The sequence below is a fragment of the Delphinus delphis genome, chromosome 1, assembly GCF_949987515.2.
Source record: "Delphinus delphis chromosome 1, mDelDel1.2, whole genome shotgun sequence".
Classification (NCBI taxonomy): domain Eukaryota; kingdom Metazoa; phylum Chordata; class Mammalia; order Artiodactyla; family Delphinidae; genus Delphinus; species Delphinus delphis.
This window is the reverse complement of record NC_082683.1, coordinates 81325609-81435320: the sequence shown is the minus strand read 5'-3', so window position 1 is coordinate 81435320 and position 109712 is coordinate 81325609. Positions and strand designations below refer to the sequence as shown.

At 37.4% G+C, this 109712-nt stretch overlaps 1 protein-coding gene across 4 annotated transcripts; it reads right to left on the bottom strand.

Moving 5' to 3' along the window:
- Nucleotides 1-13760: 13760 nt before the first annotated feature.
- Nucleotides 13761-100698, bottom strand: MTF2 (metal response element binding transcription factor 2). 4 transcript variants are annotated; one of them, XM_060025686.1, is made up of 17 exons: nt 100472-100698; nt 42060-42076; nt 41878-41979; nt 41675-41756; nt 37811-37906; nt 37470-37570; nt 36929-37077; nt 34852-34947; nt 33938-34006; nt 32974-33097; nt 25528-25595; nt 23766-23936; nt 21282-21341; nt 19754-19859; nt 19588-19640; nt 19371-19475; nt 13761-17643 (listed from the first exon to the last, which is right to left on the bottom strand). In XM_060025686.1, exons 5-17 carry the CDS (start codon nt 37884-37886, stop codon nt 17286-17288), a joined length of 1536 nt encoding a protein of 511 aa, XP_059881669.1. In that variant the 5' UTR covers nt 37887-37906; nt 41675-41756; nt 41878-41979; nt 42060-42076; nt 100472-100698; the 3' UTR covers nt 13761-17285. The 4 variants fall into 4 exon arrangements, with proteins under 4 accessions (XP_059881669.1, XP_059881650.1, XP_059881659.1 ...); XM_060025667.1 differs by having other exon boundaries at nt 41878-42076; XM_060025676.1 differs by lacking the exon at nt 21282-21341 and having other exon boundaries at nt 41878-42076.
- Between the last annotated feature and the right edge of the window lie 9014 nt (nt 100699-109712).

Here is a 109712-nt window from a genome sequence, read left to right as displayed (position 1 = left end):
ACCATATGCTAACTGGGTGAACTTGGGAAATCAAAACTCCTTTGAACCTATTTCTTCATTTGTATAGGTATTTTAAGTAACATCTTAAAACTCAGTTAAAAGAGCATTAAGAGAGTCTAGTGCTTGGTGAAGTTGGTATATTATTGGTGATTTCCTTCATACTATTTAGACAAGCCACTCTTCCCCCACAAGCTGGTAGAATTCCTTAGACACCTTTCTGGTTCTGCACGCCCATCACTTTCAGGTGTCTGGGCTTCTGGAAGGCTTGTGTCATTAGACAATGGATATACAGTTAATGTGTATCTAGGAGAATGATACAATAAAGAATCCACACTAAGATGACATCATCTGAGAACGAGCATATCATGGATGCCAGATCCCTGCATCTAGAAGAAAAGGTGAGGAAATGCAGGGCAGGGAAAAAAATCAGAGGTCTTCAATGACCATGAGTCAACAGCAAAATGAACAATGAGAATCAGTTATCCAACAGTGAAATGAACTCCCTTATATATAAAGAAAGCAACTACTCCCCAGTCTTGGAAGTTTTCAAGTGGCAATAATGATCAGACATAAAAGGGATTACTTCTACATCTGGTGTAAAATGGAAGGATGGACTAACAAAACTACACTTTATACTCCTATTTCAATTTTAAAAGCAGTAAGTAATACTGTCTAATCCTTAAAGGATTAGGAGAAAGCTGAAAGAAAAGGCCAGGGTTTCAAAAGACACATTGTAGAGTTCTATTTTGCTGGATTCTTGCTTGGTGTTAAAAAACAAATTGCAAACAAAATTTAAAACAATACCGTTTATAATTACTCCAAAGAAAATGACATACTTAGGTATAAATCTAACAGAACATGTACAGGATCAGTATGATAAAAATTATCAAATGGCTGGTAGAAGAAAGACCTAAATAAATGGAGAAACATACCATGTTCAAAGGTTGGAAGGCTCAACATAGTAAAAAGATCAATTCTTCCCTAAATTGTTCTATAAATTTAACATTAATTCTTATCAAAATCCAGCAAGGTTTTTTTGTAGACAAGGACAAGCTTATTCTAAAATTTATATGGAATGGAAAGGCAAAAGAATAAGGTAATTTTGAAAAAGAATAAAGTCTACCTATATTAAGGCTTACCTTATAGCTATAGTAATCAACATGGTGTGGTACTGGTGGAGGGACAGACACATAGATCAACAGAACAGACATTCTAGAATACACCAAGTCCAACTGATTTTTCACAATGGTGCAAAAGCAATTCAATAGGGAAAAGACAGCCTTTTAAACAAATGGTGCTGGAGCAACTGAGACAAACACAGGTAAAAACATGAACTTACCCAATAAAGATGTTAAAAAAAAAAAAACCCAATAAAGATGTTAAAAAAAAAAAAAACATGAACTTAAATGTTAAAATGATAAAGCTTTTTGAAAAAAATATGAGAAAATCTTCAGCACTTAGGGCTAGACAAAGAAGTTCCACACTTGACACCAAATACATGACCCATAAAAGGAAAAACTGATAAATTGGACCTCCTCAAAAGTAAAATCTTTGCTCCATGAAAAACCCTATTAAGTGATGAAAAATTAAACTACTGATGGGGAGAAAACAGATGCAAATCACATATCCAAAAAAGGACTAGAATATCTAAAGAATTCTCAAAGCCCAACAGTTAAAAAAAAAAAAAATTCAATTAGAAAATGACATGAACAGACATTTCATTGAAGAAAATTTGTGGATGGCAAATAAGCACATGAAAATAAGTTTAACATCATTAGCCATTAGGATAATTCAAGTTAAAACCATAAGATATCAGTACACACCTACCAGAAAGGCTAAAATAAGAAAAAGTAGTTACAACACCAAATGCTGGCAAGGATACAAGAGAACTTGGATCACACTCTTACATTGCTAGTGGGATATAAAATGGTAGAGTCACTCTGGAAAATATTTTGGCAGTTTCTTATAAAACTACACATGCACTTACCATGCAACCCAGCATTTATATTCTTGGACACATCCCTGAGAAATAAAAACATGCTCAAATAAAAACCTGTACACATTATTATACAAAGCAGCTTCATTTGCAATAGTCCAAACCTGGAAATAACCCAAATGTGCTTTAAAGAGTGAATGGTTAAACTTGGTACATCCATACTATGGAATACTGAGCAGCAATAAAAAGAATAAACAATTGATACATGCAACAATTTGGATAGACCTCAAAGGAATTATGGTTAGTGGGGGGGAAAAAATCGTAAAAGGTCACACACTATACCATTTCTTTTATGTAATATTCTTGAAATAACAAAATTATAGAGATGGAAAATGGATTAGTGGTTGCCAGGTGTTAGGAATGGAGGAAAGAAAGGGAATGTGGCTAAAAAAGGCAGCCTCGGGATGGAACAATTCACTCTCATGATGGTTACACAAACCTATGTGTTACAAAATTCACAGAACTACATACACATACAAATGAGTGTTTGTAAAATTGGTGAAATCTGAAAAAACTCTGTGGTTTGTACTGACATCAATTTTCTGGATTTAATATTGTACTATACGCAAGATGTCGCCACTGGGGGAAACTGAAGAGTACACAGGAACTTCCTAAACATTTTTTTTTTTGCAATTTCTTGTGAATCTATAATTATTTCAAAATAAAAAGTTAAAACAAAAATGGGGCAGGTGAATTTTATACCTGGAACAGACATTACTGTGTTGTAAAATACATATTTCTAAATGAGCCCAGGAATAAGTAAAATAATTTAACTTCATGTTAAATAAAAACAAAATATTCTCATTGAAAAAAGAACTGTCATTTTAGGTATTGGTTCAATTCTTAAGAATTTAATTATCAGTAGAAATGTAAAACACTGTATTCTTCAAGGCTCTTAACGAATTGAGCCTGATCGTTTTGACATGAAATACGAAAGAGGAGTCAGAAGTCAACCTTTTTCCCTTTTAGAGCGATTCCATTTTCCAAAATATCCAGAGGTTATACTACAATGAAGTGGTTATTAGAATACTGCCATGTGAAGACTACACCTACTTCTCAACTAGTGCAAAATCATCATATGAATCTCAACAGAGAAGCTATCCTTGACTTTTTCAAATGCTAACTTTTCACTGGACAATCATGACATGTAGGTATAAGGAAAATCTTAAACAGGGGATGATTGATTCCTTCACCTATAAAGGTAACAACGTCTTTTTGCTGTAAAGGATCTTAGAATTAAGGCATATATAGGACATGCAGCTGAGAAGCAACTTATTCAGTATAATATAAGCCACTGTAAACTCTTAAATGCCAAAGGGACATAAATTTAAAAACAAATGTGCTAGCAATTACTACTTCACTATCCCTTGGACCAATAGCAAAGGATTAAAGAATGAAAAAGGTCATTTTATTTAGAATGAGGAAGAGGGAAACACTAGAAAACATTATGCATTTGGCTCATTCTCTCCTTCGATAATATATTTCCTTTCTGGCACCCAAGGGAAGATCAGGATGCAATACTTTTATATCCCCATAGCCTCTAATACAAGTTACATTCATCACAATAGACCCAAGGCAAGGTTTAATACTTTAGAATATGAAAAATTTGAGCATTACTATATCCAGTACTTTGGAGAATAGAAAAGCAAAGAATATGCCTTTAAAGAGTTGATGGTTTACCTGGGGAGGAAGACTAGTTAGTATTCAGGAATTATCAGCTACTCATTTTTCCAAGTCAGCTGTCATTCATTGCTTCAAGTTTTGCCAGATTCCTCAAATTTATGTTGCATCCCTCTTATGTGCACCCTCTACACTTCCCTTTCAAATCACTCTTCACACCACATCAGAATTAACGTATAAAAACCCTATACAAGACTCTAATCTCTAAAGGCAGAGAACATGTCTATTCTATCCACTGCACCCAGCACAATGCCTAGAACACAGTAATTGCTGATGCAAAGATGAGGCACACTGTTTATTAAGTAAAAAGTGAAGTTTCAAAACAACATGAACAATCCTCGTTAAGTAAAAACAGAAAAAGATAAAATGTCTTGAAGGCTAAGGCTTATATACCATTATCTCTGGATTGTAGAATTTGGAGGAGTTTCAGAACTGTACGTTTTGTGTTATCTGAATTTTCACTGAAATATTTTTGTATCATAGTTGAAAACAGTAAACCTTTTTCACTTGGGGAAAAAAATAACAGAGTTGATAAAGACTTCCTCCTCTGTTTTTCTCATCTACTACCTCCATGCCTCCCAATCACTGCCCCTTTCTTCTAAACCACATCTTCATTTTCTTAGAACCACTTCACTAACTTTTTGTTGCCAGCTAATACACAACGTGAAAGTAAGCAGAAAAGCAAAACATGATAAACAAATTAGCACTATTTCCTCCAAGTCAGATTTAGATGGAGAAAAGGAGTACTTTAAACACCAGATGTAATTTCTATTACAAGAAAATCCATAATTGGAGAATACTGCAGCTTCCTTATGAAGGGAATGAACTGCCTGTTGATTGTTATATTTAACTAGTTTTCAATTATTACTACTACTAGACTATAGCAAATGCTTGTCATTTTCTACACCTAAATTTATATTTCTCAATACCAAAACACAAGTATAATTTCTTAAAGAGGTCACTTTCAGTAACTACCTCAAATATTTTAAGGCTGCTTTGCAGAGTTAGCCAAGAAAACCATCTGACATTTTTACTCACTACTCTGAATACCTTATAAATATTTTAAGTATCAATATTACTGACTCTGTTTCCTTGGCAGAACAGAGACTTTACCTCATTCTTTTTAAAACTCAAACTACATTCACATTAGTTTTTTTTCAGTATTTCTTTGATTTTTATTACAACCTGTTTTTTGTTCAACACCATTCAGAAGTATGGACTTTTGAATCCCCAGTATAGAATATCCATCTGGAAAGCCCCAGAAAGCATTCTCTTGAAAACATTTCCAAGTGCTTTTGCTTCAGAATAAGCTTTTAAATAAAACAACACAATGGTTTCCCACTATGTAGGTATTGTTTCAAAATACCAAATACTTCCTTTGTTCAACTAATACCTTAAATCTGCTCTAATTATTATTTTTATTCTATGATAGCAGGTAAGACACATTTTTATTGAAAATTTTCAGCATACCTGCCACAGTACCATCATGAAGAAATATGAATGTTCTAGGTCTTTGCTTGAAGAATGGTGATGAGCAAATGTTTAATAATAAAGATTATTATTAATAATAATTCTGGGAAATGCCTGGCAGAAGCAAAAACTGTTAAAAAATAGTCTTGTTCCATAATCCCATCCTACTCCACTTCTTTACTTATTCCACTACTTCCAAGCATCAACCTTTTCTCCCAATCAAGCCTATCTTCCTTACTGCTCTCTGAACAGGGCTGCTCTATTTAATGACATAACTAGCCTCCCAGGTCCTCAAAACTTAAAGACCCATGACCCGCTCAGTCAAGTACTGTCAACTAATCTCTCTAACCTCTCTCTTAAGTATTCCCAACATCCCCACTGCTTCTACTACCTCAGATTTAAGTAGATTTAGGGACTTCCTTGGTGGCACTGTCTGTGCTCCCAATGTAGGGGGCCCAGGTTGACCCCTGGTCAGGGAACTAGACCCCACATGCATGCTGCAGCTAAGAGTTTGCATGCCACAACTAAGAAGTCAGCCTGCCCCAACTAAGGAACACGCAAGCCACAACTAAGGAGCCCGCCTGCCGCAACTAAGACCCGGCGCAACCAAATAAATACAATGTTTTTTTTTTTTTTTAAGACACAGTTAAAAAAACAACAACAAAAAAGATTTACCTATATTTAGATTAGCCCTAGCTGGCTTTGTACCTCATATTTCCCTCTAATTCATCCTACATCCCAGTGCCAAATTAATTGTAAAACACAACTTAGCATAGAGGTCCCATCAGAATCCAGGTCATTTCCAGCCTCAACTACGTCACACACTACCCAAATTCTACTGTCCTTTTCTGTGTGTGGTCTTAATGCCTTTGCTTACCATTCCTGTACTGTGGAATGCCCTAGTGTGTTCCCTTCTCTATAAATCCTGATCATTCATGGTCCAGTTTAAACTCCTTTATGAAGTCTTACCTAATAATTCCTTTCCCCAAAAGTCCTCCACAGCCAGGCCCCAGGCAAAAGTACTCTCTCCCTTCCCTTAAATGCTCTTGCCACTCTTGCCACTTTAAATAGGTAAACATATACATTCTAAGCTTCCCAGCAAAGAGAAAGAGATAATTATATCTACTTCACATTTTCCTCCTGGTAGTGTCTTAGAAAACAGTAGGCCCTCAAATATTGAGTGAAATGTTCATTCTCAACTCCAGGCCTGTTCTTACCCTGTTCCCTCATTTTGAACTTAGCTTTTCTTTCCCTTAGCCTCTATTTAACCCATCCTTCAAGGTACAACCTAAGAAATATTATACCAAATTAATCTCATTTCTCCAGCAATATAGCACATATTTGTAGATACCTATAGTCATATGCTGTTTCCAAATGTTGCTTAATTCTCATGTTTATATCCTAAACTCCCCAAGACTATACCATTCTCTAAAGTATGCTCATTGAACTCCCACCCCACCACCACCAAAATTCCATCTCCTTGAATTTATTTATGCTGTTTCTTATCCTACCCTATTTTCCGCCCATCAAAATCCTATCATCCTTGGAGGAGGGATGGATTGGGAGTCTGGGATTAGGAGATGCAAGCTACTATATATAGATAGAATGGATAAACAACAAGGTCCTACTGCACAGCACAGGGAACTATATTCAGTATCCTGTAATAAACCCTAATGGAAAAGAATATGAAAAAGAATATATATGTATAACTGAATCACTTTACAGCAGAAATTAACACAACATTGTAAACCAACTATACTTGAACAAAATAAATTTTTAAAAAATCCCATCATCCTTCAGAGCCAAGTCCAAATGAGATTCCCTTCAGTAAGTCCTTCCCTAATGCCTCTCTTAGATTTACTCTTCCTATGGAACTCTGTACCAATATTCCATAGTACCTAATCTATTTCAACTCAAATTTAGTTCTATTTATGTTTGCATCCTCCATAATTTAAGAATTCAGAGCAGGACTCCTAATATTTCATTTTTCTCTTACAAGCAACTCACAGGTATTCAAAATATAATTGCTGCATTTAAATAAACAATAATGCAAAACGGTTTGAAAAACCATTTTCAGGAACTGAGGCATACAAAAATATCCTGCAATAATACTGAAGTAGGTTGAATTGAGTCCCCCAGAAGATAGAAGTCTGAACTTCAAGTACTTATGAATGTGAACTTATTTGGAAACAGGGCTTTGTAGGTGTATTTAAGTTAAGGATCTTGAGATAAGATCATCTTGGATTTGGTGTGGGGCCTTAATCCAATTACTGGTGTCTTTATAAGAGAAAGGACAGGGAGATTTGATACAGACTAAGGTTGTATAAATTGAAGGCATTAACTGGAATGCTATGTGTACAGCCAAGGAATGTCAAGGACTGCTGCCTACCAGAAGCTAAGAGAGAGGCATAGAATAGATTCTCCATCAGAGGTTCCAGAAAGAACCAACCTTGTCACCACCTTGAGTTCAGACTTCTAACCTCTAGAACCATGAGCGATAAATGGCTTTTGTTTTATGCCAAGTTTGTGGTAATTTTTTTTTTTTTTTTTTGGCGTTACGCGGGCCTCTCCCCGTTGTGGCCTCTCCCGTTGTGGAGCACAGGTTCCGGACGCACAGGCTCAGCGGCCATGGCTCACGGGCCCAGCCGCTCCGCGGCATGTGGGATCTTCCCGGACCGGGGCACGAACCCGCGTCCCCTGTACCGGCAGGCGGACTCCCAACCACTGCGCCACCAGGGAAGCCCAAGTTTGTGGTAATTTTTTATGGCAGCTCTAGGAAACCAATATATATAGTTTTTTAAACACCCAGAAAAATAAATTTTTTATCTTCAAAAATAAGCGCAATAATGAAGTTCTTAAGAAATAAACAGGTTTTGAATTTTATTTAACTAAAACTGTATTTTACCTAAACTTATGACATGGTTGATAAGCAGTGGCTTACCTTAAACTGAGTTTAGGGCAACCTCTCAATATGAAATGTCTTATGTTAAAAGTACACAATTTTAAAAGATGTAAAACCAAAGTTATACCTACGTATACTATAATTTAAAAAATTCATCCCAATTCTCAATATAATAATCATGATGAATAGATGAAGTTTTATGAGGTTATTTTCATTACAATATAAATCTTAATGTTCTTAATGGTGAAGGTTCAAAATTTCAATGTAACAATATTAGGTATGGGTCAATATTTTAACACTTATATCATGTTTCTAAGTTATCTAACTTTTGCTTTTCTAAGTCAGAGTGTGCTTAAGTAACACAAAACTGATTTCAATAATCCTAAAACAATAACAAAGCCATCAAATTCAAAATATAAGTAATTGCATACTTTGTTAATCTGCTTATCTATGACACTGGCATTTTCAATTAGCAGATAAAATTTTATTATAACAAGGCTAACAACACACATAGTTTTTCTAGAAAGGGCCCCCAAATAAACGTAAATTATATTTTAAAACACTGAGTCTTACATTAAGTACTACTTTTTAAGTACAAACTTTTTTTTTAATATTTTCAAATTTTTAAAAATTATTTCAAAAAAATCAAGAGTTTGACCCTACTGAGACATTTTAAATTATACCTTCCACATAAAGGCAATAAACAGCATAGGTAACTTAATTTTACACATTTTCCTGACTTATTTAACCAAGAAAATAAAACAAACTAAATTTAGCTGACATACAATTACATAAATTTAGTAAAACAACTATTTTCTTAGAAATTGTGATCCTCTGAAGCTTGACATTTTAAAGTTTAATTGCGATCACACAATTTCAGCCTTTAAAGTAGTAAAAAGTTAAATTACTACTATTCAATTCTTGTATTCATTTAACCTATAAAGTCATGAGGATTAGTATGGAATTATTGCTCTGACTGAAATACTATCTCCTCTCTATTCCTTTAGACTACTTTTGTGACTATTAAATATGTTCATGTAATAACACCACCGTCAATTTGCTATTCTCTAAAATAATACTGTTCTTATATGACAAGTCCAAACTAGACAAAAAACGTATTTTCTCTTTCCCATAGTGCACAGATGGCATGAGCCAACTCTTAACACCTTGTTGGAAAGGAAAAGCCTATTGGCTCATCTAATTTTGTGGAGGAACAGTTTAGATTCCTGCAGCCCTTTATCACCAAATCTCCTCCAGAACCCAAGAGCATATCTATAACAAGTTCACTGATTTTTTTTGGGGGGGAGGGGTGTATGCAGTTTTTACTATCTTAAGACAAACTGAGATCAATCTTAAGACAAACTGAGATCAATCAGAGAGCCACAAAATAATCAACCTACTCTAGCCTATATTACAGTCTTACCTCACTTATCCAGGAGTCGAGATTTCAAACAATCTCCTAAAATAGGAAGCATGAAAAACAAAAACTTGTTCATTACTCAAAACAAGGATGTTGATTGAAAAAAAAAGTGCACAACCTAAAAGTTGAGAATTATCTTTTATTCGGTGGACCTACTGAGGACTGAAGTCCAGGATACAGCCTCTCAGCTATCTCCAAGGAACTATTGTGAAGAGTCAGATGACCAAAACAAGGATATGGAATAGGACTAAGGTGCCAGGTGAAGCCTTCATCTCAAGAACAATGACACTTCCTTAGTCTTAAAAAGACGTGATAAAATGTCTCTCTTCTCATCATAGATCAAAGTTATTTTCATCATTGCCTTGGCATTTCCTCATTCTGAAACTGCTTTTGCATCTTCAGAAGACATGTGCAAAATGCCATACTGTAATGTATACAGATAAATTACATTTTTGCACCAGAGAAATGGATCCAATCTTACAACCAATGGCCAAACTTACTCCAATAAATGCAATTTCCACAATGAAAAGCTAGAAAATAGTGGAAAATTTGAAATTTCATCATTATAGTGGTTGCTGGCTCTGCCTCAGCTACATAGGAATATATGGCTTCTATTGCAACCTTATTTTTGCCATGGATTCTACAACCAATTAGAGTCTTCTCAATTAGGCCTTTAAATTCCTAGATGAACAGACAAAGCCTTGTATGTCACACAAGATGGAATACAGAATGAAGAATTTTTCCAACTCTAAGTACCTGCAAATGAAAGATTTTTATTTTCTATGTTCAATTATTCAATGACAGTTGAAAAACTATCTTCATTGTGTTTGATAATAGAAAACCTGATGCAACTTATGATCATAAACGTTTCAATCAATAAAATGTTAAATAGTAAAAAAACAAAAAAAACCTCGTTTTGAGTAATGAACAAATATAAGAAAGACATTTACTTTTTCTCAAAGGAAATCACTTTTTTAATTAATTATTTTTTTTTATTGGGGTATAGTTGTTTTACAATGTTGTGTTAGTTTCTACTGTACAGTAAAGTGAAATAGAGCTCCCTGTGCTATACAGCAGGTTCTCATTAGAAAATCACTCTTGAGCCATTACTCAAGAATCTGAAGATCAGAACTGTGGGTAAGAAAAGGTTTAAATTTTTACTTAAGTGGTTATCTATTTGTTCCAGAAAACTTCGCTTAAATTCTTCCCAGTCTACTGTAAATTAAAAACGTTTAGAAGCTAGATGGGAGAGAACGGAAAGGGAGAAAGCTGCTCAACACACTGTGAATACACATGGATTATTAACATGGGGACTGACACAAAAGATATGTGAAAAGTAGACAAATATAAAAGCACCACCTAGGCTACGTCATTAAGAGTAAGGGCTAGGGCTTTCCTGGTGGCACAGTGGTAAAGAATCCGCCTTCCAATGTAGGGGACACAGGTTTGAGCCCTGGTCCGAGAAGATCTCACATGCCGCAGAGCAAGTAAGCCCGTGCACTACAACTACTGAGCCCGAGCTCTAGAGCCCACGAGCCACAACTACTGAGCCCATGTGCTACAACTACTGAAGCCCGCGCACCTAGAGCCTATGCTCCGCAACAAGAGAAGCCACCGCAATGAGAAGCCCGCGCACCGCAACGAAGAGTAGCCCCTGCTCGCCTCAACTAGAGAAAGCCCGCACGCAGCAACAAAGACCCAAACACAGCCATAAATAAATAAATAAATAAATAAATAAATAAATAAATTTTAAAAGAAAAAAAAGAGTAAGGACTAGATTCCCTTAACCACATCTGGATCCCTGAGAATAGCACCATATTACAACAACATACAATAAATGAACGTTCACAATCTCTCAGTAATTAGGAAAAGGTTAGCATGCTAAGAATAGTGTTTTTAAAAACGTGAAGTACTTCATAACTAGAAAAATCTTCAATAAAGTTGCATTTTAAATGTTTCTGGTCTGTAATGGTTTAAAAGTTGCTTATAAAGAGGTTTAAAAAGGTTTAAAAGTGGTTTATAAAGAGGTATCAAGAATGGGTTTCTAACTAACAATAGAACCACCATACAACCCAGAAATCCCACTACTGGGCATATACCCTGAGAAAACCAGAATTCAAAAAGAGTCATGTACCACAATGTTCATTGCAGCTCTATTTACAATAGCCAGGACATGGAAGCAACCTAAGTGTCCATCAACAGATGAATGGATAAAGAAGATGTGGCACATATATACAATGGAATATTACTCAGCCATAAAAAGAAATGAAACTGAGTTATTTGTAGTGAGGTGGATGGACCTAGAGACTGTCATACAGAGTGAAGTAAGTCAGAAAGAGAAAAACGAATACTGTATGCTAACATATGTATATGGAATCTAAAAAAAAAAAAAAATGGTTCTGAAGAATCTAGGGGCAGGACATGAATAAAGACACAGACGTAGAGAATGGACTTGAGGACACGGGGAGGGGGAAGGGGAAGCTGGGATGAAGTGAGAGAGTGGCAGGGACATATATACACTACCAAATGTAAAACAGATAGCTAGTGCGAAGCAGCTGCATAGCACAGGGAGATCAGCTTGGTGCTTTGTGTCCACCTAGAAGGGTGGGATAGGGAGGGTGGAAGGGAGATGCAAGAGAGAGGAGATATGGGGATATATGTATACATACAGCTGATTCACTCTGTTATAAAGCACAAACTAAAACACCATTGTAAAGCAATTATACTCCAATAAAGATGTTAAAAAAAAAAAGAATGGGTTTCTAATGGCATAATTCTTCATTGGAAAATTTATATCCAGAGGTAAGAAAAGCATAGAAAGTCTAAGATACATGGTTATGCAAAATTGTAACACCAAAGGGAAAAAAAAGCAATGGAACCGTTACAGATATGCTCTTGGGTTCTAGAAGAGATTTGGCAATATAGGAATAACAGGAACCAAAACTGTGCCTCCATCTTAAATGAACCAATAGGCTTTCCCTCCCAAAAGTCTCTCCAAAAAGCTTCATTTCCTTAAACTTCCATGTCTACTCAAGGAAGTTTAACTTCAGGGATATCTAAGCAAGTTTTACATATTTTCAAAGGGGACCCAAATTCTCACAAAATCTTGTTTTTGTCTCAAATTCTGTACAGGAAAAATTTCCTTACATTCCACTAATTCTGTATAGGAAATTCTAATCCTTCACTAAGTATGTACAATATTATTAATACTGGATGCTGCTATTATAACTTCATTTTGAGTAACTTTCAATGTAATTTATTTACTTATATAAATTGATTCTAAAATTATATGTGCAATTTTTATAAACACATAACAGCATGTAAATATTTAAAAATTCAAACGTGGTATTTCTCCAACAAAAGTAAAACATTTGAAAAACTTAATTTCTTAAAACAATTTTTTTGGTGAGCTAACTTTGAACCTCTGCTTAATAGAAAAAAATTACTTTTAACTAGCTGCTAGATATTCATTCAGATATTGTCAACATTTTTTTCTTTTCAGTACCTAACACAGTTAGTGATGGGTTAAATAACCTTGAAAACTAAATAACAAAATATAAACTAGCTTTATTTAATTCTCCAAGCTCAGGTCACACACAAAAGCACTTAGGATCAAACATAAATGACATCACAAGGGAGTTAGTAGAAGCCAATACACATGTGCAGACCCACCTCTGACAATGTGAGTTCAAGACTGAACAATCAAAGTCCTCCAGAACATAGCTATACATGTGCCACGGTTTCACAGCACTGATCTTAAAATTATTTTGTGTATGTTCCTTTAACTCAATGTCAGTGCTGCTCTTGTGATATTCAAGAAAAGTCAACGAAAGTAACTCAATACTAAGGAATAAGATTTTTGTCAGGTAGAGTTGAGTGAGCTCTGGAGGGCCACAAACCATTATCTCAGACTTTTTTGGCCCCCCCTCCCTATGCCATAAACCAATTTGTGCCCATATTCCCCCCCACTGGGAAAGCATGTTATAGGATAGGGGGAAGAAAAAGAATCAAAACCTTTCGGTAAATAAAAGGAACAGAAATTAAATTTATGATTTTAAACAGGATATAGTTTTACTTTATGCAGTAAGTACATCTTGTCATCTATGAAGGTTTTATTCATTTGTTTGCTTGCTTAAATCCAGTGGAAAACTTTCTTGAACGAGAAATCACATTCCTTGAAGATAATGCAAAAGTGAGCAGTTATTACTAAGCATCTATGCATCATCTCCAACAAAGAGAAAATGCAAGGGTTAAGAGCAAAAACCACCACTCCCTCGTGGTCCACTGGTTAATACTCCACCTCTGCTCCCAATTGGGGAACTAAGATCCCACATGCCACATAGCAAGACCAAATAATAAAAGCAAAGAGGGATTTTGTTGGGTAGAAGTGAGGTAAGGGGAGAAAATAAGTGAGCTGGTTAATTTGCAGCCTTATTCTAATTTTAAATATAAAGAGAGCATAATATTTTGATCTAGTTATTGCTCCAAGATATTTTGATATTACGACTTAAAAGTTACTTGCTCCCATCTACTTGTTATTTAGTGAGCCAGTTTGCTTTCACAACGTCTCCCACCTCCAAATTTATATCAGACAGATATCTAGTTTCTTAACTGCTACTAATTATAAAAGAATCCCATGATAAAGTTCTCACTTCACATTTAACTGTCAAGTTTTTATTTCCCTGAGGAAAGAACATGACTGATCAACTGCCACAAAAGAAACTGAAGGAGACTTTTGGGAGTATATTCATAGAGGTACTCAAATATAATTAAAAAGGAAAACTTGCCCACGCAAAGAAGGCATTTTTACTATTTCCCAACGTTGTACAGACATCTTCCTTTGCCATTACATTCTCATTCAAACAACTCTAGAACCAGATTATAAAAGTCTGCTATAACTATACAAGTCAGATCAGGTTCCAACCAAAACTTAATAGTACCTAATAAAAACTCAATCAAGTAGCCCAAAACACAGAATTAGTTCTACACCAACACTAACAGAAATCTTAATACATACACAATAGAAACCAAACATACCTTGCAAAATAAAACATGGAAAAATACCCTCAACTCACATATCAGTGAACATTCACTTCTGTTAAACATTTAGTAACAAAATATATCCAGCAAGATCTGTCTTCATCACTCCCACATTAGAATCTATAGAATAACTCTGATAGCTCATATTCTGATCTAGTTTGATCACCTAAAGGCCTAAGAATCCATATTTACCCATGACTATGAGTGTATTTATAAAATATATTTGTTTTGAATAAAAATGGAATTAAAATGAATAAGGTATATTATTTTCACATCTTTTCTTTCTGTAGCCTGGGGCAAAGCTTTTCAGGGAAAAAAAAAAAAAGGAAATCCTTTTACATGAACCCTGACACCTTGTATATCCTTAAGAAGAAAAGAAAACACAGTTGAAAAGTCTGAATTTTTTTGAAGTTTGGGGACAGGGTAGATACAGGAAGATATATTGTCTTTCAAGTATAAAGTGTACAAGCTGCTAAACATAGTTTACTTCTTTACAGGATCATTTAAGATGAACATTCAATAATTATTAATATTTATTTGGGGGACAAGTGGAAAATGAAAGCAAAGTTTTATAAAGATTAATTCAAATGAACATATTTACAATGGAACTAGAACTCCTTGTCTCCCTGGCTAAATAAAAGCCGTCATCTACTGCACCAGTGTGTATTTTCAGGCAAATACAGAAGCAAAACTCATTAGCTCTTTAAAAAATACACACATTTAATGTTGGTCTGTTTTAATCTAAGTAAAGCAATTCCAAAAATACAAACTGAACATCAGAGCCATGTGAACCACCATGATAAAATAAAACAAACATTCACAATAATTACGTCTAAAGACAGTTCAGCTTAATAAATCATCTTCCAAGTATGCTAAAGAAAGAATTACTAAAAATACTGCTGGTGTTCAGTTAGAATTAAAGGACTTTGGGAAAAATGAAATAATATGATACACGTGGAGTGAATAAGGTTACACGGGATTTACATTTTCCATTACCCCTAGATATAAACAAACATTCAAAATCAACACAAACTCTGTGTGTTATTCAAAATATTGCAGCTGCAGGAAAGGCAACTTTAAATTAATAGCTAGGGGAAAATCAAGTTTTGGTGGAGGTAAACAGAAGTGACAGTTCTTAATTTGCACTTTTGTAAAGCTCATTTATACCTGGCCAACCAGGAACCAAATGCAGGACTACGAAGTTCTCTGCTTCTTTTGGCTATAATGTGACAAGAAAAGGTCATCTTTTGAAGATGCTTAAAGAAATAAAGCAACTTTCTTATAAACAGTCAAATAATCAATCAATGGAATAAATAAGTACTAACCCACATTTTTAACCGCTCTGTAATCACTACACTTTACATATTTTTCATTTTGGTGGCAAATTCTCCAAATTTTAGGCTAAAATCCACCAATCACTTTTAAGAGTAAAATGAATAGCCACCAAAATAAGAATATTCTTCTGTTTACTCTTTGGCTAAAAAAGAAAACAAACAAACAAAACAAAACAAAAAGGAACAGAAGACAGCTCTAACACTGGTGCTAAAAGAAACTTGTTTTTCTTTTTTTTTTTTAACACATGTAAAATAAAGTTATCAATTTAAATCTTGGTATGCTGTATAAAAACAAGAGGTAATGTTGTAATAAAACAGCAGTTGTCTCTGCAGGCAACATACTGTTTGTTAACCCTGTGCAATAAAATACTTTGTTCATACTACACTTATTCAACATGACTAACAGTTACTACAGACATTTCAGGAATCTTCACGGGACTCCTATAGACTTACTGTTAAAACTGAGAGACATTTACAATCATAATGTGCCATGAAAACTTGAAAACGTTACTTCTAGTAGGAGATAATATTCATACTATTTGAATTTGTTTTAGGTACTGAACAGCTGAGTTACAAGGACTGAAAGTGAAAAGCATTCGAAAAAGCCCATGAACACTGTTGTTCACACCCTTCTTCAGAACACACTAAACTTGTCTGACACATTTCTCTTCATACATAGCAAGCAACAGCACCCAATAAAAGCCTGAGAAGAAATGCTGCTGTGTAAATACTGCAACTATTCCTGAAAAAAGAATTATGGGATATATACTCCAAAGCTGCCCATTCCCATAATTTGTATTGCATAGGTCACATAATCAATCACACACATATATATACACACGTGTGTATATATATGCACATGCAAAGAATATATTAAGACGACAATGAAGTCTAGTCACAGAGCAATTTACAGGCTCAATATATTTTTTACACTTTGAAAGAAAATTTCAATATTTTACAGTCTTTTAGTAGGCATTATATACACTGCACTTTATGAATTCTAAAAGGTATTGAAATAAATTTTTTCCAACATTTTGGTAACAAAACAGACAATGTTTCTCCAAATACTTGTGCTATCTATCTACATGATAAGTTTGCTCTGATAACCACTAACCACAAAAACTGACTCAATGGAATAATTAGAAAAATTATCTAACACCATGCATCGGTTTGAATCATTTTTAATATCCTATCCTAGAAACATTCTACAAATCTTAAGATTTAAAAAATTAAGTCTCTGTTCTGATTTTTAAAAGATATCTTTTTATGACAATATCCATAACATTGACAAGTACATGTTAAGGCTAGTATTATCTCCTTAAGTGACTTTTTTTTTACCTTTTTTTTTTTTTAAGAAAGATAGTAAAAGCCAGACTCCTTTAGGGCTTTGAACTGTACCTACAGAAAATGAGAGTGCAGTGAACATAATGTTCAGTCCTACAGTCAGGATGCAGTTGCTCCTTCCCATTCCACAAGATACTGCACCTTTCCATCAAGTGTCACCCGACGAGCCAATACTCGGTATTTTTCACCACATGCTATTCTACCTGCAGCACCAAAATAACTGGTAATGGAGTTTTTTAGATGATTGAGTTGTAACTCCTGATCTGCTAAGTTATTCAAAATCTCTGTGTTGAGTTCATCAAATTGGTAATCTTCTTTGCCTTCATCATCCTTTACAATTTCTGAGTTCTGAGTCTGGAGTGCTCTTCTTGGAAGACGACCCCTTCTCCTCCGTAAATGTGGTATTGCAGCAGGCCAAGATCTTCCTGTACGAGTTCTTTTTCTGGAGTCAGATAATCTATAGAACAAACAAGGCCACAATTGTCTACACTTGCTGACATAAAAATCAGCCAAATCAAAACAACAAATGCTATATAAAATGGATTATCACTCGCCTTCATTAAATTCAATCACCTTCTTGAGGCTGACCTTTGAAGAGCTTTTCTTCCTTAACTATGTACTATTAAGCTTAAAAGAATCAGAGGAAATTTTTGATTTATGAGGCCAACGAGGCAAATTCTTACCAAGAGGATTTGTAAGTCAGGTCTTGTCAACGTTTTTATCATTAAAAAGAAGACAGTTCATTCATTCATTCATTTATTCATTCAATTCAAGAAACATTTAATAAGCACCTACTACATACAAGACACCTTTCCATGTGCTTAAACAGATGGCAGAACTAGTATAAAGATTCTCTTCGTTACTAATTCTAGGCCTACTGTTAAGTAAGAAATAAGCCTAAACTAGATGTCAGGGTACCTTGGGTCTAGCTCAATATGATATCGGCCAAATTTAAATCTCTTATCCTCTGTGTTCTCTTAAGTGAAGAGATTAAGTGAAGGGGTTGAACTAGACAATCTTTGAGTTCAGAAATATAATGATTTTATAAAATAAAGTCAAAATATAGCATAACAGGGGCTTCCCTGGTGGCACAGTGGTTGAGGGTCCGCCTGCTGATGCAGGGGATGCGGGTTCGTGCCCGGTCCGGGGGGATCCCGCATGCCACGGAGTGGCTGGGCCCGTGAGCCATGGCCGCTGGGCCTGAGCATCTGGAGCCTGTGCTCTGTGGCGGGAGAGGCCACAGCGGTGAGAGGTCCTCGTATCGCCAAAAAAAAATTTTAAAAATAAAATAAAATAAAATAAAATATAGCATAACAGCTAAATTCAAAGATTTTATAATCATACTGCCAAAGTTAAAATCCCAGCTCTGTATACTTGCTAATAAACATGCCATCTTGGGCTTGTTACAAAAACCTCCTAAGTCTCAGTTTTCTTATCTATAAAATGGGAACAACTCAAAAGATTGTTTTAAGAATTAAATAAGACGATGTACCAAAAAAAAAACGTATGTAAGCTTAACACAATGCTTGGCAAGAGGCAAAAAAAAAAAAAAAAAAAAAGCTCACATTATTATTATTCACAATTCATCCTTTAAATACTTAGAATTTTATATGATTTACAAGAGCAGTTTTTGAATTGTGAACAAAAATTAAACAAGAGGAAGTATAAAACCTAGAAGCTCATAGCTCTGGCCCCAAGTAAACTAAACTTTTTTTACCTGATACATCAAACTTCAGGAAAATGTTGCCCTTCTGAAGAGTTAGGTTAAATAAAATATTAGAGGGGAAGTCTACTATTGATAAAAATCCTGAGTTTAAAATCCTTTTATTAATAAAAGGATCTGTGTTCCTGATTCCAACTTATTAAAAAAAATATCCACACTTGTATATTAGAAGCATAAAAAGGTCTCACAGAAAACAGCACACCTATAAACACCAGGATACCTCTTCTCTGTGTACATAGCAAAATTCCTGACAAATGTGAAAATTTTAATGTCTGTGCTCTGAAAAGCAAAAATATTCAGATGAATATCAACAACCTAAGGAATCAACATATAGATTGCTTCTCAAAAGCTGAAAGACAAACTTATGTCACTTTCAATTGCTAAAAATTTATTTAATAACCACTTTACAAAGAAAAAGTCTACAGGAAAATTAGTCAAGGATAAGAACATAAAATATCTACCCATAATGCCTGGAAATACTAGACGAGGTAGTTTCTTTTGCACTGGAAGCACCCGTGAAATCCATATCTGAGGTATTGGATGAATGTGCAGTTCCCTCAGTTCTCCTGAGACAAAAGAATTTAAATGGTATAACGACTATATTACATAACAGTAGAAATATTAATTTCCCCCCCAAAAGAAAATTCCTAAGGTAGGAGAAAATAACTTTCTATTTACCCTATAGAACAAGGTAAATCCAAAGTAGGATTCTCTGAAATTGATTCCTTATCCTGGAAAATAAAAAAACACACCTAAAGCATGGTTTCTAAAGTAAAGATATTAGTTTCTCAGTAATTTCAAGTAGACTTCCTCTCTGAGAACATATGCCAATATATCCTCTTACCAAAGGTGGCTCAGCAGTCTTCTGAATCATTTTTCTTGTATATGGGCCAGGTGGACGACCTACAGACTTTTTCTTTCCTTTTTTTTCTATGCCATTGCTTACTTCCCTGAAACATAAAACCATTTATGTATTTAACCTCTGCACAAAGAAAACAAAAAGACAATGGACAATATACACTATCATAGCTCTACTTATGTGATAATTAGATTATACTTATATTTTGACATTAATGGTAATATAAAAACAACAAAGTTAAATCTACAAGTTTAGTCAAGTTCATAGATAATACATTCTAATTTAAATACTTCTTAAGAGATATTTATATACAAAAGGTTTAAGAAAAAAGTTCTCTAATACAATTCTGAAAAATACATACCACCTAAAATTTTTTTTAAAAAACACAAAATGAAACAAAAAAATACTACTATATTAGATGGAAGATTCAAAAACTCCTTAAAGTTCAATTATTTCATTTAGGTTGTTACTATGTAGGTACTTGGGGGATGTTTCAAGAATTTACTATACTAAAAGTGATTACAAATTTAGTAGTTAACCTCATGGAGCCAGGAAGTATCTATGTTAAAACAGAGTAGGTATAAACAGGGACATCCTGTGGGTTCCTATATGATGCTAATCAGAAAGAGAATGAAGCCCGGGGTGGGAGAATGTAAAGGAAGAAGGAATTCTTCATACTGGGCAGGGGAGTCATTCAAGGACAAAATTAGAAAGATCAAGAAAACCATTTTTGAGACACAAAGGCAAATATCAAGCAATAGGAAGGGGAAAAAAGCAATAGGTCAAGAACATCTCTAATTAATAGAAGGGAAGAATGGCAAATATCAATACACAGAACATCCATTTCATTTATGCAACAAACATCTCCATATAAAGGGGATACTAACAATAGGAATACAAAGACATTCCCTGTGCTAAGGGTTCACAATATAGTTTGAAGGTGACAAATGTGTATACAAGCAGGATAATAAAATGGTTTAAGTGCTATAAGAACATTATCCAGGAACATTCAACTTAAAAACAAGGTAAAGGAACAATATTATATAATAGGCTAGAAAGAGGTGACTGGAGAAAACTAGGAAAGACTATCCCTCCACACACCAAACTAAGGTTGGGGAAAATAAAAGTGGAAATACAAGGAAGGAGAAAGTAGAGAAGCATAACTAGAACTATAATCAAAAGTTTCAAGGATAAGATGGATGGGGTATACATTTTTTTGTTTTTGTTTTTTGGAAAGATGATCACCATTAACATTTATAAAGGACCCCTGGACTAAAGAAAGTACACTTTAGTCCAATTCATACATAGGTCCCAGAAGAAACTGAGAATACCTTTAGAGAAAGTTAAACCATTACCTGGCGGCATCAAAAGAAAACCTTATAGCTACCACAGACAAAGTGTCCTATCAAAATCATGATAGGAATGAGAAAGATTGTGGAAATCTTTTTTCTAATTCATAATATAAGCAATTGTTAGCAAAAGATTAATGATAAAATTTGAAAGTGATACATGCCGCGGAGCGGCTGGGCCCGTGAGCCATGGCCGCTGGGTCTGCGCGTCCGGAGCCTGTGCTCTGCAACGGGAGAGGCCACGACAGTGAGAGGCCCGCGTACCGCAAAAAAAAAAAAAAAAAAAAAATTGAAAGTGATAGGAATAAGTATTCTTTCCTTAAGAAAAAACAAACCCTTAAAGTAGTATCTACTTAATTACCAACTCAAACGGATATAAAGCACTGTCAACCCTCTGTAATTACATTTTCTTATTCTCCAAGATAATTATCTCATAGCTTGTATTTGCTCCTTAAATTTCCCTCTCAGCTATCTTTCCCTCATCATTTCACTGAGAAAACAGAAGTTACCAAGCAATAACTTTAGTCATCTTCCAAATGCTAAATCTAAAACAGAACCAGCATTTGTACCCATCTTTGCCTTTTACACCCCATTTCAACAGAAGGGTGTAAGTCCTCCTATCAAAGGCTACTCCCACATTTAGGCTCTAAATCCTGTCCCTTTTGGCTTCTCAAAGACTTTACAATATCTTCAGTTTCCTCCCCCTCTCCTATACCACTCTCTTCTCCACTGACACACAAAAACAAGTTACAATTATCTTCTATCTATTAAAAAAAAAACATCAATTGATTCGGCTTCTGTTCCCTTTACAGTACAGTAAAACTACTTCTGAGAGCTGATGATACATACCCTTTTCCACTTTCTTCCTTCTCTTTCAGAATTTTTAAAGATTATTTCCTTTTTTTTCCCCTTTTCCTTTATTATCATCATCATCATCATTTTGAATCCGCCCATGTCCCTCATTGTAGGAAAAGCCCAGTTTTGACACGTAAATTGGGCAGTGCTGGATTCGATCACACTGACCCACTCCCATCTGACTTCTACCTTTACCACTCAAGCAGACTTGTTTTTGTCAAGGTCACTAATAACAGAATGTTATCTAATCCAATGAACATTTTTCTCTCATCTTAACCTGCCTCTCTGCAACAACATTCAGTAGTTTAATACACCCACATCTTTCTTGAAATACTCTCCTTCACTTGGTTTTCATGACATCAAACTTTCCTGGTTTCCTCCTATTTCACTGATTGCTTTCTGCTAGTCTCCTTCATTTACTTCACTTCTTTCAAAACTCTAAAAGATAGCAGGACATTATTCTGGGCCACATTCTCTTCTCTTCCCCTCTCTCTCTATTCTCATGGCTTTATAAATCAGCTTCAAAATTTATTATCATGTGTCCTGACCTCTCCTGAGCTCCTGATTTACACACCCAACGGCCTATATCTAACATCATCACCACTTAGATATTCCTCATAAGAATCTCAAACTCAATGAGTATGAAACAGAAGAATGCTTTATTCACCTTGCCAAAATCTGTTCTTCCAGATCTTGGTAAGTTACACCATCCACTAGTTGCTCAAGCCAGATATCTGGGCATTGTGTAACTTAATTTCTCCCTTCCTTTCAGAAATTTAATTCATTAGCAAAGCCAGCAAATTCTGCCTCCAGTGGAGATCTTGAATCTATTTTCTGTTTGACTGCTACCACCTACACCTACATAAGCAACCATTATTTATCTCTCACCTAGAAAAGTGAACGAGTCAATTTTTTCTTGCTTCTATTCTTACCTCTACTGATATCTGTTTTCCAAACAGCACCCAAAGAAGTATTTTTAAAGGATAATTCAATCTGCATACATCTTTAAATAGCTTCCCATTATTCTCAGAAAACAACGCAAACTCCTTATGAGACCTACAAAACTCTGTATGACCAAGCCCTACCCAACGTTTCTAGCACCTGATGCTATTCTCTAGCCCTCAATCACACCTCAGTAGCCTTCTGTGAGTTCCTAGAACATGCCTCACAGCTTCACACTTACTTTTGCTACCTGAAATATTCTTCCCTTTGTTCTTCACATTGTTAGGTCATGCTCATTCTTTAAGTTTCAGCTTAAATACCATCTTAAATAGGCCTTCTTTAAGCCTCCTTCTTAAAGTAGACCCCTACATCTCTATCCATCCCAGTACAGTCTAAATCTGTTTGCTATTTCCTAAATGGTACTAGCATGATCTGTAATTATTTTACTTGATTATCACCTTTCTTCCCCACTATAATGTAAACCCTATCAGGGCAGAAAGAAAGTCTCATTTGTTATTATATCTCCAGCACTTAGACAGTAAGGTGCTTGATAAATGGAATGAATGAACAAACGAATGAGAAATGAACAAACAAATGAACAGGCCAGTACTTAAGCTGTTTGCTAACAAAATCAATAGGGCCTATTCATGGAAAGCCTTAGATCTAAACGTAAATAAATAAACATCTAGCATTAACTCTTTGTACCTTGTCCAAGCAAGAAATTATAAACAGGAAAACAAATCAGGGTCACTACCACTTGTACTTTCAAATATACTAATGAGACTAAATAACACACATTTTTAGTTACAAATAAGCTAACGAGAAAAACTAAGCCACAGATCAACTTTTACCTTGAATCAGATATAGGTTTGGATGCCTTTCTGCCTTTAATTTTAAATTCATGGGAAGTTCCTTCAGGTTCTTTCTCTGCTTTGAAAGCCACATTTGGTGGCACAGGAGGAACACGAATTCGCAACCCAAACAAATGCTTCTTCTTCTTTATTTCTTTCCCAGACATAAACCTAAATTTTTAAAAAAAAGTAACTAAAAGTTTAAAAACTGAACACATATACATGGCAGACCCTAAGTTATAACTTTCAGATATAAAGGCTTTACACATGAAATCCACCCAATACTAGAAAAACTGACTTTTTGCCCCTTGCTTTCTTTGATTCTTATCTGCTCCAGAGCCAGTCCATAGTAGGATATGATGGGGGAGTAGGGAGAGAGGAATAGTATCAGAAGGGAGAAGAACACATGTCCATTTTTCTTTTTAAAATATGGCATCTAACTTTTTAAAGTTAGAACGAAGAATAGAGAGTGGTGTCTTTTTAGTTCCAATATGTTTCTCCATATTTTTAGTGTCATCTGTCAAAAACATCTCAAACAAGGTTTAGGAAAAGAATAATTCTATTTCGGAGTGGATCTGTGAGGAGAGAAACCCTGGCCAGAAAGTAATCGGTGAAAGCACTGATAAAGAAAATAGGAGACCAATCCTAGAGGCCCAGAAAATAAAAGGAGTGTCTGGTATGTCAGATCTGGAATTGGAAATAACCTGGAGCAGAGAAGTGACATTTCAGTGTGGGCCTGAGTTTCTGAAAAATATGCTCCTTAATTCTTTCCCAAAGTCCTTAGGGTCCTTATTCTAAAACACCCTCTTAGCTCTACTAGAGCATGCCTGGCCATAAAAACCACTACCAAGTGCTTACATTGTTCTTCCACTTTTATATAGGTTTGAGAAAGGGGAGCTCCCATTTCTACCATAACAGGAACAAATGTATTTCAAGCACACTAAGTTGGATTACAGAATTCATTGTCCCATAAAGTATTTTTACAGCACTGTAACTGCTCGTGGCTTTTTGAGCTGGCCTAAAGATCTAGCCACTTGTAATCGTAACATTTTTTAATGAGGAAATGTTGCTAAGTTCAAAAAAAGCAACTTGCTGCAAACAAAAATGTTATAATTCAATAGTTGGTTGGAACCAGCATATACATTTAAAAAATTATTTCTCTTGCATTTTGAAAATATTTTTAAGAGACATAGATATGCTGGTGTAAAAAAAAAAGAAGGGAAACATCTATACAAGAATGTATCAAACAATGTAACTTCATTATCAAAAACTTAAATCAAAACCTAATACTACTATTTATCAAAATACTACTAATTATCAAAAACTAATACTACTATTCTCTAAATGATGGCAATAACTAAACTTAAAACCACAGAAGACCTCAATCATTTAAAAACCCACATTCTCTATACTATATTCCCCTATCTTTTGCATATTCCTACCAGCTAGCAAGATTTTATTTTACTTTCAGTAGATTAAATTATAAAAACAAGTCATTATTGAGTATGCTTTTTCAACTGAACTGACCAAATTCCCCTGAGACACTGATAATGCCTCCCATCCACCATTCCCAGAGGACTGATCTTCCCTTCTCCAGCCTTTGAGAATCACTGCTTTACTCTGACTGAAAGAGAAGAGGACATTAAAAGGTTTAAAATGGTATGTACTAACTCTATAATCAATCCCACAATTCTTAATGCCATTATTCCTTATTCTTACTAAATATCTCCCTCATAGGGATACATAAAATAAATCAACTTACATGGTCTTGTAATCATTTAATGCCTCCAGAACATGCTCATATCTTTCAGATTTTGGTGTGTCTGCCAGCTGTGAAGTATCAAGAAACAATTTAATGCACTATAATTTCATCAATTAGTATTACACAGGTGCCAGATAGAGGCAATGTGATACAGAAGAAAAGTGTACTGACTAGTAGTCAGATCTAAATTCTAATTCCAGGTCCTCACTGACAAGCTATGTGACCTAAGGCCATTTAACCTTTCAAAGCTTGTTTTCTCACCTATAAAAAAGGGAGTATAAATCCTTCACTAGTTTCTTTACTAATACTTGTATAGCTCAAATGATATGCCTGCAAGAACTATAAACTGTAAAATACAATAAAAATGGGATTTTATTATTAGTTATCATTAAATTTATTTTAATTCTATAACCTGGGAAAGTAATAATACATTAGAATTACTTTAATATCAACCATAAAAGCTTCTAATAAATATTAACAGGAAAGAATATAAAAAGTAAGGAGAAATATGCCATTTTATTTCCCAATACTTCTAATATTAACGCAAACCAATAATTTCTATAATTTAAAAAAATAATGTAAATTTGGGGATTTTATTTTCATAACAATTATAGACTTTGGTTAGCCCTAAACCCCAAAATGGCTCAGTAATTTTTTTGTCATCACATACCACTTTAAAATCTAAACATTCAATTCTAGAAAATATTCTATTTTGTTCCACAAAGTTTCTTTCAGAGTCATTTCTGCCTTTTCTTCAAAGTTTATTTAAAGACTAGGGCCCAACAGAAAAACAATTAAGTTATAAAAGACCATCCTCAAAGCTACAAAAACTAAAACAAAAAAAAACTTCCAAAATATCACCACTGACTTTCAAAATTACTAGTAATTTTCTTTACCAGTTGAAACTCCCGAAGCTCAGAACTTCTTCAAGTAAAAAGAACAAACAAATCTGTCAAATAGAATATTAGAAATAGAAGAGACTCATAAAATCATCTACTTTTATTTTACAGATTAGTCAACAGATGTAAAGGTTAAATTGCTTAAATTCACACTGCTGGTTAGCTAGAGAGCTAGAACATGAACCCAAGTGACAATTAAGTACCTTCATTGAACATTCACTGAGAGCCCATTCTCAGTGTATTGGGTACTTAAAAAAAAAAAAAAAGAGGAAAAGGCAAAGGAAAGGAAAGGAAGGAAGGAAGCTGGTTTGGTGGTCATTCCTCTTAACCCTACCACACCTTCCTATTGTAATTTCTGAAGTGTCCAGTGATAGAAAATTTCTATTAAAGGAGAAATAATGGACTCAGGTTTTACAGTTGGAAAGAGACCCAAGATGTCCATCTAATTCAAGTTTTCATTAATACTTCAATCCCTTTTATAGTACTGAGTCATGCAACCTTGGTTTAAATAGTACCACTAATGAAACCTAATGAAGGAGTTCATTCCATGGGTGAACAAAACCTTCCTTCCTGGATTCCCTTTTTTATAAGACAGTTCTTCAAATATTTGACAATAGCTATCATGGCTAAGTATAAGATTAGATTAAAAATTTTAAGCAGCCTCATCACATGATTATTTCATATTAAGCTTGGCTAAGTAATTCCATCCTCTTCCTGGTCCCCCACTGCCACCTCAACTCTAAAATCTTATTAGATGAACTGCTATCAAGCCAAGTATTCCCCATCATACGCTGCTTCTTCCATACTGTTGTTTGCATATTTAAGCCTAAAAGCAAAATTTAACAACTGTTGTTAATTTGATTTTGTTTTCAGCTCAGTGTTTGAGATGGTCTTTTCTCTTGATTCTGTCATCCTTCTTGAATTGAAGATAGAGAAAAAAACAGAACCCTGTGGCTCTCCGTTAGAATCTCCCTCAAGAATATTTCCAAGCCATTGACTGCTTTTGTTACTATTACTCAATTAGTTACAAATCCTTTTAATTTTTATTTTAACCAGTTCACATTTCGATATCTTATGTGAAACTGAGTTATACTATGTCTACACCATGCGCATTAGCATTTGACGTAACAGTGTTGCTAACCATATCAAAAAAGAAACCAGGGTATTTAACGTGGTTTATTCTAATAAATTAATGGCATTTTTTTCTTATTGCCTGTTTGTTTTTTTTTTTTTTGTTTTTTTTTTTTTTTTTTGCGGTACGCGGGCCTCTCACTGTTGTGGCCTCTCCCGTTGCGGAGCACAGGCTCCGGACGCGCAGGCCCAGCGGCCATGGCTCACAGGCCTGGCCGCTCCGCAGCATGTGGGATCTTCCCGGACCAGGGCACGAACCCGTGTCCCCTGCATCGGCAGGCGGACTCTCAACCACTGTGCCACCAGGGAAGCCCCCTTATTGCTTTTTAAATCTTCACAAGCCATATGTATGAAAAATCTGCTCTACAATTTTGCTGACATTCAACAACAGTTTCTAATTTCTCAAATCCACTCCTTTTTACTTTTTGAAAATCACAATGAACTCTCTTTTTTCTTTTGGTACTTATTCTCTGTGGGTTCCCAGAAATTTTAACTGTAAGTTGCTTCTGCACTCCAGGACTGTTCTGCATAGGACTGTTTATTTCAACTCGCATAATGCGGTCATGGGTTCCCTTTCTGTATTTTGAAAACGAAGAGTGCAAATATTATAATGTAAATCAAATAAGCTGTATTAGAAGAGCATCATCGGGCTTCCCTGGTGGCGCAGTGGTTGAGAGTCCGCCTGCCAATGCAGGGGACACGGGTTCGTGCCCCGATGCGGGAAGATCCCACATGCTGCCGAGCGGCTTGGCCCGTGAGCCATGGCTGCTGAGCCTGCGCGTCCAGAGCCTGTGCTCCGCAGCGAGAGAAGCCACAACAGTGAAAGGCCCGCGTACCGCAAAAAAAAAAAAAAAAAAAGAAGAGCATCATGTTCTAGATCTTCCATCTGACCATGAGGTTTATAATATATATCTTCAACAGAATAATCATTTTTGTTCCTCCCTCTACAGACACTAATCTCACACTATGTTTTCACTTTCAGGGTTGTATATTTCTGTACAGATATACATGCTATTATGTATAGTTAAAATTCTTCCCTTCAGTAAAATACATGCCTCAATTACCAATATTTAATTCCACACCACCGAGGCTTAAGTATGCCAAAAGCTTCAGTAATTTGTTTACCAACGTATACACTGCATGCTAATATACAACGCAAGGCCCCAAGTACTGCTTTTACCTAGATTTCTTATAATTTTCACTTAAAAGTATTACACCACCTCTACTATACTACATTTTCTCTAGCCAAAACATTGTTTCTGCCATAGTATTTCACTTGAATTTTACCTATGCTTTTCTCCCTACATCCTTCAAGTGAGGCAGCACTCAACACACTGCTCTCCTATCAACCTTTACATGTTTAAAATTTAAGACCACAGTTAACAGAAAAGTGGGTTGTCCTTACAGAACTGAAATTTCAAATCACATTAGGAAGCAAAGACAAACGATAATAGGCAGATTCTAAAAAGTATTAATATCTCATTGTAACTCCCAAAAGCAATCTGATACAACCTCATTCTAAACATCTTATTGTATATAAAAACCTTAAGCAAATTTTATTTGGGATGTCAAATGTTATATTACATAGTTTTACTATCTCAAAGAAAATAATTCAAAACAGCAGTTTCTCAAATAGCTAAACTCGGTCTGTGTGATAATCATTAAGGCACCAAGTCTCAAAGATGTTTAACAAGATCACATAAGGAAATGATATAAAATAATCATTGTGTTCTAATATGTTCTAACAATCCTAATAATAATCAAGAAAGAACAAAATATATGATACATAAATGTTAAATTTGCCTTTCAGTATGTAAGGATATAAAGTTGACCCCTGAACAACTGGGGTTTGAACTGCATTGTCCACTTACGTACGGATTTTTTTTCACTAAATACATACTACAGTACCATACCGCGGTTGGTCGGATCTGCAGGTGCAGAACTGCAGACAGGGCAGGGTGCAGAGGGTCAGTGCCTCTAACCCCACGTTCTTCAAGAGTCAACTGTACTCTCTAAAATGTACTCTCTAAAATAAACTCTCTAAAATTCTAGAGCAAACGTCTTTGTCATATAATCTATAGTATGTATAGTAAGAACTGATGTTCAAAATGACTTGAGTGTTCCAACGTACTCAACTAACCAATACAATCATACATCCTTTCATTTACCTCACTTTACTGTGCATCACAGATACTGTGTCTTTTTACAAATTGAAGGTTTGTGGCAACCCTGCCTCAAGCAAGTCTATCAGCTCCATTTTTGCAACAGTATTATTTTTAAATTAAGGTATGCACATTGCTTTTTAAAGACAAAATGCTATTGTGCACAACAGACTACAGTGTAGTGTAAGTATAGCTTTTGTATGCACTGGGAAACCAAAAAATTCGTGATTCTCTGTATTGTGATATTCGTTTTATTGCAGCAGCCTGGAACTGAAACCGCAATATCTCTGAGGTATGCCTGTAATATACTTAGCATACAGCAATTCTCATGTTTTGAGAGTACAGTTGGCCCTCAGTATCCCTGGGTTCCAACTGCAGAAAATCAATCAGATACTAAGGGCCAACTGTACTACAACATTTTATATAAGGGACTTGAGCATCCTCAGATTTTGGTATCTGAAGGGGGTCCTGGAACCAATTCCCTATGGATATCAAGGGATAACTGTAATTAATGTTATTTTATAAAAAGATTTTGAATATAAATATAAACAAAAAGAAAATTTTATTAACCTAATTTTGAATTTGTGACAAAATTTAATTTGCAATTCAATTTCAGGTAACCAAAGATTTACTACTTTAATAATTTGGAATAATACATTATTTGTATTATCTTTGTTTCTATTACCACAAACATTTAGAAGTAAACTAAATGAAAACACTGAAAAAATATTACTGACAAATTTTATGGTCTCTTTATCATTAAAATCTCACTCTAAAAACCATTTACAATATTAAGATGAAAATATTAATACAGAGGATTAAAACCTCAACTTCCATCTGTAAATAACTAGTCTGAGGATGAGATGACTAACCTAAGACGTCTGAAATATTTTCTTTTTTTTTAAATGCAGAGAAAGAGCAATGAGAAGTGACTAGAAAGTCACTTGTTCTGATAATAAATTTTATGGCTCCCAAAAATGAAACACTCCTCAGAAAAGTAAAACTTTTCTGTTGTAAAGTTATATTAGATTGTAATCATGTTTTTACTTTTTATATAAAAGAGACATATTTTTCCATTTTGGCAAAGAATAAGAAATTGAAATTTCTTATGTGTTAAGACATTATCTCATAGGTTACAAAAAATAAAACATGTACCTATTGCTGAAATAAACTTTTTCTGACATGTGTCAGAAGTTTAGTTGGAACTGAGATACCTGAAATTCATAAACTGAACTCATTTCTTTAAAAACATCTAATTATGGTTTTTATTATTTTCAGCCTCTTCAATAGAATCTAAATTACATTTTTATTTTAATAAAAAATGATAGCATTTGAAATAAATAAAACAACTTGAGTTTGTTTGTTTGGGGTTTTTTTTTGATGTGGACCACTTTTTTAAAGTCTTTATTAAATTTGTTAGAATATTGCTTCTGTTTTTTATGTTTTGGTTTTTTGGCCACAAGGCATGTGGGATCTTAGCTCCCCCACCAGGGATCGAACGCACACTCCCTGCATTGGAAGGCAAAGTCTTAACCACTGGACCACCAGGAAAGTCCCAAAACTTGAGTTTTTATATGCATGCCCGCTATCTATGTGAGGTAACCAATGCAGAATTTAATCATGTAAAACATAAAGTGTACTAAAAGGAATATAGATGTATCTGCATATGAAGTGCTGAAAGAACCATAGCTAGAAAGAAAGCATTTCAAATTAATGTATTAGAACATTAAATATTAAGATGACTATAAAGAACACTATACTTAACAATGCCTTTCACTTTTTTCTCCCATTACTAATCAGTTTATTAAAATTTATCAAATTTACAAGTCACTCACTTTCTCTCAAAAGTCATCTGAAAAAAGCTTTTAACAGAAAACTTAATGAGTATTATATTCCAATTTCTAACACTCAAAACACCTTAGCTCAATTGATTTTAATATCTTTGATTTTAAAATCTAAGTATTCCACAGGTATTTATTTTATGCAACTGATCTACCACTAACTTTTAAATAAATGTGTATTATGCAGTCTTTGATGCCCCATAAAACCCCCAGACCAACAACAAAAAAAACTTGATATCTTACTTGATGTGAACCTTATAAACTGCCTCACGTCTAAAAGCTACAGATGCAGAAACTCTTCCTAAATTTCAAATCAGTTTAGTTTTTACCTCAAAAAGTAATGCATGACTAATTCCACATATTATAAAACAAAAAATTTAATGTCCATATTTTAATATTTAATATCTGTATTTTAATAATTCTAAATAAATGCTAAAAACAAAGTAAATATTAAAGTTACTCTAGTTATTTTCTTCTTTGTGCTATTCTGTAGTTTCAAAATCTTCAATGAATATGCATTAATTTTTACATTGTTTTTTCAAAAAAAGACTCTTTGTAAACCAGCATGAGTGGTTACACTTTGCAAACAAAAAGCAAATGAGATGTCAGAATGAGGGGGATAATCTCTAACTCAGGTAGCTTCACTCTCTAACTTAGCTAACACTACTATTGGGTCTCACTATTCCTGGAAGTTAAATATATATAAGGGAGTACCAACAAGAGAGGAAAGAAGAGTGTTGGTTATATCCCTAAGTTTTATTTATTTATTTATTTTTTGGCTGCATTGGGTCTTGGTTGCTGTGCATGAGCTTTTCTCTAGTTGTGGCTAGCTGGGGCTACTCTTCGTTGCAGTGCGTGGGATTCTCATTGTGGTGGCTTCTCTTGTTGCAGAGCACGAGCTCTAGGTGCATGGGCTTCAGCAGTCGCGGCACGCGGGCTCAGTAGTTGTGGCTCATGGGCTCTAGAGCACAGGCTCACTAGTTGCTCCATGTGGGATCTTCCCAGACCAGGGATTGAACCCATGTCCCCTGCATTGGTAGGTGGATTCTTAACCACTGCGCCACCAGGGAAGTCCCCATCTCTAAGTTTAGAGTAAACTTAGAAGAAAAGGGGGAGGAATCATAAGTAAGATACCCAATAATAAGGATTTCTCCCTCCCTTCTATCTTTATCTACAGTGATTTTCACTTCAGAAAATGGAAGAATCAAGTAATTTACTTCCTCCTACATTTTTCCTCAAGTCAAGAGGCAACAAACAGGAGAATGAGGGCTATAGCCTCACCAAAGATTATTTCTCCCTAACTAAACATAAAATGCTACTTTAGACGTATGGCTTATACATGTGCGATAGTTGCTTTTAACAAAACAAAAAAGACATTAAGTAGCTAATGAAGTTAGCTCTAAGACCACCTACCTCTCCAGGGTGCAATCTATCCCAGTTTTCATTAATGTATGTCATAAGCTCAAGTTCAGAATCAAAGTATTTCTTCTTGTGAATAACACTTAGGTTGTAAAGGCATAGGTGTGCTATATCTACCCTGGAATCCAAAAATAATCAAACTTTATGAAAACAATGTTTTTGGTTATTGTTTAAAAATCACACAATATTTTTATAAAACCAGCAATTAAAAAATCCAAAGTATTTAGGTGAACAGAGGGTTAATATCACAAGTCATATTCACAATAAGTCATTACATATGAAAATAAATGAAAAACATTAACTAAACATTTAATTTATCCTGAATAGTAAAAATTAAAAGATATTTGATTTCTTGAAATACATTCAAAGAGGACCTGACTCTAAGAAAAAATAACTTATGATCTAAAATTTCATGTTTTCACTACTACATAAGCTACAAAATGGATCACACTTTAACAGACTTTTATCTGATTCATGAATTAAATCTTATCTTTTCCTAAAATATGTAAAATATTTGACAAAAATTTCTAAGCACTTACTATATAAACATTTTCAGTAAATCTGCAAAATTCATCGTACTTCCCATGCCCAAGGATTACTTAACTGAGGCAGAAATTGGTATATTTGTTATAAGACGTTTCTCTGTTCTACTGATGCTATTCTGAAGGCCCAAAAGAACTAGAAACATGAATAAGAATTTTGAAGATCTAAAAGATATTTGAAAGTTACTTTTTATGCCATTAGAAACTGAATGGGCTTACTACTTCAGCAATAAAACTAGATAATCTTTGGGGAAGATGACATCAGGCTTGAGGATAAATACAGGAAAAGAAATAAAGCCAGGCATAAAGAAGAGCAAATTTTTATTTAAGGTAAGTAAATCTATATAGAAAGTTTCATCCTGTAGATTTAAAAATATGGCTCTTTTTTGTTCCTTAACAGAAATGTCCATACTTACCATTGTAATGGTAGACGTTTGAGGTATTCTGGTCCAGAACTGCAGACAGAGCAAATAAATGTATAAAACCTAAGGAAAAAAGAAAAGTTATATACTGAGTAATCAAGAATACATATAAATTATTTAACAATTAAAATTAATATTCAGCAAGTGCAAATCCTACGATTGACATAAGGACTGATACACAAAGCAAAATATAATTTGAAACATGACACTGTGCTTTAAAGAGTTTCTTTTCCAGTAATGACAAATAATAAAATAGTTTGTATATGGGGGAAAGGGGCAATTTTTTTTTAACCATTAGAGACCTTCAGAGTTCACATACAGATTGATATACAGGCATAGTTTACTAATGGCTTGTGTGTAACGGGAATTGTGATGGCTACTCCTATACACATTGTCACTTTTCAATGCTCAAAACAACATGGTAGAAAAAGCCCAGGAGACAAGCTGACCTTCCTAAGGTCAGAAAGACAATAAATCACATAAGCTAAAATCTAAACCCAGAGTTTTTGATGTTACATTTAGTGATCTAATTTTTCTTCTAGAGCTCTCTCTGCTATTTCATGCTCTCTTAATCCAAAAAGACATTAGGTCTATCTTTGAGGTTCTTTGGATCCCCTTGAGGTTCTTTAAAAGAAGGTACCAATGAGAATAGTTTAGAGTACTGTGGGGCAATAGGTGCAAATATGTTCACCGGTCAAATACTTAAAAGCTTTCTGCAATATCCAAAAGTACAAAAATTATGTGCTTTTTTAAATTATATATACTTTAAGTATATTAAACAATATATTCCCAAGGTGAACCTTTTACAAATCATTATTAAAACTACTTTTAGAAATGTGAAAATGAAAAAACATAAATACAATTTTAAAAAGCTAAAAAAAGAAATCAGTCAAATGCCCTTCTCTCACCTGTCTCCAAATAGCATTGGCTTTTGAAGGCATTGCACACAAGCTTCATGAAACCACTGTTTACATTTGCAGCACTGTAGCATCTTTAAATACCAGCTATAAGAAAAAATTTAAAATTACTACCTTTCATGATGTAAAGTTTAAAAAAAAAAAAACAACGACAAAAGTGACATACAGAATATAGTTCTGATTACAGTATCACATTTCTGGTATATTTAGTGCTAAACGTTTTCTTCCCAAAAAGGTTATTAATACTGACCATTTCATTCCTCTTCTCTTTTATCCATGAGAATTTATAAGCTCTTGAAAGCTACATCTACTATTTCTAATCAGTAAGTGCCTGGGTCCTAATTAGTAAAGGATCTTTGTGAAGCCTGGGATTTTTTCACATCAACAGTCTCAGAGGTCACTGATATGTAGAGCTATTTGTCTCATATACCAAATAGCCATAGGCAACTTTATGCCTTCACTGTGTTTCTATTATTCTTGTTCCTTATAATGAAAAGAAAAGGAGTACAGCAATTTAATAAATTTGGTTAACATAACCACAAATCTAATCTAAGACTCCACCAGGTATGAAGGCTTTGTGACAAATTTTGTTCTCTTTCAGATGGCTGAAGATGCTAAAACTGAATCTTCAGCTAAAGATATCCTCTCTTTTTAGTTAGTACATGGTTTTAATATCCTTACTTGCCACCCAAATAACGCCTTTTCTTCAAATAATTCTTTTGCTCAGTAAGTTAGCCCCACGTTAATTTTAAGCCATACACAGGCAAAGGCAAGATGCTACTAGTAAGGTCATTCATTCATCAAAAGACTAATGAATACTATGTTCTAAGTACTCTGTTAGGTGTTAAAGTGTTAGCAATATCAAACATAGTTCATAAAGTCATAGTACTTAAAGAACAATGAACAATCTGCTTCATAAAACTTAAAGAACAATGAACAATCTGCTTCATAAAATAATGTTTATAAACTAAGATGCTAGGTATAAATGAGTAAAGGAGAAAGATCAATCTCTAGGTTCACTTTAGCTCTTATAAATGATTTAAAGAAACCAGAGAGAATGCTTCTTAAACCTGCAGGCAACCAAAAACTGAGAAATGTTATAAAAATGTTAAACCACAAATAAAAATTCCATAAGACTAGAGACAAGGTAGAATGAAGAACTAAAATTTCATTCATTTACATATTCATTTATTCATGTTTTCATCACTGAACATCTTATATGTCCCAGCATTCTTCTAGAGAGCAGCCCTGTCTTAAGAGAAACATGGAGTCTGATAAGATTTAAGAAACCAATAATTATAATTTAATAGAGTTAAATGTAAAGTTATCCACTAACATTTTTTAAAATGTAGTACAAATACATGATGCACAATTTGGTTTAATATCAGCTTGTATGAAAAAAAGAACTAAAAGCTTTAGTTTTAGTTGACCATCTACAAACCCATAATGAGCCAAAAGAATATGATGGGACGACCAAAGAGGGGTAATACAATCTTTCCTTGCAACAGAAGCATAATACCTAGAACTCTAATAGCTTCGTTATATTCTGTCAGATTATTCCTGGAAACACTGCATTTTGTAATCATGGCACCATTATTTCAAGAGTAAACTTTCAAAAACTGAAGAGCAACAAAGACAGAGTTTGGAAAACACATCATAAAGAATGTTTGATAGGAATGGAGATTTTAAGCCTAGAAAAGAGAACACTTGGTATGTGAGTCATGGGAGTGGGAAATACGATTACTGGATTTAAGTATTTTAAGAGCTACCTCCTAAGAAAGATAAGATGCATGTGTTTAGTTACAAAGAGCAGAACTAGAACCAGTGATCAGAAGTTAAAGGTAAATTTCTAAACATTCTTAATTAGAACTCTGACTCACTTATTTAGCAAACATTTAATGATAAAGATGAATAAAACTACAGCTTCTAATCCCTCCCAATTTTCTTTATTGATACTTTCATGCATTTACAATTCACTATCACTCCCATACCACAATCAATAACAAAAATAAAGTGGACAATATAAGCAATTAAAAATTAAGGGCATTAAATAACCATATTTACTTACTCTCCAGGGCCTCCACAATAGCAGTAACATTGCTGGACATTGGTTTTATGACCTGCATCCCATTCAAGGTCTGCCACACTATAGGGTAATGTTTGCTTCATGACTTGCAATGCTTTGGCATTTGGTCCTTTCTTAAGCGCACCACCCCTCTATATTAGAGGGAAAAAGTTATTTAAAAGAGTGAAGGATAAAATTTTAAATACAATTCTATAATTTTAAAATGCTTCTGAAACTTATGAAGAAATTTCCATTCTAAATTTCTTACCATATCACAAACTGTTTGACCAATAATAATCTTTATTTATTTTGTTGTCTTTTCTTTCAAATTATTGCCCCAATTCCAAGACCACTATCAGAAAATAAGTGCAAGAATAGTTGCAAGTCACTTAAGCATCATTAGTCAAACAATAAGCAGTACCTCTTTCTACCCAAGATTGATTGCTCATTTCATTCAAATAAACTTTCAACGTACACAATCATTACGTTGATAGTGTCTTACAAATTCCATTTAGGGCGTTAGCCCAAAACACTTAAAAGATACCTTTGTTGTTGTTGCAAAAACACACTGTCGACAGAGCCATTTTTCATCTGAATCAATCACACTGGAATCAATATGAGGTGTGTGACACAACTGATGATATCCTTAATATCAAAAAAAGCATAAAGCAAATTCTCTTTTATTAATAAATACTGCAACACAATTTAAAGAAGGCATTTTAGTATTCTCTTTTCCTACGTTAATATATTTACAACTGATGACTAAACTTATGGTAACAGCTTCAAATTACCAATGTAAAGAATTTTTAATCATTAATCTTCAACAGGGGCATTAAGTATGTAATAAAACTTTTCCACAAGATTAAAAAAAAAATCAATGTTTACCTTGGCCACACTTATCACATATAACCATTTCATTGGGAGCTTCTGAATACTCTTCTTGACATATTGTACAGACCATTTCCCCACTTCCAGTGGCTCCTGAAATATTTAAAATATACATAAAGAATTGTTCCATATAACAAAACCACTTTTTTTACTCAGTGAGTAGCCCATATTGGCAATGTCTGTTTCCTAGATCATAATGGTATTTTCTCAAGGCAAAGTACTATACACAAAATGCTCTCTCTCTGCTCCTTATCTGTGTTCTTCCTACCTTTAACTTAAGATGCCTCACTGTCTACATTCATAATTTAATCTGCTTTTTGGCAGAGGGCATAATTTAAACTGCTCTCAGGCAGGATCCCTTACCATTTACTTCCAATATTCCCACCCTCTTGGGAGGCGAGAGAAGGGGATGTTTTGTGAACACTAGAACTACTCTCCAGAACACACACCTACCCATGAACATTACTCATTCACCCTACACTGCGTAACATCATGAGACTAAAGAAAAGGGGCAAGGAAGATCCGCCAATGACTCCCTACTCTCAAGATTCTGAACACTTCTTTTTACTTACTAATTTATAAAAAAGGCTGAACACTAATTATTTGATCTCCAGCTTCTGAAATCTGGAACTATGGTGTCAAACAACATACCTAAACAATAACCCACTGAAACAAAAATGAGGGGTTCCAGTTATTAATTACATTTTACCTGAATAGGTAAGTTATTTCTTCCTTAAACATTTTTATTCTAAAAACAATTTTATTCTGCAAAATTTAGAATATAATTTTATCACTTTAGCACAATTATTTCCAATAATCTCTTCTCATGAATTTCAATATACATAGTTAAAATACTAATACATACACTTTATTCACATACCAACAATAATAAAAAGGTACAATTTTGTGCTATGAGCCAGCATTGTGTTAGGCTCTTGATACATATTATTTTAATTCCACAATTTATTAGATACATATCCTATTTATAGAGAAGAATTGAAGCTCAGAAAGATAAAGTATATAATCCAAGTACCCTCAGTCACGGAGTATCAAGGCTAGGATTCAAACCCAGATACACCAGAGTCCATATTCTCTCCACTGTGAGATGCTTCTTTTCATTAATACTATGTAATGTTTTTTCCATCAAAAGCATTTCTCACACTGTAGTTTTCAAATGTATAACTTCTAAAAGCTGTATAATATTCTGTCCAGTGGAAAGAACCAAGTTTACTTTATTATGACTCTATTCTTAGATATGCAGGTTACCAAATTTTTTGCTTGTTCGTTTTTTGCATTTTTCCTTTTTTGTTTTGGCTCTTGTCCTCTCTCCTCTCCTCTCCCAGGCTTTGTTTGCTTGGCTGGATGTGGCTTCCCATAGTTTCTCAGTTTATGGCTCCAGTCACGAGAGCGACCAGACTGAGCCTAGAACCTCTCAGTCCAAATCTGCAACTTCCTGGAAAAGGACCAATAGCCCAGATTGTGGTAGGTGCCTGATCTGACTCCCACTATAACCATGTGGACTGGTGTAGGAGAAGGCAGTTCCTCGTAAAAGAGGATGCTGATCCGTCAAACAATATGCGTTCACCCTCAGGAAACAATCCTGAGGAAGCAGAGAATTGCCTTTACTTGTGAAATCCAACATGTCTTTTTTATCATCAAGTTTACAAAAACTTTCTGTGTAGCTTAGTGGCCTTCTATAGTCTCCCTCACTCTAAACCCAAATGACTATAAAGCCATTTCATCTTAGATATGCCAAATTTTTTGTTGTTGTTAAAAGAAAGCTGCAGCAAATATTTTTCATCTAGATTTTTTACTTATGAATTATTTCTTTTGAATAAACTGCTACAAATGAGTCTGCTGTATAGATGAAAGCATATAAAACATCTTTATGTATTTACTGCAACTATTAAATATCCAAAATAGAAATTTACATTGCCACCAGCAGTGTATCATTTTCACAGAAACCATAACAGTATTAGGTATTAAGATTAAAAATCCTTTTAAAATTATTTAATGGTTTTAATATACTATCTCCCTGCTGTAACGTACATTTCTTTGACTACCAATATGACTATACATTGTTCCTACTTATGAAAAAATTTTAAAAGAATCTTATGAGTGAAATTACTATAATTTTTAAGTTATTTTGATATATAACTACTATAAGCAGGATCCTTACAGGAAGAAAACTACTAAAGCTACACTCCACACTGACATCTGCCATATTGCAATTTTCAGGTTCACTTACCCATTCTATATCAACTGCAAGTTACATACATGTGTGCTACTTTCTGGGTGTTACAAAGAGTTAAATGGTCAAGTAGCTATCCTATCTCATTATGAGGATAGTAAAAGGAGCCAGCGAGGAAAAAACAACCACAGACCACTGAACTGATATACTGGATATGCCACATGTAGGACAAGACCCCCTCACTTTCACAACAACTTTCTATCTATGTACAACTGGTTTTCTTCTTCCCTTCTGGAAGGGAGGAAGGATGGGAGGGAGGGAAGAAAACACAAAGACAGACCTATATTTAACCCACAGGCACCTCAAAATGGTAGAAAAGTTGAAAGGGACACATAGTTAATACAACGGGAACAGAAGCAGTATAACATGTTTCAGTTCCACCATAGAGAACCATATTTACAAACTAAGCAAAAGGGATAATTCTGTATGCAGGGTAATAAGATCTGTTCAATATTACTACTGCTGGAGACCTCCTATCTGCCTCCTATTCCTTTCCTCACTGACCCCTCAATTTGAGATTCAATACGTAACTTTAGACCTTTAAACTGATAAGTCCTAAAAACTGTAAAAAGTTTCTTTCACTAGAAAGACATTTTACTAGAGTAACAGCTATTGAGTTCTCCACCTAATCCCTGAGTACCATGTATAAAAATGGCAACTACAACATTCCAATTCCTTTACCAGAACTTTTTTTATTCTTTAAAAAAAAACTAAGAGTGAAATCAAGAAATTGAACACAGCAGTAACCTACCATAAAGTCGCATTTGGGATTCAAATTAAAAACCCAATTGATAAAATACTTTACAGAATGTCTCCTTTCTACAGGGGGAGATATAAAAACACCTTAGTGCAGGCCCATTAACCCATTAAAAGGATACCAAAAGTAGGGCTTTAGTGTGCAGCTGAAGTACTCAGATTTTTACTATTCATAATTTTTTATAAAGCACTTTCCATGAAATAGATACCTGAAAAAAATACCTTTATTTAGCAGATTCAAAAAACATACAGTAATTATAGCTTGCAAAAATAAAAAGCATAACAAGAAACATACCTATAACCAAACCAAAGCATACCTGTATTCATTTTTACTTGTACCCAAATACAGCCTCATTTTCCCATCTAAACATAAAAAACCATAACTAAGCAGTAATTTTAAACTATTCTTATCAATGAATATTTCTAGCATTCTAAAGGTATTTAATAGTCCTAATTCCCCAAAACATCTGGCAAACAGTATGTTCTCAATAAATATTAGCTCTCTATATTACTTTGTACTAATACAGCCAAGTAACAGCAAAGGTGAAGTTGTGTTACTCATATTAGTAACTAAAATTTTTCTTCAAAGTTCTTAGAAGGGTCCTAACAATAATTTATACATGTGCGCATCAGTGATGCATCTGTCGTCTAATCTATCTCTACCCTAACAGAGCAATTCTTGTTCTTCTTATGGTCTATAAAATAGATTATAACTCCTTGAAGACTCTGAAGAATACATGGATTTTTTTAGTTATCTTAATACACTGTACTAAACAGAAAACACTAGAAAATGACAAGCTGAAGAAAATAAAATTTTAGTGTAAATCGTGTCCAAGGGAAATAGTAGCACCTGCCTGTTTGAATGTCCTTCCAGAGAACCCAGGATTTAGAACTGTCTTCAAATATGATGAAGCAGCTCTGTTTCAATATGTTTATCTGAAATACAGAGGAAAACTTATGGTGATTTCTTTTAAAATCAAAACCACGAAGTTAAATTTCAATCCAATATTATTAAAAGTTTACTACAGAAACTGCAAAAGATATTAAGGTAACTTGCCTTTTTGATAGTTCCAAGATAAAACAAGCCATCTGACCATCTAGCTAGGACATCCTGACCCTCTTCAAATTTACATGCTGGCTTTTTGACTTTATGTCCATCCTGTAAAGACAGCTTGGTCAAGGATGTTGGGGTCTTTTGGTTTCGACGTAAAGGAGACCGCTTGTGGACCAGTGAATTACCTGCCCCTGTAGAGTCTCTGTTTAGGAAATAAATAACCATATATAAGACTGACTGAAAGGGAGGGGATATCTGTATGTGTATGGCTGATTCACTCTGTTGTGCTGTGGAGGCTAACACAACATTGTAAAGCAACCATACTCCAATAAAAATTAATAAAACGAAACAGAACAGGACTGATTGACTTATAGAGCTTATTTTATAACAATCATATATTTCATGTATTAATCAAATTTTTTTACTTACTGAAAACCTTACATTTAGGGAAAATATTAACAAGTACCTCAAATCATAAAAACTCCAGAAACAAAGAAGCTTAAAATAAAATGATAGCAGTTGTCAATATTCATTCAATGAGGCCAGGATTCAGCAACCACTCCAAGGTAACATATTCAGGGCAGCTCTCATCAAAATGACAGCTGTAAGTTGAAGTGGGTAGGCCATGGTCATAAGCAAAGGATGCCATGAATCTCATATCTAGGTTTAGATAAACTAAAAGAAGCTGCATGGTACAATTTCATAAGCACTTGATAAAGAATAAAAATGATCAGGCCAACAGATACACACTACTATAGGTAAAACAGATAAACAACAAGGACCTACTGTATAGCACAGGAAACAATATTCAATATCTTGTAATAAGCTATAATGGGAAAGAATCGGAAAAAGAATACATATATAGGGACTTCTCTGGCAGTACAGGGTTAAGACTCCACGCTCCCAATGCAGGGGTCACTGGTCAATCCCTGGTCAGGGAACTAAGACCCCGCACGCCATGTGAACAAAAAAAAGAATACATACATATACACATATATACGTATATGTATAACTGAATCGCTTTGCTGTACACATGAAACACTGCAAATCAACTGTACTTCAGCTTAAGAAAAGATTATGCCACATGTAGTTAAAACACACTAACCAGTGACTCTGGGTAGTTGGGTATATTCAACCCACTGGAAGGGTAGTCATGACCTACCTCCAGGGAATCACTACTGAATTAAGCCTTGTTTATTGACGGGAATGTGTCACAGTCCCTCAAATATGCAGAATGGAAGTTTAAAAAAAAAAAACTAAGAGCCACCAATTTCACAAATCATACTCAACTGAGAAGCCAATTATAAGATCAGTTACATTTTTTAAGCATAAGACCCCAAAATTACATTGTAACTTATATATCAGTTATTGTATAAACAGCATAGCATACCACCAACAGCTTTCTTAAAGAAAACAAAGCCGTATTTGTTTGGTTTCACTTTCCCAATTTAGATTTTTTTTACTAACTAAACATACAACAGTACGTAAAACTAGATAGACGATAATTCAAAAACAGTATAAAAGTTAAGTAAAAACAAAACAAATAGGGAAGAAAAAAAATGTTTCCAATTGGGAATACTTATTTTCATTACCTATAAGGATAAACAAATTCTGGGAAATTCTGTCATAAACTACAACATGAACAAACCTTAAAGACATTACGCTAAAGCAAAATCAGCCAGACAAAATGGACAAATACTGTATAATTCCACTTACATAAGGTTATAAGAGCAGTCAAATTGATAGAGACAGAGAGTAGAATGGGGATTACCAGTGGCTTGGAGGAGGGAAGAGAAACTCTACACACTTCTAAAGTGTACAGAGTTTCAGTTTGAAAGATACACTACATTTTAAAAATATACAAAGGAATATGGGCTTCCCTGGTGGCACAGAAATTGAGAATCCACCTTCCAATGCCCAGGACATAGGTTAGAGCCCTGGTCCGGGAAGATCCCAAATGCCACGAAGCAACTAAGCTCGTGCACCACAGCTGCTGAGCCTGTGCTCTGGAGCCCGTGAACCACAACTACTAAAGCCCGTGTGCCTAGAGCCCATGCTCCGCAACAAGAGAAGCCACCACAATGAGAAGCCCGCACACTGCAACGAAGAGTGGCCCCCACTCGCCAAAACTAGAGAGAGCCCAGGCACAGCGGCAAAGACCCAATGCAGCCAAAAATAAATAAATAAATAAATAAATAAAATTTATTAAAAAACTTAAAATTAAAAAAAATAAAAATATCCAAAAGAATAATGACTGATAGCATCCCATATCTGCTAAAAAAACATTAATCTATATAACCAAGAAGTTAAACAAACTCCAAGTAGGATAAATACAAAGAGATACACATCCAGACAAACCACAGTAAAAATGCTGAAAGACAGAGAAAATCTTGAAAGCAAGAAGAAAAATAATTCATCACATGCAAAGAAACCCCAGTAAGGTTAACTACTCATCAGAAACAATGAAGGCCAGAAGGCAGTGAAATGACATATTCAAAGCACTGAAAGAAAAAAACCTGTCAATCAAGAATCTTATATCCAGCAAAACTGTCTTTCAAAAATGAAGGTGAAATAAAGATACTCCCAGATAAACAAAACCTGAGAGAATTTGTTGCTAGCAGAGCTACCTTATAAGAAATAAAGGAGGTTCTTAAGGTTGAAATTAAGTAAACCAAGGTAGAAATTCAAATACACACACACACACACACACACACACACACACACACACAAAACAAAGAACACTAGGAAAAGTAATAAGGTAATTATAAAAGACAGTATAAATGCATATTTCCTCTAAAGGAAACATATGGAAAAATATGTACATAACTATATTGTTAGGCCTATAACATACAAGAATGAAATATATTTGACAATGAGAGCACAGAGGTGTTGGTGGGAACAAAATTGTATTTAAGTAATGACACCAGATGGCAGCTCCAACCCATAGGAACAGATCTAGAAAACTAAAAATGGTAAGTAAATATAAGTGAAATGAGTGTGTCAAGAAAGTACCCACCATATACCAAAGCAAGTCACTGTTTCAAGTAAAAAATGGTGTTCCATGGAAAAGCTACTAGCTCAGCCAGCAACTCAAACAATGGCATTAATACTTTATATATATATATATTTCCTATTCTGTCACACATAACATTAAAAGCCTGAACTCAAGATTAAGATTTAGTGAAAATAATTTCTACTGTTTCATCAAGAATGTTCTTGAATGAAATAGGGTTTTCTGCATGTGTGTGCACATGTGTGTTTTGTTTGTTTTACTGTGAGTGCTCAAAAATAAAGAATGCTAGCACAGTTTGATGTCTTGTTTCACGCTAAGGTACACAGCAGTCTGACCAAACACAGTGTTTACGCCATTGTACAAATGTCAACACAGTGGGAAAGCAAACAACATCTTAGTATTATCATGAAAATAGTTTAGACCTTGCAGACCACCTGAAAGGACCCATGGATCACATTTTAAGAGCCATGCTCTAAATAAAGGAATATATATTGTCATACATTATTGTCAGAGTCAGCTGTAAGGAAAAGGCACTTCAATACTATACTTACAAGGGTAAAAAGACTTAAAAGCCTGATAAGATGAGTCCTAGATAAGTAAAAATGGAGAATGAGTCACTACAATAAATTTTATCAGCACAAATGCTCAATGCCAGGCTGAGAACTTTCTCCAGACAGTGAAACAATACCTTCAAATCACAGTATGAAAATGACCCTGTGAGCAAGTAACTTTCTAGAAAGCTACAAATCCAGTGGTCACAGCAGCACTTTGCTTCCCTTAAGTTAAAAAAACTAACTGAAAGCCTGAGCAACCTAATTAATTATGGGTGAGAAATGACCTCAACAGAATGCCAGGGTGACTACAATGACCTACAGCCCTCCAATTCTAGAGTGGAAGATGTACAAAAATCAAAACTGCAAACATTCCCAAATAGTTTCATATGCTCTGCTATTGCTTCAACAAATTCCCTCCCTTTTTCACCTTTGATGGCAAGGTCTGTCCCCATCTTACTCTCCATTATATTACTCCCACTACACGAGGACATGTATGTCCTTAGACCTTAAGAAATGAACCATTAAAAATTTTTTTTCCATCTCCTAGTGTTTCCACCTAGTGTTTCTGGTGTATCGTGTATCAACGGTACCTAATCTAATAACACTTGCCCTTGATTCCTTATGACCCCCTCCCACTACCACCTCCTTATTGTTTCCCTTCCATTTACAGCCAAACCTCTGGGGAAAAGTTACTTGAGTGATTACTATGTGCTCAACCACACATTAAGCTTTCTGCATATTTATTCTTTCACAGATCATTTGTTAAGCCCCCATTATGAGCCATTTACTGTGCCAGCAGAACAGAGATAATACTCAGAACAATGTTATGGAGACATTTTTCCAGATAACAATTTCACAGATCCCTTTTTACATATGAAAAAACTGTAACTCTAAGAAGACAGATTAAATAACTTGACCAAGGTTATAGAATTACAGACCAGAGCCAGCATTCAATAACTCTTTCTACTGGCACCTTCCCCGTAGCATTCAACTGTTCTTAAAAACTTGCAAGGATCGAGGTGGGAAAAGAGGAGAACTAAAATTCCCTTGATTCCTTCCGCCCCTCCCACCACTTCCTATTATTTCTTCCCTCTCATTCACAGCCAAACCTTTGGGAGAAAGTTATACACATTTAACTGTCTCTGCTCTTACAGTCATTCCCATTTAGTCTGAAACCCACTGCAACAGACACCACCACTCTCCCACCCAAACATTCCACCAAAACCAGGGAATGTGTGTGTTACTCTTATTCACAGTTGTATCCTCAAAGCTCTATATAGGGCAGGGTACATAAAAGTCAGAAAGGTTATATGAAATTTATAAAGTTCAAATTCAATTCAAAAACATCTATATTTAAAGTAACATGTTTTCTAAAAATGAATCTATGCACAAATAATCTGTTTGCTCTGAGTAAACAAGAGACTCTAATTCACATTCTAAGGCAAATGCACACCAATCTTTTATCCATATAAACATGGAGAACATAAATCATGTATTATATAAAACTGCTTTAATAAACAGATATTCTGTAAAATTATTACCCTCTTTTAAAATTCCTCTGCCCCTAAATTAGACATTATGGTACTAATAAAGCTATTTCATGTGTGGATTGTAAAAAAAATAAAAGAAAAAAAGAAAATTCCTCTGCCCAAAGAAATTTTAGAGAAAGCAAATAAAGGGTAAATGACTCAATGACCCATAATACCGTAACTCAAACATAACTAGGATAAACAATGTACATCTTCCCCTCTAAGGAACTTCCCCCCATTTTTTAACATATTTCTTGGAGTATAATTGCTTTACAATGGTATGTTAGTTTCTGCTGTATAACAAAGTGAATCAGCTATACATATACATATATCCCGGTATCTCCTCCCTTTTGTGTCTCCCTCCCACCTTCCCATCCCACCCCTCTAGGTGGTCACAAAGCACTGAGCTGATCTCCCTGTACTATCCCCCCATTACTGTCACTGATTAGTTCCCTCCTCTCTAGAATGTACGCTTTACTAGAAGTTAAATTGATTTTTGGAATTTTAGAATTTATTATTTCCTCTCTGATTACAAAGGTAAACATGCAGCTGTTTAAATAAATAATAGAGAAATCAAAACTGAAAATTCCCCATGCTACTTCCTGAAAAGAAGTAATGATGAAAAGAAAACTGTTCATCTCCTGATTTTTCTTACATATAAAATCCATATGTAGATATAATTTACATATGTTTTAAAAGAAGTGGATTATTACATGTAGTGCTCTACAAGCTTTCTCACATAACAATGTATCTTAGCCTATGTAATGTCCATCTGTATAATAAAAGTATGTAAGATAATCTTTCCATTAGCTGTTAAGCTACTTTCCAACTATTACCCAACTGAGGAACATTGAGGATTTTCTAGTGTTTTACTATTACAGGCAATAATACAAAGTTCATCCTTTTACATTTTATTTTTAAAGTATTCCAAATACTATATAAGATAAATTCATAAAGAATAATTACTATATCAAAGAATATGCATTTTCCCTTTTATTGTAGAAAATTATAAATATATACAAAAGTAGACAAGTATAATGAACCATCAGATATTCACCATCCAGTTTCAATTATCATCTCATGACGAATACTGTTTCACTTAAACACCCCATTTCCTCCAAACCCATATTATGTATATATTTAATGTGATACATATTGTCAAATGAACCTCAAAAGTGGTACCAATAACACTCTGACACTGGACTTCCCTGGTGGCGCAGTGGTTAAGGATCCGCCTGCCAATGCAAGGGACACAGATTTGAGCCCTGGTCAGGGAATATCCCACATGCTGCGGAGCAACTAAGCCCGGGCGCCACAACTACTGAGCCTGAGCTCTAGAGCCCACGTGCCACAACTACTGAAACCCACACACCTAGAGCCCGTGCTCTGCAACAATACAGGCCACCACACGAGAAGTCTGCGCACCGCAACAAGAGTAGCCCTACTCACCACAACTAGAAAAAGCCCGGGTGCAGCAACAAAGACCCAACACAACCAAAGATAAAATTTAATTAATTAATTAATTAATTTTTAAAAACCAACGCTCTGACACTATCAGAATAGTACCTGATGGCCCACACCTTCACCAAAATGGAGTGAGCATTATCCTTTCGCTATCTGACAACACACACAAGTACAAATTTCCATCTACATTTCTATTATTGAGAAGCTTTTTTTCCCCATAAATTTGTTAACAATTTGTATGTCTTCTGGGAACTGCAGTTGATGATCTTTGCCTGTTTTTAAAAACTGAAATGTTAATCCTTTCCATAATGATTTTCAAGAGCATCTTACATACTTTGAACTTCATTATTATATAAGTTGGAAATATTTTTCCCAGTTCATATACTGCAAAATTTCCTTCATAAATAGACTTTTTGATTGGGAGAATAGTGCTTCTGGGTGCTCAGTTGACTCTGGTCTATGGCTACAAAGCTGTATCTCTCATCATGCATCAAGGCTACGCTGCCTCTCATGTTTAAGTCAAACCTGAGAAATTTACACAGAAAACCGAAACAAATAAAGGAGCTGGCCCACCTGCCCTTTCCTTAAGCTCTGTACTCCCTACCTTTGCTGTTGGGTTATGAATGTTCTTCTCAACACCCATTAAATCCCCAGTCCGTACCTTTTCTTTTTACAGGATGTTAAGAGTGTCTAGAATACTCCTGCTTCTCCCAAATGGAGTTGATGCAAGCTAAATTTCACAGTATTGGGCAGATAATCTTTAGCATATAAATTCAATGAAATTCCAGTGAAAACCCCAGCAGAATTTTTTGAGGTCAAACACTTCAGAAAATTAATATGAAAAAGTAAAAGTCCTAGAATAACTAAGTCAACTTTTAAAAGGAAGAACAAAGAGGTGAAGACTTGCCCTACCAGATACTGTGACACATTCCAGAGAAAACTGTTCTGTACTGGTAAGAGACAATCTACAACACCAGTTGAACAAAACAGGTATTTCCAAAACAGATCTATTTATGGGTAATTGTTAATGATAAAAATGATACTACAAGTCTGTACATACAGGATGTATTATTTACTAAACAGTGTTGGAGAAAATGGCTCACTTAAAGGGAGAAACAGTTGTATCCCTAGTTCACAATACACAAAAAGGTGAACTCCACATGGACCAAAGACATAAAGGTAAAATGTAAAACTTGAAATCTAACTGGAAAATGTAGAATATTGTTTTGATCTTGGAAGTGGAGCATACATTCAAAAACATGGAAAGATTCTGCGAAAGTGTTGATAAAAACAGAAACAGAACAAAATATATAGCACAATTATTTATGCAAACTGAAAAAATGCATACATAACACCACCAAATATTTTATAAGGACACCTACATATACAGGATGCATATTAAATATATTCAAGTGGGTATGTTAAGACAATTGGTAAATGAGAGCAGGGATGTGACTAAGGATTGGGGAAACTGGACAAATCCTGACCACAGACTTGGGATGACGTATCACACTCATAACATATGATACAGGTAACTGAGCAGCAGGAGTTGAATCATATTTCAACAATACTCACTACTACTATTACTATTTGCTTTTGAAATTTGATGACACACACATACAGACTATTTCTATCTATAATGCTATTATTACTAGAGTAGCATTTTTTTTTTCATCACTACTACTGATATCCATCTTGAAGGAGACTGCCTGGACAAAAAAGTTTCTTCCCTTGAAATCAAGTGGAGTCCAAGGGTTTAAGCCACTTCTTCCTTCTTGTTTTACTACTCATACAGTAAGTAAGACCCTGACTCAAGAACTTGAGAACTGGATACATAATTCAAACAGTATGGCTTTTTTTCTCCCCCAGCCATTCCCCAACTTATTCCCCCAGCTAACTAGGAAACTTTCTGATTGTTACTTGTGAGACCATGGACAGTTTATTTCATCTGTCTGAGAAAATCTGTGGAGACGACTACAAGGCTAATATTAAAATACATGAGGGTGCCAGACAGCCCGGGCGCTGAGGGAGCTGAGACCCCCTTGTTCCCGGGCACCGCATCTCTTGTCCAAGGGGGTCCTAGGGGTGCCAAGCAGGAGGGATCCAGGAGACACTGGGTGCCACCAGCACATCCTTCCAGCCATGAGCACCCAGCAGGATAAATCGCCCAACAAAGAAACATCCAAGACACCAGTCAGATTTTTCCCATAGTTCTCTACGGGTGTTGGTGCTCCAGCCGGGTGTCAGGCCTGAGCCTCTGAGGTGGGAGAGCCGAGTTCAGGACACTGAACCACCAGAGATCTCCTGGCCCCACGTAATATCAATCGGCGAGAGCTTTCCCAGAGATCTCCGTCTCAACGCTAAGACCCAGCTCCACTCAATGATCAACAAGCACCAGTGCTGGACACCCTGTGCCAAACAACTAGCAAGACAGGAACATAACCTCATTCATTAGGAGAGAGGCTGCCTAAAATCATACTAAGTTCACAGACACCCCAAAACACACCACCGGAAGCAGTCCTGCCCACCAGAAAGACAACATCCAGCCTCATCCACCAGAACACAGGCACCAGTCCCCTCCACCAGGAAACCTACACAAACCACTGAACCAACCGTACCCACTGGGGGCAGACACCAAAAACAATGAGAACTAAAAACCTGTAGCCAGAGAAAAGGTGACCCCAAACACACTAAGTTAAGCAAAATAGGAAGACAGAGAAATACGCAGCAGATGAAGGAGCAAGGTAAAAACCCGCCAGACCAAATAAATGAAGAGGAAATAGGCAGGCTACCTGAAAAAGCATTCAGAGTAATGACAGTAAAGATGATCCAAAATCTTGCAAGTAGAATAGGGAAAATACAAGAAACATTTAACAAGGACCTTAAAAAATTAAAGAGCAAACGAACAATGATGAACAACACGATAAATGAAATTAAAAATTCTCTGGAAAGAATCAACAGCAGAATAACTGAGGCAGGAGAACGAATAAGTGACCTGGAAGATAAAATAGTGAAAATAACTACTACAGAGAAGAAGAAAGAAGAAAGAATGAAAAAAATTGAGGACAGTCTCAGAGACCTCTGGGACAACATTAAATGCACCAACATTCGAATTATAGGGGTCCCAGAAGAAGAGGAAAACAAAGAGACTGAGAAAATATTTGAAGAGATTATAGTTGCAAACTTCCCTAATATGGGAAAGGAATAAATCCAAGAAGAAACACGTCAAGACACATATTAATCAAACTATCAAAAATTAAATACAAAGAAAAAATATTAAAAACAGAAAGGGAAAAAGCAACAAATAACATACTATGGAATCCCCATAAGGTTAACAGCTGATCTTTCAGCAGAAACTCTGCAAGCCAGAAGGGAGTGGCAGGACATATTTAAAGTGATGACACGGAAAAACCTACAACCAAGATTACTCTACCCAGCAAGGATCTCACTCAGATTCAATGGAGAAATTAAAAACTTTACAGACAAGCAAAAGCTAAGAGAATTCAGCACCACCAAACCAGCTTTACAACAAACGCTAAAGGAACTTCTCTAGGCAGGAAACACAAGAGAAGGAAAAGACCTACAATAACAAACCCAAAACAATTAAGAAAATGGTCACAGGAACATACATCTAGATAATTACCTTAAATGTAAACTGATTAAATGTTCCAACTAAAAGACACAGACTGGCTGAATGGATACAAAAACAAGCCCTGTATATATGCTGTCTACAAGAGACCCACTTCAGACCTAGGGACATGTATAGACTGACAGTGAGGGGATGGAAAAAGATATTCCATGCAAATGGGAATCAAAAGAAAGCTGGAGTAGCAACTCTCATATCAGACAAAATAGACTTTAAAATAAAGACTATTACAAGAGACAAAGAAAGACACTACATAATGATCAAGGGATCAATCCAAGAAGAAGATATAACAATTGTAAATATTTATGCACCCAACATAGGAGCACCTCAATACATAAGGCAAATGTTAACAGCCACAAAAGGGGAAATCGACAGTAACACAATCATAGTGGGGACTTTAACACCCCACTTTCACCAATAGACAGATCATCCAAAATAAAAGCAAATAAGGAAACACAAGCTTTAAATGATACATTAAACAAGGTGGACTTAATTGATATTTTTCGGACATTCCATCCAAAACAACAGAATACACTTTCTTCTCAAGTGCTCATGGAACATTCTCCAGGATAGATCATATCTTGGGTCACAAATCAAGCCTTGGTAAATTTAAGAAAACTGAAATCGTATCATGTATCTTTTCCAACCACAGCACTATGAGACTAGATATCAATTACAGGAAAAAAAATCTGTAAAAAATACAAATACATGGAGGCTAAACACTACACCACTTAATAACCAAGAGATCACTATAGAAATTGAAGAGGAAATCAAAAAATACCTAGAAACAAATTACAATGAAAACACAATGACTCAAAATTATGGGATGCAGCAAAGCAGTTCTAAGAGGGAAGTTCATAGCAATACATTCCTACCTCAAGAAACAAGAAACATCTCAAATAAACTACCTAACCTTACACCTAAAGCAATTAGAGAAAGAAGAATAAAAAACCCCCAAAGTTACCAGAAGGAAACAAATCATAAAGATCAGATCAGAAATAAATGAAAAAGAAATGAAGGAAACAATAGCAAAGATCAATAAAACTAGAAGCTGGTTCTTTGAGAAGATAAAATTGATAAAGCATTAACCAGACTATAAAGGAAAAAAGGGAGAAGACTCAAATCAATAAAATTAGAAATGAAAAAGGAGAAGTAACAACTGACACTGCAGAAATACAAAGGATCATGAGAGATTACTACAAGCAATTTTATGCCAAAAACATGGACAACCTGAAAGAAGTGGACAAATTCTTAGAAAAGCACAACCTTCCAAGACTGAACCAGAAGAAATAGAAAATATAAACAGACCAATCACAAGCACTGAAATTGAAACTGTGATTAAAAATCTTCCATCAAACAAAAGCCCAGGACCAGATGGCTTCACAGGCGAATTCTGTCAAACATTTAGAGAAGAGCTACCACCTATCCTTCTCAAACTCTTCCAAAATATAGCAGAGGGAGGAACACTCCCAAACTCATTCCATGAGGCCACCATCACCCTGATACCTCAACCGGACAAAGATGTCACAAAGAAAGAAAACTACAAGCCAATATCACTGATGAACACAGATGCAAAAATCCTCAACAAAATACTAGCAAACAGAATCCAACAGCACATTAAAAGGATCATACACCATGATCAAGTGGGGTTTATCCCAGGAATGCAAGCATTCTCCAATATATGCAAATCAATCAATGTGATATACCATATTAACAAACTGAAGAATAAAAACCAAATGATCAACTCAATAGATGCAGAAAAAGCTTTCGACAAAATTCAACACCTATTTATGATAAAAACCCTCCAGAAAGTAGGCATAGAGGGAACTTACCTCAGCATAATAAAGGTCATATATGACGAACCCACATCCAACATCGTTCTCAATGGTGAAAAACTGAAACCATTTCCACTAAGATCAGGAACAAGACAAGGTAGCCCACTCTCACCACTATTATTCAACATAGTTTTGGAAGTTTTAGCCACAGCAATCAAAGAAAAAGAAATAAAAAGAATCCAAATAGTAAAACAAGAAGTAAAGCTGTCACTGTTTACACATGACATGATACTATACATAAAGAATCCTAAAGACACTACCAGAAAACTAGAGCTAATCACTGAATTTGGTAAAGTAGCAGGATACAAAATTAATGCACAGAAATCTCTGGCATTCCTATATGCTAATGATGAAATATCTGAAAGAGAAATTAAGGAAACACTCCCATTTACCAGTGCAATAAAAAGAATAAAACACCTAGGAATAAACCTACGTAAGGAGACAAAAGATCTGTATGCAGAAAACTATAAGACACTGATAAAAGAAATTAAAGATGATACAAACAGATGGAGAGATATACCATGTTCCTGGATTGGAAGAATCAACATCGTGAAAATGACTCTACTACCCAAAGCAATCTACAGATTCAATGCAATCACTATCAAACTACCAATGAAATTTTTCACAGAACTAGAACAGAAAAATTCACAATTTGTATGGAAACACAAAATACCCTGAACAGCCACAGCAATCTTGAGGGAGAAAAACGGAGCTGGAGGAATCAGGCTCCCGGACTTCAGACTACACTACAAAGTTACAGTAATCAAGACACTATGGTACTGGCACAAAAGCAGAAATATAGATCAATGGAACAGGATAGAAAATCCAGAGATAAAACCATGCACATGTGGTCACCTTACATTTGATAAAGGAGGCAAGAATATACAATGGAGAAAAGATAGCCTCTTCAATAAGTGGTGCTGGGAAACCTGGACAGCTACATGTAAAAGGATGAAATTAGAACACTCCCTAACCCCATACACAAAAATAAAATCAAAATGTGTTAAAGACCTAAATGTAAGGCCAGACACTATCTAACTCTTAGAGGAGAACATAGGCAGAACACTCTATGACATAAATCACAACAAGATCCTTTTTGACCCACCTCCTAGAGAAATGGAAATAATAACAAAAATAAACAAATGGGACCTAATGAAACTTAAAAGCCTTTGCACAGCAAAGGAAACCATAACAAGACAAAAAGACAACCCTCATAATGGGAGAAAGTATTTGCAAATGAAGCAACCGTCAAAGGATTAATCTCCAAAATATACAAGCAGGTCATACAGCTCAATATCCAAAAAACAAACAACCCAATCCAAAAATGGGCACAAGGCCTAAAGAGACATTTCTTCAAAGAAAATATACAGATTGCCAACAAACGCAAATCAAAACTACAATGAGGTATCACCCCACACCAGTCAGAATGGCCATCATCAACAAATCTACAAACAGTAAATGCTGGAGAGGGTGTGGAGAAAAGGGAACCCTCTTGCACTGTTGGTGGGAATGTAAATTGATACAGCCAATATGGAGACCAGTATGGAGGTTCCTCAAAAAACTACAAATAGAACTACCATATGATCCAGCAATCCCACTACTGGGCATATACCCTGAGAAAACCATAATTCAAAAAGAGTCATGTGCCACAATGTTCACTGCAGCTCTATTTACAACAGCCAGGACATGGAAGCAACCTAAGTGTCCATGGACAGATGAATGGAGAAAGAAGATGTGGCACATATATACAATGGAATATTACTCAGCCATAAAAATAAATGAAGTTGAGTTATTTGTAGTGAGGTGGATGGACCTAGAGTCTGTCATACAGAGTGAAGTAATCAGAAAGAGAAAAACGAATACCGTATGCTAACACATATATATGGAATCTTAAAAAAAAAAAACAATGGTTCTGAAGAACCTAGGGGCAGGACAGAAATTACGACGTAGATATAGAGAATGGACTTGAGGACATGGGGGGGGAAGGGTAAGCTGAGACAAAGTGAGAGACTGGCACTGACATATATATACTACCCACGCCCACTGCATTGCAAGCACGGAGTCTCAACCACTGGACCACCAGGGAAGTCCCAGAATACAGCCTTATTATAAACAACTAACTCATACACTTTCGTCTCCTAAGCTGCTAATAACTGAAAATTGGTATCTCAGAACAAATATACTTTTTAATTAACCAGATCATTTAAGCAACCAAAACAGGTCATTCCCCCAAAAACCATTTTGAAGAAAAGGCCAAATGAAAGTTAAGGAAAACATAATGATTTTATTTAAACTATACAGCTGTGGACGTTCAACAAGTATTTACTGAATACCTGCTATGTGCCAGGTACTATGCTAGGTGGCAAGAGAAACAAATATGAAAGAATATGTGACATAAAACCAAGGAACCACAGCCTAAGTGGAGAAACAAAAGGCCACACAAAAACTATGTAACAATTCCTATAATGAAAACACTCAAAAAGAATTTCTAATCTATCCAGAAGCAAGAAAAAAGGTCAGTCAAGGCTTCATCAACACTCAGCTAATTAACCTGAAAGATGAGTAGTAGTTTCCCAGATGAACTTTATAGAGGGCTTTGTAAGCCTAGGGAACATATGCAAAGGCTCAGAGTCCCAAGACAACACACACTTTTCTAGGAACAAAACTTCAGAATTGTTACAGCTAAAATTATAAGAGAGAGAAAGTGGCAAAAATAACATTGGCCAAATGAAAAAGACCCAAGTTAAATTAAATATCTTGCCTCTCTACTTCACTGCTATATATCCCCTGTACCTAGCACATAAATAGGTTCTCAATACTGGCTGAATGAATGAACATACAAATAAATTAATGCTATTAAAGGAGAGAAAAGATGGGAACCATAATAATTCTGTGAAAATCTATGAAAAAGGAAAGAATAACATGAATTAGGGCCATGAAGAAATTGGAGGAAAAAAAAGCCCTGTGTAGTAGGGCTTTGAGTAACTTAGTTTATATACTTTAGGCTTTCCAAGGTTTTTATTTTAATCATAGCATGACTCATATTAAGAAATGATTTTAAAAGTGGACTGGACAGGTACTAAGAATTATCTTGATGTGGTATTAAAAGCAAAGGAGAAATTCAGAATAACTCCCAGGTTTTCAACTTGGGGAACTGGGAGGACAGTATGAGGGAAATTAGGAGGAAAACAGTAGCAACATTAAATTATCTACGTTTTGTCAAAGAACGGATGTCTATTAGATAAAATATTTATAAACACTGACCATATACTGAGACACAAAACAAGCCTCAATAAATTTCAAGCTATAAAATCATATGCGGACCTCCCTGGTGGCAACCTCGTTAAGAATCCACACTCCAATACAGGGGACACGTGTTCGAGCCCTAGTCCAGGAAGATCCCACATGTGGCGGAGCAACTAAGCCCGTGTGCCACAACTATTGAGCCTGTGCTCTAGAGCCCATGTGCCACAACTACTGAAGCCCGCATACCTAGAGTCTGTGCTCCGCAACAAAAGAAGCCACCGCAATGAGAAACCCATGCACCACAACGAAGAGTAGCTCCCACTCGCCACAACTAGAGAAAGCCCGCACACAGCAACAAAGACCCAACGCAGCTAAAAATAAAAACAAAAAAATTAAATCTTTAAAGAAAAAGAAAAATCACATGGCCTATGTTCTCTGACTGCAACAGTATAAAGCTAAAAAGCAATAAGAAATATAAATTAAAAGTTTAAATATCTAGACGTATACTTCTAAAATAACCCATGGGCCAAAGAAGCAATCATAATAGAAATTACCAAGCATTTTTAACTTAACAATTATAGTAACACCATATATTACAACTTTTAGGATGCAGCTAATGCAGTACTTAGATAAGTCTTAAAATATCTGTCTTAGAAAAGAATAAATTAAGTCTTCTTTTGTGGCTTAACATATAATGTATCTTGAACATTCCATGTACACTTGAAACACATGATGGAATAGAAGAAAGTATATTCTGTTCCTTTTGGATGGAATGTTCGTATATATCTGTGAAAGTCCACCTGGATCATTTAAAGCCAATGTTTCCTTTTTGATTTTCTGTCTGGATGATCTATCCATTGATGAAAATGGAGTATTAAAGTCCCTATTATTATGGTACTGCTGTGTATTTCTCCCTTTAGGTTTGTTAACATTTGCTTGAAATATTCAGGTGCTCCTATTTGGGAGCATAAATATTTACAAATATTAAAACCTCTTGTTGTATTGACCCCTTTACCATTATGTAATGCCCTTCTGCATCTCTTATTACGGTCTTTTCCCATTGTGATGGTATGAAACTAGAAATGAATTATAAGAAAAAAACTGGAAAATTCACAAATATGGAGATTAAACAACATACTACTGAACAACCAATAATAATTCAAAGAAAAATCAAAAGATAACAAAAAATATCTTGAGACAAATGAAAGTGAAAATACAACATACCAAAACTTATGAGATGCAGCAAAAGCAGTTCTAAGAGGGAAGTTCACAGTAATACAGGCCTATGTCAGGAAACCAGAAAAATCTCTAATAAACAACCTAACTTTACAGCTCAAGGAACTAGAAAAAGAAGAACAAAGGCCAGAGTTAGCACAAAGAAGAAAATAACAAAGACTGGAGCAGAAATAAATAAAATATAGACTAAAAAGCCAATCAATAAGATCAATGAAACTAAGAGCTCATTCTTTGAAAAGATAAGCAAAATAGACAAACCTTTAGCTACAGTCACCAAGAAAAAGAGAGAACTCAAATCAGTAAAATAAGAAGTGTAAGAGGAGATGTTATAACTGATACCACAGAAATACAAAGAATCATAAGAGACTACTATGAACAACTGTACATCAACAAGATGGACAACCTAGAAGAAATGAGTGAATTCCTAGAAACACACAATCTACCAAGACTGAATCATGAAGAAACAGAAAATCTGAACAGACCGATTACCAGTAAGAAGATTGAATCAGTAATTTTAAAATAAACTAACAAACGAAAAGTCCAGGACCAGATGGCTTCTGAACATTCAAAGAATTAATACCAATCCACCTCAAACTCTTTCAAAAAATAGAAGATGAGGGAACACTTCCAAATTTATTTTATGAGACCAGCATTACCCTGATACCAAAACCAGTCAAAGATGTCACAAGAGGGCTTCCCTGGTGGCGCAGTGGTTGAGAGTCCGCCTGTCAATGCAAGGGACACGGGTTCGTGTCCCAGTCTGGGAAGATCCCACATGCCGCGGAGCGGCTGGGCCCGTGAGCCATGGCCGCTGAGCCTGCGCGTCTGGAGCCTGTGCTCCGCAACGGGAGAGGCCACAGCAGTGAGAGGCCCACATACCACAAAAAAAAAAAAAAAAAAAAGATGTCACAAGAAAATTACAGACCAATATCCCTGATTAACACAGATGCAAAAAATCCTCAACAAAATATTACCAAGCTGAATTCAACAATATATTAAAAAGATCACACACAATATATTAAAATGATCAAGTGGGATCATTCAGAGATGCAAGGATGGTGTAACATCCACAAATCAGTCAATGTGATACACATTAACAAAATGAAGAATAAAAACCATATGATCACCTCAATAGATGCAGAAAAAGCATTTGACAAAATTCAAAATCCATTTACGATAAAAACTCTCAACAAAGTGGATGTAGAGGGAATGTACCTCATCATATTAAAGGCCATATATGACAAGCCCACAGCTAACATCACACTCAGTGCTGTTCCTCTAAGATAAAGAACAAGACAAGGATGCTCACCCTTGCAACTTTTATTCAACACACTATTAGAAGTCCTAGCCTGAGCAATTAGTCAAGAAAATGAAATACAAAGAAGGCATACATGGTCAAAACACATGAAAAGATGCTCAACATCACTAATTATTAGAGAAATGCAAATCAAAACTATAATGAGGTATCACCTCACACTGATCAGAAGGGCCATCATCAAAAAATCTACAAACAGTAAATGGTAGAGGGGTGTGGAGAAAAGGGAACCCTCCTACACCGTTGGTGGGAATGTAAATTAGTACAGCCTCTATGGAGAACAGCACAGAGGTTCCTCAAAAAAACTAAAAATAGAGTTACCATATGACCCAGCAATCCCACTCCTGAGCATATACCCAGAGAAAACCATGATCCGAAAAGATACATGCACCCCAATGTTCACTGCAGCACTATTTATTGGGTTGGCCAAAAAGTTCATTCAGTATTTTCTATAAGATGGCTATAGTAGCACTTAGCTGTCTTTAACTTCATTTGAAACAATTTTGTTATACTGTATTGTGACAGCTGTCATATCAGCATGCATTTAAAAAAAATACCTATCAAAATTGGTGAATTTTTGTGTAGCCATTTTAATATTGAAGATGGAAGACAAAAAGCAACATTTTCGGCATATTATGCTTTATTTAAGAAAGGTAAAAATGCAACTGAAACTCAAAAAAAAGACTTGTGCATTGTATGGAGAAGGTGCTGTGACTGATCAAACGTGTCAAAAGTAGTTTGCGGAGTTTCACGCTGGAGACTTCTCACTGGACGACACTCCATGGTCGGGTAGACCAGCTGAAGATGACAGAGATCAAATCGAGAAATTAACTGAGAATAATCAACGTTATACAATGCAGGAGATAGCCAACATACTCAAAACACCCAAATCGAGCACTGAACATCATTTGCACCAGCTTGGTTATGTGAATCACTTTGATGTCTGGGTTCCACATAAGTTCGGTGAAAACAACCTTCTTGACCGTATTTCCACATGCAATTCTCTACTTAAACACAACGAAAATGTTCTGTTTTTAAAACAAATTGTGATGGGCGATGAAAAGTGGATACTGTACAATCATGTGGAATGGAAGAGATCGTGGGGCAAGTGAAATGAACCATCACCAACCACACCAAAGACCGGTCTTCATCCAGAGAAGGTGATGTTGTATATATGATGGGATTGGAAGGGAGTCCTCCATTATGAGCTCCTTCCAGAAAACCAAACAATTAATTCCAACAAGTATTACTCTTGATTAGACCAACTGAAAGCAGCACTCGACGAAAAGCATCCGGAATTAGTCAACAGAAAACGCATAATCTTCCAACAGGATAATGCAAAACCGTATGTTTCTTTGATGACCAGGCAAAAATAGTTACAGCTTGACTGGGAAGTTCTTATTCATCTGCCATATTCACCAGACATTGCACCTTTGGATTTCCATTTATTTCGGTCTTTACAAAGTTCTCTTAATGGAAAAAAATTTTAATTCCCTGTAAGACTGCAAAAGGCACCTGGAACAGTTTTTTGCTCAAAAAGATAGAGTTCTGGGAAGACGGAATTAAGAAGTTGCCTGAAAAATAGCAGAAGGTAGTGGAACAAAACATTGAATGCATTGTTCAATAAACTTCTTGGTGAAAATGAAAAATCTTTTATTTTTACTTAAAAACTGAAGGAACTTTTTGGCCAACCCAATACAACAGCCAAGATATGGAAGCAACCTAAATGTCCATCAAAAGAGGAATGGAAAAAGACGATGTGGTACATATATACAACGGATTATTACTCAGCCATAAAAAAAGGAACAAAATAGTGCCATTTGCAAAGATGTGGACAGACCTAGAGACTGTCATACAGAGTGAAGTAAGTCAGAAAGAGAAAAACAAATATCATATACTATTGATTATATGTGGAATCCAGAAAAATGGTACAGATAAACTTATTTGCAAAATAGAAATAGAGACACAGATGTAGAGAACTTATGGATACCGAGGAGGGAAGGGAGGGGTGGGATAAACTGGGAGATTGGGATTGACATATATACACTACTATGTATAAAACAGATAACTAACGAGAACCTACTGTATAGCACAGGGAACTCTACTCAATGCTCTGTGGTGACCTAAATGGGAAGGAAATCTAAAAAAGAGGGGAAATGTGTATACGTATAACTGATTAACTTTGCTGTACAGCACAAACACAACATTGTACAGCAACTATACTCTAATAAAAATTAATTTAAAAATAAAATAAAACTGATTGCAAAAAAGAAATCCAAATTGGAAAGGAAGAAATAAAACCGTTTCTATTTGAATATGACATGACATTATATATTAAAAACTGTACCAAAAACCTGCTAGAACTAGTAAACAAATTCAGTAAAGTTAGTACAGGATATAAAACCAACAAACAAAAACCTGAGTTTCTATATACTAATAACAAATTATCAAGAAGAGAAATTAAGAAAACAATCCCACTTACAATTGATTCAAAGAGAATAAAATACTTAGGAATAAACTTAACTAATGAAGAGAAAGACCTGTACTCGGAAAACTATAAGACCCTGAAGAAAGAAACTGAAGACACAAATAAATGGAAAAAGATACCATGCTCATGGATTGGAAGAATGAGTATTATAAAAATGTCCATACTACCCAAAGCCACCTAGAGAGTCAATGCAATCCCTATCAAATTTCCAATGGCATTTTTCACAGAAATAGAACAAAAAACTGTACAATTTATATGGAACCACAAAAGACCCCGAACAGCCAAAGCAATCTTGAGAAAGACAAGCAAAGCTGGAGGGATCACACTTCCTGATTTCAAACTATAATACAATTATCTCATAAAGCTACAGTAAACAAAACAGTATGGTAAAGGCATAAAAACAACAGATCAATAGAACAAAACAGACAGCCCAGAAATAAACCAATGTATATATGGTCAAACAGTTTACAACAAAGGAGCCAAGAACATACAATGGGGAAAGGACAGTCTCTTCAATAAACAGTTTTGGGAAAACTGGACAGCCACATGCAAAAGAATGAAACTGGATCACTATCTTACACCATACACAAAAATTAACTTAAAATGGAATAAAGACTTGAACATAAGACCTGAAACCATAAAATTCCTAGAAGAAAACACAGGATGTAAGCTCCTTTACATCAGTCTTGGCAATGATTTTTTGAATTTCACACTAAAAGCAAAGGCAACAAAAGTAAAAATAAACAAGTCGAACTATATCAAACTGAAAAGCTTCTGCAGAGCAAAGGAAACCATCATCAAAATGAAAAGGCAACCTACAGAATGGGAGAAAATATTTTCAAATTATATATTGTGTAATGGGTTAATATGCAACATATATAAGCAACTCATACAACTCAATAGCAAAATGACAAACAATCTGATTAAGAAATGGCCAGAGAATCTATATAGACACTTTTTCCAAAGAAGACATACAGATGGCCAATAGGCACATGAAAAGGAGCTCAACATCTCTAATCAGCAGGGAATGTAAATTAAAACCACAATAAGTTAACACTTGTATTTTGATAACAGAATGGCTATTATCAAAAGGACAGCAAATAAGTGTCGGTGAGGATGTGGAGAAAAGGGAACCCTTGTGCACTATTGGTGGAAAATGTAAATTGGGGCAGCTACTATGGAGAACAGTATGGAGAGGCCACAAAAAATTAAAAATAGGACTACCACATGATCCAACAATTCCACTTCTGGGCATTCATCTGAAGAAAACAAAAACACTGACTCAAAAATATATATGCACCCCCATGTTCACTGCAGTATTATTTACAATACACAAGACATGGAACCTGAGTTTCCACTTATGTATGAATGGATAAAGAAAACACAGGGTAGGGGACTTCCCTGGTGGTCCAGTAGTTAAGACTCCCCACTCCCAATGCAGGGGGCATGGGTTCGATCCCTGGTCAGGGAACTAAGATCCCACATGCTACACAGTGTGACCAGTCAGAAGGAAGGAAGGAAGGAAGGAAGGAAGGGAGGGAGGGAGAGAGGGAGGGAGAGAGAGGAAAGAAAGGGAGGGAAGGAAGGAAGGAAGGAAGGAAGGAAGGAAGGAAGAAAGAAAGAAAGAAAGAAAGAAAGAAAGAGAAAGAAAGGACTTCCCTGGTGGCACAGTGGTTGAGAATCCGCCTGCCAATGCAGGGGACATGGGTTCAATCCCTGGTCCAGGAAGATCCCACATAACGTGGAGCAACTAAGCCCATGCGCCACAACTACTTAGCCTGCACTCAGAGCCCATGTGCCACAACTACTGAAACCCGTGTGCCTAGAGCCCGTGCTCTGCAACAAGAGAAGCCACCACAATAAGAAGCCCACGCACCGCAACAAGAGTAGCCCCCCCCACAGCAACTAGAGAAACAAGGCACCCAGCAACAAAGACCCAACTCAGCCAAAAATAAATAAATAAATAAAATTTAATAAGAGGGAGGAAAAAGAAAACGTAGGGTGTGTGTATGTGTAAAATAGAATACTGTTCATCCACAGAAAAGAATGAAATCTTGCCATTTGCAACAACATGGATGGACCTGAAGGACATTAGACTAAGTGAAATAAATCAAAGACAAATACCATATGATCTCAATTACATATGGAATCTAAAACAACAATAACAAAAAATTGAGCTCATAGATACAGAAAACAGATTGGTGGCTGCCAGCTGTGGGGAGTAGAGGTAGGAAGGGTGAGCCAAATGGGTGAAGAGGGTCAAAAGGTACAAACATCCAGTTATAAAACAAGTCATAGGAATGTAATATACAGCATAGTGACTACAATTAATAATACTATATTTCATACTTGAAAATTGCTAAGAGAAAAGCCTGAAAGTTCTCATTGTAAGAAAAAAGTTTTATAACCATGTACGATGACAGAGTTAACTAGATTATTGTGGTAATCATTTTGCAATATATACAAATATCAAATCATTATGTTGTATGCCTGAAATATAATATGTAAATAATACATCAAAAAAAAAGAAACAAAATCCCAGTAGTGGATGCAGGGTCACACCAGGGATTGAAATGAGAAAAGTTCTAGTTGTCGTTTTTACTTTGCCAGTTGGAGTAAGTTTTCAACTAATAAAAAGTGGAGCAGATCCCAGAAAACAAAACAAAACAAAAAAGCAAAGATAGAAGACAGAAAGTTAATAAGTATCCATCTCATGTTGAAGGCGAGGGGAAATAACAAAAGCAAGGAAACCAAATGAAAAACAAAAAGAACCGAAATTAATGAAAGAAAAAAACCCCACAAAACAGAACCAATGGCACCAAAAATCAGTCCTTTGTTTGAAAAGACTGATAATACTGGCAAACATCTGCAGAAGATTAATCAGGAAATCTAGGAAGCAGCTGGATATAAAGATACATGAAATCAGAAGCTCAGAACAAAAATCAGGTTTGGAACTAAAGATCTGGAAGTCTTGAAAATACTGATGGCTGTTTGGAGCCCTGGATAGAAATGAGAAAAGAAATAGGATGAGGAGGATTTTACTGTATTAAGATGGCACAGTAAAGATTTTTCTGTCCCTTCTCTCCCTAAAACAAGGAGAAAAGAAAAAATTAAAAGAGTCCATCTTCACTCATATGAGAGTACTTGTGAAACTCCAATCCACAATAAAGGAAAATGGAAAGCAGATGAAAGAATAATAAACACTGCTAAAATGAGGAAGATTCAACTTAAGTGCCCAGCAGAAAGAACAATGAGAAGCAAACCCATTTGTACCACAGAACCCCAAAAGCCTCAAGAATTGGTGGCACCAGATGGAAAAGGCAGAGGTCAGGTGGGGCACAAAGAATGGTATATGCAGAAGTCTGTATAAAAGGACAGCTGGATTCCCAAGTCACATCTCCAATCCTGCATTTCCCATCAGAAGATGGAAAGTTCATTCTTTCAAGGAACTGAATCAGGGAAAACACAAGACACAGGGAGGGGAATAGGTGAAGTGTCTACTTTATAAAGAAAATAGGGGTAAGTTTTCTTTATAAACATATCAAGCCAATACATAAAGGAATGAATTTTTTTAAGTCACCATTTTGCATTACCTAATGAATAAATGGATCGTTGCACTGAGTATCAGTAGCTTCTAATCGTGCACAACGAACACCCAGACATTATATGCTTCTTGATGGGAGAAGACACCACACCTATGAAGTAGTCTTGCCCCCACCCTAAAAAACAAACCTCAATCTGGTAAGCCTCTAGATCTAGCCACCAATTTATAGGAAATGCAGAGAAATAAATGGTCAGCTACCCAAAAGGGATATAATGAGCAAGATCCAGGCTGGGAAATCTGCATGTTAAATGACCTGGTTTCTTTAGCAAATAACAGGAAGGGGAGGGAGGGAGGGAGGAAAAGAGGGAGAAAGGAAAAAAGCAAGGAAGGAAATGTTGAGATGCAACATGTTGAGATGTAAGTGAAAAAGATTTAAAACATTTATTTTTAATTTGGCAAAACTAAACTATAATCTTTAAGAGGCACGTTTGCATAATAAGACTAGAAAGAAAAATAAGTAATCACCACAAAAGTCAGGATGTGATTACCTTTGAGGGAACAGAAGACTTGAAATTTCGGCTTCTGCGTTGGCTGGCAACATTCTATTTCTTGACCCGGGGTTGGTTACAAAACTAACTGAAAATAGCTAAGAAAATCTGAGTATCAATCTAAGAAATCTAACATGTGACTAGTAAAAGTACAATAAACAGTGTAAGGTCGGATCTTAACAAACGGCACCGCAAAACAGAGGAAAGCTTCAAGTGCGCTTTATTAGGGAGCGCTCCCAGGCGAGGTTCACTGGTCCGAGAGAAAGGGGCCAGAGAAGTCGCACCCAGGGCGAGGGTTGGACAAGATTTTATAGGGGAAGAAGGGAAAGGGGTGTGGTGAATCTGGGAGGGCTCAGGGTATTCCTTATTTGGTGGTCTTTTCGGGTATCCTGGGGGACCGTTAGTCCCGCCCCTCGAAAGGGGGGAATGCTGGGCCGGGTTCAAAGTCCCCAGGTCAGTTCCTGGAACTGGGTGGTCCGGAAAGTCTCCAGCTCAGTTTCTGGAACTGGGTGGTCCGGAGAGTTTCGGTCTGATGCAACCTGTGAATCTGATTGTGTTCCCCTGCCTCGGGCCAGTTGGCCTTACATCCCGACATCTTTGGTGTAATGGGGCGGCGTTCTGATCTCTGGCTACTTCATGCTGAATGGGGGCGTCGAAAGGGGAGTCGGGCCACCAGAGGTCCGAGGCTTAGGGGAGACCAGTGGGGGGTTCTGTAGGAAGCAAGGTGTAAGGACCGAGGAGCATTTGGTTTGTGGCCACCCGAGAGACTTCCTCCATGCGCCTGCGAAGGAACCTAAGAAAACAGGGAGCAAACATAAGCAAGATACAGATGAGAATTAAGGGGCCTAAGATTGGTGTTAGCCAGGTATAGAGGGTGGATCGCCACCAATCGGGAATTGGGGAGGCGGACTGTTGGTGTTTGTGTTGGAGTTCTTCTCTTAAGCAATGGGAGGGCTTTTACGTTGTCTTCGAGGAGTCCCGTTTCATTGATGTAATAGCAGCATTCCTCCTGTAGGAAGAGGCAGGTACCTCCTTTGTCGGCCGTCAGGAGATCCAGCGCTCGTCGATTCTGGAGAGTGACTCGGGCTATGGAGGTGATTTGGCGCTGGAGAGAGGAGATGGAGCCAGCGGAGGCTTCAATGGCTAGCTGGAGTTTATGTTCTAAGTCGCGGGATGTTGAAACACTATGTGTTAGAGCTCCACCCCCACCCCCCACCCCGAGGCCTGCAGCGACCAGGGAGGAGGTGAGAGAGTTGCCTGCGACCAGAGGAAGAAAGATAGCTCTTTTTCGTTGGGTAAAGGGCGGCGTGATTAGTGAGGAAAATTCGGCTTGGCTATACAGTGGGAGAGTAACGGGGATACATGGGGAGGCGGAGAAAGAATTGATCTCTTTTGTGAGGGAACCATTGCACCACAAAAACATGCCTGGTAGTGCTTCAACTGATGTGTTTACCGTGAGGGATGAGTTGCAAAGAAACCCAGTATCAGCTAGATTTAGGAGGCTGCCGTAACAGATGGTGAGATTTTTTGAATCAAGGAGGCAGGAGGGAAGCCGGGTTCAGGTGAGGGGAGAGATCAAGATAAATAGCTGGGTTTTCCATGCATAGTAGATGGAACTCCTGGATGCGGGAGGGGCCCAGGAGGGAGAGAGACTTGTGGCCTAGGAGGTCGACCAGCCGATGGGAGGAAAACACGGTTAGTGGGTGGGCCAGAGTCAGCTTGAGTGTTTGTTTGGTCAGTTCGGCTGCCGCTGCTAGGGCCCGAAGGCATGGTTGCCATCCCCAAATGGTTGGGTCTAGCTGTTTGGAGAGGTAAGCCACGGGGCGGTAGGAAGGCCCTACAGGCTGGGCAAGGAGTCCAGTGGCTATTCCGGTCCGTTCATCCACGAAAAGGTGAAAAGGTCTGTTTGGGTTGGGCAGAGAAAGGGGAGGAGAACATATCAGAGCATTACGGAGGGTGAGAAAGGCCTGTCGAACGGCGGAAGGAGAGGTGAGGGGTCCTTGGGGGGTTTCTTTAGCGGCTAGATATAAGGGTTTAGTGAGGAGAGCAAAGTTAGGGATCCAGTGTCGGAAAAATCCTGTAAGGCCCAAAAAGGAGAGAATTTGTTCCGCTGTTTCCGGAGGCTGGAGTTCACGGATAATCCGGGTGCGATCGGCTGTTAGACCTTTTGTGGTAGGGGTAAGGTGGAGCCCCAGGTAGGTTACAGAAGATACAGATAACTGAGCCTTGGCTGAAGAGACCCGATAACCGCGAGAGCCAAGGTAATTGAGGAGATCTGCAGTATGTTGTCTTGAGAGGCTGAGAGATGGGCTACAAAAGGAGGAGGTCATCTACATATTGAAGGAGTGTGCTGGGGGTAAGGGAGCAAGGTCCCGTGCCTGACCCAAGAGGTGAGGACTGTCGCGGAAGCCCCAGGGAAGAACTGCCCAGGTGAGCTGACTGAAAGTATGAGTATCCGGATCCGTCCAGGTAAAGGTGAAGAGGAAATAGGAGTTGGGATGTAGGGGGATAGTGAAAAAGGCATCTTTGAGATCCAGAACTGTAAAGTGGGTTGTGGATGGGGGGATATGGGAGAGCAAGGTGTATGGGTTTGGTACTACTGGGTGGAGAGGAATTACGGCCTCATTGATTAGTCGGAGGTCCTGGACCAGGTGATAATCCCCAGAGGCCTTGCGGACAGGCAGGATGGGGGTGTTGCAGGGAGAGTCAGTGGGGATAAAGAGTCCCTGGTTTAGGAGTCTGGTGATAATAGGTTGTAGGCCCCTAAGGTGAGTCTCAGAGATGGGAAATTGGGGCCTTGATGGAAATTTGGAGGAGTCCTTTAGGCGGATGAGAACGGGGGAATGGTGTGTTGCTATTATGGGCTTAGAAGTATCCAGACTTGAGGATTGATTGGGTTCGGTGTGATTGGAAGAGGGGGATAGGAGGGGGAGGGTTCTAGAGACAGGCCGAGAAGAGAAAGCAGGAGTTGGGAGGAGGGGAACTTAGGATCAAGTTTAACCAGTTGGAGGGAGGCCCCTAAGTGGAAAAGGACATCTCGGCCTAGCAAGGGAACTGGGCAGGATGGTATGACTAAGAAGGAATGAGTAAAAGGGAGTCCTTCGATATGACATGGGAGTGGACCGGTCTGGAGTGGGAAGGATGGTTTGCCATCAATACCCATGACCGAGATCTGGGAAGGAGAAACTGGCCCGGAGTAGGTCGGCAGGACCGAACAGGTAGCCCCCGTGTCCACCAGAATTGAGATGGACTTACCCGCTACCTGTAGCGTTACCCTGGGCTCGGCGAGGGTGATGGGGGTCTTCGAGTCCAAACGCCGCCAGTCGTCAGCCAATCCCAGCAGTTCGAGTGGTAATGCCGTTGGGTCGGCCTGCCCCACGCGTGGAGACGCTGAGGGAGGGCCAGTCGTAGGGCAGTCACTCTTCCAGTGACCCGTTAGCCCGCAGCTGGGACAGGGCTTAGAGGGGTTGGGGATTGGGAGATTGGCGAGCCCAGTGGCCTTATTTTCCGCATTTGAAGCAGGCCCCCGGCGGGGTTGCCCTTTGCGGACCCCGTGGATGCTGTGATCCATGGGAGATGGCCGGCCTTAGGGCGGCTACAAGAGCTTGGGTTTGGAGGGCCACCTTCTGGTGCATCCGAGCCTGTCGACTGGATTCTGCCAAATCCTCACGGCCATTATAGACTTTAAAGGCCATTTTTACCAGATCTCGAATAGGGATTTGAGGGCCGTCTTCTGCCCGTTTTAATTTCTTTCAGATGTCCGGGGCTGACTGGGTGATAAAATGGGTGGCTAGGACCGCTGCCCCTGCCGGGGTGTTGGGATCCAGCCGGGCGTAGAGAGTTAAGGCCTCTGTAAGGCGATTGAGAAAGATAGCTGGATTTTCGTTAGGTTCTTGGGTTATCTCTTTTTTCAAAATTGACTACCTTATGAGCTGCAGCCTGCATGCCAGCCAGGAGGCATTGGATCATGAGGTCGCGTTTACGACGGCCATCTTGGCCATCCTGGTAAGTCCAGCCTGGATCGGTGCCAGGTACGGCAGTCGCTCCGACAGGCATGGAGTTGTTGGTAAGGTGAACCTGACCTGCATGGTTTCGGGCAGCAGTTTGAATTCTTTTCCTCTCGTCAGGGGTCAAAGTACAAGATAGGATCACAAAGATATCGTGCCAGGTTAGATCGTAAGCTTGAGAGAGATAGCGAAATTCTTTGATGTAGCGGGAAGAGTCGGCAGAAAAGGAGCCTAATTGCTTTTCTATTTGAGAGAGATCTTGGAGAGAAAAGGGAACATGAACTCTAATCCTTCCGCTCCTGCTACCTCCCTCAGAGGGCAGAGGAGATTTCAATCTTGGGAGACAGGAGAGCGTGTATGTGCACTAATTGGCGAAGCAAGGGGCGTGGGAGGAGAAACCGTTGAGGGAGGCGGGGTAGCGGTTGGAGGGGGCCGGAGCTGGTTCAGGAGGAGGAGGGACCGCCTCAGGGTAGGGTGGAGGTTGGAGAGGAGGTCTGGAGTGGGGAGAGGCGAGTGATTCGGGTGGGTCGGCTAGTGGAGAGGGGTCATGTCAAAGGAAATTAGGGGCTTGAATGTAGAAGATGTCTGGCAAGAAGGATCTGTGAAGTGGAACAATCGACGCAGAGGGAAGGGCGGGAGCGCAAATACCAGAAGGCCTGAACATAGGGGACCTCGGACCATTTGCCCGTCCTGCGGCAGTAATTATCTAGATCACGGAGGATGTTAAAATCGGAAGTCCCTTCAGGAAAATAGCAAGGGCTGTAAAACTGGCTAGGCGACACCCCAGGGGCGTCTTAGGATCTGGTTTCGATTGTGAGGTTCCCATGACCCCCAGTCTGTCCCTGAGTGAATGGAGAGGGAGAGAGGCGTCCCTGGTCTCAGTCTCCAATTCACGGCAGGTCGGAGGGCGGTCAGGCGATTGGGACGTCTCCACAATCACCCGAGGCCCGATGGGTCGGAGAGCGGTCAGGCAACTGGGACGTCTCCACAGTTGCCCGAGGCCCGGAGAGAGGACGGAGGAGTCCCTGACGCGGCCGCGATTAAGGACAGGGAGTCCGCTGGGCAGGGACTCTGGGGGTCGGAGGGAACGAGGGGGACTTACCCTGTTTTCTGCCGGATCGGGTGGATGAGTAGAGGTTCCCTGGTTGTCTCCTGGGGGAGGGGAGGAGCGCCCCACGCGGTAACCCGCGGGGCTTGGTACCCCTCCCGGTTTCAGCACCAAATGTAAGGTCGGATCTTAACAAACGGCACCGCAAAACAGAGGAAAGCTTCAAGTGCGCTTTATTAGGGAGCGCTCCCAGGCGAGGTTCACTGGTCCGAGAGAAAGGGGCCAGAGAAGTCGCACCCAGGGCGAGGGTTGGACAAGATTTTATAGGGGAAGAAGGGAAAGGGGTGTGGTGAATCTGGGAGGGCTCAGGGTATTCCTTATTTGGTGGTCTTTTCGGGTATCCTGGGGGACCGTTAGTCCCGCCCCTCGAAAGGGGGGAATGCTGGGCCGGGTTCAAAGTCCCCAGGTCAGTTCCTGGAACTGGGTGGTCCGGAAAGTCTCCAGCTCAGTTTCTGGAACTGGGTGGTCTGGAGAGTTTCGGTCTGATGCAACCTGTGAATCTGATTGTGTTCCCCTGCCTCGGGCCACGTGGCCTTACAAACGGTAGAAGAAATAGATAGAAAATTATCAAAGGAAAAGTAGAAGAAAACATTCTAGAACTGAAGAATAAGTCACCAGATTAAAAAGGTAAATCAAATGAAAAAGACTCAGGCCAAGAAAATCAAGGACAAAGAGACTATGCTTAGAAAGGCAACTTACAAAGGACTAAGAATAGGAATGACATTATCATTACAGCAACATTAGAAGCTAAAAGACAATGAAACTACTCATTTAAAATTCTGAGCGAAAAATAAATTGGGTGAAAATCAACTTTATAACCAGCCAAATTATCAATCAAGAGTGAAGGTAGGGGGCTTCCCTGGTGGCACAACGGTTAAGAGTCCGCCTGCCGATGCAGGGGACACGGGTTCATGCCCGGGTCCGGGAGGATCCCACATGTCGCGGAGCGGCTGGGCCCGTGAGCCATGGCCGCTGAGCCTGCGCGTCCGGAGCCTGTACTCCGCAACGGGAGAGGCCACAACAGTGAGAGGCCCACGTACAGTAAAAAAAAAAAAAAAAAAGAAAAGAAAAGTGAAGGTAGGGACTTCCCTGGAAGTCCAGTGGTTAAGACTCCGCCCCTCCACTGCAGTGGGCGCGGGTTAGATCCCTGGTCGGGGAACTAAGATCCCACATGCCTCATGGCCGCCCCCCACAAAAAAGAATGAACGTAAAATAAGAGTATTTTCAGGCCTAAGAAGTCTGTAAGACTTGTCCCCAAACACACATTCTTTGGCCCTGATAGAAGATACCAAAGAGGAACTAAACCAAATAAAAGACAGACATAAGATGCAAGGGAGTCAACATAGCAAACAAGCAAAGGGATGACTGTGAAGGCAAGCCTCAAGACAACATCTTTTAGGGAGCTACTTAGAGCAGAACTCCAGAAGAACTCCAGGAGAATATCTCTAAGAAAAATAAACGCAACTGATAAATAACAGATTGACTGTGGAAAAGAACTGTAAGACATCTTACAAACAGTGGAAAGATCTGTGAAGATTTCAATGTTCAAAGAAAACTAAGCAAATTTTCATGAGACAATTTTTAAACCTAGCTGTATGAGAAAGAAATAGAATCCTAGAGATAAGAGCTAAAAACAGCTATCAAATGCCTGACATTGTTCTAAGATCTTTGCATATACTAACTCACTAAAGCCTCACCATTACTTTGCCATATCATATTCTATGTGGCTCATATGTGAACTATTTTCATATAATCATACAAAGGTAAACAGGTTTTGAAATTTTTTATATAACCATATTGAAAGAATGGAGGAAGAGGCTATGAGAGAAATTCCTCATCCAACATCACAGGAAGAAAATGCCTAAAATTGGTGAATCAAGACAAAGCAATGGGGACTTCGCTGGTGGCGCAGTGGTTAAGAATCCGCCTGCCAATACAGGGGACATGGGTTCGATCCCTGGTCTGGGAAGATCCCACATGCCGTAGAGCAACTAAACCCATGCGCCACAACCACTGAGCCTGCGCTCTAGATCCCGCGAGCCACAACTACTGAAGCCCACATGCCCTAGAGCCCGTGTGTCACAACTACTAAGCCCGCGGACTGCAACTACTGAAGCCCGCATACCTAGAGCCTGTGCTCCACAAAGAGAAGCCACTGCAATGAGAAGCCCACGCACCACAACAAAGAGTAGCCCCCGCTCACCACAACTAGAGAAATCTTGGGCACAGCAAGGAAGACCCAACACAGCCAAAACTAATTAATTAAGACACAGCAATGGGACTTCCCTGGTGGTCCAGTAGCTAAGACGCCCTGCTCCCAATGCAGGGGGCCTGAGTTCAATTCCTGGGCAGGGAACCAGATCTCACATGCCTCAACTAAAAGATCCCGCATGCCACAACTAAGACCTGGCGCGGACAAATACATAAATAAATATATATTTTTAAAAAGACACAGTAATGTTTTATTTAGAAATATAAAGAAGAAACAGTTAAAAGTTTAAAACAGTTGCCTAGGGCTTCCCTGGTGGCGCAGTGGTTGAGAGTCCGCCTGCCGATGCAGGGGACACGGGTTCGTGTCCCGGTCCGGGAAGATCCCACATGCCGCGGAGCGGCTAGGCCCGTGAGCCATGGCTGCTGAGCCTGCGCGTCCGGAGCCTGTGCTCCGCAAGGGGAGAGGCCACAACAGTGAGAGGCCCGCGTACCGCAAAAAAAAAAAAAAAAAAAAAGTTGCCTCTAAGAAGGGTAGAGGGAACAGATAAAGCAAATGCATCTTTTTGGTTAAAAGTTTTTAAATTTTACAACTATTTGATGTTTTATACTCTTAATAAGTAATACTTTGATGAATATTAGAAATTAACTTTAAAAATACAGAAAATGATAAAAGTGAAGAAAAACTCTTAGTAACATCAACATCCACAGCAGTGTTTCCCAAAGGGTATCCTCTGGAATAACAGTTCCACATGAAAAAAGTAGAACTAAATGTAGTTCTACTTTTTTCATGGAGTTGCTACATGAAAAAAATAATACCATGTAAAGTGGGGGGCTTTTTCACAAAGGATTACTTTGAAGCCTTTAATATGTTATGACACACTTTACAGTTTTTCCTTAACATTAGACCACAGAACTCCCCACACTCCCTTCCCCTTGAACCAGCTCAAAAAACTACTGTTTTAAGTCGGCAGTTCTCAAATGTAATTAGGTCTATAGACCAGTGTCAATCTATAACAAAGAAAAGCAAGGACAATATATTGAGCTTTAACTGAGTTAAAATTAATCACCTTACCGACCATTCTGTATTTTGAGAGCATATCCTTCTTACATTCTTAGAGCTGAAATACCTCTTCTTTTACGAAATAATGGTGATATGTGGCAGTTTTTAAAAACATTTTTACTTCCCCAAATAAAAAGCTGGCAACCCTACGTCAGTACAATACCTTCATCCCACCAAGAAAAGCTAAAGGTTTGCGCAAGTCAAATCTGGGAATCTTCAGAAAACTCTTTTATTCAAATGATGAACAAAAGAATCCTCTGAGGCAAGGAGTCACCACAGAAATAGAAAGATAATACAGAGAGAAATATCATTAAAAAAAAAAAAGACAACTAAGAGAAAGGAAAAATTAGCGTATCAGATGTACCTAATAGGTTAGGTAAAATAAGTAATAAAAACTGTTTATCGAAGTTAACAATTCCAGTCACATATGATCATTGAGCTTAAATGCCAGACAACATGGGGTTTAGAAGCAAAGACTAACAGGTTAAGTTTAGCTTACTCTTTCTAAAAGCTTACCTCCTCAAGGAGGTAAAAAGATGTTTTGGGGTGGGAAAAATCTGAGCATTAGTACAAGCTACTGGTTGCAAGAATGAAGAGGCTGTTGAAACTAGATTATTTTTTAACCATAAATATCATATTCTAACAAACCTATTCTCTTACTTTCATACACTGATGATTACGTCTGAATCTTCTGTGTAAAACATATATTAAAAGCAGACTCAAACAATTTTCTAGAAATTTATGACCTAATAACTTCAAACAAACGGAATTTGCATTTCAAATTACAAGTGAAAGAAAATATTTCGCTTTCTAAAACTTTACACAGTGTCTGGCACCAAGTAGGTACTTAATAATTATCTCTTGAATAAATTAATGAAAGCCTATACTTACCAGTACACATACTAGTTAAAAAAAGAAAAATCCACCTATCAGGCAAATATCACTATCCTATGAATACACATATACTACACAAAAGGCCAAAAACGCTTTTAAAATTGCCCTTAATTTCACCTCACTTGAAGACAAACTAAAAGCAGAGGCAAATTCTCCACCCCAACCTCAGGTTCTGCCTGTGCCCTGTAGAGTTAAAAACAGCTTAGCCAGCTAACAGGTCAGGCAATGACAGAAGTGTTTACAATTTCAGTGAGTGTGGCTTTGGCTCTCTTCATGAAATTATAGAAAATATACTTAAAAACCTTAAAATTTAGGATAAAACATCAGTTTTATAGAACACTTCTGTATGCTCAAGCTTTTGCAACAAGTATATAATATTTTGTGATCATAAAAAGATTTTTATAAACTATTAAAAGAGATGGTTAACTTTTTTAAGAACTGTAAATGACACTTACATTAACATATCAAGTTTTTTTAGAATGGCAAAGAAATACCAAACATTTAGAGAGAGTATAAGACTTCAAGAATATACTGGATTTTTAAAAATGACAGTTGGTTAAGTCTTTTCATCACAACATCCATAGTCATCTAAACTATTTGTGCAAATAGAAAACAGAATGTCTCCACAATGACATTTTATTATTAGTTAGTAATATTAGTTTGCAGATCTCTGATGATATATTAGTTGTGAGATGATTAGTTATCTTGCATAGAAGTTAGTTATATTGCATACAATAGATAGCAGGTAACTACAGATTTAAATCACCAAAACCAACAATACTAATAATATACATAAAAACCATAGATAACTGTGAGTTAAATATATATTCACGTTCAAGTCCAAAACTGGTAAGGTTGATTGCAATACATAAATGAAACTCAACTAAAAATTCAGCCAAAAATGAACTGAATGGAAAGTTGAGAATTTTCATTGTAATCCTGCAGAATTTGGTTCTAAGACCAAACAGAACTGTGGTATCCTTGCTGCAAGCCAACAATGCCCTAGAGTTTAAAAGTTCCAATTCCTAAAAGAAAAATATGAACTGGATCTTGGACAGTACAACAGAACAGACATTTTAAAGGGCCTGAAAACATCTTCACCTTATTATACTGTTTAACTTTCTCAGGATCATTCACATCTCATTTTTTCCTAATAACAATGCCATAAGATAGGAAGGGGAGACTACTCTTCCCTTCAACAAATAACTCAGAAATAAAAATCACTTCCTTGACTAACACAATATTTTAAGTCAACTATATTCCAATAAAAATTTTAAAAAACAATCACTTCCTTGAGGATCTAAAGAAGTCACATAGTCTCTGAAACAGATGAAGTTATTCTAGATATTTGTCATTTTGGATCCCAAATATGAAATGAAGTCACAAAATACAGTGGGAAGGCCAAGAACATTTTCAGACTTAACAAGTGGTGAAGTCAGGTCATTCATCACCACTAACAAGCCTTCTGTCCATAGTATATTTAACCACAAGGCTTCCACAAGCTTAATTTACCAATGATGAAATGTCTTTCTGGAGATGGTTCAACTTGGATGTTAAGTTTCCTGGGTAAGAACAGCTGGCTGTCCCTGATTCTGACACAATAGAAAGTTCAAAAACAACCAACTGTCTCTATTTTACTTTTTCAAACTTCTGCATATAACAGTCTCATATAGATAAATACAAAAGGACTTTTATAAAATAGTTCCAACACTAACAAAACGGGGACATTAAGATATTTAGAGACTTCCCTGGTGATCCAGTGGTTAAGAATCCGCCTTCCAATGCAGGGTATGGGGAACCACATGCCGCAGGGCAACTAAGCCCGCACACTCTAGAGCCCGTGTGCCACAACCAGAGAGCCTGAGCACTGCAACTACTGAGCCCGCGCACTCTAGAGCCCGCGTGCCACAACTAGAGAGAAGCTCGCGCGCCACCACAAAAGACCCCGCATGCTGCAAATAAGACCGAATGCAGCCAAATAAATAAATAAATGTATTTTTTTAAAAAAAAAAAGTTATTAGGCTAGGGAACTATATCCAATCTCCTGGGATAAACCATAATGGAAAAGAATATTTTAAAAAAGAATGTATATATGTGTATAACTGCGTCACTCTGCTATACAGCAGAAATTAGCACAACATTGTAAATCAACTATACTTTAATAAATTTTTTAAAAGATATTTATTAGGCTAAAAATGCTATAAATAAAGTGTCACGTTACTTTTCTCCTCTCATAGGAGTATTACATCCTTGCATCTCAATATCTAGCCATACACTCCACCTTTCAATTCTTCAAAACCAAGACCTTTCCCACCGAAGACATTCATACATATTGTACCTACTCCCAAAACTGCCCACTGCCCACCCCAACGCCTCCATTCTTTGAATAGCTGATTCTTCTAAGTAATTATATCAAAATAGTTGCACTCTACAATACTATCAGAGAAGTCTTATTCTTTAAAGCACTTATAACGTATTTACATTTCTTTTTTCTCAATTCTTTATTTTGAAAGTTGCCAAATATAGTCAAAACATAATAATCATCAGTATACTCTTCACCTAGATTCACCAATTAATATTTCACATTTCTCTCCCTCTCTCCAACACACACACACACATTTTTTGCTGATCCATTTGAAAGCTGCAGACACCATGACACTTCACCAGCAAATATCAGCATGTACCCCCTTAAAACAATGATCTTTCTCCTGTGTAGCCACAAGACCACTATCATTCGCAGCAAATTTAACATTAATATCATCACCTAATGTACAGTCCAAATTCTCCCATTTGAAATACAAAAAAAATGTTCTTCAAAGCTTTTTTCAAAACCTAGGATCTTAGTCAAGGTTCACACATTGCATTTGTCATGTCTCTTTTGCCTCCTTTCATCTCAACTTTATCCCTGTCCTTGTTTTGTTGTTTTGTATTTTTAACACTCAACATTTTTTCATTTCAGCTATCTTGGTAGCATGCCACACGTTCTGGATTTGCCTTATCCTTTCCTCATGATTAAAGTTAAACAGTTTTAGAAAAAAACACTACATAGGTGATACTGTGTGTTTACTTGCTTCCTGTGTGTATGTGTCTGTGTGTGTCTCCCTCCCCACTCCCTCCTCCAAAATACTGCATACTCCACAAAAGCAGTGAAAATGTCTATGCTGTTCCACAATATATCTCTAGCATGTAAAACTATATCCCACATTATAAGGTCCTCAATAATATTTGTTGAACAAATAAGAAAATAAATTCTCCATAGCATATAGCACTAAATTATAGTACTTTCTTCAAGATGAGCACCTAACAGATATCTGTTGATGTTAGTTCATGACTAAAAGGTAATGTAAAAGATACATGCACCCCCAATGTTCACAGCAGCACTATTTACAATAGACAAGATATGGAAGCAACCTAAATGTCCAATGACAGATGGATAAAGAAAATATGTGGGGGCTTCCCTGGTGGTGCAGTGGTTAAGAATCCACTGCCAATGCTGGGACACGGGTTTGATCCCTGGCCCGGGAAGATCCCACATGCCATGGAGCAACTAAGCCCGTGTGCTACAACTATTGAGCCTGCACTCTAGAGCCCACGTACCACATACTACTGAAACCCGCACGCCTAGAGCCCGTGCTCCACAACAAGAGAAGCCACGACAATGAGAAGCCCGCTCACCGCAACGAAGATGCAACACAGCCAAAAATAAAACAAATAAATTAATTTTTAAAAAAAAGACGATATGGGGGGTGTGTGTGTGTGTGTGTGTGTGTGTGTGTGTGTGTAATGGAATATTACTCAGCCATAAAAAAGAAATAATAACATTTGCAGCAACATGGATGGACCTAGAGATTATCATGCTAAGTGAAGTAAGCAAGACAGAGAAAAACAAATATTGTATGGTATCACTTGTATGTGGGATCTTTAAACAAAAAAATGATATAAATGAAGAAGAAAACAAACTTGTGGTTACCAAGGGGGAAAGGGGGGAGGGCTAAATTAGGAGTTTGGGATTAACATATACACACTGCTATGTGTATAGATAACTAGCAAGGACCTAAAATAGATAACTAGCAAGGACCTACTGTATAACACATGGAACTATACTCAATATTTTGTAATAACTATAAGGTAAAAGAATCTGAAAAAGAAAAAATATGTATATAACAATCACTTTACTGTACACCTGAAACTAATACAACATTGTAAATCAACTATAATTCAATAAAAATAAAAATTAAATTAAAAAACTCACAAATCCCTGTTTAAAAAAAAAAGGTAATGTCATTAGGATCCAAAACTACATTATGAGGAGAATATTTTGAAATTCAGTATAAATTTATTTTTAGTACTAGGTAAGTGTTCTTAACCAGAGCTGCATAAACTCCTCTTCTGTCTAATAGAGAATTCATGAACTGCTATCAAAAAGTCCTCAATTGTCAATAGAGGGGTTCAAGTTTCCATAAAGAAACTTTAAACTGTGAGGAGGAAATGATCATCTCTCTTCTCATTGAAAACTGGTTTATTTTGTTTCTATATGTTTTAAAACATCTTAATATTATAAAACTATTTTTCTTAAAAAAACAAAATACTCACCTAGGAATAGTAAAGCAGTATTTGTGCCAGACAGTCCTCAAAGAGCTGAGTTCTTTTTTTGGTGTGTATTAATAACTTAGCATATGTCTAGTTATAGCACCTAAGCTTTTTGAAAAATATGTGTTTACCATTTTTCTCCTATGTACACACTTTCAGAAAGAAGAACTTGGTGGAAGATCTGCTGGGGTACTCAATTCCTTCACTCACAAGGTACAGTCTAATCAGAGAAAACAGAAGCTACAAATATTAAATACCTCAACTTTCTCCCACCCCTTTCCCCCTAAACCTATCCACAAAAACAAGTACCTAATAAGCTTCTCTAAGAAAGACAAGTCTCTTCTCTCCAGTATGAGAGCGAGATCTCGTATTGAGAATCTCACTTTATCAATTATTGCCTTTCCTTTATTTTAAATCTCCAACTCTCCTTGGTGTAAATCTGCCGTAACCAAAATTAAAAACAAACAAAAACAACAAAAATCTTTACAAACTACATCTCCATTTTTCTCATTCTTTTCACCAATAAACTTTAAAAAGCACACTCCACTTAATCCATAGCAAATTGACAGTCCTAATTAACAGTTGCATCAAAGACCTCCAAATGACCCAATACCAGTCAATGCTCTAATTTCAGTTCTCATTGTACCCAAATCTTTACATAATAACTGATGATCATGACATACTTCTTAAATTCACTTCTCTTAGTTTCTAAAATACTCCTCACCCCTAGTGCAACGATTCTTCTCCCATCTATCTGACATTTCCTGTTACTGATTCTTCCTCCTTTGCCAACCCTTTAAATGGTGGAGTTGCCTAGGGTGCCCTCCTCTTGTGCTACATGTTCTGCTTGTCCTAAGTAGTCATGTTCTCCTAACGCTTCACCTAATTTTTGTCTGTTGACAATTTCTAAATCTTTCATCTCCAGCCCCATCCTATCTCAAAAGCTTCTGACCCTCATTTGACACTGCCCACTAGACACCTCAACCTGGATTATCCCAGCACCTTTAACTTAACAAAACTAACATTCTCTTCTAATTCCTCCCCTTTCTCCAGTATTCCCTATCTCAGCTAATACCATTACTATCTGACCATCTCTATCTAGAAATTTGTTATCCTTGATTCCTCCCTAATCCTCTTCCCTAACCCTCCAAATATTCACCAAATCCTGATTCTTCCTTAAAGACCACCTCACAAATGTCGCCTATAACCACAGCCTTATTTCAGATCATTATCAGCTCTCACCTGCACTATTACCATCAACTCCTAACTGATCTTTTTGCCACCAACCCCACCACTTATTTAATGCACTTTCAATTTGCTGTAAGGAAAACCTGTTTTAGCCACTCACTCCTTTGCTTAAAGAGCTCCAATGGGCCCTATGCCTAGAGAAGTCATTAACTAAAGGACACATAATTTTCACATTTTAAGTCTATGAAATGCAAATCTGTCTTACAATTGCTGGTAACTCCTAATCACTAACTAGCCAAGCAGCAGCAGCAAAGTACTCCTCACTGCCAGTGCATATGCATACAATAAGAACACCAGAATCAAAACAGAGAGAATGAGTATCAGAAGCCACTGGGGAGAAAATATTAGAGAAAATACTGAGGCACCTTTTATCCCTCTGGGAAACAAATGATTATGGGTGAAGTCAGGGTACACATAGTAAATCAGACATGTTCAGCTGGTCTCCTAAAGTGAGAATCAAGAAAAGACCTGCTGTACTTCACTATAAACCTGCAATAGAGACCAGCACCAATCTTTATATAATTATTTTAATTATTACATAGATTAGTTTAAGAAATACTATCACCAATATTCATGATGGCACCAAAATTGACACTGTGAGGGAAAGCTAGGCTATAAAACTCAAGTAGTGATTCAGAATACACACACACACAAAAAAAAAAACTATTAGAACTAATAAATCAGTTCAGCAAGGTTGCAGAATACAAGATTAACATACAAAAATCAATACTGTTTCTATATACTAGCAATGAACAATCAGAAAATGAAATTAAGAAAAAATTCCATTTGCAATAGTACCAAAAAGAACAAAACATTTAGGAATAAATTTAACAAAAAAGTGGAAGGCTTGTACAATGAAAACTACACAACAGAGAGAGGAATTAATAAATAAGACCTACATGAATGGAAAGTTATCCCATGTTCATAGATGTTATTTACATTGTTAAGATGGCAATATTTCCCAAATTGACGTAAACATTCAATGCAATACCTATCAATATCCAGGTGCCTTTTTTGCAGAAACTGACAGACAGATCTTAAAATCCACATAAAGCAAGGAACACAGAATACCTAAATAACCTTGAAAAAGAATGACAAAACTAGTTTAAGCATGCCCCAATTTCAGAACTTAAAGCAAAAGTAATCAAGATGTTATGATACAGGCATAAGTACACATAAGTGGAGGGAATGAAATTAAGAATCCAGAAACAAACCCTTACGTTTATGGTCAACTGATCTTTGAAAAGATTGCCAAAACAATTCCATGGGGAAAGAAGAGTTTTTAAACAAATGATTCTAGGGAACTGGTATTCACATGTAAAAAGAATAAAGCTGGACACCTACCTCACACCATACACAAAAATTAACACAAAACAGATCATAGACTAAATGTAAGAGCTAAAACTATATAATTCTTAGAAAAAAAGCATAGGAGTAAATCTTTGTGATCTTGTGTTAGGCAACAGTTTCTCAGATATGACATCAAAAGCACAAGCAAAAAAAGAAAAAGGAATAAATTAAACTTCATCAAAATTAAAAACTTCTGTGCTTCAAAGGACACCATAAAGTGAAAAGACAACCCACAGGAGAAAATAATTGCACATCATACATCTGATAAGGGACTTGTATCCAAAATATACAAAGAATGCTTACAACTCTCAATAAAAAGAGAAATAATCCAATTTTTTTTAAAATAGGAAAGGACCTGAATAGACAGTTCTTCAAAGAAGTTATACAACAGGCCAATAACTACAGGGTTTAAAACATGCTCAACAACATTAGCCATCAGGGTAATGCAAATCAAAACCACAATGAGATACCACTGCACACCCACTAGGATGATTATAATCAAAAAGACAGACAAGTACAAGCAAGGATGTGGAGAAACTGCAACCCTTAGTTGCTGGTGAGGCTGTAAAAAGGTGCAGGGGGCTTCCCTGGTGGCGCAGTGGTTGAGAGTCCGCCTGCCGATGCAGGGGACACGGGTTCGTGCCCCGGTCCGGGAAGATCCCACATGCCGTGGAGCGGCTGGGCCGGTGAGCCTGCGCGTCCAGAGCCTGTGCTCTGCAATGGGAGAGGCCACAACAGTGAGAGGCCCCGCGTACAGCAAAAAAAAAAAAAAAAAAAAAAAAAAAAAAAAAAAAGGTGCAGGGTCTTTGGAAAATGGTTTGGCAGTTCCTCAAAACGTTAAACACAGAGGTATCGTCTGACCTAGCAATTCCACTCCTAGCTACGTATCCAAGAGAAATTGTGTCCATACAAACCCTGTACATGTCGTTTATAGCAGCATTACTCATAATAGCTAAAAAATGGGGGGGAAAACCCAATGTCCATCAACTGATGAATAAACAAAATATATGTCCATATAATTAAATATATTTTAGCCATAAAAAGGAAATACCGATACATGCTACAACATGGATGTACTCTGAAAACATTATGCTAGGTGAAAGAAGCCAAACACAAAAGGCCACAAAATGTATGATTTTACTTATATGAAATGTCCAGGATAGGCAAAATATAAACCCACAACGTAGATTAGTGGTTTTCAGGGGCTAGGGGGAGGCGGCGGAAATGAAGAATGAATGCTAATTGGTATGGGGTTTCTTTTTGGGGTAATAAAATGTTCTAAAATTAGATAATGGTAATGATTCTACACTCTATGAATTTCTTTTAAAAGACACTGAATTGTATACTTTAAAAGGATGAATTATAATGACATATGAAGTATCTCAATAAAAATGTTATTTTTTAACTTTTTTTAAGTAATCCAAAACAAGCAAATTTTTAACAGAAAGTCATAGAAATACCTTAACCCAATGTCCTTTATACTTTCCTTTTTATGTTTATACAAGAATGATAGATAAAAAGCTGTCTTTCAATCGGCATAAAATAAAAATTCTACATGATAAGCTCTGTGTTCCAGCTTAATTAATAGGGCCTTTCCTTTCTTAATGATACACCGAATAATAGCACATCCTGCAATTGTTGGCATCTCATAGTTGATGATATACAGCATTTTACAGAGTTGTAATGAGTATCTTGGCAGGAAAAAACATTTTTCATTTTGTGTAATTATTTTAGTGCGTATTAAAAATATATTCATTCCCAGGGCTTCCCTGGTGGCACAGTGGTTGAGAGTCCGCCTGCCGATGCAGGGGACACGGGTTCGTGCCCCGGTCCGGGAAGATCCCACATGCCGCGGAGCGGCTGGGCTCGTGAGCCATGGCCGCTGAGCCTGCGCGTCCGGAGCCTGTGCTCCGCAACGGGAGAGGCCACAACAGTGAAAGGTCCGCGTACCGCAAAAAAAAAAAAAAAAAAAAAAAAAAAAAAAATATATATATATATATATATTCATTCCCAAACTGATGGTTATTGCTTAGAATAAAGCTAAATGAGTTAAAACTAATATAAAGAAAACCATTTAGTAAATAATAATAGAGATACTCAGATATGGCAAGAAATCATTTTGGCAACAAAATTAAGTTTAATTTTGACATTGGTCAAAAGAATAAAGTTTAAATCCCTACAAAATATAAAATGCTTTCGTAAGTTAACCTCTCATACAATCCTCATTCCCACTCCCCAATATTCCAATCACAACAATAATTCATTTTTCTCATTATTCCTGTGAGATGACGTTGTCAACAAGCATACCATAAAGGGCTTTATGTGTTACATTTGGACCTTATAAACATTACAGTCTCACTCAGTATTCACACGATATTGGTTCCAGGACCCTCACCCCCACCCCTTCTCCCCTGACCCCTCAGACACCAAAATCCAAGGATGCTCTAGTCCTTCATATAAAATGGTATAGTATTTGCATATAACCTATATTCCCATATACTTTAAATCATCTCTTGGTCACTTATAATACCTAATACAATGTAAATGCTGTGTAAAGAGTTGCCAATGCAAGACAAATTCAATTTTTGCTTTTGGGAAATTTCTGGAATTTTTTTCCTGTATATTTTCCATCTAAGGTTGGTTGAATCCACGAATGCAGAACCCCACAGATATGAGGGCTGACTGTATTTCTCAATCTTTTTTTTTTCCACCTTGGCCCAATGTTCCTGAAAATCCCATTAATAACAGCAACTCACTACAGCAGGGGTCCCCAACCCCCCGGGGCCACGGACAGGTACCAGTCTGTGGCCGGTGAGGAACCAGGCCGCACAGCAGGAAGTGAGGGGCAGGTAAGCAAGCGAAGCTTCATCTGTATTTACAGCCAGTCCCCATGGCTCGCATTACCACCTGAGCTCCGCCCCTATTCAGATCAGCTATAGGAGTACGAACCCTACTGTGAAATGCGCATGCGGGGGATCTAGGTTGCGCTCCCTATGAGAATCTAATCTAAAGCCTGATGATCTGAGGTGGAGCTGAGGTGGTGATGCTAGTGCTGGGGAGCAGCTGCAAATACAGATTATCATTAGCAGAGAGGTTTGACTGCACAGAGACCATAATAAATCAATTGTTTGCAGACTCATCAAAACCCTATCAGTGAGTGGCAAGTGACAATTAAGCTGCATCTGGTGGCAGGCTTTATAGTGAGTCGATGTACTTCAATTGTACAGCTGCACCTGGTGGCAGGCTTTAAGTCAGAATCCGACACTTATTTTAGTCCGCACATGGCCCGCCCATTGTTTTATTTACCACTTCCGTCCGCGCCTCTTTCCTGCACTTTGCACTTGTCTCAGGCACAGTTTTGTTAAGCCCACAGGCTAACCCCAGCCAAAATTAGTAAAAAACAAACGTCGCTGGAGAGCTTCTTTGAAAAGGGCTAAGACCCGATGATGAGACAGCAAAAGACTCTAAGACTGCCAACAAAAAGAAAGCTGCATTTAAAAGAAAATAGCAAGAATGCTACTAAAATTATGGGTTCATTGCAACAGGTGATTCACATTCTCCAAGTCCGCTTTGTATAAAATGTGGCAACCGGCTATCCAACGAAGCCATGAAACCTTCAAAACTGCTTTGCCACATGCAGACCAAGCACCCTGCATTAAAAGACAAGCCTTTGGAGTTTTTCAAAAGAAAAAAACGTGACCACGAAGAACAGAAGCAATTATTGAAGGCCACCACTTCATCAAATGTGTCTGCACTGTGAACATCATTCTTAGTGGCTAACTGCATTGCTAAAGCTAGGAAGCCCTTTACTATTGAAGAGTTGATCCTGCCTGCTGCTAAGGACATTTGTTGTGAACTTTTAGGAGAGGCTGCAGTTCAAAAGGTGGCACGTGTTCCTCTTTCAGCTAGCACCATAACTAGATGAATTGACAAAACAGCAGAGAACACTGAGGCACAATTGTTAGAGGATTAATGAGTCACCATGGTACACAATCCAGGTTGATGAGTCTACCGATGTTGACAACAAGGCAACAATGCATGGTTTTGTTTGATATATTTTTCAGGAGGATGTACGTGAGGATATGTTAAGTACACTTTTGTTGTCAACCAACACCACAGCTGCAGAACTATTCAAGTCTTTGAACGATTACATATCAGGAAAACTGAACTGGTCATTTTGTGTCGGTATATGCAGGGACAGAGCAGCTGCCACGACTGGACGGCTTTCTGGTTTCACTACTTGGGTCGAAGAGGTCACTTCTGAATGTGAGTCTACGCACTGTGTCATCCAGAGAAGTGCTGGTTAGCCGAAAAATGTCACCTGAATTTAACGTTTTACAGGATCTGATTAAAATTATCAACCACTTTAAAGCACATGCCCTTAATTCACGTCTGTTCATGCAGCTCTGTGAGGAGATGGACGCAGAGCACACACATCTTCTCTTATACACAGAAGTGAGATGGCTTTCTAAATGTAGATGACTGGCCAGAGTTTTTGAGTTACGAGAGCCGCTCCAGAGATTTCTTTTAGAAAAACAGTCACCACTGGCAGCACATTTCAGTGACACACAGTGGGTCACAAAATTGCTTACTTGTGTGACATATTCAACCTGCTCAACGAACTCAATCTGTCATTTCAAGGGAAAACGACAACTGTGTTCAGGTTGGCAAATAAAGTGGCTGCATTCAAAGCCAAACTGTAATTATGGGGGCAACAAGTGAACACTGGGATTTTTGACGTTTCAAACATTAGCAGAGATTTTGAAAGAGACTGAACCAGGGCCTTCTTTCTCCCAGCTGGTGCATGATCACCTATCTCAGCTTTCAAAAGAATCTGAGCATTACTTCCCAACCATAAAAGACCCCCAAACTGTGAAGGAATGGATCCACGACCCATCTGTGAATAAGCCGGGTGAATCAACTTTGTCCGTGCTGAAAGAGGATTGACTGCTTGAGATCACAAATGACGGTGGCCTTAAAAGTATGTTTGAGACAACTTCAAATCTCCATATGTTCAAGGCGGGATATCCTGAGACTGCCACAAAAACACTGAAAAGCCTGCTTCCATTTCCAACATCCTATCTTTGTGAAGCAGGGTTTTCTGCAGTGACAGCAACCAAAACAAGATTACAGAGTAGAATGGACAGAAGCAACACACTTCGGGTGTCACTGTCTCCCATCACCCCCACATGGGACCATCTAGTTGCAGGAAAACAAGCTCAGGGCTCCAACTCTGCATTATTGTAAGCTGTATAATTATTTCATTATATACTACAATGTAATAATAATAGAAATAAAGTGCACATTAAATATAATGCGCTTGAATCATCCACAAACCATCCCCCACCCACCCACCCACCCTGGTCCGTGGAAAAATTGTCTTCCACGAAACTGGTCCTTGGTGCCAAAAAGGTCCAGGACTGCTGCACTACAGCATTAGTTAGTTCTCTTTCCTTTCATTTCTACTCCCCTTCCCCCTTTTACTGAGGGGAGGAAGGGACTATTTTTAAATATACCTCCCCATGTTCCTGAGATGTCACCATTCTTGAGCAGCATCTCAAGAACTGGCTGCCTCCTCTACATCTAACCATCATTGGTATGACCAGCTGCTGGCTTTGGGAGCAAAGGAAGGAAAAAAAAAAAAAAGTGAGGGTTCAACTCACAAGGAGAGTGCCTGAAAAGAACTAAGAAGGGTGAATGAGTGCTGGTGTCCCAATGCCTTTCACATTCTGGAACATGGAAAGCAGAAGGGAGCTAGCTATCCACATTTCATCATGAATTAAACCCAGCCATGCCAGGTACCCAAGCATGTATTGCCTCCTGATTTAATAATATTGAAAAACTACAATATAAAAGACAAAGCCCAAGAAAACAGATTACAAAGGAAACAATCCAGGAACAGAGAACTTAAAAAATAAAGTCTATGGGGCTTCCCTGGTGGCGCAGTGGTTGAGAGTCCGCCTGCCAATGCAGGGGACACGAGTTCGTGCCCCGGTCCGGGAGGATCCCGCGTGCTGCGGAGTGGCTGGGCCTGTGAGCCACGGCCGCTGAGCCTGCGCGTCCGGAGCCTGTGCTCCACAACGGGAGAGGCCACAACAGTGAGAGGCCCACGTACCGCAAAAAGAAACCAAAAAAAACCCACCAAAAAAATAAAGTCTATGGGAATTCCCTGGCAGTCCAGTAGTTAGGACTTAGCACTTTCACTGCCAGGGCCCTGGGTTCCATCCCTGGTCAGGGAACTAAGATACTGTAAGCTGCAGCCAAAATAAACAAATAAAGTCTAATTAATATACATAGAAAAAAATTAAGGATATGTTGCATCCAAACATTGAAAACATGATGATGTAAAAAAGGAACAATCAGAATCCAAGAATGAGCTCCTGAAATTAAAAATATGATTTAAAAAAATCTTTAATTGAACTGGAAAAATAAGTCAATGAAAATATCCCCAGATTATTGGGGGGCGGGTAAATGATCAAGGATATGGAGAATATAAAAGAAAAGAGGGCTTCCCTGGTGGCGCAGTGGTTGAGAGTCCGCCTGCTGATGCAGGGGACATGCATTCGTGCCCCGGTCCGGGAGGATCCCACGTGCCGCGGAGCGGCTGGGCCCGTGAGCCATGGCCGCGGAGCCTGCGCGTCCGGACCCTGTGTTCCGCAACGGGAGAGGCCACAACAGTGAGAGGCCCGCGTACCGCAAAAAAAAAAAAAAGAAGAAGAAAAAAAGAAAAGAGGCCCTCAATAAAGAGATAATGCACAGAACCAAAAAAATTTTTTTGATCTACGTGTATATTTTCATCTCTAAAAATTAGGTCTACTTTGCATACTGCTCATAACATGCCTTTTTTCATTTTTTCTTTTACAATTTAACAGTATATTTGAAACATCTTTCCATATCTAGAAATATATTTCCACGGCACCTTTTTATTTTTACTAGTTAATATTTATTTCACATTGAGATACAATTGAAATACACTATATTAGTTTCCTGTATACAATATGATTTGATATTTATATATATTGTGAAATGACAACAAAAGTCTTATAACATCAGTTAGCAATAAGTCTAGTTAACACCAGTTACCAGTTACAATTTTTTCTCCTGTATGAAACTTTTAAGATCTACTCAACTTTCAAATACGCAATAGAGTATTACTAACTACAGTCACTATGCTGTACATTACATCCCCATAACTTTATAACTGGAAATTTGTACCTGTTGACCCCCTTCACCCATTTTGTCCAACCCACACCCACAGCCCACAACTCCGGCAACCACCAATCTGTTCTCTGTATCTGAGCTTGGGTTTTTTGGTTGTTGTCCTGTTTTAGATTCCACATATAAGTGAGATCATACAGTATTTGTCTTTCTCTGTCTGACTTATTCTACTTAGCATAATGCCCTTAAGGTCCAGTCACCATGTTGTCACAAACTGCAACATCTCATTCTTTTTTATGGCTGAATAATATTCCATGACACACACACATACACATCCCTACCTCATTTTCTTTATCCATTCATCCCCCGATAGACACTCAGGTTGCTTCCAGGTCTTTGCTATTATAAATAATGCTGCAATGAACATGGAAGGTATATACAGTTGACCCTTGAACAAGTAGGAGATTAGGGGCAACAACCAACCCCCCACCCCCACCCCAATGCAGAGTCAAAATCTGAGTGCTGCTATCTCTGCCTCAAAAACAAAGGAACTGATAAATGACTCATCCAAGGTCAGGAAACTGAAATAGTCTTGGATAGAATCATAATCAAATCCTAGTTCTTCTGATTCCACATACTGTGATCTCTAATCAAACACAAACTTTCCCCCCACACTTAGTTAATTTAAAGACCTGTAAAATGAAAATACAGGTACTATATTTGTGGAAAAAAAATCCACATAAAGGTGAATCCGCACACTTCAAACCTGTGTCATTCTAGGTCAACTGGGTATCTTTTCGAGTTAGTGTTTCCGTTTTCTTGAAATAAATACCCAGAAATGGAACTGCTGGATCATATGGTAGTCCTATTTTTAATTTTTTGAGGAACCACCATACTGTTTTTCATAGTGGCTGCACCAATTTACATTCCTACCAACAGTGCCCAAGGATTCCTTTTCTCTACATCCTCACCAACACTTGTTATTTCTTGTCTTTTTGGTAAGAGCCAATCTAACAGGTGTGAGGGAATATTATTTTTTAAATAATAATAAAATTTCCCAAGGTTGAAAGGAGACAAAAATCTTCAAAATGATAGGACTTTCAAAGTACTGATTTTCAAAAACCCTAAATTTGCATGAAATTGCATAACACTGAAAACAGAAGACTCAATAAGCTTCCGAAGAGAAAAATCAAGTTACCTAACAAAAGAATGAGAAGCAGAATTAGAGTTAAAATTCTAGAAGATAATGGACTGCCTCAAAATTGTGAAGAAAAATAAAGTTCAAACTAGAATCCCAATGAACCAAACTAAATTTGAAAAAAATGAAGGCATATAAAATAAATGTTAAGATCTCAAACCAAGATTTGAGGATTTGGCTCTAGTAAAGTGAGGAAATATCCCCCAAGAAAGAAAAAACATGGGATGCAGGAAACAGTGCACCCAACCCAAGAGAGCAACAGAGAGAATCCCCACAATGGCAGCCATGAAAAAAATCTAGAGCACAACTAGTCTGGACCAGAAAAAGAAAAAGAAAGAAAAAAAAAAAGGTTCCAAAGAGTGGTGTTTGAGGAAAAAGGAAGATTAACAAACTAGACAGTTTAAGACACCAGAAAAATTTACAGATAAGACAAAGGCAGAGAAAACATGAAAAAGTGTTAGAAATTTTAAGGGAAAAAAGTGTTACAAGAAAGTAACTGTAATCATGGTTCTATCCAGCACAGCAGACAATAATATTTACTTGGTCAAGATCATATAAAAGCTGTTTATTAATCTTCAACCTTTAGAATCAACTATAAACAAGACAGATAATTATGGCTAAGAAGAGAATATTAAATGTTTTCAAAATTTAAAACAGAAAAGCAATATGAAAATGACAAAACTTGAGCAGTGGAAGGAGGAAGAGAAACCAAGGCAAAGGAAGGGAGTTTAATAATACTTGCCTTACGAGGTGGAGGAATAAAGTCCAAAACTGATGGGATATGAAAAAAGGTTTAAGTTTAAAGTTAAGGAACTAACCAGTAGAAAACCCAAAAACTGGAAAGGGGAAAAGAAAAGAAATGTAGGGCATAAGTTAACTGAATCTTTATCACAGCATAATCTTTATGTCTTTATACAGCAAAATGTCTAAAGTGAGTAAATCAAATAGTAGTATAAGGGCTTCCCTGGTGGCGCAGTGGTTGAGCGTCCGCCTGCTGATGCAGGGGACACGGGTTCGTGCCCCGGTCCGGGAAGATCCCACATGCCGGGGAGCGGCTGGGCCCGTGAGCCATGGCTGCTGAGCCTGCGCGTCCGGAGCCTGTGCTCGCAACGGGAGAGGCCACAACGGTGACGAGGCCCGCGTAACGCAAAAAAAAAAAAAAAAAAAAAAAAAAAAAATAGTAGTATAAAAGTATCACTTAGCATTATGGAGACAATGAGCAGAACAAAGGAATATAACACTTAAAAATAAAATAATTCCCTCTCAAAGCAGGACTCAGGAGGCCTGAGGACTGTAGCTGTTCATTTAAATCCTTCTGTTTCTATACTCTGATATTTTTGGTCAACTACATGCATTACCCCACTAAAGGAAATTTTTAAGTGTTTAGCATAAGTGAAAAATATGCTTAAAAAGAAGGCAATGAGACTAAAAAAGGCATTTTTGGTAGCTGAGTGATATAGATTACGTTTTAAAGTTTTTTAATATTTAAATTTTCTACAATGAGTGTATCATATATATATCTTTATTAATAAAAGTTTAAATGAGAGCTGAAGTTGAAACTTTTTTCAGAGCTCGTTTACATAAAGGAGAGAGGGCTACAAACATCTGGATAAGGATACAAGGTTAAGGTGAATGGCTTTTTCTGTTTTTAAGTATGAAAAGTCTTGACCATGTTTCTAATATGAAAGGAGGATATCAAAAGATAACTGAAAACACAAGTCAGAGAAATTGAATCTTTAAGGGAAAGACTAGTCTTGAATCAAAGAAGGTACATTTCTTTTCATGTCAGTTTGGATACATTTATAGTTAAGTTGGTAGATGTGAAGATAGGAAGTTGAAGCAGTTCATGGTGGGTTTTTTGTTGTTTTTTTTAACATCTTTATTGGAGTATAATTGCTTTACAATGTTGTGTTAGTTTCTGCTGCATAACAAAGTTAATCAGCTGTATGTATACATACATCACCATATCCCCTCCCTCTTGCGTCTCCCTCCCACCCTCACTATCCCACCCTTCTAGGTGGTCACAAAGCATGGAGCTGATCTCCCTGTGCTGGTCTCCCTGTGTTATGCAGCTGCTTCCCACAAGCTATCTATTTTACACTTGGTAGTGTATATATGTCAATGCTACTCTCTCACTTTGTCCCAGCTTACCCTTCCCCCTCCCCGTGTCCTCAAGTCCATTCTCTACGTCTGCGTCTTTATTCCTGTCCTGAAGCAGTTCATGTTTGAGAGCCTCAAATTTTTTCCAAGAAGAGACAAAAATCTGCTTAAGGAGAGAAGCCAGGAATGCTAAACACCCTGCAATGCATAAAACCACCCTAACTCCCTAAAGAAAGAGTAGACTGAAGAAGCAGGTCTCAACGGTACCTGGGGATCTATGAGCTCTACAAAGTCCTAGCTAGTTTCAAAATAATATTAAGACATTATGTGCCTTTTTCACTCATTCTCCCAGAATTGTAGAGTGGAATTTTCCAGGGACTAAATGATATGTGATGATTTCACTCTTAAGATTAATGGGGTGTGCACATATGTATTCTCATTTTTTAATTCTTGGGGTCCTCAAGAATTAAGACTGTAAAAGGGGTCCTAAGACCAAAAAATTTGAGAATCAAATTTGAGAATCACTGCACTAGTGAATTCTGTAAGGATATTCTAAATTTTTAATCTTTGCAAATAACCACTTTTTGTTTGTTCCTCTCTAATGAACAGCAATAAAACTCTTGAAACAAAAAAACTGAAAAACATCATATTCTGCAGGCTGTTTTTGAAAAAGAAAAATCTAAGAGATGAATTTAGACATAAAGTGGAAAAGACTGAAAAAATAGAAAACAGGACATTCAGGAGAAACTTGACTTGGGGAAGGATTTTATCCCCCTTGACAATTCTCATCAACCTAAAGGAAAAAGAATGCCCATTGTTTTCATTATAATCTAGAAACTTATTTTAGTTTCAGAAAGTTCCTAGAAGGTCATTTACTTCCTAGCTAATGAAAAAAAAAAAATCCCTCCTTATAATATCCCTAAATAAGATGATCATCTAGCCTCTGTTTAAACGCTTCCCTGAAAGGAGAATTCTCTATCTCACAACACCTAAATGCAATTTTATAAAACATTTAACAGGTTCACAAGGTTCCCAGACTACAAAGTTCCATTAACTACTTTATTAACCACTTATTTAAAAGATTTTAAATGAGTGTGATGGAAATACTACTAAAATATTTTTCTTTTTCATTTCAAGTATGAAAAACATGCCTATTATTAGTCTTTCCTTTGTATAGCTCTTAGTAATGTTTTAATAAGAAGTGGTAAGTTTCTAAACTTGACCCTAGAACAAAATTTAGTACTTCTTAACCCTGGCTGCAAAACAAAATCAAGTGGGAAAAAATTTTAAACACAAACGTATATAAAAGCCTGTACCAAATCTCTCAAATCAGAATCTCTAGGGTATGAGTTCTAAGAAACTGGTCTTGTTAGTTTTGGTTTGTTTTTCGGTTTTTTATTGATAGCTCTATGGGTGCTTATCTTAGATCAATTAGATCTATCAGCACTGGTCATCCCAAAACACCAAGGGCCAGTATTTTCAAATTCTAACAAAATATGGTTTTAAAAAATTCAACATCTGGTTCAATAACACTTCTAAATATATTATACTCAACAGCGTACATGGCAGTTTACGCTGTACATGTCTGAAGTCAATAATTATGAACAGGGCAAAATAATTTATTCATTCAGTATTAGACATACTCATCATCTAGAGAGGAAAGTTGTAGAAGATGTTTTTAGTGCATAGGTTTCATTACAGGTATACCTGATTCTCTTGTTCTATACAACAACTCTTCTGGGAAAAGATTCTGGAAAATACTACTAACCAATTACACTGCACCTAAAATTTATAAAGTGCTTTCTCCTTTATTTTCCTTCTTGACCCTCCCAACAATCCTGTGAGTAACACATGTGGGTAACATCCCCATTTTACAGGTAAAGAAACTAAAACTGCTGCGGATCTAGCAGATTAAACAAAGACCCCAATCTTCTGAGTATACATTCAGTACTTTCCAGTAGACACCTGTGTCTTTCCACTCCACCCCCCACTACAACTTAAAAAAATTGTGGGAGCTTTTCCTGCAATGTAAACTTCACTAGTAAGGGTAGAGAAAAACAAACATGCATCTTTAGTTTGTTTTTAGAACCTGACTGACCGAAACCAAACCAATTTGACCTGTTCTTGCTACGTCTGCTTTGGTCCACTTTTGTCCCCCTAACTTTTATTTTTTAATCAAACATTTTAGTTTGTGATAATTGTAGATTTATATGCAGTTGTAAGAAATAATAAATTCCATGTAACTCTTACCAAGTGGAAGCATCTTTGATTTAGCATTTTATACTACAGAATAGTATCACAACCAAAAATATTTGATACCAATATTTCCATCATCACAAGGATCCCTCACATTGCCCTGTGCCCTTAATTTTTAAATCCTCATCTTAGGCAACATTTGGAAGTAAATACTCATTAAGTCCCTACTCAGCTTTATCCATTCAAAATGAGAGAACTGTCTTCATAAGCCATTAAAAAAAACCTCATGTTACACGAAGTACTGGTTAGGATTGTCACCACATAATGTAAGATTCTTAAGCCATTACTACAATATCCTTTGCATAATGGGATTTTTCAAGCTAAGACTGCAGTTCTAGTTTCATGAAACAAAAATTTTAACAGATATGCATACTGAATGATTCCATTATATAAAGTTCTATTCAAAATTAAAGTGAACAGTAACTAGGGAGAGGGAAGACTGAGAAAGGCTACATGTGAGCTTCCTAGGGAGAAGTATTCTACACCATGATAGGCTTATGAGAAACACAGTTATATCCATTTTTCAGAACCGTACTGGAGGGCTTCCCTGGTGGCGCAGTGGTTGAGAGTCCACCTGCCGATGAAGGGGACACGGGTTCGTGCCCCGGTCCGGGAGGATCCCACATGCCGCGGAGTGGCTGGGCCCGTGAGCCATGGCCGCGGAGCCTGCGCTTTCGGAGCCTGTGCTCCACAACGGGAGAGGCCACAGCAGTGAGAGGCCCGCGTACCGCAAAAAAAAAAAAAAAAAAGTACTGGAATTAGGCAATGGTTTCTTAGATACGACATCAAAAACACAAGCAAAAAAAGAAAAAGGGATAAATTAAACTTCATCAAAATTAAAAACTTCTGTGCTTCAAAGGACATCATCCGCCAAAAAAAAAAAAAAAAACGGGGGCTTCCCTGGTGGCGCAGTGGTTGAGAGTCCGCCTGCCGATGCAGGGGACACGGGTTTGTGCCCCGGTCTGGGAGGATCCCACATGCCGCGGAGCGGCTGCGCCCATGAGCCACGGCCGCTGAGCCTGCGCGTCCGGAGCCTGTGCTCCGCAACGGGAGAGGCCACAGTGAGAGGCCCGCGTACTGCCAAAAAAAAAAAAAAAAAACAAAGGACATCATCAAGTGAAAAGACAACCCACAGGAGAAAATAATTGCACATCATACATCTGATGAGGGACTTGTATCCAATATATACAAAGAATGCTTACAACTCTCAGTAAAAAGAGAAATAATCCAATTTTTTTTTAAATAGGCAAAGGACCTGAATAGACAGTTCTTCAAAGAAGGTACACAACAGGTCAATAACTACAAAACATGCTCAACAACATTACCCATCGGGGTAATGTAAATCAAAACCACGAGGAGATACCACTGCACACCCACTAGGATGATTATGATCAAAAAGACAGACAAGTACAAGCAAGGATGTGGAGAAACTGTAACCCTCATAGTTGCTGGTGAGGCTGTAAAAGGGTGCAGGGTCTTTGGAAAATGGCCTGACATTTCCTCAAAACATTAAACACAGAGGTATCACCTGACCCAGCAATTCCACTCCTAGCTACATACCCAAGAGAAATGGAAGCACGTGTCCATACAAACCCTGTACATGTTATGTTTATAGTAGCATTATTCATAATAGCCAAAAAGTGGGGGAAAAACAATGTCAACAACTGATGAATGAATAAACAAAATGTAGTACATACAATGAAATCTATTTTAGCCATAAAAAGGAAGTACTGATATGTGCTACAACATGGATATACTCTGAAAACATTACGCTAGGTGAAAGAAGCCAAACACAAAAGGCCACAAAAATGTATGAGTCCATTCATATGAAATGTCCAAGACAGACAAATATAAACACAAAAAGTAGATTAGTGGTTGGCCCAGGTAGGGAGGAATGGAGAGTGACTACTAATGGATACAGACTTTCATTCTGGAGTAATAAAATGCTCTGAAATTAGATAATGGTGACGGTTGTGCAACTCTGAATATACTAAAAATCACTGAATTATAACTTAAAAGGGTATATACATGTGAGTTATGTATATATAAATATAATACATGCATTATATCTCAATTAAACTATTATTAAAAGTGTAGAGTTAAGATCTTCAAGATGTGTAAATTTTCCCTCAAAAAACTTTAAAAAATAATAAAAACAAAGGAGTGGGGGGGTAGAAGTACAGATGAAACAAGCATGGATACAAAACAGTTCATTATACTTCTATTCACTTTGTATGTGTTTGAAATTTTTTGAGTAAAAATAACAAAATAAATTTTTTAAAATAACAAGGTAAACTAATTTTCCTAAAATCCATTTTTGTTGTTTTTGACAAAGGAAAAAGAAACTTACATCTTAAAAAGACCAGAGACATTGATACCTTCACTATTCTTTTGCAATGTTATATGAAAACAGAGAAATGACAGAAGACGTGATGCGTGGCAAAAATGAAGATTACTTCATCTTAAAAATGTACAAAGAGAACTTGACTCTCCCTAGTTCAAAGATAGTTCTGAATCTCCTTAGTTCAAAGACAGTTCCTTAGTTCCTGTGGTTTCCATGGTTGATGGGTGTGACAATGCCTAATAAATGGATGCAATACTGTGCTGTCCAATACAGCAGTCACATATGGCCATTTAAATTTTAGTTTTAATGAAATAAATTCAATTATCAGCCTCACCAGTTACATTTCTAGCGTTCAACACCACATTGGCCCATGGCTATCATACTGGATACAGCAGATATAGATAACTGCCATCATTGCAGAAAGTTCTATTGGACAACACTACTCGAATACATAAAAAACATCCAAAGAGAAACTACCATATTCCAATTTAGGATTGCTATACTGTATTTTGCTGCAAGAAACAAATCTTGAAGAACACGGGAAACAAAGCATAAAAATATCAACCAAGGAGTATCATTCACAGAAGTTTAGACTAACTAAAGCTGCAATTAAATTTTACTTTCAGAACCACCAAGCTACAGATGTTGGCCATGGCAACTGCTCAGAGGCAAATTTCCCCATCTGTTAAAATAGATTATCACTATACTGCCAGTTTCCTAAAGTCAGATGTAAAGATTATGCTGAAATACAAATAAAGCAAATTATCCTTTCAGTCAAAGATCTAATGAAAAGGTATATTTATAATCCATGACATCAAAGAACTTATGACCCACAGCAAAATACAAAGGATAAAATTCCTTTCCTAACTGAGCTTTGAGGTAACAGGCATAATTAAAAGCATAATTAAATATATTTTGTTTCATCTAGAAAAAAAGTTTAACCAGATGATTTCTATACTTCTAGTTCTAAAATTGTGTGTGCATTTCATCATGATAGGTATAGATTTCCGTTAATGCCCATTGACATGAATATGCAGTTATCAGGAAACAGGTGCACTCTTAATTCAAATACTTCAGAATATTTTTAGCACTTAAAAAAAATGAAGGCGAGCAAATTTAAAATATGAATTCAAATAGATTTTTATATTAGGAACCTAAAAAAAAAAGTTTCACCTTGTATTCCCTTTGCAAGCTATCACTACAAATGCTTGGAGTGTGAATAACATTCCAAATATCAAGAATAGAAAAGACATTTAAAATCAGCTCTTTCCTTGCCAAAACTACTGGGCACTTACAGCTGTTCGTCAAAATGGCTCCATTTAAAGCATTTCAAACCTCTGAAAAGGTCACTCAATAATTTAAGTACATTTTATTTTACCCACATTAAATACTTTTAAATTCACTGTCTTTGCAATCCACTGCTCAAAAAAGAAATTCTCAAGGGAGAATGAAAACATGGAAATTGAAACCAGCCTATAGGCAAAGTGTACAGAAGGGTCACCTGGAATCAATCTGAAGGAGAAAGTTACTACTACCGGAGCATCTGGAGTCAAATTAAATCAGGCACTATTTACATATTTCTAGTTCTATACTGACCTCACATGGTGCTTTCTTACGTTATACACAGGTCTACCTAGGTTTATATATTTGAATTAGTAAATGGGTTCTATCTTTAACCAAAGTTCAATGTTTTAAAGAATAGAATAGCATTCCATATCCCTTTACCCATTGTTCAGGAACCCTCACAGTTCGTCAAATCACCCCGATAAATCCATCTGTTCCCTCTAGCTGCTTCCAAAGAAAAATTCTAGCAACCAAGGACGCCAGACTGTAAAACACATAGTTAAGAGTTCTGGCACTATTAAAACATGTTAAGAAATCTTGGCAAATTAGTTAAAATCCCTTCAACCGTGAGTACCTCAGTTGTAAAAATGAATACAATACTACAAATCTACATCCAAGCAGGCATACGAGTTAGATTTAATTAAACAGAAAACTGTCTCAAATTTTTGGTGGGCTCCGAATATAAGGTACCTCTCCCCCATCTCACACTTTCCCTTCCACTTCTTCCCCTTAAGCTTTCAGGGTTTGCTCTCACGTTCTACTTAGTGTTCCCCTTATCCTCCTACTCCATCCTGCCCTTCTACTCTACCCCCATACTCCAATTCCATACAATTCCACCACCCTCCCGTTTCATGCTGCTACTTCCCTTTGCGGCCCCTAAGGTCCCAGGCAACCCCTGCACTCTGGTCCCCCTCATCTCCCTCAGTCCCCATTTCCTCACGGCTCCTCCCTTCGGTTCCCCACCCCCTCATCACCAGGTTCATCCTGCCCCTCCAACCGTCTCCCGCCCCCAGGTTCCTTCCTGCCCCTCCAAACACAGCTTCCCCGTCTTAACGTTTCATCTTGTTCCTCCAACCGACTTCCCCAACGCCCTGCTCGCTCCTTTAGTCCCTATTTTCTCCAACACCCAACTGACTGCCCCTTTCCATCCATTCTTTTCGACATATGCAAGGCACCCCCATACGTACACTGGAGCCCCCACCCCCACCTCGAGCCTCCATCTTTCCCTTTTATACTTGCTTCCTTTCTTCCTCCTCCCCACCCCCTCCACCTCCTCCGGAAGAGCCTGGTTCCCAGGCCAAGGTCTCTCACCTCATTCGGTCACTTCAGTGGTGCCAACCGCTTCATACAGGAAAAAACAACCAATCACGACCCCGTGGGCGCTTCCCCTGCGAGTCCGAGCACTTACCGGGCACCCGCCCCACCAGGCACCCCGCACATACACACGCACAAACCGAGGACCTGGGGACGAAGGTTGGGGGGGGAGAGAGTGAGCGTTCTTACACCGGCCTCAAACACAGCCCACTTCACTACAACCCTTCGCCATTTTGGTTTCCCGCGGACTGCCGGTGCATTCTGGGAGCGCAGAGAGACTCCGGGACCGAATGGCAGCTCTCCAGAGCCGCGAGGGGGCGGAGACTGTGTGGTAAGCGCGGAAGAACACCGTGCCCTGCGTCCGCGGCAGGGACTGAACAAAGAAGGACTCTTTAACTTTGCGGTGGGGCTAAGTCCTTCCGCCGCCGGCGCTAACACAATAGTGAACGCTGAGCTTGGGACCCTAGGCTGTACTGCTGCTGTTTGTGTTGCAGAGGGAAGATAGTGTCCAACTTTCACGCTGCATGTTCTGTTCCTGAGAAATAGGACGGTGCTCGCTACGTCTTGCCTTGCCAGTATCCCTTCTGTGGAGAAAATCTCTTATCTTCACCCTGAGACCTGCTGTTCGAATTTCATTCAGCGCGGAAAAGACCCTGGATGTCAGAATTATATTTTGTTCGGCGATTATTGTCCAGCCCCAAATTCCTTCCTATCAGAAGCTGCTTATATAGAAGATTTTCGGACTTTTTTTCCCTGACGATGAAAGGTTTCTCTGTTTATTTGCTTTGCAAATCCTTACTAATTGTGATGAAATCTGAGAATAATTTCGTGCAAAGTGGTTTATTTTAGGAATACAGAACTTTTTCGTACTAGGGCAGACCCTTAGCTGCCGACAGAGGTTCCAAGTGACAGACAGAGAGTGCATGCTTGTCTCTGTGACTTCTACTTAGATAAAACCCAGCTCCTCTTAGTAGCCACATGAGGGACCTTTGTTTATAACTTTGTCAAAATATTTTAAAAATCATTTTATATTTTGTGTCATATTACATCACAGGGATAATTAGTACCATGTTTTTCAATCTGTTTAAGAAGACAGCTTCAGTCTATCTGCTACCCTTCAAGTTTCATTTTGAACTCTGTGATAACATAGTTTCTCAAAAATATATCTTCAATGCCCTTCACACTTTTTGGTTGAGTAGAGTTTAACTTTAAAAAAAGTAGATGCAGTCCAAAAATGGATAAAGATATTACACAAACAGGTATATTTGCTGTGCATCTAAGCCTAGTCACAGAATATCAGTTTTAGAGAACATTTGGTCTAAATTCTCCTCAACATTTCTCTCAAGTGGTCAGCAACCCTCAGCTTCAACATCTTCAGTGGTTCAGTACCTCAGAGGCAGTCATTTCAATTTCACAAACACTAATAACTAGAAAGTTATTCCTTGTATAGATGTACAATCTGCCTTCCTATAATTTCCACTTACTAGTATAACTTTCGGCTTCTTTAGCCACACGAAAGTGTTCTAATTTCTTATACATTAGAGAAGTCAATGATGCCTGTCTTTTTGAAATTAAAAAAAAAAAAGCTTGCTATTTGCCTATGTAAACATATAAGTACAAGAGGGCAATCATTTAATTTGAGGAAGCCAGGTGCTCAGGGAATAAAGGGCACTGAGGGAGGCACAGTAAAAAAAATTCCTGTAACTGTGGTCGTAGGAATTTCTGGGGACTTCCCTGGTGACACAGTGGTTAAGAATCTGCCTGCCAAGGCAGGGGACACGGGTTCGAGCCCTGGTCCGGGAAGATCCCACATGCCACGGAGCAACTAAGCCTGTGCGCCGCAACTACTGAGCCTGCACTCTAGAGCCCGCGAGCCACAACTACTGAAGCCCTTGTACCTAGAGCCCGTGCTCCACAACGAAGAGTAGCCCCGCTCACCACAACTAGAGAAAGCCCACGTGCAGCAATGAAGACCCAAAGCAGCCAAAAATAAATTAAAAATTTTTTAATATATATATTTTTACAGAGTGAAGTAAGTCAGAAAGAGAAAAATACCGTATATTAACGCACATATGTGGAACCTAGAAAAATAGTACAGATGAACCAGTTTGCAAGGCAGAAATAGAGACACAGATGTAGAGACCAAACGTATGGACACCAAGGGGGGAAATTGGGGGTGGGGGGACTAATTGGGAGATTGGAATTGACATATATACACTAATATGTATAAACTAGATAACTAATAAGAACCTGCTGTATAAAAAATAAATAATTTTTTTTCATCTTTATTGGAGTGTAATTGCTTTACAATGGTGTGTTCGTTTCTGCTTTACAACAAAATGAATCAGTTATATATATACATATGTTCCCATATCTCTTCCCTCTTGCGTCTCCCTCCCTCCCACCCTCCCTATCCCACCCCTCCAGGTGGTCACAAAGCACTGAGCTGATCTCCCTGTGCTATGCGGCTGCTTCCCACTAGCTATCTACCTTAAGTTTGGTAGTGTATATATGTCCATGCCTCTGTCTCCCTTTGTCACAGCTTACCCTTCCCCCTCCCCATATCCTCAAGTCCATTCTCTAGTAAGTCTGTGTCTTTATTCCTGTTTTACCCCTAGGTTCTTCATGACATTTTTTTTCTTAAATTCCATATATACGTGTTAGCATACGGTATTTGTGTCTCTCTTTCTGACTTACTTCACTCTGTATGACAGACTCTAGGTCTATCCACCTCATCACAAATAGCTCAATTTCGTTTCTTTTTATGGCCGAGTAATATTCCATTGTATATTCCATTGTATATATGTGCCACATCTTCTTTATCCACTCATCTGATGATGGACACTTGGTTGTTTCCATCTCTGGGCTATTGTAAATAGAACTGCAATGAACATTTTGGTACATGACTCTTTTCGAATGTTGGTTTTCTCAGGGTATATGCCCAGTAGTGGGATTGCTGGGTCATATGGTAGTTCTATTTGTAGTTTTTTAAGGAACCTCCATACTGTTCTCCACAGTGGCTGCATCAATTTACATTCCCACCAACAGTGCAAGAGGGTTCCCTTTTCTCCACACCCTCTCCAGCATTTATTGTTTCTAGATTTTTTGATGATGGCCATTCTGACTGGTGTGAGATGATATCTCATTGTAGTTTTGATTTGCATTTCTCTAATGATTAATGATGTTGAGCATCCTTTCATGTGTTTGTTGGCAGTCTGTATATCTTCTTTGGAGAAATGTCTATTTAGGTCTTCTGCCCATTTTTGGATTGGATTGTTTGTTTTTCTGTTATTAAACTGCATGAGCTGCTTGTAAATTTTGGAGATTAATCCTTTGTCAGTTGCTTCATTTGTAAATATTTTCTCCCATTCTGAGGGTTGTCTTTTGGTCTTCTTTATGGTTTCCTTTGCTGTGCAAAAGCTTTGAAATTTCATTAGGTCCCATTGGTTTATTTTTGTTTTTATTTCCATTTCTCTAGGAGGTGGGTCAAAAAGGATCTTGCTGTGATTTATGTCATAGTGTCCTGCCTATGTTTTCCTCTAAGAGTTTGAGAGTTTCTGGCCTTACATTTAGGTCTGTAATCCATTTTGAGCTTATTTTTGTGTATGGTGTTAGGGAGTGATCTAATCTCATAGTTTTACATGTACCTGTCCAGTTTTCCCAGCACCACTTATTGAAGAGGCTGTCCTTTCTCCACTGTACATTCCTGCCTCCTTTATCAAAGATAAGATGACCATATGTGCGTGGGTTTATCTCTGGGCTTTCTATCCTGTTCCATTGATCTATCTTTCTGTTTTTGTGCCAGTACCATACTGTCTTGATTACTGTAGCTTTGTAGTATAGTCTGAAGTGAGGGAGCCTGATTCCTCCAGCTCCGTTTTTCGTTCTCAAGATTGCTTTGGCTATTCGGGGTCTTTTGTGTTTCCATACAAATAGTGAAATTTTTTGTTCCAGTTCTGTGAAAAATGCCACAAGCAGAGACTAAAGTTGTGCAACCATCACCACAATCCAGTTTTAGGATGTTTCCATCACCCTAAAAGAATTCATTATGCCTGTTTGCAATCAATCCTTGTTCTGACTTCCAAACTCAGGCAATCTGTTATCTGTCTCCATAGAAATGCCTTTTCTGGCCATTTCATAAATGGACTCACACAGTATGTCGTCTTTTGTTCTGCCTTCTTTCACTCAGCACAATGTTTTTGAGGTTCATCCACATTGTACCATGTGTCTCTAGTTCTTTCCTTTTCATTGCTGAATAGTACTCCATTGTATGAATGTGCCATATTTTGTTTATTCATTCACCAGTTGATGCACATTTGAATTGTTTCCAGTTTGGGGCTATTATGAATAATGATGCTATGAATATTTGTGTACAAGTCTTGTGTAGATACTTGTTTTTACTTTTCTTGGATCGATTCCTAGAAGTGGAATTGCTGCATTGTATGGTAAGTTTATGTTTAAGCTTTTGAGATACTGCCAAAGTGTTTTCCAAAGTGTAAGCAATGAGAGACAGTTCTGATTTCTCCACATCCTCACCAATACTTGTTATTGTCTATCTTTTTTATTTTACTGACTCCAGTGGGAGTGAAGTCGTTTCCTTTCATGGTTTCAATCTGTATTTCCCTAATGGCTAATGATGTTGAGCATCTTTTCATGTGCTTATTAGCCATTATTATATCTTGTTTGGTGAAACATATATTCAAATCTTTTAACCACTTTTTTTTTAACACCTCTATTGGAGTATAATTGCTTTACAATGGTGTGTTCGTTTCTGCTTTATAACAGAGTGAATCAGCTATATGTATACATATATCCCCATATCTCCTTCCTCTTGCGACTCCCTCCCACCCTCCCTATCCCACGCCTCTAGGTGGTCACAAGGCATGGAGCTGATCTCCCTGTGCTGATCTCCCTGTGCTATGCATCTGCTTCCCACTAGCTATCTATTTTACATTTGGTAGTGTATATATGTCCATGCCACTCTCTCACTTCGTCCCAGCTTACCCTTCCCCCTCCCGGTGTCCTCAAGTCCATTCTCTATGTCTGCGTCTTTATCCCTGTCCTGCCCCTAGGTTCTTCAGAACCATTAAAAAATTTTTTTTGGATTCCATAAATATGTGTTAGCATACAGTATTTGCTTTTCTCTTTCTGACATATTTCACTCTGTATGACAGACTCTAGGTCCATCCACCTCACTACAAATAACTCAATTTAGTTTCTTTTGATGGCTGAGTAATATTCTAATGGTGTCTTTTGAAGCACAAAAGTTTCTTAATTTTGATAAAGTTCAATGGATCTTTTTTCAATGCCATATGCTTTTGATGTTATAGCTAAGAACTCTTTGCCTGACCCAAGATCACAAAGATTTTCTATTATGTTTTCTCATGGAAGTTTTATAGGTTTAGCTCTTACATTTAAGTCTATGATCCAGTTGAGTTAATTTTTGTGTATACTGTGAGGTATGGGCCTGTATTCATCTTTTTGCATGTAAATTTTTAATTAGAGAAACAAACTCTTGTTGTGTTAAACCACTGCAATTTGGAGTTGTCTGCCACCCAGCATATTTTAATTTACTCTGACTGAAACAATCTAGATATGTTAATATGTAACAGAACTCAATAATAGCATTGAGCTCTCTACCATATTCAAAGCCAAAAATGAAAAATACAAAAATTTGAGAATATTCAAAATATTAGGTAATTCTCAAAATTTATAAAAATTTATATAATTGAAAAATCACAGAGAATGTTATAAAATACTATGTTTATAAACGTACAAGCTCTCAATTATTAGCTATTATTCTCTGTGGAGAAAGACTAGAAGATCTTTTACATTATTCATTGTGCAGAGATAGAAATATGAATAACTAGACAAGTCAGAGACATCAAAGAAACACATTCTGTAAAAAAAAAAACAAAAAAAAACCAACAATGGTTCTGATGAACCTAGGGGCAGGACAGGAATAAAGATGCAGACATAGAGAGTGGACTTGAGGACATGGAGAGGGGGAAGGGTAAGCTGGGACGAAGTGAGAGAGTGGCATGGACATATATACACTACCAAATGTAAAATAGATAGCTAGTGGGAAGCAGCCACATAGCACAGGAAGATCAGCTTGGTGCTTTGTGACCACCTAGAGGGGTGGGATATGTAGGGTGGGAGGGAGAAGTAAGAGGGAGGAGGTATGGATATGTATGTATATGTATAGCTGATTCACTTTGTTATACAGCAGAAATTAACACACCATTGTAAAGCAATTATACTCCAATGAAGATGTTAAAAAAAAAAAAAAGGAAACACATTCTGTGTCCTTATAGTGTTTGCTTTCATTGGTCTGAAAAGGGAAATGGATCTGAAATATATAAAAAAAAATAAAGAATGTTTTCATAATAATCAAATCAAAAGGATTTGTTAAAATTCCTTTCCTTTTTATCCAAAACTGAAACATCCATATGTAACATGAACATTGTTTTTAAACCCAGTTATTTGTTGTAAAAATATATATAGCAAATTTAAACCCCTCATATAATACATCTTAAAATATAGCATGCCCATTATCAATTTATTACCTACCATTTCCAAATTCACCCTTCATTACTTGTTTTGTGAAAATGGATGTGGACCCTTTAAATATTTTTCCCTCACCAGCTGGCAGAATGTTAAGCTTTGTCAGAGGAGAGTGCTGGAGAGACCGTGCCATGTAAAATGGTTTTCCTACCACAGTAAAGTATCACATCACACGGGTCAGAATGGCCATCATCAAAAATCTACAAACAATAAATGGTGGAGAGGGTGTGGAGAAAAGGGGACCCTCTTGCGCTGTTGATGGGAATGTAAATTGATAGAACCATTATGGAGAACAGTGTGGAAGTTCCCTAAAAAACTGAAAGTGCAGCTACCATATGACCCAGCAATCCCACTACTGGGCATATACCCTGAGAAAACCAGAATTCAAAAAGACACATGTACCACAATTTTCATTGCAGCACTATTTACAATAGCCAGGACATGGAAGCAACCTAAGTGTCCATCGACAGATGAATGGAGAAAGAAGATGTGGCACATATATACAATGGAATATTACTCAGCCATAAAAAAATGAAATCGAGTTATTTGTAGTGAGGTGGATGGACCTAGAGTCTGTCATACAGAGTGAAGTATGTCAGAAAGAGAAAAACAAATACTGTATGTTAACACATATATATGGAATCTAAAAACAAAAAGTGGTTCTGATGAACCTAGGGGCAGGACAGGAATAAAGACGCAGACATAGAGAATGGACTTGAGGACACAGGGAGGGGGAAGGGTAAGCTGGGACGAAGTGAGAGAGTGGCATGGACATATATACACTACCAAATGTAAAATAGATAGCTAGTGGGAAGCAGCTGCATAGCACAGGGAGATCAGCTCCGTGCTTTCTGACCACCTAGAGGGGTGGGATAGTGAGGGTGGGAAGGAGACGCAAGAGGGAAGAGATATGGGGATATATGTATATGTATAGCTGATTCACTTTGTGATACAGCAGAAACTAACACAACATTGTAACACAATTATACTCCAATAAAGATATTAAAAAAATAAGAATAAAGTGGTTTTCTTTCCTAGTTCCAAAGTGTACTCTCAGCAGCCTCCCACAGTGTGCAAAGCTTCCCCAGAGCTGGGACCCTGTAGCATGTGCACATTCCTCAGGCTTGTCAAATCATCTTTCCCCTACCCTAATCCCAGAATAATTTACATGTGCTTCCATCAAATGATATTTGTGCTGTCTTGGCAGTCAAAAATTTAAGGCAAGTGAAAACTGTGTGTGCAGTCAAAACAAATCACTCAATTAAGAGTCATAAGGGACTTCCCTGGCGGTCCAGTGGTTAAGACTCCACGCCTCCATTGCAGGGTGCACAGGTTCGATCCCTGGTTGGGTAAAGTCCTGCATGTCTCACAGCACGGCCCCAAAAAAAAAGAGTCATAAGAACTAGGTTCCAATTCATGCTTGTGACATATCCTGCCTATGACAGAAGCTTTTGAAGATTAAATCAGCAAAAGCTAGGAGGAAGGGGATGAGAGAGAGAATTATCCAGTGGTAAGAAAAAGTAAAGCATCTTATCTGCTTTGCTCTGCTATTTTGTCCACTGAGTGTTCAAAGATGTAGACAAGAAAAGACAGAAAGCATGATGTGAGAGACAGAATAACAGAAGCAGGAACGCTGGAAGACAAAGGACCTGAGCTGCTGGCCAGCCTCTCTCACTTTATTAGCTGAGTGATCTTGGGCAAGTTTCCTAAACTCTCACAGCCTGAGCTTCTTTGCTGAATTCAATGGGGAGGATAAGAATATCAACATTAAAGCTTTATCATTTGGATTAAATGAAATAATATGTGTAAAAGTATTTTTTTCTCTTACAGCAGTTATTACATGTCTGACTCCCCTGATTCAACTGTGAGCTTCTTGAGGGTAGGAAGCCATTACTATTCTTTATATCCCTATTCCTGGAAACACATTTGGACCACAGATCTGCCTTTATATAAATAAAATTTTAAATGGGTATTTATTTAACAATAAATAACAGAAAAACTGTGCTACACAGTGTTCAGGACAGGGGACAAGCATTGATAATATATATCCACAAAGTGAGCTGGAGGGCTTAGAGTGTGGAGATAGTGCCATTAATAAGTAATTGAGATACACAAATGTACAGAGGTGTGAAGGGTGTGATGCATGTTAGGAATAAGAACAAATGTAGTGAAACCTAGTGTGAAAGATAGAAATAGGATTGAAAGGTGGTTGGGTCTTATCGTGAGAGACCTCGTATGACAAGTGATATCAGTCAAGACTTTTTTCATTGCAAGGGTCATGACTGTAACCAGAACAAGCCTTGGAAAGGTGAAAACCCTTGCCTTGGTGTTGCCTAGAAACAGAAACTAAAGAGATATAAGGATCCTCCGTCTCTCTCCCTCTCTCTCTCTCTCATCTCTTCTCCTCTCTGAATGGTGTTTCATCTCTTCCTCTGCAGATGGCGTTCTCTGTTTAGTGGGAAACAGGGCTTTTAGGAAGGTTATATCTTCTAGAGGAACCAATTAAGAAAAGGGAATTTTCTACCTCTACCTCCTTCCCCCATCCCTACCCCCCACCTTTAGTGTACCAGCCAAAAAATTCCCAGTGAAGTATTCTGTTGGGCTAGGCTCGGGTCACATGCTTATCCTGAACCAGATGTTATAGGCAAGAAGATGAGATAGTCAACAAAAA

What these genes read in the sequence shown, in the direction of transcription:
- MTF2 (XM_060025667.1), bottom strand. An exon ending in ATGTGATAAGTGTGGCCAAG is followed by an intron (nt 37,571 to 37,810) that starts GTAAACATTGAT and finishes TTTGATATTAAG; the next exon opens with GATATCATCAGTTGTGTCAC. An exon ending in ACGGGCCCAGCCGCTCCGCG is followed by an intron (nt 19,860 to 21,281) that starts GCATGTATCACT and finishes TTTATGTTTCAG; the next exon opens with GGAAGTAAGCAATGGCATAG.